Genomic DNA, 143,759 nt, shown 5'->3' with positions numbered 1-143,759 from the left:
ACTATTCTACTTGGCCAAACTAAGATATTTTGAAACTATGTGGATTATTGATGTAGCCCACACTTTCAGAGTTATCAGTCCACCATGGCAGGAAAGGCATGGGGTGGGTGAAGGTAGAGAGCTAACATCATGGCAGCTAGGAAGCAGAAAAACAGAGGAAGGGATGGGGGTAAGATATGGCCCCCAAGGACACACCTCCAGTGATCTACTGACCTAATTCTTCCCACCATGCTCCAGCCTCTACATTTTATATCTCCCAATAATTCCATTGTATTATTACTCCATCAGTGGGTGAAACCATTCATTTTGGAAGAGTCCTCAGGATCTCTGAAAATGCCTGTAGTCGTGCCCAGATATTTGCTTGGATGATCTTGTAGATGACTCAAAATCTGATCAACTCATCAATAGTGATTTACTCCTACAGCAACAGACCAGTTAACCCATGTGTCCTGGCATCCCCTTTGTTCAAATGACTCTCGTCATGATCAGGAGAAGGAAGAATTTTGTTTCATGCCAAACAGAAATAGAGATGCAAAAGAAACCTTGCTACTTCCTAGGGTGCTGCTCTGAGATCAGATCTTATCCAAAAATCATTGCCTATGGAGACTGCTCAGTCGGTGGGGAAAAAGACAGTTGAAGCCTGAGAATAGTCAGTGTCTACTACTGTGCTGAGACGACACAGATATCTTATGTAGCATTGATTCATCAGACAACATCAATTCTCTAGAAACTCCTCAGGCATCAACAGCCAAACAACAGAATGATGGACAGACTGAAAATCTCAGTCTGCACATCAGGTGGGGCATCATGTTGCCCTCAGAGATGCAGCTCTGGGGGCAAGCACCCAAGCACTTCCAGCACCAGAGGTTAATCCTGTGATCCCATTTCAGATCAGGGGCTCACAAGGTGCTAGGCACTGTGCAAAGCTTTTTCCAGTACAATAACCCAGTGCCTCCAGCATGGGCTAAGTCAGGATTTGAGCCCAGGAGCCTCTGCCTCAGAGCCCTTGCACCTCACCCCTCAGCTGCAACCCTTCCCTTCCTCCACTTTGTAGACTTGGTCACAGCAGAGGACTCTTTCTTTTTATCCAATAGTTTATATTTTATTCACTTTATATCCAATCACGGCATGCATCCTCCCAGTCCTGCCCTTATAAATTCCTCCTCCCAATACTCCCTCTCTTTCTCCTCCGAGAAGGGGAAGGACCTCCTTGGGTACCACCCCACCTGGGACATCTAGTCACAGCAAGACTAAGAACATCCTCTCTCTCTGAGGCCTTACCAGGCAGTCCAAGTAGGGGAAGTGAATTCAGTGCCAAACAAATGTCACACACACACACACACACACACACACACACACACACACACACACAGACACACACACCCTCCAAATGTGTCTACATCTTACAGCAAAGAAAAAGAGATATGCTAAGTACTTGAGCATTCATTCATTCCTCAATTTGTTTGATAACTATTTATTGAGCTGTTACTATGTCCTATACGCTAATATAAGTTGCTAATATAAGTAGCAAGATATACAGAGGCAGATGGTATTGTAGGAAGAGACGCTGAGCAAGCAAACAGAAAGAGACATATAATTACTCCAACCTTTGGGAAGCAGAGGCAGGAGGATCACAAGGTAGAAGCTAAACCGGGGCTACAAAGTAACACCTTGCTTTGAATGTTAAAAGAAAACCGAAAGACAGCTGAAAAGTGCAGTGTTTGCCGCTGCCCCGCCCCAAGTTCACTCTCATTGGCTCTAGCAAGTGTCCTGAAAAGGCACTGCCTTTGTGTGCTTTGTGAGTTGGGACGAAACAAGCTCCATGGAGCACCAGTCTAAAAAAAATCATCCAGGGCTTGAGAAGGGGGCACTGGAGTCCAGCATTTGCCTGGCATTGCTTAGGGCCAGGATTTGTCCATAGAACTGAAGAAGGGAGGAAGTGAGGGAGGGAAGAAGAGTAGGAGGGAGGGTGGAGGGGAAATAGAGAGAGGAAGCGAGGCGGGAGGGAAGGGAAAAGAGAGAGGGATTTGTTAGTGTACATTGCCTAGTGACTACTAGAATAAGTAAGAACACACAGGTGGGGTTATTTATTGAGCCGAGTGTATACACGGAATGGCATTTCCATTAGTTCCTTGCCATCAGTGTGAGGTAACTGAGTCTTCAAAAGCCAATGTGTGTGTTTTAGGCTCGCAGCATGTCAGTTTGAACTAGTGTTGTGCTCAGTAGCCCTCGATGGACTGTGGATGCTATATTTCCTGGTGCACCTTTAGTGCGAGCAGGTAGCATCATTTTCCACTCTAAGTCAATGGTTTGTTGATGCATCATGAGCCCCCATGGGTCACAGAGGCTGAACAGAGGAATGGCCTGAGAATCTGATGCACTATGATGGGGGGAAGTGGCGAGGCAACATTCGAGGCAGGAGTGGTTTTGCATTCGAAGCCTTCAAAATATGTAAGTTCACAAATCTAAAGCCCCAGCACCCAAACCTAGTGTGGTGAACTGGTGCCCACCCCCACCCCATGCAAGATGAGCCTCAGTCTTAGAGCAGTGACCTCGGTCTAGGAAACCGAGTGGAGGCACAGAACTTGTGCTTTCACAGAAGTTGTACCAGGCACCCGCCCCGTCATTGCCCATCTTCAACTCTGGCAAATATTTTGGTTTTTCTCTCATTTTCTTCTCCGCTTTTCTTTTATTTCTTCAAGGCAGGATCTTGCCAGCATTCTATACTGACCTCAAAATCCTGATCCTCTTGTCCCAACCTCCCAAGGACTGTGATTACAGACCCACATGGCTATGCTGGCTGATTCTGTTTTTGCTGTCGGGTTGTGTCCTGGGTGTGAGCAAGCCTCTCCTGTTCCTCTTCTGGAAAGCTGTCTGGTCCCCATCTCTGCACCTGCTAGTCCTCTTCTTTGTCCTCTGCTGAGACTAGTGGGCCACCCTACCCCTTCCTTTGTCCAGGAGCTTACCACTTCTTACAGGAGCTCCGGACACTGTCTCCTGCTTGCCAGCCTCCTTCTCCCGAGACTCATCCCTCCCACCTGCTCCAGCCCCTGGTCTCCTCCCCTCTGCAGCCACATCTGTGTGGCTGAGTATTGACAATCATTCCATGTAGGGGCTTCCACCTGGCCAGAAATAGGAACCTCTGCTTATTTCTATTCCCACCTCTGTGATGGTTTGTGTATGCTTGGCTCAGGGAGTGGCACTGTTAGAGGGTGTGGCCCTGTTGGAGTAGATGTGTCACTGGGTGTGGGCTTTAAGTCCCTCATCCTAGCTGCCTGGAAGCCAGTCTTCTGCTAGCAGCCTTCAGATGAAGATGTAGAACTCTCAGCTCCTCCTGCACCATGCCTGCCTAACACCGCCATGCTCCCACCTTGATGATAATGGACTGAGCCTCTGAACCTGTAAGCCAGCCCCAATAAATGCTGCCCTCACAAGAGTTGCCTTGGTCATGGTGTCTGTTCACAGCAGTAAACCCTGACTAAGACAGGCTCTATCCTTGCCTTTACTTATCATATTACTTGCTTTTAAAATCTTGTCTCCAGTTGCTTTCCTGTCCTGGGCCTGGCATCCCAAAGGAGAAAGGAGAAAACAGAAAATCCAATATGCATAGAAGCATGCCCTGCATTAAGAGGGGGTGCACTGGCTGCCTCAGGACAGAGTGCTACAAAGCCAGTGGAGGAAACCGCTTTGGGAAGTCATTTTTGGTTCACTGAGTTTCCTCTCCCTCTTGTGTGAGACTCCAAAAGTTGTTTTGGAAGTCCTGAGGATTGTCACCCTCAGCCTTTCGAATAAGAAGCTAGAAAAGCCAGCGATGTCCTTACCACTTTGAGTAAGTTTACAGTTGGTGTCCCCAGAGTCAGACGTGTCAGTAAATAAAATTAAGGCTGTGAGACTGTTAGCCAAAGCCTCCCATAATTCTGTCCCCAACAGAGATTTAAGGAGAAGAGGAGATGAAGGGAGGGAAGATGCTGGGGCCAGGAGGGAGGAAGCTCTTCTAGAGGGGGCTGGAGGGAGGATTGGAGTTAATTGCATGGTCTGGGGGTACCAGCTGCAGTTTCTAGGGGAAGCTGGCTACACTTTGCTGACCCTCTTCTAGAATGAGTGGATTGATCTGGGCACATGTCAAGTTAGTATCTGCATCATCCCATCCTGTGGACCTGATGGCTTGAGAGGTCTAGATTGATGGGAACATGACTGGAGACAAAGAAGACGCTTGCTTCATGGAGGCCAGGAAGTAAAATCTTCTGCTAGGCCTCACTTCTTTTTTTATTAAAAACATGTTAGTTAGCACACACGGTGCTGGGTTATGACACCGATCCTCACATTCATTCCTGTACTTACACACACTACATACACATACACACACTACATACACATACACACACATTCACACACACACATACACAATATACACATGCCCATACCCTCACTCCCTCACTCACACACACTCTTACACACACACACACACACACACATACACAATATACCCATGCCCATACACTCACTCCCTCACTCACACACACTCTTACACACACACACACACACATACACAATATACCCATGCCCATACACTCACTCACACACAATCTTCCATACACATACACATACTACATACACATACACTCACTCACACACACACACTCTTACACACACCACATACACTCATACTCTTACACACACACACACATACAATATACACATGCCCATACACTCACTCACACACACTCTTCCATATACACATACACACACTACATACACATACACTCACTCACACACACACACACACACCACTCTTACATATACACACACATACACAATAAACACATGCCCATACACTCACTCACACATACTCTTACACACACACACACACATACACACACTCTCTTACATATACACACACACATACACAATAAACACATGCCCATACACTCACTCACACACACTCTTACACACACACACACACACACTCTTACATATACACACACATACACAATAAACACATGCCCATACACTCACTCACACACACTCTTACACACACACACACATACACACACACTCTTACATATACACACACACATACACAATAAACACATGCCCATACACTCACACACACACTCTTACACACACACACACACACACTCTTACATATACACACACATACACAATAAACACATGCCCATACACTCACTCACACAACACACACTCTTACACACACACATACACACACACTCTTACACACACCACATACACTCACACACACTCTTACACACACACACACACACACACAAAGCTATGGTTTGATATGAGACATAATGAGCAATCTGCAATCTCAGTCATTCTGGGTCTGTTACCTTGCTTAGCCTACTACTGCCACCTCGATCCAGTTTTCTACCCCTTTCATCACTGCATCCTTGCGCAGCTGCAGGGGTGGCCTGACTGGGGCAGTGAGGGACTGAAGAAAGACAGAACGCAGACACACAGTCACAGAGAATGTGGGATCGGGTGATCTGGGTTCTCGGGTAGAGAAGCTGCAGCACACCACAGCGCACTGTGTCTATCACACACAGCTGAACAAGGAGGTAGGATCAATTCATCTCAGCTGAAGAAGTCTCGGTAGGCGAGCGTGGTCTTCAGGCTGTAAACAGGTGGGAGGAGCTATAGCTGGCATTTCCGGTACACCGCACACCGTTCATGTTCACACTCAGACCGGAGAAGCCATTGCCATCCCTCCGAGCCCCACCCAAGGAAGGCTTTGCCCCCTGTGAGGCCGAGGAACTGGGGTCCTTTCGGTGGCTGTGCCAATGCCAACAGTACGCGTCCACTCGAACTTGACTGGCTCCCTGCATGTCATGATTTCGCTTTTCTTTGCCTCTGTCTAAGACTCTACTGTCTGTACCACGTCTTCATTATCCACTAACCCAACAGCTGGACATCGAGGCTGCTTCTATTGTGTTAGCGGTGGTGATAAAAGGCATTAGTCCTCTTATTAAGCAGATTCTTAACTTGATTCATCCACTAAAAACTCAATTTAGTTACAAAAAATATAAAAGGGAAGTAAGAAGAGAACCAACTCTGGTGCTTTAAGTGAAGCGGCAACTGTCGCATGACTGTGCTCTCCCTGAGCGTTAGAATTTTAGAGTGGAAGCTATAGGCTCTCCACCTGCCACCTCCTCTCCGATCTGCACATGTTAAGCATATGGGGCAGTCTCTTACCCCAGATGGCACTACTAAATTAACTTGTAAAATCCCACGAAGGAGCTCTGTTATGATTGGCTCAGAGGTAAATGCTTCTGGCGATGAGGCACTTACAAAACACATTAGCATTAGGATTTCCCCAAGTGTTCTTTCAAGTTTGTGACTTCGGGAAATTTTGACAAGTAACACCAGTCCTGTAGGGGTAGTGAAGCAACTTGTCTTCTGAGTCACCTCTTGTGCTACATGGGAGTTAAGTCAAAGGTTTGTGAACAAGTTTTTCAACAGGAAATTGTGTCATTACCATATCTGTCTAAAATATTTTTTTAAATTTTCTAATAATTTGTGACCCTAACATTATCCCAAGCAGTAGATATTCATTAACATCTAGACTATTCCTAGGAAGGAAACATACTGAAAATTCATTACAAAGTGTAATTTTCAGTGTTTTTACTTTTTAGTTATTTTTACATGGTTTGGAACAGCTAGATACATTTGGGCCTATTAAGAAACATTATTTTTGCTAAATTGAAAAATTACAATATGAGAAAGCAAGTACCCATGAAAATTAGCTTGTCTCTGAGAGTGCTGGTATGTAACAATTCATATTGCCTAATTACTAGTTTCTTTTTTTTTTTAAAGAGCGGTGACATTGTGGTGAAAACTGTTCAATGTACATAAATAAGACACTAGATAGAATGAGGGGAAAGGAGAATGAGTGAGGACTCTGAAGCTTGTCACTGTTAGGGGCAGGAGAGAGTGATTCTATCTTTTTGTAAAAAATTACTTTATTTACAATCCAGCCATTGTCCACCTCCCAGTCTTCACTCCCACAGTTCCTCATCCCATTACTCCTCCCCCTTGCCCTGGAGAGGGTGCTCCCCACCCTACTAGGCCTCCCCACTTCCCTGGGGTCTCAAGTCTCTCAGGGATTAGGTGTGTCTTCTCCCACTGAGGTCAGACCAGGCAGTCCTCCTCTACATGTGTGCCGGGGCCTCAGACCAGCTCATGTCTGCTGCCTGGTTGGTGGATTAGTCTCTGTGAGCTCCCAGAGATCGGGTTAGTTAAGACTTCTGGTCTTCCTATGGGATTGCCCTCCCCTTCAGCTTCTTCAATACCCCCCCCCCAATTCAGCCATCAAGGTCTCCTACTTCAGTCCAATGGTTGGATGTAAGTATCTGCATCTGTCTCAGTCAGCTGCCGCTAGGGTCTCTCAGAGGACAGCCATGCTAGTTTCCTGTTTGCCAGCACAACATAGCATCAGTAGTAGTGTCAGGCCTTGGTGCCCCCTCTAAGAGATGGCTCAAATCTTCAAAGGCCCTAGTCATCAAAGAAATGCAAATCAAAATGACCCTGAAATTCCACCTTACGCCAATCAGAATGTCTAAGATAAAAAACTCAAGTGACAGCACATGCTGGCGAGGATGTGCAGAAAGAGGAACACTCCTCCATTACTGGTAGAATTGCAAACTGGTACAACCACTCTGGAAATCAATCTGGCATTCTTCAGAAAATTGGAAATAGTTCTTCCTGAAGAACCAGCTATATCACTCTTGGGCATATACCCAAAAGATGCCCCACCATACTACAAGGACACATGCTCCACTATGTCCAACCAAAAAATAGATACGGAAAATGTGGTACATCTACACAATGGAATACTATTCAGATATTAAGAATGAGGATATCATACATTTTGCAGGCATATGAATAGAAAGAACTAGAAGATATCATCCTGAGTGAGGTAACTCAGACATGCATGGTGTGTACTCGCTGATAAGTGGATATTAACCAAAAAGTACAGAATACCCAGGATGCAACCCACAGACTGTCAGAAGTTTAACAAGCAGAAAGGCCCAAGTGAGGATGCTTCAATCCCACATAGAGCATGGGGATTTGAAGGGGAGGAGAAAAGAGGAACAGGATCAGGTGGGGGCAGGAGACAGGAGAGAAACTCAGAGGGCCAAGTGAATGAATGCAAATACACAGCCTGGGTGAGGGGTGCGGTGTTGGGACCCTCTAGAATGTACCAGAGACCTGGGAGATGAGAGACTCTCGGGACTCAATGGGGGTGACCTTAGCCAAAATGCCCAACAGTGGGAAGAGGGAACTCTGAGGAATCCACCTCCAGTAGAGGGACAGGGTAACCAGCTCACTATCAAAATTTCTGACCCAGAATTGTTCCTGTCAAGCCTTCGTGATTCTGTGTTAAAGTGAAATGGCAGATGTTCCAGGATCAGGAGGAGGAAGAAAAAAGAGGGGGAGGAAGAAGAGGAGGAAGAGGAGGAAGAAAAGAAGGAAGAGGAAGAAGATAGAGATAAAAACCTGACATAAGAACCTACAAAACAATTTTGGAAAAGGAACCTAGTCTCCCATGGCCAAATATGGCTAAGCCTAACCCCACGAGCGAACCTGAGCCTCGGGACCACAGGTAAGACCAAATTTTCTGCTGCAAGAAAGCTGCCTGGTGAGCTTGGGACACACGGAAGCAGAATTTCTCTAGGACCAGGCATGTTCTGTGTTTACCGGAAGTCCCACACCCGAGGATCCCGGCCCGCAGCAGCTCTCTGCTCCCAGACCCGGTGAGAGAGAGACCCAACCGCCTGGTCAGGTGGGCACTCCTGAGGCTGCAGAGTGGAAGAGACCACCAACACTGCTCACCCCTGCCCACATCCCTGGCCCAAGAGGAAACTGTATAAGGCCTCTGGGCTCCCGTGGGGGAGGGCCCAGGAGCAGCAGGACACCTGCCAGAGACACCGCCGGACCCTGAAGGAAACAGACCGGATAAACAGTTCTCTGCACCCAAATCCCGTGGGAGGGAGAGCTAAACCTTCAGAGAGGCAGACAAGCCTGGGAAACCAGAAGAGACTGCTCCCTGCACACACATCTCGGACGCCAGAGGAAAAAGCCAAAGACCATCTGGAACCCTGGTGCACTGAAGCTCCCGGAAGGGGCGGCACAGGTCTTCCTGGTTGCTGCCGCTGCAGAGAGCCCCTGGGCAGCACCCCACGAGCGAACCTGAGCCTCGGGACCACAGGTAAGACCAAATTTTCTGCTGCAAGAAAGCTGCCTGGTCAACTCAAGACACAGGCCCACAGGAACAGCTGAAGACCTGTAGAGAGGAAAAACTACACGCCCGAAAGCAGAACACTCTGTCCCCATAACTGACTGAAAGAGAGGAAAACAGGTCTACAGCACTCCTGACACACAGGCTTATAGGACAGTCTAGCCACTGTCAGAAATAGCAGAACAAAGTAACACTAGAGATAATCTGATGGCGAGAGGCAAGCGCAGGAACCCAAGCAACAGAAACCAAGACTACATGCCATCATCGGAGCCCAATTCTCCCACCAAAACAAACATGGAATATCCAAACACACCAGAAAAGCAAGATCTAGTTTCAAAATCATATTTGATCATGATGCTGGAGGACTTCAAGAAAGACATGAACACACTTAGGGAAGCACAGGAAAACATTAATAAACAAGTAAAAGCCTACAGAGAGGAATCACAAAAATCCCTGAAAGAATTCCAGGAAAACACAATCAAACAGTTGAAGGAATTAAAAATGGAAATAGAAGCAATCAAGAAAGAACACATGGAAACAACCCTGGATATAGAAAACCAAAAGAAGAGACAAGGAGCTGTAGATACAAGCTTCACCAACAGAATACAAGAGATGAAAGAGAGAATCTCAGGAGCAGAAGATTCCATAGAAATCATTGACTCAACTGTCAAAGATAATGTAAAGCGGAAAAAGCTACTGGTCCAAAACATACAGGAAATCCAGGACTCAATGAGAAGATCAAACCTAAGGATAATAGGTATAGAAGAGAGTGAAGACTACCAGCTCAAAGGACCAGTAAATATCTTCAACAAAATCATAGAAGAAAACTTCCCTAACCTAAAAAAAGAGATACCCATAGACATACAAGAAGCCTACAGAACTCCAAACAGATTGGACCAGAAAAGAAACACCTCCCGTCACATAATTGTCAAAACACCAAACACACAAAATAAAGAAAGAATATTAAAAGCAGTAAGGGAAAAAGGTCAAGTAACATATAAAGGGAGACCTATCAGAATCACACCAGACTTCTCGCCAGAAACTATGAAGGCCAGAAGATCCTGGACTGATGTTATACAGACCCTAAGAGAACACAAATGCCAGCCCAGGTTACCGTATCCAGCAAAACTCTCAATTAACATTGATGGAGAAACCAAGATATTCCATGACAAAACCAAATTTACACAATATCTTTCTACAAATCCAGCACTACAAAGGATAATAAATGGTAAAGCCCAACATAAGGAGGCAAGCTATACCCTAGAAGAAGCAAGAAACTAATCGTCTTGGCAACAAAACAAAGAGAATGAAAGCACACAAACATAACCTCACATCCAAATATGAATATAACGGGAAGCAATAATCACTATTCCTTAATATCTCTCAATATCAATGGCCTCAACTCCCCAATAAAAAGACATAGATTAACAAACTGGATACGCAACGAGGACCCTGCATTCTGCTGCCTACAGGAAACACACCTCAGAGACAAAGACAGACACTACCTCAGAGTGAAAGGCTGGAAAACAACTTTCCAAGCAAATGGTCAGAAGAAGCAAGCTGGAGTAGCCATTCTAATATCAAATAAAATCAATTTCCAACTAAAAGTCATCAAAAAAGATAAGGAAGGACACTTCATATTCATCAAAGGAAAAATCAACCAAGATGAACTCTTAATCCTAAATATCTATGCCCCAAATACAAGGGCACCTACATACGTAAAAGAAACCTTACTAAAGCTCAAAACACACATTGCACCTCACACAATAATAGTGGGAGATTTCAACACCCCACTCTCATCAATGGACAGATCATGGAAACAGAAATTAAACAGTGATGTCGACAGACTAAGAGAAGTCATGAGCCAAATGGACTTAACGGATATTTATAGAACATTCTATCCTAAAGCAAAAGGATATACCTTCTTCTCAGCTCCTCATGGTACTTTCTCCAAAATTGACCATATAATTGGTCAAAAAACGGGCCTCAACAGGTACAGAAAGATAGAAATAATCCCATGCGTGCTATCGGACCACCACGGCCTAAAACTGGTCTTCAATAACAATAAGGGAAGAATGCCCACATATATGTGGAAATTGAACAATGCTCTACTCAATGATAACCTGGTCAAGGAAGAAATAAAGAAAGAAATTAAAAACTTCTTAGAATTTAATGAAAATGAAGATACAACATACTCAAACTTATGGGACACAATGAAAGAGGAAAACTCATAGCACTGAGTGCCTGCAGAAAGAAACAGGAAAGAGCATATGTCAGCAGCTTGACAGCACACCTAAAAGCTCTAGAACAAAAAGAAGCAAATACACCCAGGAGGAGTAGAAGGCAGGAAATAATCAAACTCAGAGCTGAAATCAACCAAGTAGAAACAAAAAGGACCATAGAAAGAATCAACAGAACCAAAAGTTGGTTCTTTGAGAAAATCAACAAGATAGATAAACCCTTAGCCAGACTAACGACAGGACACAGAGAGTGTGTCCAAATTAACAAAATCAGAAATGAAAAGGGAGACATAACTACAGATTCGGAGGAAATTCAAAAAATCATCAGATCTTACTATAAAAACCTATATTCAACAAAATTTGAAAATCTTCAGGAAATGGACAATTTCCTAGACAGATACCAGGTATCGAGGTTAAATCAGGAACAGATAAACCAGTTAAACAACCCCATAACTCCTAAGGAAATAGAAGCAGTCATTAAAGGTCTCCCAACCAAAAAGAGCCCAGGTCCAGACGGGTTTAGTGCAGAATTCTATCAAACCTTCATAGAAGACCTCATACCAATATTATCCAAACTATTCCACAAAATTGAAACAGATGGAGCCCTACCGAATTCCTTCTACGAAGCCACAATTACTCTTATACCTAAACCACACAAAGACACAACAAAGAAAGAGAACTTCAGACCAATTTCCCTTATGAATATCGACGCAAAAATACTCAATAAAATTCTGGCAAACCGAATTCAAGAGCACATCAAAACAATCATCCACCATGATCAAGTAGGCTTCATCCCAGGCATGCAGGGATGGTTTAATATACGGAAAACCATCAATGTGATCCATCATATAAACAAACTGAAAGAACAGAACCACATGATCATTTCATTAGATGCTGAGAAAGCATTTGACAAAATTCAACACCCCTTCATGATTAAAGTCCTGGAAAGAATAGGAATTCAAGGCCCATACCTAAACATAGTAAAAGCCATATACAGCAAACCAGTTGCTAACATTAAACTAAATGGAGAGAAACTTGAAGCAATCCCACTAAAATCAGGGACTAGACAAGGCTGCCCACTCTCTCCCTACTTATTCAATATAGTTCTTGAAGTTCTAGCCAGAGCAATCAGACAACAAAAGGAGATCAAAGGGATACAGATCGGAAAAGAAGAGGTCAAAATATCACTATTTGCAGATGACATGATAGTATATTTAAGTGATCCCAAAAGTTCCACCAGAGAACTACTAAAGCTGATAAACAACTTCAGCAAAGTGGCTGGGTATAAAATTAACTCAAATAAATCAGTTGCCTTCCTCTATACAAAAGAGAAACAAGCCGAGAAAGAAATTAGGGAAACGACACCCTTCATAATAGACCCAAATAATATAAAGTACCTCGGTGTGACTTTAACCAAGCAAGTAAAAGATCTGTACAATAAGAACTTCAAGACACTGAGGAAAGAAATTGAAGAAGACCTCAGAAGATGGAAAGATCTCCCATGCTCATGGATTGGCAGGATTAATATAGTAAAAATGGCCATTTTACCAAAAGCAATCTACAGATTCAATGCAATCCCCATCAAAATACCAATCCAACTCTTCAAAGAGTTAGACAGAACAATTTGCAAATTCATCTGGAATAACAAAAAACCCAGGATAGCTAAAGCTATCCTCAACAATAAAAGAACTTCAGGGGGAATCACTATCCCTGAACTCAAGCAGTATTACAGAGCAATAGTGATAAAAACTCCATGGTATTGGTACAGAGACAGACAGACCAATGGAATAGAATTGAAGACCCAGAAATGAACCCACACACCTATGGTCACTTGATTTTTGACAAAGGAGCCAAAACCATCCAATGGAAAAAAGATAGCATTTTCAGCAAATGGTGCTGGTTCAACTGGAGGGCAACATGTAGAAGAATGCAGATCGATCCATGCTTATCACCCTGTACAAAGCTTAAGTCCAAGTGGATCAAGGACCTCCACATCAAACCAGACACACTCAAACTAATAGAAGAAAAACTAGGGAAGCATCTGGAACACATGGGCACTGGAAAAAATTTCCTGAACAAAACACCAATGGCTCATGCTCTAAGATCAAGAATCGACAAATGGGATCTCATAAAACTGCAAAGCTTCTGTAAGGCAAAGGACACTGTGGTTAGGACAAAACGGCAACCAACAGATTGGGAAAAGATCTTTACCAATCCTACAACAGATAGAGGCCTTATATCCAAAATATACAAAGAACTCAAGAAGTTAGACCGCAGGGAAACAAATAACCCTATTAAAAAATGGGGTTCAGAGCTAAACAAAGAATTCACAGCTGAGGAATGCCGAATGGCTGAGAAACACCTAAAGAAATGTTCAACATCTTTAGTCATAAGGGAAATGCAAATCAAAACAACCCTGAGATTTCACCTCACACCAGTGCGATTGGCTAAGATCAAAAACTCAGGTGACAGCAGATGCTGGCGAGGATGTGGAGAAAGAGGAACACTCCTCCATTGTTGGTGGGATTGCAGACTGGTAAAACCATTCTGGAAATCAGTCTGGAGGTTCCTCAGAAAATTGGACATTGAACTGCCTGAGGATCCAGCTATACCTCTCTTGGGCATATACCCAAAAGATGCCTCAACATATAAAAGAGACACGTGCTCCACTATGTTCATCGCAGCCTTATTTATAATAGCCAGAAAATGGAAAGAACCCAGATGCCCTTCAACAGAGGAATGGATACAGAAAATGTGGTACATCTACACAATGGAATATTACTCAGCTATCAAAAACAACGAGTTTATGAAATTCGTAGGCAAATGGTTGGAACTGGAAAATATCATCCTGAGTGAGCTAACCCAATCACAGAAAGACATACATGGTATGCACTCATTGATAAGTGGCTATTAGCCCAAATGCTTGAATTACCCTAGATGCCTAGAACAAACGAAACTCAAGACGGATGATCAAAATGTGAATGCTTCACTCCTTCTTTAAATGAGGAAAAAGAATACCCTTGGCAGGGAAGGGAGAGGCAAAGATTAAAACAGAGACTGAAGGAACACCCATTCAGAGCCTGCCCCACATGTGGCCCATACATATACAGCCACCCAATTAGACAAGATGGATGAAGCAAAGAAGTGCAGACCGACAGGAGCCGGATGTAGATCGCTCCTGAGAGACACAGCCAGAATACAGCAAATATAGAGGCGAATGCCAGCAGCAAACCACTGAACTGAGAATAGGTCCCCTATTGAAGGAATCAGAGAAAGAACTGGAAGAGCTTGAAGGGGCTCGAGACCCCAAAAGTACAACAATGCCAAGCAACCAGAGCTTCCAGGGACTAAGCCACTACCTAAAGACTATACATGGACTGACCCTGGACTCTGACCCCATAGGTAGCAATGAATATCCTAGTAAGAGCACCAGTGGAAGGGGAAGCCCTGGGTCCTGCTAAGACTGAACCCCCAGTGAACTAGTCTATGGGGGGAGGGCGGCAATGGGGGGAGGGTTGGGAGGGGAACACCCATAAGGAAGGGGAGGGGGGACGGGGATGTTTGCCCGGAAACTGGGAAAGGGAATAACACTCGAAATGTATATAAGAAATACTCAAGTTAATAAAAAAAAAATATGGCTAAGCCTAGATAGATTTGTTGAAAAGGGTAGTTTAAAATGAGCTTGGGGCTGGAGAGACCTCTCAGTGGTAAAGAGTGAGTACTGCTTATACAAAGGGTCCAAGCCGCAACCCAGCATCCGTGCTGGGTGGCTTACAAAGGCCTGTAAGTCCCGTTTCAAGGACTCTAATGTTCTCGCCTGGCCTTTGTAACTGCACATGCATAACACACACACACACACACACACACACACACACACACACACACTTTCACACTCACATACACATACACTCACACACATGCACACTCTCACGCTCACATACACTCACACACATGCACACTCTCACACAAACATATATACACACATACACATACAAACACACACATACCTGCACATACATGCAAACACACATGCATACTTACACAAACAGATATATACACAGACACACACTCAAACATACAAACGCATACAAACACACAAAAATGCAAACACACAGGCACCCACATAAAATAATGCACACTTACACACAAGCACATGCACACAAATAATAACATACGTGCACATTCACACAAACACAGATATAACATACATGCACACATACATACACATGACAAATACACATAACATACGCACATATTCACACAAACACACACAAATATACACACATACAGGCAAACACACACACACACACACACACACTTCTAAGAATTGTTCTTTTACCTTGTAAAATGAGAAATGCTTTTTTTAAAAATTAGGTTTCTTGAGTGTGTTAAGTCATACTAAGAACACTGTCACAGATGGGCTTTAGCTCCGTGTCATTTTAGTGTGGGTAAATCCTATTAACGTATATATTCCACAGGCTGTGGACATCTCAGAGAAATTCCCCATCTACAAATATGTCCTGGTAAAATGTTATCAATCGTGAAGTCCATCCCTCCAATATTTGCACAACTTTGATATTTAAAGTGGTGTTCAACACAGAAGCAATCAAATTTTTTAACAATTTTATGTTTTCATGAAGAATTATCAGATCTTTAACCATAGTCATTTAATTAATTAATTAATTAATTAATTTACAATTCAGCATTGTTCTGTTTTTCTTGGCTTTGTCTCCAAAAAGTATTTGTAGTCACCTACTGACTAGAAACAAAAAGGGATTCTCCTGGGTAGTCAGGGAACATTTCTGATCGCATTGCTTATATAACTTAGAGGCCACAGCACTGGACTAGGGATTTCTGGAGCATCGATCAAATGGAAATTCATGAAATGGCCGACCTAAGTGTCGTGGGCTGAAGCTTATATATAACAGCCCCCAAATGTTAAACCTTACTTCTGATCATGGCTGCATCTGAGACGGGTGTTCTTTAAGTGGGACTAAAGTTAATTGCAATGGGAAGAGGGAATTCGAAGAACCCACCTCCAGTGTATCAGTCTTCCTTAGGTTTAACACATTTCTGTCTTCCCTATAACAGGATACTGGTGGAAGAACTGGTCATGTGACCAAGGCAGTGACTGGAACATCACACTTGGCAAGGATAGAAGGTACCAGATGTGATCGCGCAGGTTTAAGAAACGGAGGCCGACTCTATGTAGCTTAGAAATGTCTACCTGGTACTAATGGGGTGGAGATGGGGCCACATCTATGAGCAGAGAAAGAACCGATGAAACCACACACAATTCCAAGCTGGGTAGGAACGAATGATGAACACAAGCCCACGGGTGGGTTTCCTCTCTCATTCTCACTGCAACATCAGGGGAGCTGGAGACAAGCAGTTTTCCTGACAGCCTTCCCCAGCCAAGGAGGGCTCTTCCCTGATTGGTCCTTATTTTACACCTTCGAATGCACCCAGCCTATCAGGGCCCACCTGGGGTCTATGTAAACCCTGGGCTACTGTCTCCTACCTTCAGGACAAACTCACCACTCCTTGCCTCCAAGATCTACAACTTTTCCACTCCTCTGTTCGCAGACTCAGCCTTTGTCATCGACCACTCAGAGCTGTAATGGCAGTCCCTTCTTGTTTGATATCCTCAAGTTCTCCAAGGGGCTTAGAGTTGCAACACTCGAGACTCCGGGGTAGCCTCCTGCTGCCATCTGAAGCTCAAAGCTTGCGCTTCTCTGTTTGAATTGTCACTGACTGCCATGTAGCAAATGGAACCCTCCTTGTTTGTTCACACTTCACTGTCTGCCCAGCCAATCTTGTGGGTGGGGAACAGAACAAGAAGAGAATGACAAGAGAATCAGCTCTTAGTGCTGCCTGGCTTACAGGGTCTGCAGCCTTACAAATACGTGGGGAATGTTCACTTCCTGCCAGGAAACGGGATCATTAGAGAATTTCAGGAGAGGAACTAACCCAAATCTACAGGGCATGCAGATCAAGTCTGGTGGTAAGAACTTAGGTCGATTGCCTTTGAAAACTCTGATCTGAGAAGCTGGAGAGATAGGTCATTGGTTAAGAGCACTGGCTGCCCTTCTAAAGAATTCAGGTTCAATGCCCAGCACCCACATGGCAGCTCACAGCAGTCTATAACCCTCATTCTAGAGAATCCAATGCCCTCTTCTGGTCTCCACAGGCACTAGACAAACATGTGCTGCACAGACATGCATGCAGGCAAAACCCATAGACGTGAAAAAAATTAAAAGAAATTCTACTCTGGGATTCCTTAGGAAGCCACCACTGGGGGTGGGGGGGATGGCGACGGTTAAGAGATCTATGTGATCAGTGTTCTTGCTTCCACTTAAGTAAATGATCAGAAGAAATTTAATAAGACCAGGAACTCCAGGCTAGTTTCCGAGACCCTTTCCACCCACCTGCCTGCCTATCAGCCACCCTACCCACTGTGCTACCCTGGTGCCCAATGGAATCTGACCCAGAACCAATCCACCACCACATCCAGCAGAATGCATTGGAAATGTGCTACCCTGTACCTCTAACCCTAGATAAGAAACCCCAGTCTGGCCTCCACCCCATCCAACTCCATCTTTGGACCACACAACATCCTTCCTCCCAGCCCCAGAGAGCACTGCTCATTCTCACTGTGATGGTTTGTATATGCTTGGCCCAGGGAGTGGCAGTCTTAGATGGTGTGGCCTTGTTGGAATAAATGTGTCGCTGTGGGCATGGGCTTTAAGACCCTCATCCTAGCTGCCTGGAAGTCAGTCTTCTGCTAGCAGCCTTCAGATGAAAATGTAGAATTCTCAGCTCCTCCTGTACCATGCCTGCCTAGATGTCCATGTTCCTGCCTTGATGATAATGGACTGAACTTCTGAACCTGTAAGCCAGCTCCAATTAAATCTTATCCTTATAAGAGTTGCCTTGGTCATGGTGTCTATTCACAGCAGTAAAACCCTAACACACCCACTATGACCCCAGCCTCTGCTCTCCAAGGACCACCTGTGGTAAGATCTCCATAAACTTGTGAACATTAGCAACAAGGCTTGTTTAATTCAACAGAAGGTCTCCTCCTGGGATCAAGTGCTTCACCTGTCTCTAGCTGAGATAAGACCACTTCTGACACTTCATTCATACCTCAACACAAAGTGCTCCCAAGAGTAAACACCAAGCACCATTCACCTGGTCCACAGCCTGACAAGCTGGCAAGTTGGGGTAACAACAAATAAAGATCCAAAAATCACTCAACAAAGATAAGACCACATAGCAACACCAGAAAAACTACAAATCACACACACACACACACACACACACACACAGACACATACACACATACACACACACATACACACACAGACAGACACAGACACATACACACAGTACACACACACATATACACACACAGACACAGACACATACACACATACACACACACACCAGAAAAAACCCACACAAACAGCATGAATACCTAAGGTGATATGTCTCCTCCAGACATTAGCACCTTTACTGTGACATTTCCTGAGGAAAGTAACTCAGCTAATGCACAAGACAGTGATTACAAAGCCGTAATTATAAATATTCTCAGAAAAACAAAGTGGAGGGGAACAAATGCCTGGATCAGGACTGTGGAAACACAAACATTTGGATAAAATATTAAAGATTCAAGATATGAAGATGGAATTTAATAAATAGGATCCCTGAAGAAACACCAAAACGAAGTAAACTCAAACCGAAAGCAAAAAAAAAGCTTCACCAATGGATCAAATTGAGTAGAAGAGAGAATACCAGTGTTCTCAAAGACAGGGTATAGGAATCGACAAATGGTCAAAGAAAAGGTTAAATCTTAAAACTTCCAAGAGTAGAATGTCCAGGAAATCTGGGACTATAAAAAAAAAAAAGACCAACTTATAGGTTATAGGTATTGAACAAAAGGAGGAAACCTAGGTTGAAATGAAGAGGTAGGTAGCCCACAGAAAAAGAGATAAAGAAAAAAACATTATCAGCTATAGATCTTACAGAAACTCAGTGGAACTTACAGAAACTCAGTGTTTGGAATAAGAATGGCCCTCATAGGCGCATGTATTTGGATGCTTGGCCAGCAGGGAGTGACACTATTTGAAAGCATTAGGAGGTATATGGCCAAGTTGGAGTAAATATGTCACTGGAGGTGGGCTTTGGGGTTTCAAATGTTTAAGCCAGGCCCAGTGAGTGGCTCTCTTCCTGCTGCCTGCGGATCTGGATGTTGAATTCTCAGCTACTTCTTCAGTACTATGTCTGCCTGCATGTTGCCATGTTTCCCACTTTGACGATAATGGTCTCTGAAACTTTAAGCATGCCCAAATTAAATGCACTCCTTTATAAGACTTGTGTGGTCAGAGTCCCTTCACAACAATAGGACACTGACTAGAACAGAAGTTGGTACTAGGGAGAGGGGTATTTCTGTGACAGGCTGGATGGTGCATTAGGGTGGAATGAAGACTTCGGGGTTTAGGATTAAGAAAGCAGTTGAATGCTTTAAGTGGGGCTTAACGGGCCATAGCAGTAGGCTTGTGGGAGACAGTGATGCTGAGAACAATGTAAATTCTAATGGTGCAGGTCAAGAGGTTTAAGAGGAGAAGAATATTAGTAGGTGGCCTGGAGACCATTCTTATGCTATTTTGTGAATAACGTGGTTGCTTTCGGCCCTCATCTAAGAATTGTTCCCGAGACTAAATTGAAGAGTTTTGGATTAATGGCATTGGCGGAGGAGATTTCAGAACAGTCTAGTATTGACTGTGTTGTGCAGTTGTTACTGGTCACTGTTATGCAAACCTGTAACGAAAAGAAGCAAGGTAGGCAGGAAGAATACAAAGTGTACAGTGAAGAAGAAAAGGAGCACAGGAAGTGTAACCAAGCTAAGTCCAATGCTCAAGGAGATACAATGTTTAAAGAAAAGCTGATGCTAAATGGAATAAAGGGAGTATAACCTCAGGGAAAGGCCCTGTCCAGATGAGCTTCTTACTGTGGAAAGGAGTTAAAGAAAACCTTAAGCAGTGAAGGAAGCCATCTAAAACAGAAAGCTGATGCAGATGTAATTGAACAAGGGAACCATGTTCCAGCCTCATCAAGCAACAGGTCCTGGCAGGTTCTGGGTTTAGAGTCAAGGATATAAAAGAGGGGTTTTCGAATTACCCATCGCAGCTAAGGGAAGCCGCTTAGTCCAGGCATTTGTTAGGAGTGCCCCTTCATGGAGACCCAGAGAGGTCATTGTGTTAGGCTATAAAAGCAAATCCTGGATTATATTGGAAACCCCGAGGTTTTGGAAATGCCGGAGCCATGGGTTACCTATCAAGGAAAGCTGCTAACAGGGTGTGGACCCTGCCCCAAAGAAAGAAGTGTGATACAGTCAAAAGGTGAAAGGAATTGGAGATTTGAGATTCGCTTACATATCAGACCTGGGGATACAAAATTTGGAGTTTGCCCTGCTGGATTTCAGTTTTGCATTGTTCCAGGATTTCCTCACTGTGCTTCTTTCCTCCATTTTGGACTGGTAATGGACATTCTGTGCCACTTTATGTTGTAAGTATGTGATATGCTTTTTATTTTACAGTTAAGAGATTCCTATAAGTATCAGAAAAGGCTTTGAACTTTGGGCTTATAAGCAGTGTTAAGACTGTGGTAGACTATGAGAACTTTTGAAGTTCAGTGCATTTTGCATCATGATATGGCCACAAACCTATGGTGGTGTCAAAGAGTGGAATGTGGTGGTTTGAATAAGAATTGCCCCCCACCCCTACACCAGGCCTCCTGTATTTCAATGCTTGGTCACCAGGGAGTGGCACTGGAGGTGTGACCTAGTTGGAGGAAGTGTATTACTGGAAGTGGTATATTTTTCAAAAGGTTAAGCCATGCACACACACACACACACACACACACACACACACACACACACACACACACGTGTCTTCCTACTGCCTTTGGATCCAGATATAGAACTCAGCACTATGTCTGTCTGCATGCCAACATGTTACCCATCATAACAACAATGGACGGAACCTCTGAAATGGTAAGCCAGCCCCGATTAACTTATAAGAGGTGCCATGGTCACAGTGTCTCTTTGCAGTGATAGAATACTAAGATAGCCAGGGTCTTAGTTAGGCTTCCTATTGCTGTAAAGAGACACTATGACCACTACAGATCTTATAAAGGAAAATATTTAACTGGGGCTGGCTTACAATTTCAGAGCTTTAGTCCAGTATCAATGCAGAAAACAGGTGGCACCCAGGCAGACATAGTGCTGGGGGAAGATCTTGTGAATCCTACATCTTGATCTAAACACAGCAAAAGTGAACTGTGGGTCATTAGGCATGGCTTGAGCTTGAACCCAACCTCTAGTAACACACTTCCTCCAACAAAGTCATACCTATTCTAACAAGGCCTCAAACTCCTAATAGTGCCACACCCTATGGACCCATGGGGCCATTTGTATTCAAACCACCACAGTCAGTTGTAACTTTAATTTTTTTCAAACTTTACTGTTAATGGTGGTATTTAGAGGCTTTAACCTTCCTTTTAGCCCACCACCCAGAGGTAATGGGTTAAAAGGATATTGGGAAGTGGACCTGTTCAAAAATGGTTCTTTGGAGCAACTCTCATCTATGTTTTCAGGAAATTGACAATTCAGTTCACAGGTCAACAATGACAGCTCAATCCACTTGCAAGATACTTTACAGATATATCAGCAGTCTAGTTCAATAAAGTTGGAATAGCAAACACAAATCAGCAGTGGTGGCACTGTGGAATGTGGGAAACAAGCAGACAAAACCATCTCAGAAAACAGCAGGTGACTGGGACTTCCTGATAAGCTTGAGGCCAGGGAGTTTCACAAGAATTTGCTGAGTAAACACTCTATTCGGGAAGTGTCCCAACCACAGTAAGGGTGGGACCCTCACCACCACCCCCCTTCTGCATACCAGAGATGTCTTCCCACCAAGGGCCTCTAATGAATTCAAAAGACAATAGGCGGCCACCAATGAGAAACAACCAACTCATGCTGTTACCTAAAGCCTATACCCTGAAAAACTATAGTGTGTGCCTTTGTCCTTCGAGTTGCCTCTGCCCTGGTTGCAGAACGACCCCAGTGCACTGGATCATTAAACCTCTTGCTTATTGCATTGATCTCCGTCTCTGGGTATCTGTGAGTGGGACATCCAGAACGTAGGGCTGGGGTTGGGGGTGGGGTGGGGATGGGGGTGAGGGTTGGGTGGGGGGAGCTTCCCGAGTCTTACATTTGGTGCACTGGCCAGGAATCATCCTCCTCGTGAGACCAGTGACTAAGAGATTGGAGGACGCTCGAGCAGGTACCGCCCTGGTTGTCTCTGTTGGCGTCCATCTTGTCTAAATGTCTGTTTAGTTTTTCTGAATCCGTGTGGCCACTAGGAGCGGCAGCGGGAGGCTGCTGTTACAGGAGACTGGGAAGTGAGATCTGAGAGGATTCAACTTCATCTGGCAGCGGCGGCAGTGGGGGGGAGACCGCTGTTCCATTTGTGAGTTGGAACCGGGAGGGTCCGACTTCATTTGGGGGCAGTGGCCGGGAGGCTGCTGCCGAATTTTCTGGTTTGGTCTGGTTTGGAGGGAGTCGGGAGGACTCTGCTCCTTTTGAAACCTGTTGGCTGTGGGGTCGATTCCAGTGTAAGTTGGTGGGTCACCTGCCTTCTGTAACGCTGGTGGCAGGAGCACATCAGTATTGTACTTTCTGTTTGTCTGTTTGCCTGGGGACTCATACTGATATCTGTGTTGTCTGGCTTGCTTTTGGTTTGCTGGCGAGCGTCTGTAAGGCTTAGAGAGCCTCTGGTTTCTGTGCCTGTGAGAGGAGCAAACTGTCTGTGTTGATCGTCTTTCTCTTTGTTTTTGGACTTCAGTATTGGCCGGAGCCAATCGAGTGAGTCTTGCTCTGCACCCGTGGGCAGGGGTGAAACTGCCTGTGTGTTGGTTGTCTTTCCCTGTGTTCCTGGACTTGGACTGTAACTGATGCTATTTTTGGACATAGGACAGACTGAATCTACCATGCTAAACATCTAAGCTAACCACTGAAGGGAAGTTAGGAAAAGAGGAGAAAACTCGTCAGTAGTAGTAAAGAAGGGCAGGTAGGTTAGTTACTCTCTGCTCTTCCGAATGGCCCACCTTCAGAGTAGGGTGGCCACCCATAGAGACCCTCAATGTACAGATGATCAAAGCAGTAGAGGAAAAAGTCTTTAGGCCAGGATCCCTCAGGTACTCAGACCAAGTGCCCTATACAGTTACCTGGAAGGAAGGATCTAGTGGAGAAACACACACACACTCACTCCCCCCTGCCTCCCCTCTTGGATAAAAGCTTTTTTTTTTTTTTTTTTTTTTTTGTCTCCAAGACTCTCAGAGGTCCTGGCCATGAAGAAGAACCCTGTAGAGGCCAAACGAGTCTGTAAAGAAGAACATCCTTCAGGAATCTTCTACTGCAGATCTGCTGCTGATGGATCTTCCACCCCCTTTCAGATAACCCCAAGGGGCTGATTAATCTCTGTGAGAATGTTTTATTTACTCATCAGCCCACCTGAGATGATATCCAACCACTCATGAGAGTGCTCTTCAAGACCAAAGAGCGAGAAAGAATAGCGCAGGAGACCAGAAAGAATGTCCCCTCAGACACGGAGGCACCATTGATTGACCAGGCTGTCATCGACAGCAGATTTTCCCTGACTAGACCTGACTGGGACCACTAATACAGTAGGAGGTAAGGAGCACCTGAGGTCTACCACCAGATTCCCTTGGCAGGTCTCAAGGGGGTTGCAGGATGATCCACCAATTTGTGAGGTTAAGCAGGGACCAGACAAGTCACCTTCAGCCTTTGTAGAGTGGCTCATGGAGGCATTCTGCTGAAATACATACTATGACCCAAGCAGCGAGGAGCACAAAGCTACTGTGACTATGGCTTTCATCGACCAGACTAGTAGAGCTATCAGGAAAAAGCTTCAGGGACTAGAGGGAGCACAAGGATAAGTCGTTGAGGGATTTAGTGCAGGCTGCTGAGCAACTCTACCATAACAGGGAGACAGAGGAGGAGAAGGAACAGAGAAAGGGAAAGGAAGATGAAAGGGAGATAAAAAAAGAAAGGTGACAGGAAAGGAATTTACTGTAGATTTTTGGCTACAGTAGTTAGAGAAAACGGAGAAGAGAGACAGAACCCATTAAAAAGGATCAGTGCGCCTATTGCAGAGAGAGGGGCCACTGGGCTCGAGAGTGCCCTAACAAACAGAAGCTGGGGGCAGGAAATTCCAGGTCTCAGGAAAAGTGCTCCCAAACCACAAAGGTGTTAGTCCTAGGGGAAGATAGCAACTAGGGAGAACGGGGTTCGGACCCCCTCCAGGGACCCAGGGTAACTCTGAAAGTGGAAGGAAAACCCACCACATTCTTGGTGAGTATTGGGACCCAACACTCAGTCCTCCAAGCTGATGGGCCAGTCTCCAGGAAAGAAAAAAAAAATTGTGAGTCCAAGAGGCCACTGAGACTAAACAATATTCATGGACTACCTGAAGACCAGAGCGTGGGCCGGGTATCCCACTCGTTCATGGTCGTTCCTGACTGCCTCTATCCCTTGCTCAGGAGAGATTTGCTCTCCAAAATGGCTTGCTCGGGCTAAAATGGCTGGGTGGGGCCATGTGTATGCATATCTGCAGGCTATGTATGTGGAGCTTAAGACCCAGGCTGACCCTGTCTCAGTGCACCAGTACCTGATGTTGGGGAGGGCTTGAGAAGGAATTAAGCCACACATCTCCTGGCTCCTCCAGTTTGGGTGTTCTTAATGGCATTCTCCCTGGAACACGCTGCTCCTACCAGCCGGGCACTAAAGATTGTCTCCCAGTCCAGGACTTTGGAAAGATAAACCGTGGTAGAGTGGCTGACTTCCATACTACTGTGGCTAACCCCTACACTCTGATTGAATACCAAACGTGATTGGACTAAGGGATGGCCTCACTCAGAATGTACAACAGAAGACAAGGCCCAAATTGCTTAGAAGAGGAAGGACAATGGCACACTCGAGGGGAAAGCTATACTTCCCAGAGAACAAAAGACTCATTTTGCCAAATGCACAAATGGACCCGTTTAGGGGATAAGAAGCTTATCCAAGCAGTTAGGGTATATGTAATAGACTTTAGGTTTTTAGCCAGAGAGACAGTAGAACAGTGTAAGTATGTCAGCAAGTACTCGAGTGCTTATGCAGCCAAGAGCAAACAGGGCAAGAGACCTAGGGAGTTTATTGTGAAGTTGAATTTACAGAAGCTAAGCCAGGAAAATATGGTTACAAATACCTTCTAGTGTTTGTAGATACTTTCTCTGGATGGGTTGAGGCTTTCCCCACCAAGCAGGAAACAGCTACTATGGTAGCCAAGAAGATTTTAGAAGAAATCTTCCCGAGGTTTGGGCTGCCCAAGGTAATTGGATGGGACAATGGTCCTGCTTTTGCTTTTAAGGTAAATCAGGGATTGGCAAAGATATTGGGGACTAATTGGAAGCTCCATTGTGCGTACTGTCCCCGGAGCTCAGGACAGGTAGAGAGAATGAACAGAAATCTAAAATAGACCTTAATTAAATTGACCTTGGAGACTGGTGCTGACTGGGTGGTGCTCCTTCCCCTGGCCCTGTTCCAAACCCGGAACACTCCCTACCATTTCAATCTGACCCCTTTTGAGATCCTGTTTGGTACCCCAACTCCCTTGGTATCCACTGGGTCCTCCTTAGAGGTATCCTAACTCACTGATAGGAACCTCTTCTTGAGATTCCAAGCCTTTCAGTCAATACACCATGAAATTTGGCCCAAACTGTCTGCCCTATATGTTCCAGGAATGCTAGCAACCCCTCACCAGTTCCAGACTGGTGACTAGGTCTATGTCCAGAGGCATCGGGTAAGGTCACTGAAACCCCAGTGGTAAGGACCTTTCCTGGTGCTGTTAATCACTCGGACAGTCCTTACGGTCGACAGTACTGCAGTCCCAGTGCATACAACCCATGTGAAACCTGTAGAAGCCTCAATCCCCTGGCACTCCTGCTGCCTCATGTGCCAATCTGTCAACCTGGAGTGTGGTTTCTACTGAAACTGGAGATGAGGTTGCCTCCCTGACGGCCTCCAAACCCCTCAACACCTGGTAGCCTGACCTCACTTTTGACCTGTGCCAGCTGGCGGCAGGACTTGACTCGTGGAACATCCCCACCCATGCCGGGAGTCCTGGCAGAAACAAACTGCCCATATGGGAGAAAGAGGACTCTGGGCTGGAAGAGGGGGGTGATAAGATGTACATTCCCTGCACAGAGGTGTCACTTGTGGGAGACCTCCCCCATTTACATTTACCCTCAATGGAAGAAACTGGGCAGAAGTTCACTGATGTTGGGGTCCACACCAGTTGTATTGCACCGCCTGGGGATGCGAGACTCTAGGGGACACCTACTGGAACCCCTCCTCCTCTTGGGACTTGATCAAAGTAAAAAAATTTACAATACTGAGGGGCCCGACCAGGGGAACCGAGGGTATTGAGATACTAAGCAAATGCTACCTATAACCCAATACTCAGATTCACTCAGAAAGGCAAAGAACCACTGAGATGGCGAAAGAGGAAAGTTGGGGACGTGGGTTGTACAAATTGTGATATGATGGCCAAGACGAGAAAAGGGCTAGACAAACACAAGAGAGAGAGAACAGTCAGGGCTGGTTCGAAGCTCGGTTTACCTCTTCCCCTTGGCTCACCACCTTGATTCCTGCCATTTTGGGGCCATTGGTGATTCTATTACTTTTGCTGACTTCTGGGCCTTGCACTTTAAAATCACTTGCCTGCTTTTATTAGAGAACGTGTTAGTACAGTGCAGACTATGATGTTGAGACAGCATCATATCAAGACGTAAATTTAGATGAGTTATAGCAGAATGATGAATAATCTCAGGATTGAGATTTTCCCAAGGAAAAGGGGGGAAAGTGGAATGTGGAAACCAAGCAGACAAAACCATCCCAGAAAACGTCAGGTGACTGACACTTCCCGATAAGCTTGAGGCCAGGGAGTTTCACGAGAATTTGCCTATTCAGAAAGTGTCCCAACCACAGTAAGGGTGGGACCCTCCCCCGCCACTCCCTTCTGCGTACCAGAGATGTCTTCCCACCAAGGGCCTCCAATGAATTCAAAGGACAAAAGGGGACCACTAATGAATTCAAAAGGTAATATGCCCCGCCAATGAGAAATAACCAACTCATGCTGTAACCTAAAGCCTATACCCTGAAAAAGTATGAAGAGAGTGTGGTTTTGTTCTTCAGGGTCGCCTCTGCCCCGGCTGCAGAAAGACCCCAGTGCATCGGATCATTAAACCTCTTGCTTATTGCATCGATCTCCGTCTCTGTGTCTCTGTGAGTGGGACATCCAGAACGTAGGGCTCGGGTGGCTTCCCGAGTCTTACAGCACTACCTAGCAGAGGATGCCAGGCCTCAGCCTCAACCACAAGTCAGCAGGAGGGGCCAGGAAGGATGCCGGGAGTAGTTCTCAGTTATGGCTCTCAACAAAGCAAAGATCAAGAGGTGTTTAGCTATGTAAACAAGCCAAGCTCAGCCTCCATCACTGTCCATTGACATCACAAACTGCCTCCAAACATCACATGTCCTCCCTGGGTCTCGTCTTAGCACATGAGTCTGTCTCAGATGATATCATCACTCTGTCAATCAACCTGAGTCCTCAGAAGTGACAAGAAGCCACAACACACCACCAGAAGTTTCTTGATGTGTTTCACTCTATGAAGTCTCCAAATGGAGCTCAACTATGCAGTGTAAGGCAGACCAATACATGTGTGTTGTTAATGAAGAATCCTTTATTATCCTTTTACATGCTTGTTTTAACAAAAACATCCTTTCGCCTATGTCTGCATCAATGAAACATTCCTTCACGAGTCCGCCTTAGCCTTTCACCTTTGTCCACTTCAGAAAAATACTCCTTCACGTGTTTGCCTCAGCAAACACGATCCAACACAACTGACTTTCCAAAGAACCTTTAAGTTTCCACTTCAGTCAATATCTAGAATACACAAAGAACTTTAAAAAAAAAACAAAACTAAACACCAAGAAAACAAACAGCCCAAATGCAAAATTGGATGTAGAACTAAACAGAGATGTGTCAAAATATGTAATAGTAAAGGCTGAGAAACTGATGGGTGGATCTATTCCTGTGAGATACTGGCTTGTAGTCTGGGAATCCTAATGAACAGCCAATCAATTGCTAGTTCTGTGCGTACACTGAAATGCTTCCCAGTAGCCTCTCACTGTCTCTCTCTTAAGTAACTAGCCAACAATATGCCTCAGGAGGACAGCTTCCAACATAAGAGAGAAAAAATATCCAGGAAAAAAAAGGATTAGCAAAAAGAAACAGTATATCATAAGAAATTATACTTTTCATAAACCAAGAGCATGGAATTTTGAGACAAATGGATAGCAAAATAAAAAAAAACAAGGAAATTAAAATGCAATTGATTAGAATAAGTTAGTGATGATGGGTGATGGGGTGTGGGAGCAGAGGAAACCTTAGGTGAGTGAATTCCTGAGCATGTATATGTTGTTGCCCTGGGCATGGCTCATCAAGGATGCAGGGCCTCAGCCCCATGCAGTTGACAAAGCCTTCCCTTTGGCCATCACAAAGATGGCAAAGCCTTCCTCAGGTCCCAGTGCAAATGCTGACAGTGTGTGCAGAAATGTCCATGTAGCTTCTTCTACTCACGTGCTTACAACTTGGAGGCTGCTCCTTCCACAGACTATGCCTGTCCAGCTGTTTGCAATAGCCCTGCCTCCTTGTTTAACTGTATGTAATAACCCAGCTTCCCTAAATAACTATATTTAATAAACATACTAAGCTACCAGGCTGCCCCTGCTTTTCTACCAGAAATCCCAGATGACCCAGTGCAAGATTTTCTGTGTCTGGATGCCCATGTGTTTGACTTTTTAAAAATTCTCTCAACATTCATCAAATAAATTACTGAAGCCATGAAAAGTCGAACTTTTGGAGAATAAAATAGTAAAAAATGTAATATATATATATATATATATATACACACACACATATGTATATATCTCAGAAATGATATATATATATATATGTTATCTTGGAATCTCCCATGTTTATACAAGAAAGGAAGCATAAGCTTGATTGAACAGTGAAGATTAAATGCAGAGTGTTGATTTAACTACATGATGTGATATAACTCTAGGAACTGCAGGAGGGATAAAAGGAAACACTAATCTAGGAGTGATAAGACCTCATCTCCCACAGAGGAAATAAAGAATAACTGATGATAGGATAATAGCAGGCTGGGAGTTAGAGACTTGGAGGCAAAGGTTGAAAGAGCTGGGTAAGGGTGAGGGTCATTATCTCTCAGGAACAGTAGTGAGGAATGGGAAGTTAAAGGCATGAGGCAAAGTTTTCAACATGGGCATTTTAGGATAATTTGGCTTTCAAGCTTGCATATATGACATTTTGATTTTTAAAAATTAATAATTCATGAAACCAATATCTTTGTTGGCTTTAGTTGTCAAATTGATGCACTGAGAAAGGAGTCTTAAAGAATTTTCCAGAGCAGAATGACCTAAGGGCATGTCTATGAATGATTATCTTCTTTTTAAAGTATTTTTTAAGGTTTATTTTATGTGTAGGAGTACACTCTCACTGTCTTCAGACAAACCAGAAGAGGCATTGGATCCCATTGCAGATAGCTGTGAGCCACCAGGTGATTGCTGGGAATTGAACTCAGGACCTCTAGAAGAGCAGCCAGTGAGCCATCTCTCCAGCCCCCGTGAATGATTACCTTAATGGTTAATTGATGTAGGGTGACCCAGCCCACTGTGGGCAGTACCATTACCTAGGCAGATAATCCTGGATTGTATAAGAAAGCCAGATAGGCGTGGGCCTCAGAGTGAGCCAACAAGAAGTGTTACTCCATGGTTTCCTGTTTGAGTTCCTGCTTGAGTTCTCTCAGTTATGGAGCCTAGGAATGTAAGCCAGACAACCTACTCCTCATCTAGATTACTTTTGTCAAGGTATTTTATCACAGTCACAGAAAGGAAGCTGCAACAACTACTATTGAGCCTGACGTGCTGGAATCCAGGAACAAAACAAAAGATAACATCAGTTCCTCACAGCATACAAGTAAACATTGTGTTCAAAAGTAGCGTTGCAATTCTAGGGAGCAGAGAATCCGCCAGACGTTGCCAGATGACTGCTTGTCCACAGTCAGCCAGGATTTCTTGCGTGTCAGCTACAACATTTAGGTTTGACACTGTGGCTCAGCTGAAGTGAAGAAGAAAAGTGTAGTGACAATTTGCCTGTCAACTTGCTTTGCCTTTTAAATGAAAACCTATATATTGTCCCACTCACAAGCCCCTATCCTTGGAATGTGTCTGATGGACATGAGACCCAGAAAAATTTATTCATTGATAGCATGTAATGATATTCACAACAATTTATTGACCAAACACAGAATTAAAATATGGGAAGTGGACTGGTGGTTATGCTGGCTGCTATTGCAGAGGACCTGGGCTCGATTCCTAGAACCTACGTAGTGGCTCACAATGCTCCCTAACTCCAGCCCCAGGGAATCTGACGGTCTTCGGACCTCCATGGGAACCAAGCAAACACATGGTGCACATCCGTGCCAGCAGGCAAAATACTCTCACATGTAAAATTTTTAAAAATAAAATCTTCTTTAAAAAATTTGGGGAGAAGGGATGACCAAAAAGCAAAAAGTAACATCATCAGGGGCTAAATTAATAAAAGGAATTATATTTGTAACAAAAGACTGAGGACATTTCTAGAATATGCTCTTTTAATTGTTGTCTTTTCCTGCTTCCCTTGTCTCTAGACAAAGCGGTAGAGATGTGATTATCAGGATGACACAGAACCAGAAGGAGAGTGGAAGCAGGAAGGTAAGCTTGCAAGCTATGCATTATAGAAGCCCCCCACGCTAAGTCTAGAGACTCGGGGCCTCTCGACCAAGCTACCCGGGAGGCTGAGACAGGAGGACCACAAACTAAAGGCCTATGTGGACGGCAAAGTGGGTTTAGTCCAGCCTGGCAACATCTTGAGACCCTGTCTCCAAATAAAAAAGTAAAGGGGCCGGGGCTGTAAGTCTATAGCTTGGTGATAGCGCTCCAGTATTTCCAGGGCCTGAACTCATTCCCCAAATCGGGTTATTGTCTGCCTGCTATTAGTTCCCCGTTACAGGCCTGGGTCTGAGCCGAAGCTCCTAACGCGCCTCACGTGATTGAGAGACCTCTCAGACCCGCCCAGGAAGCACGTATAGGAACAGGAACAAACAGGGACATTCCTCTCTCAGTCCTGTTCACATCTTGGTAGGGCCGGCGCAGTCACAAATGGCACGGGGAGAACTCTGCCATCACTCCCTCCCCCCTGGGAGTCATGAAAACCTTTCAAGAGCTAGATGCTCGATGCTGGCTGCTTCCAGCTCCTGTCATCGCACAGCCTGCCCGTGCCTTCTGTGAAACTATTTCTTCAGATGCTCCAGGCCAGCAACATTCCCACAGCAGAAAAGTAGGTGGAAGTCTTGACATAAATGTTCTAAAGGCCAGCAGAGCGGTGACCCTGTCCTCCGGGGTGCACACTGCCCCACACTGGGCTCTCGGGATGACAAAATTAGACTTGGAACCAACTCTTTTAACTTGGCTCATAATAACTGTACGGACTCGTGGGGTTAAGACTGATATTTTAATTCATGTAGCCATGTGTGGTGATTTAGTCAGGAGAAGGCAGATCTAGCCCTTCAACTGTTTATCATTTCCTTATAATGATAACATTCAAAAATCCTCTCTTCCAGCTAACTTGGGATGCACACTAGTTCTTTATATTTGTTACATTTATTTATTGTGTCTGTGACCATGAAGTGGGTGTGGTGGCTTGGGCATGTGTGGCACAAAATGAGCATGGAGGTCAGGATAACTTGCACGAGTCAGTTCTCTTCTTCTACCAAGTAGGTTCCAGGGATTGAACTCAGGTCCTCGGGCTTGGCAGCAAGTGCCTTTACCCTCTGAGCCATCTTGTCTGCCCCCCAGCCCCCCACCCCTACAGTAAATTCTTGTTACTATGAACAGCTTCCTAACAGACCTCGCTCCTATTTAACGGTAGCTTTGCTGTTGCTATTCAGCCCGTTTCTTCTCTGTGGCTGTCTCAAGCACCAGAGACAGAGCAACTTTGGGGAGTAAAGACATATTTGACTTATAATTCCATATTATAGTCCATTATTGTGATGGAATCAGAACAAATATTTAAAAAAATTTTTTACGATTTTTTTTTAATTTATAAGTATACTGTCACTTTCTTCAGACACAGAAGAGGGCATCAGATCCCGTTACAGATGGTTCTGAGCCACCATGTGGTTGCTGGGAATTGAACTCAGGACTTCTGGAAGAGCAGTCAGTGCTCTTAACCACTGAGTCATGTCTCCAGCCTCCAGAACAAATACACCACATCTGTGGTCAAGGGAAGAAGAGAATAAATGCTTGGATCCTTGCTTGTTCACTCTTCCCTCTCTTATTTCAGAGTCTCCTCCCTGGAATGACATCATCCACAATTGGTTAGACCAAAAACCAATCAAGACGATCCTCCACAGACATATCCACAGGTCAGCCTGATCTCTTCTGGGAACCTTTCTTCCCAGGGGATTGTAAGTTATGACATGCTAGGATGTAAAGTGAGCTATTGTACACAGGGCATCTTCTGCTCTCTCCTCTACCTGCAAACAGAGACCAGGGGGCCTTGGAGTCTCTGTGTCAGGAGATACCTTGGAGGGTAGCACAGAGGTCCAGTCTCCCTGCTTAAGTGATGGGGAGTTCTCAGGAGGATGCGATGGTGTGTGTCTCTGTGCCACCCTGACAATACTCCAGTGTAGTGACTGTTAGAAGCCTCTATGGCTTCCCACTACCAAACTACGAAGGAGGCAAGAAAATGTCTCATCCTAGGTATTACTTTTCCTACCACTCCTGGAACTTTCTAGCATTGTTGGACTCCGAAAACTTCATCTTCCATCCGAGAAGGTCTTGAAGGATAAAGAGGAGGAGGTAGAAAAGGAGGAAGAGGAAGAGGAAGGCCTGGAAACGACAATGCCTTTGCACTGGTGCAAAGGACCCAGTCTTGCAGACACTCTGAGAGAAACCAGAGAAAACAGGACATTCTTTCTCTGCACTGCACAACGATGGACTATTTTGGTTGGTATTTTTGTCTCCTCACATTTTTTGGCTTTTATATCTAAAACAAATAAATAAAAACAGGCTGTTCTGTGAACTCTATAGAATGTGAGCTAATTTGGTCCTGCTCTTTCTCCATCATTTTAGGCTCTGTCCACAACCCAGGAGCATTAGAAAATAACTTATCACCCACTCAACTCCCTGTCTTATTCTTAAAAGAAAATATTTATATTATGCCACTGAAAGGGTTTCCATGGCAGTGACGAATACAGTACCATCGCCTTAGCAACCAGTTGAATTTGTCTTGAATGAGTTGAAATCCCCTTTACAGACAAATAAGGAAAATCTGTCAAAAGTGTGGCTGGTGTTGGGGAAGCCCTGAAAGATGTTTCTTCACCCACTGCCTAGTTCTCCCTCTGGCTTCTCCTCTGGCATGGCCCTTCCTGTTCTTTTGAGCCTTCTTTATGGCTCCTTTTCTAGTGCCCAATATTCATAGCCTCAGGGGAGAAGGCAAAGGGTTACGGATTTGGCATTCAAAAAAATGCCAAAGATAGCAGGGGACAGATAGAGGGGCCTGCAGCTCAACCCTGGAAACCAATGCACAATTTTTCTGCTCTTAGCTCAAAAGTATCTTTGAGGAGAAAGTTTTGCCAGATGGCTCTGTCCTGAGGTAGCAGAAAGTCGTAGCACGTCTCCTTTTCAGGCCTCCGTTTCCTTGCCTCTAGAGTGTGGATCTTACACTCAGGGAATTTTATATGAAAACAGGTATACCATCATCATCTCTCCCGACGCCACCAGGGCGTTCCCTTAGCTGGCGTGTCGGGACCGCACAAAGAACCCCCCCCCCGAGACAAGGGGATCGATCTAGTGTTTCATGAGTGCCTTTGCAGCTGTGAGCCTCACACTCGTCCTTGACAAGACCGTGATCTCTGTGGTGAGCACTAGATATCAGGGTGTGACTTCTCCTAAAAGGGGCTTCAGTGAGCTCGTTACAGAAACAAATACGTAGTCCTGTCTGGGAAGCACAGATTCCCGTGTGATGGAACCCACAGAAACAGCTCAGTGTAATTCAGAGCCAGCTCTGGAATTTTCTTCCCCTTTCTCACTGAGAAGCAGTTTGGAAAGCTAGGTGTGTTGACCTGTCTCCTTTCCTTTTGCTCCCACTTCTGACACAGAAGAAGCTTTTGTAAAAGAAGGGAAAGGTGGGGCTCAGTCGTTTTGCTAGAAGATGGGAAAACACTTGCAAACACTAGGAACCCCACTTGGTGTGGAGACCAGGAGAAGTGCAACAGAACAGGAAGCAGGACAGGCGTAAGTAAACAAACGCTGAGTGTCTGCTTTTCCAGACGAACTGGGGATTAGTGAAATCAATGCCTGTCACGTTGCAAGAGTGATATGTGTCAGCAGGCTTCAGTGCTCAGCTCCCAGTCCTGCACTGTCCTGCCACACAGGTCAAATGTCTGAATCGGTCATTTTCAAAGGGGCAAGCCAATTTTTTTTAAAGCATAGATTCAAATGTTTGCCTCAGAAGCAAACATACAGTCAAACCCATTTTCCTTGTTGGTTTTCTATTGCTGCGATAGACACCGACCAAACCAACCTGGAGAGGGAAAGGGCTTATGTGTTGTACATGTCCCAACCACAGTCCCTCGTGAAGAGAAGGCAGGGCAGGAACCCGGAGGTAGGAACTGAAGCAGAGGCCATAGAGGAACCCCGCTTCCTGGCTTTCATCCCAATGGCTCCTTCTACTTCCTTTTTGTTTGTTTTTTCTTTTTTTTCGGAGCTGGGGACCGAACTCAGGGCCTTGCGCATGCTAGGCAAGCGCTCTACCACTAAGCTAAATCCCCAACCCCCCTACTTTCTTTTTAAATTAAAATGTAATTACATATTTTCCCCCTTCACTTTCTTCCCTTTCTCTCTCAAATTTGGGGCCTCTTTTTCCATATGTGTGTGTGTGTGTGTGTGTGTGTGTGTGTGTGTGTGTGTGTGTTCTGCTCAGCCCATATGTCCGTATGTTACTTGCATGTATATGATTTCAGGGCTGACCACTCCTAGACAAAGATCTACAGGAAACTAAAGACTGCTGAGAGCAAGAGAAATAGTTTCCCAGAGAAGAGATCCCTAATTAGTTATCCAGTCCCATGGTCACTTTTCTTTCTTTCTTAAAATTTTCAAGACTACATGGCACTACCCGCAGTGAGCTAACCTTCTCACATCAATCAGTAATAATATTTTTAAAAAAAAAACGCCCCCAAGAGACTTGATTACAAGGCCAGTTTGACGGAGGGGTTTTCCCAGTTAAGTTTTCTTCTTCCCAAGTGGTGCTGGCTTATGTCAATTGGATAAAAACTGATCCATACACCCTTCTCGGAAATCAGAGCACTTTCGCATGTCATGTCTGACATTTAGACGTCTGACCTGAACAAGATGGTGTGGGAGCTGAAGGTGGGCTTTGGAGCCTGGGTTTTGTGCCTGTCAACCTATGCACAGTACAGGTAATTTGACCTCTCTCGGTCTGTTAATCTGAAACAAGCAGTATTTTCACAACAGGGCTGTCTTTAGCATCTTAGGTCCTTGGATCACAAACAGCTGGGATGGGAAGGATCCTGTCACTCTGAAGAATCCTCCGACACTATCATGCTTCCGTGGTTCAGTCTCACACTTAGGTGACAGGCCAGGCTCATCTGGGCACTGGTATGTATGTCCATATATTGGTTCTCAAAACCCTGAACCAGAGGGGGGGGTGTCGACGCTCCTCAGAACCTAGCTTTGCCTTGACACCAGAGCCATTGTGGGCACCAGCCTTAGTATGATCCCCGCCCCCAGATGTTCGTGCAGATCTCTTTACTCTTCCACATGGACCCATATGAGGTCCTCTTTGGAGCTAATGAGAGCAGGTCTTTGTTCCTTGCAACAGGAACAATCCTCCCAGACAGAGGGTCATAAGGAAGACTCTTCCTCCCAAGTCTCTCGGAGACTGTATTCTGTACCATAAACTGCTGTGCGCAGAAGACAACTGTGATGTCTGAGACAGGCAGTCCTGTATAATCCAGGAGCCAGGATCAAGCTAACCTTGCCTGATGTGGGGTATGAGCGGCAGCAGTCTGGCTTATAAGCCAACAGTTCCACGATTAGCAGCCGTCCCACAGGTTGCTGCCTGGGGTTCTCCTGGGTATGAGCTGGGTAAAGATTGATATTCTGACTACTTGGGAAAGTCAAGTGCAGCGTTCAGCGGAAGTGTAGGGAAGCTGATCACACCACCAAAGAGCGCCTTAGCTCTGGCCTTTGGTGGTTTCAAAGTGGCTGGAGCAATCATCTGTATGCCATGTAGAAGAGGCCATTTATCGACCAGCGTGGGTATGTAAGTGATGTGTTAAACTATGTGCACGGCTGAACCTGTGACTTTAACTCAGAGTACCCATTGGATAGCAGGGACTCTCGACCTGTTTGCTGTTAGCACAGTGCTATGAGGCACTCTGGGGACTGTGGAGGCATTGGTGGGGGGGACACCGAGGGGCATGTGAACTTCCAGGTCATCACTGAACTGGGAATGGCAGCACATCTGCCCCACTGCCTACCTGACCTCAGTGACCTCAGTGACCTCAGTCTCTGACTCAGATTGAGCCTTGTGCTGCCCTCCCCCCTCCTCCCAGGTTTCAGTTTCCTCTAGTGCTAGGTGTCCTGTATCTGTTTCCTCAAAACTGAAGCATTTTTCCCCGGAGAGAAGCTCACTTAAGATTCAGGACATAAAGCAAAATCCAGGAAGTAGACAACTTCCTGGAAACTATTGATACTCAAAAGATAGCAAGGCCTGTCCTCTATTAGTTGCTGGGAGAGGAGACTCAGACTAGCAAGAGCTCCTTCAGCTCTCCCATTCTCATGCCCTGGGGGCCTAGGTCAGGGGCTGCCCTCTGGGGTGCTGCAGGAGGCAAGGGTCTAGGCTACCAGCTCTCCTGCATTCACACTCTCGGGACCGACTCACCTATACCTCACCACCAGGGTCAGCTCTGCGTGCTGTCCAGGCAAGGTGCAGGGCCTGTTCTCCCAAGTGCTGCTGCTGGTGAGAGGCAGGGATAGCTGTCAGGTGACTGTGGTGCCTGTGCCAACCATGGCAGACAAGTAGCAGGGTCAGCTCCCCCACACTCATGTCTTCAACACTGGCTCACCCACACCTTCACCACCAGGGCCAGCTCCACTGTGCTGCCTGGCTGTGGCACAGGGCCTGCTCTCCTATGTGCTGCCACTGTTGAGAGATGGGGCCAGCTCCAGCGTACCAGAGCCAGTGAGCTGGACCAGTTCTGCACAGCCCCTCGACAGCCGCATGGTTCTCAGAGGCTGCCCCAACCAGGAATGTGGCCATGTTCTCTAGTGGTGATGTCAGCCACACCAACCCCTGCCACCGCATAGACATGGACTCAGACATGGCCCTCAGTAGTAGCTCTGGCTGGGACCTCACCATGGCCCCAGGCAGCCACTCACACAGGCTTCTCTCCACCCTGAGTCTCCAGCTTCATAATGCTCTCTTTCCCTCTCCCTCTCCTCCCCCTCTCTCTCCCCCTCTTCCTCCCCCTCTCCCTCCCACTCCCCTCCCCCTCCCTCTACCCCTCCCTCTAGACCACATATGGGCCCCTGAGTGACATCCTCATTCTCTATTTATGCTATTTGGTATGGCAGCAAGAGGGTGCCTATGCCATTCTAGAAAACCTCCCTGTTCTTCCCTGAATTAGGACAAATCCCTCACCCACAGATTGGCCCACACGTGGATAATCCAGGTGTTTCCAAAGCCTCTTTTCTCTTGCTGAACACTGCCAACTTAAGTTACCACTGGAGCTGGGAGAGACACCACACACTGGTCACACCAGAATTCAAGAGATAAGGGGTTTTTCAAGTTCAAGGCCAGCTTGGGACCCTACTCTGTCTCACCACCAAAGAACTCTCGGGCAGGGTTTCCAGCTCTCTGAGCTGATCTTGGCCTGAAACTGTGTTGGCCAAGGTGACTTGCCTATTAATATTGCCTTAGCTTGACACACCTGGAAACTTTTGATAGTTGAGAGGACATTCCATTTTCTCCAGTCCTAGAGAGAAGTGGATTGAAGCTCTCAATGGTTTATCTGAAATTCAAACAGAGCCCGTTTTGCTCAGCTCTCCCCTTGAGGTGGCAGCTGCATAAGAGCTGTCCTCTAATTCCTGACCCTGAAGAGCTACGTATGGGCAGTGGTAGTGATCTGTGGAGTTGCAGGATTGGGTCCCACTCTTTTGTTCTGCCTTTCAAGAGACCCCCTGTCTCCCACACTGCACTGTATAAGGCAGCAGGTGGCAATGCTAGCCTCTTCTGTTTGTCTAACGCCCACCTTAGTGGAAGTCAGTCTTTTGTAGGCCCTGGGTCACATGACAGGCCCTGAGCAGCCCTCATGGGAAGAGGTGTGCGATCATGCTTTTGTAGGGATCATTCGTGATTAGGCGTGTGGGAAGGGGTAAGCAGGCATTAGATGAGAGACTCGGAGGAGCTACAAAGCTTACCAGCAAGTTAGAGTGCTTTGTCTCTTCAGGGAACAGCCAGCCCAGAGGCCGGCAGGAGGCTCTGAGCTCTGATCTACCACTGGCGACAGCCCCCAAACTCCAGTTGGCACTATTGTCCCTGAAAACTGTGGGAGGATTGTCAAAAGCCCGTGTAGGAGCTGTAATCTGCATTTCATTTTATGGATTTATTTATTTTTCTTTGTTCACTTCCCTTTGTTTCCTCAGAGTTACTTTTGGTACCAATGTTTGAATAGTTTTTCAATAACACTAAAGAGAGAAGTTCATTCCCACACTTCTAGCTGGATGATTCCTAAGGCTGGAGAGACTGTAGCTGTACCTTCCCCCAAGCAAGAGGGGGCTGGAGGTGGAGGGAAGGGTAAGGATCACTACCCCACTTCTAAGTGTCAATGCTTTCGTGTATGTATGTAGTCAGCTTCAATTCTCACTTTGTTCCTCTTTGTTTTTTCAGACTAAGAAACTCTATAGAAGCTTAGGGAAGTTGAATCTGGACTTAGGCTAGTAAGTGGCAGAGCTCAGAGGAGGCCTCTAGTCCAACTTCTGTGGTGTCTAGGGATTCTGTAATCACATTTTTTTTTTTGCTACGTTATTGGGTTCTTTTTTCTACCACTCTCTGCACCCTAATCCCTTCCAACCCCACACTATTATGTCAGTGATCTGGCAATACAGCAAACAGCAAACAACAGCAGGAACCAGGAGTATCAGGGTCCACCAGCATCGGGAAGCAGCAGCCACTCTCTGAGCTCTGGCTTTATATGTTCTTTCAAGAGTCCTGAGAATTCCAGATGTAAACTATCCTCAGCTGGCCAAATCACGCCCCTGCCAGAGGACTAGGCAAATCATAGTCAGCTGCTGTGGACGGTCTGAAGCAGGCCTATATCTCACACTTGGAATTAAGACAAAAACATATTCATAACAACTGTTTTGTAAGAAACAAAAATTCTCAATACAAGACATGAACAGGGAAGGCAAATGTGTTTCATCTCTCCAGCTGAAGCTGGTTTCCCTTCTTTTCTCACCCCTTGAAGGCTCTTGTGTTTTATGTTTATGAACTGATCTTTTCCCTAGCATGTAAGGGTCAGACATCCTCAGAGATCAGACATTTCAATAGAGGGAAGAAGAATTCAAAGACTTGTGACTGGAATACCCAATCTACCTGTGTAGACTCCTGTGGAGCCCAGTTATCAACTGGAAAGTATAGGCCAGCATGAAGTACTCTGACTGGACCAAGAACTCTGCAGTCATAGGAGGGTATTACCCCAAGAACCACAGTCAGGTAGACTGCCTTTCTGCTGATGCAAGAATTCAAGAGATTGAGTGTATGACAGTTGTCAAATGACATGATTCTGGGCTATCAGAACTGGAGCGTCCACTGCATTATCCCATACCATTCCCTTAGGTTACATGGGGCAAATAAGAGGTCTGCCTGAGTGTCACAGTAGGCTCACTGGCAAGTTCCAAATCCCAAGTCTTAGGAACCAAACTGGTGCTCAACTCCTCCACACCATTTTTCTCTAGACGGCAGGTTAGTTACATCAGATTTCATTTCGAAATCTCCAGAGCAGACCCACAAACCCATACTTTACTTCCTAGGCAAGTCTTGTGCCCATTGAAGTTAAGCCTGGTTAAGTCATCCAAATAAAGTTGGACAAACTTGTGATTAATTAATTTAACCACACAGAGAGAAGAGGCTAGTCTTTATCCACTTCCTCTGTCTCTATGGAGCGCAGGCTGGATGGAGTGTTAAGAGTAGAGTCCCAAGCTGGCCTTGAACTTAAAATCTCCCTTATCTCTTGAATTCTGGTGTTATGGATGTGTGGTGTCTCTCCTAGCCCCAGTGGTGACTTAAGAAGTTGGCAGTGTTTAGCAAGAGGAAAGAGGCTTTGGAAACACCTGGATTATCCACGTGTAGGCCAATCTGTGGGTGAGGAATTTGTCCTAAGCCAGGGAAGAACTAGGTCCAGAAAGCATGGGAAGAATTTCTGTTGTCTAGCATGGCCAGCTCAGAGCAAGCGCTCTGTTGGAGATTGAGAAGAATGACTGCTTGCCATTTGGCAGAGGGTGCAAGATGTGTTAGTGATAAAGGGTTTCAGGACTCACCTCCAAATGCGAGGCAGCAACAGGCAGACTTCCGGCCAGAAGGAAAATGACCAGCTCTGAACAATCACCATTTGTCCTGAGCAGATCCGCCTCTCAGCTTCTAAATTTGTCCTTACGGTCAGTGGCTGACTGGATGCTCTCCATGAAATCTCCATAGATAGGGACTACGCTGGTGCGTCACACGGAGTGCAACCATGTCCACATGAATAGAGACAGGTTTATTCTGGGTCTTTCTACATTGCATACTCTTTGTTAAATTGGGTCTGGCCCAGTTGCCCCAGCCCCTCACTTCACCCACACTCATCTTGCCTGAATATACTTTAGGGATCCCTGTTGGAAAACCTAACCGTATATAATCAGAGTCCTGTGAGAGGCCTTCCAGATGGCTAGCTGCTGCCTATTCTCTGTGGAACATCCCTTGGCTTTTGATGGAGACGCCCTAGAAAACTGTCCCCAACTCGCCAGTGCTTCTGTATCTGTCCATTATCACCAACAAGATGACTTCCTATGCAGATGTATGTTCCAGCAGACAAGGGGGAACCAGTCTGTCAGAAACCTGAACACAACTAATAGAGACAGCCAAACACCTCTTGTGCTGAGCTTACCACATCTTTCTGTCCCCGTGAAAGTGATTTTCTGGGCTTTATGGCTGTGGCGATTTGGATCAAGCACTTGGAAAAGGATGTGAATGTTGAATTTGTTTGGTTAAGACCTCAATTTTTTTTTTGCCCCTCTCTTTGCTATGCTGAAAGGCACCATTAAGTTTACCTTAGGATGAGAGTAAAACATCTTCCTACCCAGGGGATGGTGCTAAGATGGCTTTATCTGAATACCAACTCTATCTTCAAAGAATGGTCCTTCTTTCTCCCTCTCCTCCTCCTTTCCTTCCCCTCCTCCCTTGGACAAGAGCTTGCTTGTAGACCAAGCTGGCCCTGAACTCACAGTTCTTTCCTAGTCCTCCAGGTGATGGGATCAGAAACATGCACCATGTATGACTCTTATTTTTTAGTTATTTGAGCTCCAGTTTCTATGGATGAAGCATTTTTATCTGCTCAATTTGACTAGCTAGCCTTCTTTTCTTGCCTAAAATCATCACTTTTGAGGCTCTGCCAGTCCCCTCATTGCATGTAGACTGGTTTATTGTACAATTGGTGTGTCTTGACCCTAAACATGGAAGCTAGAGGATTTCTGGTGTTTTCTTTCACCAGATTCTTACTCTGTGGCCCAATTACAACTAGAGAGATGGGCAGGTAACCTATGCCAACCAATCAGATGCTCTTCTTGGATTTCATATGTTTATTCAGCACAGAAATGTCAAAACGGCAGAAGTGATCCCTGTCAGTACTTCCTGTCCTGGTTTCTGGTCTGCACCTGAGCTCTCATCTAGACTTCTCTCACTACCATGAATTCCATAGTAACTTCCTAATAAATTCTCAGTTTTGCTTAGATCATCTCTTAAGTCTTGTCCAAAAACCAAAGATGACTTCCTTTCCTGGAATTATTTTGGTTCTCTAGGAAAAAAACTAGAAAATACAAATCTAGAAGATAAGCTATCAAGAAATCTGTTATTTCCCCTCCAGGTGTTGCTATTTAGTGATTGCCTGAGGAAGAGCTGCTCTAATGGACCACATTCACATAAGAACTGAGAAGCCAAATCAGACAGCTCCAACCCTGGTCCCATCACTCTCACAAGTGTCGCCATCATATCAGCTAGACCAGGCTTGGCCTTGAGTGGGTGGGGAGTGGGTTACTGCATTTGCCATGTAACCACAGCTCATGGCCAGGTTGTGGCTCTGTTCTCAGTCAACCTCATCTATGAAGAAATTATTAGAAGAAAACCAAAACCACAGGAGGATCAGGAAGGGTGGTATAGAAGCCCATGTTCCAGCTCTTGAGATGAACTGAGTCTGGCGAAGAAGAGGAGCTGAGACTGGGGGATGGTGCACTCCTTGCTTACAGCTGAGAACACAAATACAGGCAGGGGTCCCCCCAGACTTGCCATGTCCAGTTGGAGATGCCCTGGGAGCTTAAGTGACCTAAGCACTAACATGATGTGACTTCCAATGTGACAGTCAAACTAGAGATTCACCCCAACAGTGTGTAGAATAGTGTCACTTGCTCTACCCTTTCCCACCCTGGGACACATCAAAAGAGAGAGGGAAATCAGGACTCGAGAAGGGAGATTCTTGTGGAGTGGAAAATGAAAATGGGATGCAATCCCCGCCACATCCGATGGGGACCGGAACTTTCCTGCCTCGGGAACACAACAAAAGTCAGTGGTTAGAAGAAGCTTCAGGGTAGCAGTTTTAGCTCAGAATGAGGTAAATCTTCCAAACACAGAAATACAGAACAAAATGGGTTACTTAGAGGGGACTGAGAGGATAAGGCCTGGCGTTGGAAGGGCCAGTTGTCTGTGGCAAGTCACAGACCCTCGGTCCTCATTTGAAAAGAAAGAAAACGACAGTTCCAATTGGCAGAGTTCCCTAAGGACCAGTGAGTTCGTCCTTGTAGCAGGCATTGGGCAGTGTCTGACGGACACCTATATCCGCTGTGTAGATATGGATATATAGGGTTCTGTTTGCATTTGCGCGGCAGCAGAGCCCCTAATGCTAAAAGAGGTGGGACCTGGGGCGTGTGACAAGTGTCAGAGATACCGGGAGCAGTTGCTGTTCTGGCTGTAAAGTAGGAGCAGACATGGGCCCGGGTGCAGACGGCTCTGGTTCTGCGTGCCCAAGTCTCCGCTGTCACAGGTGAGTCTGCCATCTTCCACTCCGCAGAATCTTCCACCACAAGAATTTCATCATTCCCCGTGCAGATGCATGATTTGTCTGTGTTTCGTGTTTTTGAGATCTCGAGAGGCAAAGCAGCACAGCATCTGTGTCTGCTCGCCCACACGCATGATTCCTGGCTCATTAGTGGGCAGAGTGGGTGTATCACTCCCTGCCCTCCTCCCTCGGTACCCTGCAGCTCCCTGGATACCAGAGCTGGGCCTTGCAGTTTCCTGGCTGGTCTTTTTGTCCTTTCCTGATGAGTGCCAGCTCCTCTCTGGATCCCTTGTATGACTCAGCCTTCTTTGCAATTAACTGTGATGTTCTGCTAGAGGCTTCCGTTATAGACAACGAAAATGGCCACTTTGGCCTAAGTGGGGTCTGGCAGGCTGGACTGTTTGACCTTGAGAGCTACTGCCAGAGAGACAGAAAATGAGCCCCGTGCACAGATCAGGCCAGGTTGTCATCCTCCCCAGGCCCAGTGTTGTCCCTGACTCCACAAGGCATATTCAGCCCTAAGGGCCAGGCCTGTGCGTTCATACTCACTCTCTGGCGTCTCAGTGATTGGCAGGAGCCAGGATGCTAGGCTGGTGAGAGAGGCTGGCAAGGAAACATGCTGTTGCTTCTCCTCCTGGAGTCCATACTCCTTTTTAATTCAGAATGCTTTAATTGTACACCTACTCCGTGCCAGGCACACTAGGGGATCGACCAGATTTGAAGCAGTCTTTGATCCTTAGGCGGGCAGAACCCAACAGCAGGTGTTGGGAGATCCCTGAAGAGTCGCTCACTTCACTACAGTCATGGCGACCTGGGAGAGAGGCAGTCGAGCAAGATGGGGCTTAGAACAGCTTTTCAGACGCCCCTTTAACTCCACAAGAACTTTATGAGGTGTCCGATCAGTAACCCTACTTTACAGTTGGGGAAAGCGGGGTTCTGAAAGGTTAAATGACTTAACCTGGGATTTGTCGACAGGAAGAGAGAGCTCCAGAGAAGATCCTCAGTCCCCAAATGAGGCATCTGTGCCCCCCATCCCCACCCGGAAAGCCAGGCTTCCCGTTTCTTGGAATGGGCAAATTTGTTTGGGCCTTTTAAAAAAATCTGAGATCTCGCCAGCAGCTCTGAGATGGAGGCTTTCCCCCTGTTTCTGGACAGCTACAATTTGCCTACTACCTGATGAAGCTGGTGTCCGTCCCACTCTAGCAGAGCTGGTGAACCTGACAGCAGGCTGGAAGGGGCCATCTCTGCTACTCCCACCTACACCTGTGCTCCAACCTTAAAGAAGCAGCTTTGCCTTCGATCTAAATCATATTGCCTGTCCCTTGAACCCCACCAGCCAGAGTCATTTAGCATCTGCTAGGGGACACTGCTCAGTGCTGCACCATTAAGAACTCACGAGCTCTAATGAACTGAGCACAGGCTCGTCCCTCGGTCTCCTCCAGGCACGTTTGCTCTCAGCTGTGGGATTTGGGATCATCAGTCCTGGAAGACAGCCATGTGCCGTGAGACAAGCAAGCTCACGTCCCTCTTCTTCCACACCTCATGTAGAAGCAAAGGGGATGACTCTGGGAGGGTGGAGAAAAGACATTAGATGAGAGTTTGCGTTCTCCACACTCCACAAGCACTGAGAGGACCAGACCCAGGTTACACATCTCTCGTGCTTCAGTTCTTCAGGTCTGTTTGCCTCCATGTGCCTACTCCATATCCCAGACAACGATGCCCCTCCTTGCTTTGTGTCCTTACTCTCTCCATGTGCACATCATTCCCAACGGAAGCACCAGCCACCGTTTAGCATCATTTCTATGGCACTGAGCATTCACCGAGCACCACTCTTAGAATCACGTATGTGTGTTTGCACACATATATGCTCACTTATCCGGTCCTCACCACCCTCTGAGATGGTGTTGGTGTCATCTCTACTTCACAGAGGTAGAATAAGACATGGGAGGTGGGAAAATCACTTTCCTGACATCACTGGGGCATTAGTGGCAGAGCCAGAAACTGTGTTCCTACCATTCCACCCACAAGTTGTGCCCTGGTTTCTGTGTTAGTTTTCAGGTTCTTCCTTCAGTCAACAAGGTGTTTGAGCAGCAGTCTTACGTCTTAGTCTTACATGTATCTGTGCTTGGCCCAGTGACCCATCCACTATAGGATCTTGGAAGAAAATGTTGAATGGTCATCCCCAAGGCTGATCTCACAGCGTGCTGCAGCATTCCTGTGGCTCCTGTGTGTCTCAAGACTCATAACAGGTCCCAAGCCCAGTTCATGCCCCAATGTGTACGCCTCTTTGGAATTTAGTGCTTCATCCTGTGAAACTCAAGGGGCTGCAATAGGTACAGACAGGTACCCGTCCCGTTTTTGTATCAATATTCCTTTGCCTTTCAAGAGTGCTGGGTATGTGTGCATACAATCCAAGTGTTTGGATGGCTGCAGCAGATTGGGTACCAGTCCAGGGGCTTAAAGTGCAGGGGAGTGGTGATAAATACAAGAGAAACTCTTCAACGTCATGATGAGTGTATTAGTTACTGCTCAGCTGCTATGATAAAACAGTGTGGCCAAGGCAACTTACACAAGAAAGCGTTTACTTGACTGACAGTTCCATGTGTCAAGACAGGACACATGACCACAAGTGGCAGGGACCGTGGCAGGATCAGGAAGCTGAGACATCACATCTCTGACTGCAAACGCAAAGCAGAGAGCACCCTGGAAGCCTTTAAACTCTCAAAGTTTAAGCCCTGGTGACATATGTTTTCCAGCAAGGCTGGACTTCCCCATGAACTCTCCAAACAGTAACACAACTGGGAAGCAAATACTCACATTCATGAGCCTGTGGAGGACATGTCTTTTTCAAACCCCATAGCCATTGTGAGCAAGCATCATGTGACCCTTTTCTGGGGAGCTGTGACTAAATATATACTCAGCCCAGGGAAGGCATTGCTGAAGACACCACTAAAGCCCAACTTGGTGAACCAGTGAACCGTATTGGTGTTACTTACTGGATTGTGGGTGAGGGGTTACTTATAGAGACCCGTGGGATTCTGTATCATCAGAATGCCACCCCAGCATGAGTGACAACTCATGAAAGCTAGAAACCTGGAGTATGCTGTGCAACTGCCCCAATTACGGTTACTATTGCTTTGATGGAAAGCTGTGACCAAAGCAACTTGGGAAGGGTTTCTTCCTCCAGCTCATACCTCTAGGCAATAGTCCATCACTGAAGGTAGTCAAACAGGAAAGGGACTTGGAGGCAGAGGCTGATGCAGATGGATGCTGCTTACTGACTTGCTCCCCATGGCTTGCTCAGAGTGTTTTCTTACAGAATAGAATCACAAACCCAGGGATGGTACCACCCACAATGGGTTAGTCCTTCCCACATCAGTCTCTAATTAAGAAAATCCCACACATGCTTGCCTACACTCCCATTTTAAGGAAGCATTTTCTCAATTAAGAATTCCTCCTTCCAGAGGACTCTAGCTTGTGTCAAGTTGACATAAAACTAGCCAGGCCACACTGGGCATGGTGTCACATGTCTTTAATCCCAGCACTTGGGAATCAGAGGTAGGCAAATCTCTGTGAGCTCAAGATCGGTTTGGTTTACAAAGAGAGTTTCAGGACAGCCAAAATTAGCCAAGACAACAAACTTTTAGGTAGCTCAAGTGGCCTGAATCTCTTACAGGCAGCTGGCCTGGTTTCTGTCTTTTCCAGGAGCTTGGGTTGTCCGAGAGTGTCTTTCAAACAGTCTTTACTGCTAACATACACTTGGGGAGGAAGGACCTAATGTTCAATTTCAGGGACTTCCAGAAACTTCTGAGTTGTTTATTTCCTGTGTCTTAATGTGCTTCCAGCAGGACAGAACATTTCCCTTTCTTTAGCATGCCCTGAGCCTTAAGCAGTGGCCTAAATTGCAGCACACTGCCAGGCCAGAGAGCTGGAATAAATAAACAAATAGACAAACGTAGCCATTGTGCTGGTTAGTGCCTGGAAGGGAAGGAAGGGAGGAAGGGAGAGTGAGCTTGCCAGAGTAGACTTTGTAGAGAATATGATATTGGGGTAGAGACTTGATAAGGAGAGGGAGAGAAATGGGCTATTGTCTAGGAAAGAGGGTTCCAGACAGAGGGATCAGCCGTACCAAAACTCTGCAGTGGACTCCTGTGGAGGATGAAGAAGAGCAGGTAACCATTGGTCAGCAGCAGGGTTAGCTAGGGCAGCATTAGCAACATGAGATGTAGATTATCGTGGGCCATGGTGGGCAACTGAGGACTTACCCTAGGTGTACTGAGAACCCCACACAAAACTACCACAATCTGACCCATGTTTAAAAGCTTGAAAGCGTAAGTTTGAGTATGAAGTCTTCCTCAGTTTCCAAGCTCAATAGCAGTGTTTTCAATGAAGTAGTCTCTTCTGTTTCCTCCGCCATTTCGTGAAAGCTCTCCACTCTCCAAAGTCCCTAAGGTAGTTTAAATGGGATTGGCTCCTTATGTCTGAATACTTGGTCTCCAGTTGGCGGAACTGTTAGAAGGTGTGTAATGGGTTTTTTTCTCTCTCTTGATAATGCAAATATTGGCCAGATTAGACCAGATTAAAAGCAGATAAAGGCAAGATTAGTAGGCTATGCTTCATCAGTCCCAAAAAAGTGGGGCTGAGGAAGTCATGTACCTGGGCTAGGGTGGGGAAGTTTTATAGACTGTGGGCAAAGGATGAAGGAAGTAAGCCACACACTGGGTTTGTACCCAAGTATGGTCAGGAGTGGAGCACTTTGGCGGGGATCTGGGGTGGCTGGCTGCATCACGGGAGGAGGTCTGGACAGCTGCCAAGAATGTGGAGCTGGACTGTTGTTCCAGCCTAACAACGTGGCCTCGTTGAAGGATGTAGGTCTAGGGAGGGAGGGGCTTTGAGGTTTCAAAGAATTGGCATCATTCACAGCCCCCTGCCCCACATTCCACCTAGCTCCTGGTTGTGGATCCAACTGTAAGCTTTCGACTGTTCCTGCTACCACACTTTTGCTCTGACACAGTGAACTGTAACTCTCCGGAACCATGAGTCCAAATGAAATGCTGCCTTTAACAAGTGCCTTGGTTGTGGTGTCTTATCCCAACCATACAAAAGTAGCTAAGGCAGCCCTTATTGTGTCCTTTGTGGCTTCAAACCAGCTTCAGCTAGAAGTTACAGTGCAGTAAGAGTCACGGCTAAGTGAACAGTTGAAGTGCTGATGGCATGAACTCATGGTGGAGCAACATCAGGGTTTCCTTGAGCATGAAAAGGTGCTGCTTGCACAGGCATGGGAATCCGGGTGGTTCTGAGGGGCATGGTGCCACAGTCAAGGCTTGAATGATCAAGAGGGGTTGACTGGAACAGATGAGCCATGCTAGTGGCAGAGGGATCAGTGCTCCGAAATAATCATGGCCTTGGTTTTCTCACCCACATGCCTTTAGCACCTACCAGGCCAACTCCATTGCCAACCAGACTGGGCACAACCTGTTCTCCTGCCAAGTACTGCCTGGTGCGAAAATCTGCCATCCTTGGCTCCAAAACAAAGTCCCATTTAATCTCAGCTGAGCTCTTGACCACACAGTGCCTTCTCTTTTCTTGATAATTAACACCACATTCCCAAGAGCACATTCTCCAACCTTCAGCATTCTGAGACCTGACCCCATGATGTAACAAGATGCCTAACCCATCATGTACCTCTGAGAACGTTTACCTCTGCGGCCGTCCCTTTCGGTGGTCTCATAAAAGAAGAGACACCATTCTTGAGTAAAGTGACTCTTGCAAAGAGATTAGGCATCTGTCCTGCCTTGGCTGGATTGTACTGCTGCGTAACTTAATAGACTGTGGTGATAAGAGTTCCTTTTAAAAAAAAAATAGAAGAATTCCAGCTACAAATGTGAATGGAATACAGAATAAGAAAATCACCTCTGTTTTTTCTTTCAATCCTATTTGGTTTGAGTGAAAATCATGAGCAGATGAAAGAATGAGTTTACAGTCATAGGGAGGTTCTCAAGGAGCGTGCTGTTACCAGAATCCACTGCTAAGTCTTTCCACAACCACTAAGAATAAAATGGCCAATGATAGGGAACTCCTGACAAGGTGAAATATTACACAGTAATTTTTCCTTCACCCAGGGTTCACTAGGAAACTTTACCAACTATTGATGTCTGGGATTCATCACACAAATGATCACTTTAAGGGTCTAGGGTACAACCTAGGCATAGAGATAGAGTACACTACCTCCATGTAAACCCAGTGAACGGCCAGCGTTGAGACGACTGCCACGTGGGATACAAATCACCACCTACACTCATCCTAATCAGGTCCTCAAGTTCATCTCTGGCTGGAGAAATTTCCATGGATCGGACAGTGCATTATTTACCAAGGTAGATCACAAAACATCTCACGATTCTTCTGGTAGACCAGCATTGTTCCATCGGGAAGAGGGGACAAGTCCAGCCCTGCCCTGTTCTGCTTCTCCTTTTGACCATGAATCATCTTATGAAATACAGCCTTCACTGATTGGACAAGAGGGATAGCAAGCAAACATGAGTCCATCTCCAAGAGAGTCTTGAGTAAACTCAGGTTTGGCTGTATTGCATTAGTTCAACTGAGGCTGTTGATTTACTCTCTAACAGTGTGGCATGATGGCCCTGAAGACTGCAGATGAGGAAAGGCCACACTGGTTAGAAGACAGGCAGTCTCCTCTCTATGATTTCATTTGCATAAATACATCTTAAAAACATGAAATAAAAGCAAGAAATGGTCCCAACTATGTTGCTATGTGATGTTCCATTGCAAAACTTTGTGTTAATTGCACTTTTTAAAAAAAAAAAAGATGCAAAATAAAACCTAGTTACTTGCATTTAGAGAAAGATTGACCTTAACACTGACCTTTGGTTTTAGTTTCGTGTTACAAGCTTGTGCCTTGCTCTGAAAGTTGTGCCCAGTTGCGCGATGGTAGCACAGCAGTTACAGGAATAACCAACTACTTCCTGACAGAGTTTGAGCCCACTTCACAGAGGAAATGTGAAGTGAAAATTTCTGGCTTCTTTGCAAAGTCGTTTACGTCAAATGATGTTTTGCTGGGGCACACAGGTGAGAGAATGTTTTCCTGAAGAGGACACAGGTGAAAGGACTCTCGATGTTTCAGAAGGGATATGCATGTGACCCCACAGACAGTGGGAGCTGGAGCATTGGTTTGCTTTGCTCTGCCTCCCTATTCTTCACACGGCACACATGTATTGGTTCGCCTTACATTTCGGTGCTGAGCTCCGCTTACGGTGATGCCGTTGAGAGAAACTCGCCCAAAGAACCTCTTGTGAAGTTCCTGTGGCTTCTTGCCGCTTCCACAACCTCAGGCCAGTTGGCAAGCCTCGTGTTTTCTTCAGGATTGAACTGCAGCTGCTGGTTCGTGTGTGTAGTGTCTGGTGAGAGGACTAGATTTCAGCTGCTGGTTCGTATTTGGTGTTTGCTATTGGACTGAACTGCTGCTATTCTGACAATGAAGATTAGACCGCCCCCAAAGAACTATTTCTAAACAGGTCTACTTCCCCCATGTCCTAATAATTTTTCTTTTCTACTACCTCTGGTGGGTGGCAAGCTAGAGGCAAAGTTGAATGTTTACTAAAGAAGGTTGAAAAAAAAATGTATGCCTCCAGAAATTCATACCTGGCACTGTCAAAAACCCTTGGCTAGAGAGGTCATAGACCCCAATAATCTATTCTTGGATTGGTAAAGGGAAACCGTCAAACTGCCTCCTAAATACTTATGTCTCCCAGCCTGGTTAGAGAAGGTCCTGATTGCAATGGGCAGCGGTTAACGTGGAGACTCACAACTGGTCAACATGCTGAGAACAAGTGACTGCTGAGTGTCAGCCATGAACAGTATGTCTGTGTGTCTTACCCCCTCCAAAGCTCAAAGAGCACCGAGGACAAAGGCAGGAGGGAAGAGCAGAAGGATGGGGAGAATGATATGGAACAGTCTTCTGGGTGGGGCAGGGCAGGGCTGTTGAAAGACCCCCAGACTTGGGGAGACTCTCGCTCCAGTCACGGGTTGAGGTACCCCCAGGAAACACGAGAAGCCGGTCTTGATGTAATCAACAAGAGGCAGTTTTATTTACGAGATCTCGGGCTGACACGTATCTCACACAGGAGATTGAGTCAAGCCCCGAGCCTCTCTAGGCAGGAGCTTATATAGGGAAAACCAGGGGTTTCGTGTGAATACACATAATTGGCTAATACAAAGGGTGCACAGTTACTTTTGGCACGGAGTTACATCAACAAAGCATACGTGTAATCTAGCATCTCAGCAATGTGGGCAGGGCAACTCATCTCACTGCAGCAGGGGGATGACCCATCCTCAGGGAGTGAAGGAAGGGGAGGGGGTGGCTCCAGATGGCCAGTGTCCTTGGGAGTTGATAGTCGGGCCAGTGAGCCCTATCTCAAATTCTCTCAGGCATGTCTGGACTTTGTTCATGACTAACTTTTAGAAATTTTAACCCTTCACTGTCATGTTCATGAATTAGTAGCAGTGAAGCTTACCCAATGTAGATGGTGACCGGGCTCACACCTCTCTGATGAGGTTATAAGCTGTAAATGATTGCTGGGGAGGTAGGGTCCAATTCCTTATTGGTCCTACCACTGGTATGGCGCTGGTACTCAAATTAATTACCTTCTCCTCCCAGGACAAAACAAAATGGAAATATACCAAAGGGAGCAAGCCCAATAAACAATGAAAATATGTGACAGTAGATGGAAGATTTATTTGGAAGGAATTTCAGGATGGGGGATGGGTAAAAGTGGATAATGGGGATATCATGAAAATACTGTGTGTGCACACAAGCACAAGCACACGGGGTGGGGAGGGGAGAGAGAAAGACAGAGACAGAGAGCGAGAATGCTCATCCAAGCAACTGGAGCCCAGAATCCTGCACACAGCTTTGGCCTCGTGTCAGTGATTTCCGGGGAAGTGTCTGATTTGTCTAAGCTGAAGACAAGATCCTCATAACAGCACCTGCCATGCAGTGGAGAAGAGAACTGGAGATAAAAGTCATAATCACATGAAGGACGATGGTTCTGAGCTGGAGAAAAGATACACACTTTTTTCTTGCCCCTCCCTAACCAACTGCCCCCCACCCCACCCGCCGTTAGAAGTATCAGGCTTTGAACCAAGGGCCTCATATGTACTAGGAAAGCACCAAACCTCTGACCTTCCCCAAGCTTCCAGATCTATACTGAATGAAGTTTCTGGCCCCCTGTATGCTCAGCCCTTAGATCTCACCAGAGTAGGCCTGCTCCAAGAGCGAGGAGGCCTACAATTGCTCCAGCATGGCCCCCAGCCAGTAACGCTGTTGTCCTGTTCTCCAAGCCAAGTCCTAGGGCACTCAGTCTTGAGCCTCCCGCGGGCCTGGAGGGAGGACACTTGCGGGACAGTCTGCCTGTTGCTGGCAGTTGTGGGCGGTGGGTGGGTGGGTGGGAGGCTCTTGTTGGAATGCTCCCAAGAACAGATGGGGCTTTCTGTGTTGCTGGATGGTGGCAGCTTGATGTATAGTAACTGACAAACTACTCATCATGAGGGGCGGTCCGGAAGGAGGCCTGCAGTTGAGTGGGCGAAGGGGATCACACAGAGGGAAATTGGCAAGCAGGAAGGCAGCTTGTGGGTGGAGGCGCAGGTGGAGCTGCGGGGCAGTGCGCTCCAGAGTGAGGTGAGCAGGCTCCGCTCAGCACGGGCTGAGGACCCCCTCCCCGCCCCCATCAAGAGAAGAACACTGGGTAACATTTGCTCAGGCTCCAGAAACAGCGTCCTGGGAGCCCAGAATCAGGGAAGTGCTGTGAGAGGCAGGGCAGCCTTTCTTTCTTCTTCCTTTTAAAATGACATTAAAGGCAGGGGGAAAGACTTTAGACTCCTTTTAAAATGACATTAAAGGCAGGGGGAAAGACTTTAGACGACAGGAAGCAACAGGTAACAAACTATCAAAACGAAGAAACACGATAGGAGGAGGAAGGAGAGGGAGGCTGGCACGCAGAGAAAAAACATTCCCACGAAGCGAAAGGGAAGTCCGAAACAGGTATCTAATTTCCCTGGGAGGGTCCAAGTCTTTTAAATGATTTTCAGTGGGCCCCCTCTGCCCTAATTTTGGCTTAACCTAAAGAAAGTGGATCTGGTAAGGCTGTAATTTCCTATAAAGCTGAAACGTGTTTAGCACAGGCCTCAAATACATCAGCCCAAAAAAGAAAGGCCCTGCTTGATATAGACAAGCCTATGAGGCCTTAGTATCGGAGGAGGAGGAAGAAGTTTGAGGTCTTCATTGTGTATCTGGCAGTCGGGGATCAGGGACGACTGGAACCATTCCTCATTTTGTGGAGAAGATACAGATTTGCTGAGCCCAGTGATATGTAGTTATCTGGTAAGGAATAGGAAGGGAGAGATTTTGGAGTCCTGGCTACAAACAGATGGAGAGAGCAGATGTCCTTCCAGGAGGGTCCCCAGACGTGTACTGCCCGGTCGTGTCCATTTCCAGACAGTGGATCCAGGATTGGACCCAGAATGGATCTGGATCTCCGAGGATCCAGAGGCAAGAGGAATTGATCTGTTTGCCACTGGGCACTACTGTGACCACAGTTTGAGGCCACTTGGGAGACAGGGCTGTGACTACAAGGCTCAGTCCTGACCCTGTGGAGAACCGCTGTGGGGACAGTTGGAGGGCTCTTGTCAACAGAAAGGACAGGTTCGAGTCAGCAGAGCCTTGGCAGAGCCTGTCTCCGGGGATAGGCAGCCATCCCTTTGGCCAGAACCCCTGCAGGGCTAATCTGCCCTGCTCCTGGTTGTAAGGTTGGCCAATCTGAAGGGTTTCTCTTACATCAATAAACAAGGCCCCATAAATAGCACAGCCCATTTGCTTTGATCGCTGGAGCAACAGGGTTTTACTCTGACAGCTCTTGACGTTTGGGTCTGCCACGTGAGAAGTCATTCCTGCCGCCCGTGGTGCTAACGTTTGTACTCTTGCCGATACCTGGGAATGATGGGCAGCAGCCTTTGAAAATGAAAGACCTTTTGCATTTAATCTGAACCAATTCCTGGGTTTTTTTATTTGTCTCTATAGGGCAGCGGCTCTCACTCCACCTGAAGGTTGTGACTGCCTTGGAGGTCAAATAACCCTTACACGGGGGTCACTTAAGACCATCAGGAAACAAACAGATTTACATCACGACTCACGACGGTAGCAAAATTACAGTTATGAAGTGGTAGTGAAAATAATGTTACGGCTGGGGGTCACCACAACATGAGGAACTGTATTAAAGGGCTGCAGCCTTAGGAAGGTTGAGAACCCCTGGTCCAGAGGCTTTTTAGCCCTTCCCACTCCACTTTCTTACATTTGCCCATTTGTTGACACAACCTCCATACTCCGTCTCATCTAATCCTCAGGGTCGTGACACACATGAATCTCATTAAGTTACCCTTTTCAGAGGTGAACACTCAGGCTCAGAGATCACCATGGCTTAGGAGGGAAACGCTTGTCTGGGAGCAAAGAAACCTGGATCCTGTTCCTGGCTCTGCCCTCCGTTCCTAGGCTTCGTCCTCTCAGGTTTCCTTATCTGCAAGCGTAGCTAGCCAGATGGATTCATACGTCCAACGGTTCAAACACCGGATGACCCCAGCAAGCCTGCTGTGCTCCTCCTGAGGAGACCAGGAGTCTACTTGCCAGGGGAAGGTAACCCAGCAGGGCCTGCTGGGAAATCTGTTCATGTGCGGCAGTTCACACCTCTGTCTCTGCAGTTACATAGTTACAGTTTCTTAATCATACTGGCAAGACGTCTAGGGTTCCATTAGCATTCCCATTGGACGGGGCATGCCAAACTGCTAATAGCACCCTGGGGGTGGTGGCGGTCGGTACACCTCACACCGTCAGCTGCCTTTCAGATTTTATTTTAAACTTGCTTTCACGTTTATTAAAATTGGACTACTGGTTTACAACCAGGAAACTCTAGGCCAATGCCTATGCAAAGGTGGAAGAGGGGACTGTGCACCACTCACTACTGTGAACCGACCTGCTAGGGGACTAGCTGTGGGACTGGGAGGTGCCTGGTTGCCTTTGGGAAGCTTCCACTTGCTAGTGGGAGTGAATTAAAGCCGCAGCTGCAGCAGATGTTGGGAGAAGCTCAAAACCCTGGAGAGGGAAACACCTTATGAGGCAAGGTGGACAGGCTGAATTTGCATCTTGGTTTTGTTGATGAGGTGCTGGGTCTAATCCAGTTATTCTGTCTCTCTGTCTGTCCCTCCACCTCTCTCTGTCTCTCTGTCTGTCCCTGTCTCTGACTTTGTGTGTCTCTGTCTCTCTGTATGTTTCCTCTCTCTCTCTTCCTCTCTCTCTCTCTCTCTCTCTCTCTCTCTCTCTCTCTCTCTCTCTGCCTTTGTTTCTTCATCCTTAAGAGGAATGTCATGGGTTTTATTGATCTGGAAGCACATCCCAACACCAGGATTTGAGTGTAGGGAAATATTTGGAAGATGATCCCAGGAAGCCCTGGTAAAAGAGTGGGAAGGTAGGAGAGGAAAAATCTGTCACTCAGCAGGTCACCATGTCATGCTGGGGAGAAAGGTGTATGTCTACTAACTTTTATCATCATTGCTTCAGGATGTTCTTGAGGGGCATGGATGGCTTAGTGTTGTTGGCCATCCTCATGTTCAGGCTGAGAATGGCAGGGGACCTGAATGGGTTTAAGGATTTAGCGAAAATCAGTTGTTTTCCTATTAGCACTTCAAGGCCCAGAAGGAGAAACTTGTGTGAGTTATACAGCTAGCAAGTGGTAAAACGAAGCTTTGTATCCAGGTTTTCTGTCACGGACAACCATTATGCTAGAATGGCTTTCTGAATAAAAATAACAAGGAGAAGAAGAAGAAGAAGAAAACAAGGAGGACAAAGAGGAAATAGATAAGAAGGAGGAAGAGGAAGAAGAAGCAGGAGAAGAAGAAGGAGGAGGAGGAGGGGGAGGAGGAGAAGCAGAAGCAGAAGAAAAAGAGGAAGGAGGAGGAGAAGGAGAAGGAGAAGAAGCAGAAGCAGAAGAAAAAGAGGAAGAAGGAGGAGGAGGGGGAGGAGAAGGAGAAAGCAGAAGCAGAAGAAAAAGAGGAAGGAGGAGGGGGAGGAAGAGGGGGAGGAGGAGGGAGGAGGAGGGGGGAGGAGGAGGAGAAAGCAGAAGTAGAGGAAAAAGAGGAAGGAGGAGGAGAAGGAGAAGGAGAAGAAGCAGAAGCAGAAGCAGAAGAAAAAGAGGAAGAAGGAGGAGGAGGGGGAGGAGAAGGAGAAAGCAGAAGCAGAAGAAAAAGAGGAAGGAGGAGGGGAAGGAAGAGGGGGAGGAGGAGGGAGGAGGAGGTGGGAGGAGGAGGAGAAAGCAGAAGTAGAAGAAAAAGAGGAAGGAGGAGGGGGAGGAGGAGAAAGCAGAAGCAGAAGAAAAAGAGGAAGGAGGAGGGGGGAGGAGGAGGAGGGAGGAGGAGGGGGGAGGAGGAGGAGGAGGAGAAAGCAGAAGCAGAAGAAAAAGAGGAAGGGGGAGGAGAAGGAGAAGGAGAAGCAGAAGAAGCAGAAGCAGAAGAAAAAGAGGAAGAAGGAGGAGGAGGGGGAGGAGAAGGAGAAAGCAGAAGCAGAAGAAAAAGAGAAAGGAGGAGGGGGAGGAGGAGGGGGAGGAGGAGGAGGGGGGAGGAGGAGGAGGAGAAAGCAGAAGCAGAAGAAAAAGAGGAAGAAGAAGCAGCAGCAGAGGAGGAGGAAGGAGAGGAGGGGGAGGGGAGACAAGGAGGAAGGGGAGGGGGAGGAGGAGGAGGAGGAAGAAGAAGAAGAAGAAGGAGGAGGAGGAAGAGGAGGAGGAGGAGGAGGAGGAGGAGGAGGAGGAGAAGAAGCAGCAGCAGCAGCAGCAGCAGCAGCAGCTCCTTCCTCTCATTTGTCATTGATTCCTGAAGCTTGTCTTTCGTTGTTTCATTGACTCTGTCTTAGGGAGCCCACATCACTAAGTCTGCCTGGACAGGATTCCTGAGTCTCCAGTATCACAGCCAGAAGCTCCAACTCAGCTGCAGGAGGTACCACTCTGCACCAGGCTAATGAAATCTGGAGGTTCCCTTCCTGGAGCCAGCATTTGGTCATATTCCCCTACTCACTCAAAACGTATGCCTTGGACTCAGCTTTCCTTAGACCCCTCCCATTTGATGTCTGCAGAAGTGCAAGGATGTAGAGAAACTGGGAGGATGGGGAGTCTGTCTGTCTCCCCAAGATGACCAGAGTCTCTACTCCAAGCCTTGTTAGGAAGTTTAGGTCCACAGAAAGCTTAGTCCACTGATACTGGTGGCTTAAAGTGATGACATGTAACAGGTTCAAGACGGATGTCCCTGTCACAATTGTCTCTCCTGTAAGAGAGCTGGCAGAGCTCTTGACTTGCAACAAGCTCATATTCCGAGGGGAAACGAGTGATGTAGACCGATAGCTGTGACTCTGGACACAAAAGGCAGACGTGATGGTGAAATGACATGGGATGTGGAAGGAAGACGTGTGACCGGAACTCCTGAGGGGGCATTCGAGTGGCTTCACACGAGAAGAATCACAGGCAATAAGGCAGGGAGGGAATTCACCACAGGAGCAACAGACTCTGGTGTGGATCCTTACGAGCAGTGATAGCTTTCTCACCTGGGACATGTGTGACCCAGGGACTTAAGATTTCAGGTTCTCAATGGACATCAAAATCAGCCTGAGATCACGCATGCTGGCTACTTTTATGCTAACTTGACACAAACTAGAGTCATCTTTGCGGTGACCACCTTGAGAAAATGTTCCTACCAGATTGGCCTGTGGGTGAGGCTGTGATGCATTTTTTTTTAAACTGATGATTGATGTGTGACGGCTCAACTCGCTGTGGGCGGTGCTACACCCCGGCAGGTGCTCCTAGGTAGGAAAGTAGGCTGAACAAGCTGTGTAGAGCAAGTCAATAAGCAATGTTTCTCCATGGTCTCTGCTTTAGTTCCTGCCCTGGCATCCCTCGGTGACAGACTGTGAACTGAGAATTGTTAAGATGTAATGAACCGTTTCCCACCCAAATTGCTTTCAGTCATGATGTTTTATCTCAGCCATAGAAACAAAACTCCACCTGTGTCTCACGCCAATGATGATTAAAGATGCAGACACAAGGGGGGTAAGGAAAGCAATATCAGCTTCAGGAAGGGAAAATGAAGGGACAGCACAAGACCAGTGTCAGAAGGTGGGCTCCTGAGAGGGTTGCCCTGAGGGGGTCTTGCAGAGTGTTTTGAAAAGTTCGGAAATCATATTTATTTGGGAGTGCATGTGTGGAGATCAGGAGACAACCTGCAGGGACTGCTTTTCATTTTCACTGTGTGGATCCTGGGGATCAAACTCATGTAATCAGGCTTGGTGACAACTGTCTTCACTGGCTCGGCCACCCTACCAGCCCTGTGGAGATTCCTTACAAGACTTTTCATTGGGATTGGGCAAAGACTGAAGTAATCTCTATGAGATTGGTGAGTTTCCTGAACATATTCTCGGTAGAGTTACTCAAACTGTCCTTGACTCTGCATGATCTTCTGGCCCAACCAGAGGAATGGTCACATGCTGTACACCAGCTAAGAGCTGAAGTGTCCCTCTGTCCACCTCTAATTCCTGCTTTTGGTATTGCTGACCTTGGCCCCCTTGCTGGCTTCTAGCTAGCCAGTGACTGGCTCTGCCAGTGCTGCTGGTCTCTGCTCTTGGATCATGCCTTGCTGTATGTTAAACTGCTTTCCTCGTTCCTCACACTCACATGGCTAGGTTGTAGTTTTCGCTGGAGACCTTTCCCCCCTTACTACCTATGAAGCCGCTCCTAACACAACTACCTTGAAAAATTACCAACAATTCCCTCCGTGCAGGGAGGAGGAGGAGGGGGTGTGGGTGCTTGGTGAGATGCATTCCTGGGCCAATTACTGTGAGGGTGTCCCACTTTGAGCTGTGCTTTTGAAAGCCCTCTTCCCTGGTAGTGTTCCCTTCAGCTGAGTTATTCTGTGTACACGCTGTGAGCTGTGGCACTGGTACAGCGGCATACCCCGGGATAGCTAATGAAACTCTATTTTGTGCTAGGCATTCATTTTGGGACTTAATAGCCATTTGTTTCTGACTCAAGTTCCTGGAGGATATGGCCCAGCAACCCTGCCTCCTTGGCCTCCACTCAGAAATGTATGGCCATCTGCTCCTATGATATGACAACCCGCTGATTTTGGCTTCTGTAACTTGTTTATGCAGACATTCAAGGACTATTTTGAAATCACCTTGACCATCTAATCTTGGCATAGCAGAACAGCCCTTGTGTTTTTGTTTTTGTTTTTGTTTTTTTTTTTTTTGTTTTTTGTTTTTTTTACTTTAAAAGCCCATCTTTCACTCAGCTCAGGGTGCATGTCTCTGATTTGGATTAGAGACTCTGCCCCAGCTAGCAGCTTTAATAAATTTGGTTAGTTGTAACCTGGATTAAGCCTGGGGTCGTTTTCTGGTTGTCTTGAACTCCACAGCATGTGTTATAGCTCTGAGAGTTGCAATTCTTTTCTGCACTTACATGAACCCAAAAGATCAGAAGGGTTTACCAAGATGACTCACCGCATGTTTTAGAAAGAGGCAGATAATACTAGAGCTGGCTGAGATGCCCCATCCAAGGCTGCCACAGATGACCACGTCAGGAAAGTGGGGGACAGAGGACGGCTTTGTGCTATCCTTTCGGGATGGAATGGACAGAGCTTTGTAACCAGTGGAGTATGGGAGAGAAAGGGGCTGAGACAACATGAAGTCGGTGTGTTAATGGTAGGAGGAGAGAGAGGTGGGAAGAGGGGGAAAGAGGGGGAGCATAGAGGAGGAGGAGGGTCCAGCCCTGCTACCTATTCCCCTGGAAGTTTTCAGATCATCTGAAACAGGACGGGGAGGAGAGGAAGAAAGGAGAGGGAAGATAGAGGAAAGGGGAGGAGAGAGAGAAAAGAGAGGGAGGAGGTGAGGGTAGGGGAGAGGGGAGGAGAAAGAAGAGGGGGAAGATAGAAGAAAGGGGAGGGGAGGAGAGGGGAATTGAGGAAAGAGGAGAGAGAAGAGAGGGGAGGGAAGGTGACAGGAGGAGAGAGGAGAGGAGAGGGGGCAGGAAGAGGAGAGGAGAGGGGAGAAAATAGGGAAGAGGAAAAGAGGGAGAGGAGAGGGGAGGGAAGGGGAAAGGAGAGGAGAGTCTCTGGAGTTGTAGAGCTTGGTCCAGGGAGAATGGAATATGAAGAGAACCAAGAACAAAATGTCTTCGAACTCTGATGCCTTAGGGAGAGGAATGAGGAGGAAGATGAGCAAACAAATATTGCCCTCCATCTTTTCTGTTAAGTAAGAGGCGGTGCTCTCTGAGGAGACCAGGCCATGTGATGGGGTTTGAGGAGGAAACGGTTGCTGGTAGGGAGGGCATGAAGGAGTTGACTGGGGACACAGAGAAAGGGCTGCCAAGCACACCTTGTTTTCTCCTGCCCCGACAGCTGTCATCGGTCAGGGGACCAGATGGAAAGATGAGGTAAGACTCCCCCAGTGCAGAAACTACACCCGACTAGGTACCTCGATACAGAATTATTCCTCAGAGCCAGTGGCGGGCACAGGTACTGATGGAGTGATTTGCTCATGGGAGCTCGAACAGAAGCTTGGACGCCTTCCCCAGTGACAGCCAGGGCAAGTCTCTTTATAATTATGGACTCGAGTAAAGAGTAAAAATGGAAGACCATACATCAGATGTCTGAACATATTTGCACACTATAAATTGAGCTACAGTCACTGCCAGCCTGTATTCCTGGCTGGTGTCCTATCATCCACTTCCAGAAGCACCTCACACTTAGGGCTCCAGGAGCTGAGTTCACTCCTCTCTTTCTTTCTCTGTCCCTGTCTTGTTTCTGTCTTTCTGTCTCTATCTCTCTGTCTCTGTCTCTCTGTCTCTGTCCCTCTGTCTCTGTCTCTCTGTCTCTCTGTCTCTGTTCTATCTCTCTGTCTCTATCTGTCTCTGTCTCTGTCACTCTCTCTGTCTCTCTGTCTCTGTCTCTCTGTCTCTGTTCTGTCTCTCTGTCTCTGTCTCTCTCTGTCTCTGTCTCTTTCTGTCTCTCTCTGTGTCTGTCTCTATCTCTCTGTCTCTGTCACTCTCTCTGTCTCTGTCACTCTGTCTCTGTCTCTCTGTCTCTGTCTCTCTGTCTCTGTTCTGTCTCTCTGTCTCTCTCTGTCTCTGTCTCTGTCTCTGTCTCTCTCTCAGCAGCCTAGCCACCTGTGCCCCTAGAGTGTTCAGTGCTGGGCCAAGCTAGGGAGGGAGGCTAGATCTAAGCTAGAGCCCCAGCTGCTGCCTCTGAATCCAGGACAGGGATACAGCTGGCAAGGTCTTTATAAAACAAGGAGGCAGGTCTGGGTGTGTCAGCTCACCAGCTCAGGATCTCCAGGCAGGCCTCAGCACATCACTCTAAAAGAAGGAAGGGAAAACAGTTATTTTGTGGAATTAGACTGGCTAGACACATGGTACCGGAGACTTTAAAAACATTATAAACAAAAGCAGAGTGTCTGGAAACAGCCCCATTTCCTTCACTCTTGAATTATTAAAGTTAAAAAGTAAAAAACCATAGTTTCTAAGTAATGAAAAAGAATTACTGATACATGTTGCACACGGAGACGTATCCCCAAACATTATTCGTGTGGAACCACACACAACCCAATCCCACTCAGGACCTCAGGAGAAGGTAAACCAAGGGAAAGACAGTGGCTTCAGTCCAAGGGGGCTAAGCCAGGATAGGCTTCAAGCAGGGACACATGAGGAACCCAGTGGAATTTTCTTGGGGGATAACAATGTTCAATCCTGGTTTTGGTGGTGTTTACCCAACTGTATAGTTGTAAAAATTCATCATGTCAAAAGCTTTAAAAAGTGGCTTTTACAATACTGGAAGGAGGCCCCAGTGATTTACTCCCTCAAACAGTGGGTCAGAACTTCCTCCATTCTGAGGCTACCCCTGTGACTCTCTCCCCGACCCCACCCTCCTGCATTCACCAGCCCTGGGCTGCTCCTGCACAAGCTGCCTGCGTGGGGGATGGAATAGCCCACCTCAGATGTTTCTCTGGCTTATTTTGAGTTGCTTATACAGCGATTCCATAGGTCTTCGCAGATTCGAGAACACTTCTGAAAGCCATCCTTTTAAACAAAGAAATCAGTACCTTTTCCTCTGTGTTAGAAACCAAACAGGGTGTGCCTGATGCCTCCCTCACTGCCTAGGAGAACCTCTGAACAGGAAGGAAGAGGATGCGGTGGGTCCGAAGCTGGAGCAGACTGGTTACAACATGTACCTGCGGCCTGGGGGAACTCATGTGGCTGAAGCAACACTTGCCAAGCACATCCTCCCTGACCCCCCCCCCCCCATAAGCTAAATATTGCTATGCCTTAGGCATGGTTTGAAAGGTCAGTCCTGTTCCTATACCTGTCTATAGTAAATGGACTTCATAGCTAAAATGATCAAATCTTCAGAGGGAAAGGGTACATTTAAAATTATGACAAATCCTCCCCCGACTCCATTTACTTAGTTGAGCGTAGGTGGCACGCCTGGGGTAGGGATAGGGGTGGTAGGGGTGGGATGCCGGGGGTGGGGGTGGGATGGGGTAGGATGGGGTGGAGGTGGGAGTGATGATGGGTGTGCTCTCCTCCATAGTTCACGGTGGTACAGGATTCCCTGTAAGCAAAGGGCCCTTCTTTCCAGGACCTAAGGACATGTGACAAAGTCACAGACTGACATCCAATTTGACAAGTCTGAGGGGCTGACAAGGTCTGGCATGCTGGAACTGTTCTCTCACTTTTACAGCTCCTAGACAGGGAGAGTTTTAGGAGATGTTGAGAATCAGTTCAAATTCTGTGCTGCCTTTTAAAGAGACACACAGGTGGTGTTTCAGAGCGAATGTTTTCTCCTGCTTTTCTTGTTTCCCAACTTTGAGATTTTTTTTTTTGTCATGGATTAGATTTTTTTTCTTCTGTTGGGCAGATCTGCTGTGTTTCTTTATTATGGAAGAATAATTAGAGGACTCTTCTCTGGTTTCTGGAAACCAGAGAAGTGGAAGGCAGAGGGCAGGAGGAGACACACAGTACAATTGATGATGCATTTGAGCTCATCAGGTTGTCTGTCCAGCAGACCCTCTCTCCTACTTCCCTCAAAGGCCAATCCGCTAATCCCCATTACATGTTACATTCGCTTACACCTCCAGGGTCGTCGACACTGAAAGCGCGGTTACGCTTACGGGAAATGTGAGGCTAACAATCTCTCACGCAGAGAAATGTTTGGTGCTGACCCTGGGTACATCAAGGGGCTCTTCTTGACTGAGGGCCTAGGAAGGCTGAAGCTGCCCCTACAGGAGCATAGCCTTTCTGTGACTCAGTCTATTCCACAGCGAGTAGGAAGCATAGCTACCTTCCTCTTCACATAATCATGGGGAGAGTCAAAGTCCGGCATGTCAAGAGGGTCACTAAGGCAGTGTGAGTGAAGCTGTTGCCAGGAGACACTGAGTAGGCAGGACCATGTGACTCTCTCACAACTGCCAGGTTGCCTTTGGGAGTCTTTGGGAGTGACTCTGGTTCATAATCCTCTCACAAGCAGTTCTCCTCCCTGCTCTTTTTTTTTTTTTTTTTTTGGCCCAGGCTTGCGTGATCACGGGAACATAGTTTGAAGATCTATCTTTCTGAACTTAGCCCTGGGTCTTGCAGTACCAGCCTCGCCAGGGCCACGGGGCATAAACTGTGAGCGTGGGCAAACCAGTCAGTGTGTATTCAGAAACCAGCATGGTCAGCGTTACCGCCAGGACCCACCATTGTTCTGGTCCCATGGTTCAATGTGCAGGCTGATGTGGCTGTTCAGGGAACAAAGGGGACAAATCCCTGCCTGCTGTGGACTTGACTCCCGAGAGGCAAATGCCAGCAGGATTTCCCCAGAAAGGTATTCACTCCACAATCACCCAACTGGGTTACAGCTGCTGGCTCACAAAGGGAGCCACAGGTACTGCAAAAATAGGACTAAAGTGGAAAGATCTGAGATGGGGTCAAAGGGTGCTTCTGTTTCTGGCAGGCAAAAAATGAGGGAGATTAACTTTCCATTTATGTGCAAGTAGCCACCCTCATCATGTGGCTGAAGTACCCCAAACTTCCCTCTACTCCCCTGGCTCCCGCTTCTCACTGGCCCCTACCCTTCTTGACTCCTCCCCTCCCACCTACTCTCCAGAAAGGATCTCATAAGTTCACCCAGAATCTTTATTTCGGAAGCCCCATGGGTTCTGAGTCTTTCACCAAGAAAGGGAATCTTCTATGTCTGTGCTTCCGAGCCAGTTTTAGGGTAGCTGCCTTTATTCAGTATATGCCCCTTAGAGTTGTAGGCATGGCTACGGTTTTTCTCCATATTGTCTCAGCTAATACTAACACAGCTGCTTGTGTCGTGTTGAATATGAGCATGAAGTGCAGGTTTGAAAAGCTCTGACCTGTGTGAGTTCTACACGTAACCATGTTGGCTTTGGGAACTGCTCAGCACTAGAACCAGGGAAGAGACTAATGGGACAGGCAAGAGAAGGCCAGAGTCCTGTGGCAGCTAAATGTGGTTTTTCTCAAGGTTATGGGGTTCCCCCAACTATGGAGCATCTGCTAAAACTACAGACATGGACTGTGGAGGTAACGTGTGGAAAAGTGTTTCTGTGCAAGCTTGAGGGCTAGAGTTTGGGACCCCAGAATCCATGTAAAACAGAGGGTTTGGGCAGCCCTACCTGTAATCCTGGTACTCCAGAGACAGTGAGTCTCTGGGTCAAACTGACTAGCTACATACATGGTAAGCAAAAGACCCTGTATAGATAGATGGAGATGGAGATGATATAGATGATAGAGATATACATGGTAAGCAACAGACCCTGCGTGTGTATATACGTGTGTGTGTGTGTGTGTGTGTGTGTGTGTGTGTGAATCAAGGAGGATACTTAACCACAATCTAGAACCTCCACAACACACATCTATACATGCACCCATATCATGTACATGTCATATGCACATTTCTGAAAAAAATCGTGGGCTAAAATGACAGGTGTCAGACTGGCTAAGCACATGAAGGACTATGAAATTAATCCAGACAAGCAATAGCTATCTAGCAGTAGAAAATAGCGTGAGCGCGGCAGCCCCTGCGGTCCAGTGGACCCTTACGTCAGGCTGTATTTGCAAATTCTAAGCTCCAGACACTTTGTAATCCTCAAGCCACTAACCATGGTGGCTTTGAGGCTCCTTGTGGATGTGAGCGGTGGGGAGCCATGATCGGTGACCCAGTGTGTGTGATCCCAGGTGGAGTGAGAGAGCCCTATGCCTTTTGGCCTCAGCTCTCACACAGGCCCACCAAGTGCCATGGCCTTTGGATTCCTGCTTCCTGTTGATTGTTTCACTGTGTAGAAATGCACCCAGGGATGGTGGCAATTTGTTATCTAACGTTGCAAGCACTCAAAGGCCGAGACAGACCCTACAGAGAAAGCATGTGCTAGATAACCAATCATGTGGCGTGAGTTCTGGTGCCGCTGGGTGTGAGTCCCATGTTCCTGAGTCAGCAATATGCGCAGTGTCTCAAACACAAGCGCACAGGAGAAGTGGTTTTCTGCTGCCCATTGACAAGACCACCGGTGCTGGAGGCTCACAGGAATCATACAGCTCTTCTCAGCAATTCAGCATTTGCTGTTCGGGGTTTGTGCTGCCATTTCAACTACTGAGGACAAGGCTAACAAAAACATCTATTACATGTTTTTCTATGTTGTCCGATCCCAGTGCCCATAGAGCAGGTGCTGTCCTTCTCCTGCAGGAAAGACTTATCCACGTCAGAGTATGTGACTCTGAACTAATTGGGACCCACTCCCAGAGAGGAACAGGACTCTAGCTTTTGTGCCAGACGGCCGGTACTTAGGAAAACGATCACGATCCTGTAGCAGAACTGGTACATCATTAAGAGGCATCATTATGTCTTGTGGGTGGAGACCTAGGTGGACAAGACATAAGACTGCTGATTGAAAGCTGGAGCAGCAGATGCTGGCTTTGTGTAAGAGGGAGATTGTAGCATTCAATTCTCTCTGACGGTCAACATTTGAAATGAGTGGTCCAGTCTGTCCATGGGAGACACACATTTAAATTGCCTTCGTGGGTCCTGTACCCTCATTTCTGAAGCCTACAGTGTCCCGTGTGCTTTTGGCCTCACTTCATTTGTTATGACTTGCCTTACTCTCATAAGAGGATGGCCAGATATAGCAAAGGAAAATAAGGATGACGTCACATGATCAGACACATGATCATTTCTAGCACGCCCCATTCGGAACTTAGGTCATGTTTATTTTTATATCCTAGTATTTGGTGTTTATTAATACTGCTCTGTATTTAACCTGGCAGTTCTACCCTGGAGGATTAATGTAAGAGCCCTTGTTACATGTTGAGGAAGTTGGCTCCATATTTAGGAAGTACTCAGTCTTGTCTCAGAAGGATGCCTGGGATAGAAAAAGGCTAACATGGTTTTCAAATAGCTTGGCCGTTGCTTTCCTGAGATGCTGTTTCACAGAAAACAATTAAGGGGGGGGGGGTAAGTTCAGGATAATCACTTCGCTGTTGGAGTACAGTTGATGGCAGACCTTGGCTCCAACAGCAGAGAGAACTATCCCTACCCAAAAGGCCTGGGATTTATGAACAGAGGACAGATCGTTTTTTGACCTTTAGTATCGAATGCTTGTAAAATTCCTTTTAAGCAGAGTTAAGAGCTACACCCATGGCTTGGAGAGCAACGACGGCCTCTCTGAATCAGGGCATTAGCTGACAGGCCTGTTGTTTTATGTTTTAGCAGCCTTTGTTTGCTTCCCTCAGACCGTGTGTAGCCATCATGATAGCGTTCTCCTGGCTCCGAACACACTGCGATGAATGCCTAAGGAACAAAGCAGTGGTTGCTGTGAGAGAGGAGGCCATCACCGACTATGTTACCACAGCCTCAGTTTCCCCAGTGGAACGTGACTGGTAAGATCTCTGAGGTCATTTCCAGAGACTTCACTTCTAAAAACCATATCAGTAACCTTGGGTATTGGCCAATGTTTTCAGTGTCCTTTCTGGCCCACTGTGTTCGATGGTGAACACTTGGTTTGGGGCTCTTGTATGGGAGACGAGGAAGCCAACAGTGAGTTACAGATGTGTAGTGTGCATTAGCATTGAGTGTCCTCATGTGTCATTAGGGGGAAAGGCCCTAGAAGACATGACGCTTGCCATCTCTTTTAAAGACAGGTGCTTTGAGCATTCCCCTGAATTCTCAAATACCCTCCAGAACTCTAGGGATGGCTGCTGTGTCTGCACCAGGACTCAGTGAGGCCTTGGGTTACTCAGAGCCTCAAGACTCTGGTCGACTTCTTTTCAAATTCTGCTGAGTAGGAACAAGTTACATCCAGTCCCTTTTCACTGTGAACCCAAAACATCTGGATCTTAAATGAGGGACATTCGGCAGAGGACAGCTCAGCTACTCGCAAATAACAGCCCTGGGTTTATTCCTTGTTGTCAATAAGTATCCTCCTTCTGGAGAGAAGCTGCAGTGAGAGCCTACACCCCCACTTTTTACATCCGTTAGAGTCCTTCACTCTCTCACACTGCACACATATCTTCAGCTATTGAGTTGAATGGATGAGCTGGAAATTAAACAGTGGCGTCAGAAACATCAATGTCCTCCACAAAATTCTGCTTCCATACAGTGAATGTGATCCATTTTATATTTTTTCTTAAGTCTCAGTTTTCTTAATTGTAATGTGTAGACAGACTGCTATTCTTATAGGGTGGTGTGAGAAGAGACAAATCTTAGTCTAAGTGCTCTGTAAAGGGCAGCTCTGACTTTTGCTTTTGTTGAGTTAATGCAAAATGCAAACAGAGAGAGCCTCTACGTGAAAGTGAGGTTTCCTAACCTTCTAGTCTTACTTCAGTACACTTTCTTATCGGAAAGATGAACGGCCTACTGTAGAGGGAGCTAGATTGCTGGTCCCTAAAAGCAATTAAGAGGAGACACAGTAGTCAGCGATGGGATGCATTCCAATGCTTTTATTTACGTTGCCTATTTGGACCACAAGCCAGCCAGCAGAGTTCAGCCCTCAGGGAGAACTCTACGCTCCCACTCAGACCATCACTCCACAATGCGGCGGAATGACTGGACAGCGGGGGACGCCGCACCCCAATCGACGGGCTTCCGGTACTCCTTCTTGTCCAGAAGGTACTGTCTGCCATGATAGCTGGGTAGCTCATAGAAGATCCAGGTGCCTTCTAGTACCTTACAGGAGTGGATCTCCCGCAAGTGAAACCGCTCCATGGTGGAAGGGCAGTCCTCCGTGGTTTCGTACATCTGGCCACTGAAGTCACCCTTTTCAAAGATCTGAATCTTGTACTGGCCTCCACTAGACTGAAAGCAATGAGACCAACAAAAGGAAATGAGCAACCATTGCTATAGAAGTCATTAGCACTTCGGGAACTCAGAGAAGAGCTTGGTGCACAGCCTCTCATCCTGAATGGAGGGTCGTCAGAACTCCTGTCCCCAAATAAGAAATATTGAAAGGGCAGACTAGCACAATTTCTATAAACATCTATGAGGTAGAGAGAGAACAATTAGTATTTCGTGATCTCAGCCACGAGGTGGAGAAGTAACGTCATTTAGCCTACTGATGAAGTAAACTTAAGATTCTTATTTCATTCAACAAAAAAGAGGTGGGAAGACTTAGGGAGGGGTCTGTGGGGAGAGGGGCTTAGATGGAGAGACGGCTCAACAGTTAAGTGCTTGTTCCTCTACCCACAGACCTAGCTCAGTTCCCAAAACCTCCATCAGTCAGCTCACACCGAATCCACTTGCTAACCAAGTTCTAGGTGATCCAACACCCTTTGCTGGCCTCTGAGGGCACCCGAATTCGAATGCGTGTGTGCCTGCGCACACTCACAAGAACAGAATCTTAAAAAAGAAAGATGTGGGATGGTGGCCACACAGCGAGCTCCCTGACTCACCAGATGAACAGCTCTGCAAGAGCCCAGGCGGTCATTGAGGCCCATCCAACGCTGGTACTCAGGGTACTCGCCCTGGGGTAAGATGTACATGTGCCCCGAGAAGTTGGGCCTTTCATACACGGCCCAGGTGCCACCTTCTACTCTAATGGAGTTGCAGCGACTCAGGTACGAGCGGAAGTCTACGCAGTCACAGTCGCAGTCATAGCGGCGGCCTTGAAAATTTCTGTCTTCGTAGAAACTGATCTGCAGCACAGAGCAGTCAGAGAGCTGAGGAGCCGGGTGGCTTTGCGCACAGATGAAAGTGACCTGCACACTGCCACGTTAGAACGTCAGTATGGCTTTTCCTTCTACTGTGAAGAAAAACACTCAGTTCTCTTTCACCTCACACTTGGCTTCTGGCAATCTTGTCAACAAAGGGGATAGGAAGTTTCTTAAAACGGAGCGGAATAAAAGAATGTCCTTCGAGATGCCAAGTAGTCTCGGACCAAGGTATATTTAAGTTCCCATAGCCCTCTACTTACCACATTATATTCATATATGTCTGTGTATGCGTTTGACCCTCTCACCAGGCTGTTTAGATTCTCCCAAGGGTAAAGACCAAATCTCCTTAGCCTACAGGCCCCCTGGGCCCAACACCAGCTGACAGATGCTCTCAACAAATGCTCTGTGAGGATGACTACCCACGGATGGGCACAGGGCATGGGTAGATGAAACACATCATGACCACAATGCAGAGATTGCGGGGCAAAAATGGTCTTTGCTTCAAAGTCTTACCAGTTTCTACCACAGGACCTGGAGTGTCTTGTGACACTGGGAACAAGTTGCCACGGAGAGCCAGACATAAACCCGTGCTCTCGAACTACTGTTCCATTGGCCCTGCTACCTCAGGTAAGGCATTCCTGGAGACTTCCACTTCCCACTGGTCGGTCCAAAGGCATGACTCAAATACACTCACTGTACAGTGTACAGTGGCCATACAAACATGAGCTCAGGTGTTTTCTGGGTGAAATGGGGGATACCTAATAGGAACTCTGGGGTTCATAAAACTTTTTTTTTCCAGAGCTGGGGACCGAACCCAGGGCCTTGTGCTTGCTAGGCAAGCACTCTACCACTAAGCTAAATCCCCAACCCCTCATAAATCATTTCTGAATACCACCATGAAATAAAAAAGTAGATTCCTCCCCCACACCCCCTCCTTGTAATGCCACAATCAGAAAAATACCGGTTGTAAGGGAGAAGTGGCTGATTTCTTGGCATTATGCTGCCACCTTGTGGCTCATTTATTGACTTGACAGAAGAGCATTGTCACAAAGGCGCAGAAGCAGAGAGATAGTCCTCGGATTTTTTTAGTGAGAGTAGCAGGGTGAGTAGTCTTCCAGGAACAAAGGAAAGGGGGCAAGCCCATTCAGACATAAAATACGTGAGGCACACAGCCCACCATAGGAACTAGGGACTAGTAGTGTGCGGGGTTCCCTCAGTACCGGTAAACGCCAAGAGCAAGAGGATAACGTGGACAGCCGACAGCCGCAATGGGAGAGCACTCTGAATGGACCCAGGTGTTGGTGACTCCTTAGATGGGGAAAATAGCAGATTCACAAAGGGCACAAGATCCTTTCTCTTTAGTCCTGGGTGACTCTTTCTGCAGGTGGCACACCCAGAGTCCTTTCATCCTGCTGTAATCTTTCCTGTTCCCTTCCTGTTCCTTAAAAAAACAAACAACCCCCCCACAAACCAACAAAATGAACAAAACCACACACACACAAACCAACAAAACAAACAAAATCACACACATACATACACATATCAACAAAAACACACACACAAACCAACAAAACAAAATCACACACACACACACCCACACACACCAACAAAACAAAACACACACACCCCACATTATTTCATTTCCTCGCTTCAATTTTGTTTTTCTACTCCCTCCCTCTCATTTTAGCACAGCAGAGTTAGAGGTATAGGATACCTGCTTACAAATGAGAGGGAAAAAAAATTCCAGCACAGCTCAAGTGACTTTGAACAGAGGATCATGGAGCCTTCCTAATCTGTAAAGCAAGGTAAAAGTGTCTTTCTACAGAGGGCAGGCTGAGGGTAAAATGGCAGTCAAGTGTACAGTTTAACACTTGACTTGAAGTTGTCAATAAGAAGGGGGTTTTGCCAGGCTGGAGGAGCTACGGGCACTTAAATGGATGTTGGGAAGGGAGAGTCATATTTCTGGGTGGGGAAGAATTCCATGTGGAGAAGATACTGGTTGTCAACCTTCCTAATGCTCTGAACATTTAATACAGTTCCTCATGTTGTGGTGACCTTCAACCATGAAATTCTTGTTGCTACTTCGTAACTGTAATTCTGCTACTGTTGTGAATTGTAAGGAAAAGAAAAGATATATAAGATATCTGTGATCGGGCTGGACATGGCTCAGCAGTTAAGAGCACTGGCTGCTCTTCCAGAGGTCCTGAGTTCAAATCCCAGTAACTACATGTTGGCTCACAACCTCTTGAAAGGGGATCCAGTGCCCTCTTCTGGAGTGTCTGAAGACACTGCCCCGTCTATGCACAATTCCTACTTATGAAGGAAATGTGAAAGCTGCCCATTCTGTAGCCAATGGATAGGCTGTGGTCCTCTCACATAAAACTTAGAAGAGAAAAAAAAGTGTTGTTTTCCTAGAAATTACTACGAAATTCCTGTCACATTTATTTTTCAAAAATAGCCTACCAAGCAGAAAGAAAAATATCTCGATTTTTCCCAGTGGTTAATGAAAACATACTTAACAAACCCTGTTGCTTTTGCAGAGCCCCCAGTGCCTCGGATTAATCCGGTGACAAGAAAGGAAGAACAAGGAGAAAGAACGAGTTTATTTACATGATGTCTGTGTCTCTGCAGACTTCTCCGTGGGACCTAAGTGATTACAACACTGGACATCTGTCTGGGTGCATGTTTGCTCTGTCTGTCAACTGAGGAAAAAGCACTCAGGCACTCGTCAACCACAGAACCTTAGGTTAACAGCCACCTCTGGACACCGTGACTGGAGAGCATACACTGTCGCTTACATAACTTCTTGCTAGTCTCAGTCTAAATGAGGAAACCATAAGACAATCTAGATGGGAGTTACCACAGCACGCATGGCTTGAGCCTTGAAAAGCGTTCATGTCTCAGTAACAACAAAAGCCAAAGATGCTGCTGTCTGGGCTCAAGGAGGGGAAGACGGGGAGCAAAGACAATCACCTAACTGCACGTGCCACGTGACCGTAACATACTCTGTCACACATGTTTATGGGGTCAACTGGAGAGACGAAGTATGATTTGAATGTCGGGGACCTATTTTTTCAAGGAGGGAAAAACTGTCTTTCAGAAAAACACATTTAGATGTCCGTCATCCATGCAATGAAGTCAGCTACTTTTCCAATGGTACAATAGACATCAAATAGAGCCGAACATTAACAACTGGATTCACTGAGCATTTTCTTAAGTCTTCCAAGGTTAGCAAGTCTAAATGTTTTCAAAGCGAAGAGTTGGAGGGGCCCTGCGTGGAGATCAGGCAGTGCAATGACTCTGCCCTTCAGAGTCATTGATGACTACAGAAGCAAACCACCTGAGCCATCAAACTGTTGGGTCGAATGTTGGTAAAGATTCTGCCTGGACACAAGAACCACTTGAATGAAGTATTTTAAGATTTAGTTCACTGGACCGGCCTTTTGGACCGGTAACGCGTGAGGCTAAGTTACGGACAACAGAATGCTGACTACTGATGCTTTCTACTGCAGTCTTCGCTATTCCTGAAGAGAGTTACATCCCCCGTTGCTGGACGGCAGCCATCGTGACGGTTCACATAGGGCCTAGTGCAGCACCCATCGCTAATGGTAAATCTTTAACGCGGTGTTAGATGATTCTGTTAGACTAGAAACAAGCTCTTCTCCATCTTCTCTCCCCGGCCCTGGCCCTCAAGCGTTAGCTTACTCACCTCAGGGCAAGGAAGCGAAAGCTGTGCTATGAGCGAGCCACTGGATGAGAAGCAGGTTAGCTAAAAGGTCTCTGTGGCAGTTGCTTACCTTGGCTCCGGTTTTAGACATTGTAAGTGCAGAGGTTGACTCCCGCACTACTGAGAGAGATTCAGGGCAGCTCTGGGGTTACAGGCACGGGGACATTTATATGGAGTGGCTTCAAGTCAAACATCTGCTTAGTCATGAGAATTGGATCCAAAATTTGAGTCAGTCATTTAGAGTCTATTGATGGTTGCTAGAAAAACAATTGGGATTATGAAATAAAGGAGAGCGCCGTGGTCCCTTTAGTGCTCACCCAGCCCTGCTGCATTGTACACTTTGCTGAATCAAGGCACCAAAAACCCAGCCAAAAGTTTTAAAGGTTCAAAAACAGGTCTTTCTCTGTGCAGTTTGTTTTCCTCAGCCAACGACCTCTTGGACATTCCTAACGTCTTTTTATCCTTCAACAGAGAGCCTTCAGAAGAAGCCAAAGACCACCCTCTACTTCTGGGTAAGCAAATTCACTAAGAACTAAGAGTCAAGAAGGCTCACCTTTGGCGGGGGGTTGGGAGTCCCCCAAAACATTTAAATGTTTTAAATGTGGATTATGTTAGGTGTATCAGTGTTTGGCTCCAATTTGATTACTGCCATAAAACTAGGAAAGATGTCTGCTTTCGGCAAATGCATGCTGATATGTTTAGGAATAAGATAATGTCACCAACTTCCTCTCAAGCTTTGAAGGAGAAGACTGAGTGTGGCAAATGTAACACCTGGGCACTCTACTCACAGCACATAGGGTTCAACGGCCTAACCTTTCCTTCCTCCTTCCCTCCCCTCTCCCTCCCCTCCCCCTCCCTCCCTCCTTTCTTCTTTTCTTAAGAGTCTTACTATGTTATGTATCACTGCTGGCCTGGAACCCACTGTGCAGCTGAGGCTACCTTCAAGTTCATGGCAATCGTCCTGCTTCAGGAATCACGAGTTTGCCTCACCAAGGTCAACTCACTTATCATTGCAAATGTCTTTCAATTAGGGAGACTCACACAGTGCCATGTACACAGGGGCAGAAAGCTGCCTTGAGACTCCAGAACTTTCTGAGCCAGACGCTCTCTGCCTGTCACACTGGGATCTTCTCAAGCAAAAGTTTCATCTCTAACTTTGGGAATAAGATGAAGACTTTGTACAATAAACTCAGAGAAACACCATGTCAGCTCTTCCCCCTTTTAAACTTTCCCAGCCAAGCTCAGTCTTCTTCGAAGTCCAACTTCACCTTTCCACTAACAAATCTCCAACGGGTATCTTTACGAATGTAGTACACAAGAGTGTTCCGCTTAGGAAGGGCAACTCTAGGGGCTGGAGGGGCTCAGCAGTTAGCAGCGCTTCCTGCTTTTGTAGAGGATTGGACGTCAGTCTAACAGCAGCCCCGCCCAGAGTAGCTCCCAGCTCCAGTCCCAGCTCCTGGAGACCTGACTCATTCGGCCTCCTTTAGCATCCACCAGTGGACACACACACACACACACACACACACACACACACACACACACACGCTCACATGCAGGCACATACTCACATATATACACATATGTACTTAATAATAAAAATAAATCTTTTAAAATGTGCTTTGACATGTAGATTACCAAGAAGCAAATAAACCACGGAATGCATTTGCTTCCTCAATTGTATGCACTTTAAATCCTGTCATGCCATCCCCTCTGGTTCTTCATACTTTGTTTATTCCAATTTCATGCTAAAGTAAAAACTACCAAAGCTTCGAAGGCTTAACAAGCAGGAAGAGAGTTTATTTTACTTGAGAACTAAGAGTGCTGCGCTGTGAGGATAACTAGTAGTTAAATGACCTGCGAGAGTGACTGGCTCATCTCTCTCGCTGTCTTAAAGGACAGGGCTTCACAGCCATATAAACCAAGTCTGGCACAGTAACAGAATAACAACAGACACCTTTCATTAAAGTTAAAAGTAAAACATCTTTTTAACAAAAGGAGAAAAATTACTTTTTAGAGTTTATTGAAATTTGAAGCAGAAAGTAAAAAAAAATTATACAATTTCCTGTGTTTTATACTTTAAGGCCTAAAATACTATTTTATAAAACTACCTGTGCTATAGTTATATGCCAACAGACCATTCTGTCACTCTTTTTAAAAAAGAGAGTAGCGATTTCCTTCTAATTAGCTTCAAAGAACCATGTAACAATTTTTTCATTTCTTTTCCTTCCTTTCTTGTGCGTGTGCATGTGTGTGTGCATGTGTGTATGTGTGTGTGTTTGAGACACAAGGTCCTCACCATGTAGACCAGGCTAGCCTGGAACTCAAAGAGATCTGCCTGCCTCTCCTGCTGAGCCCCGGGATTACAGGCGTGTACCACCACACCTGGCTAGCGTTTTTAGCTAGGACAAACCCCTTTCATCGTACAAGCTAAAATATGAAGTCGGTTGTGAGTCTGCACTTGGTCACCGAGACACTAACGTACACACAGAGCTGCCCTGCCCACTGTTCCATTTCCGCACAACACGTGACCTTCTGACCTTCCACAGTAAGGTGCTTTTATGAAAGTCAGAAGTGAGTACAGAAAGGAACCAGCAGAAGCTCTTGGAGAGAGAGAAGCTTGAGGTCTCGTGGGTAGCAAGGATGCCTTTCCAACAGGCTTGAGCAGACACCATTCTCCGTTCCTCCTCACGTCTCCAGAGCCCTGCAGAGGAGAAGAAAATGTAATGTAGGTAAATTAATGTTCATGCTCTATGCAAAATAGAAAACTCCTTTCACTTATAAACTCACCTAGGTTGTGTAGATCACGAGAATTCAGAGTCCTTTTTGGTGTTAGCTAACGGAGAAACTACTCAGAACTCGGAATTGGTAGACTAGAGACCAACGGGAATGTTAGTGTCTGTCTCTTTGAACAATCCCTGTGCTTCCAATCCCAGTCCCACACTTGTTAACTGTATATTATGAGATTGTGCATATTTTTAAGTTTTTTATTTTATGTACATGGATATTCTGCCTGTATGTTTGTATGTATGTATGTATGTATGCATGTATGTATGTATGTACATGCACACATGTACATAGTACCCTTGGAGGCCAGAAGGCATCAGATCTTTGGAATTGGAGCTATAGACAGTTGTAGGTTAACATGTAGGGCTGGGAATTGAACCTGGGTCCTCTAAAAAGGCAGCAAGTGCTCTAATCAGTGAGTCATCTCTCCATCCCCCAAAATTATGTTTGGGCATGCTGGCACCCCAGCACATGGTACTGAGGCAGGAGGACTGCTGCAGGTTCAAGGCCAGCCTGCACTACATAGAAAGACTCTGTGTCATGAGCAAGTTAAAGGAGAAATATACACTTTAGAAAGGCAATCCTTGTTTGCAGCTTTAGAACACTACAGTCCCCTAAGTAGGAAGCATATGTCCATGCAGCCCACTCCCGAGGATGAGAGCGCATGCCATGCTTATCCACACTGTGTGCCTGTAGGGGACAGGGGACAGCTTTGTGGAATCACTTCTCTCCTTCCATCTTTATGTGGGTCCTAGGGACTCATAGATGTCACTAAGCTCATAATGCAGCTGGCCCTTCCCTCTGAACCACCTCGGCTGCCACATTTTCTATTTATAAGCGAGCATCCCTATATGCAAACAAGCATCTGTGTGTCAGCGAGCATCTCTGTGTGTCAGCGAGCATCTCTATGTGTAAGTAGCATCTCTGTGTGTAAGTGAGCATCTCAGTGTGTAAGCGAGCATCTCTGGGTGTCAGCGAGCATCCCTGTGTGTATGTGAGCATCTCTGTGTGTCAGCAAGCATCTCTGTGTGTCAGCGAGCATCTCTGTGTGTCAGCGAGCATCTCTGTGTGTAAGTAGCATCTCTGTGTGTCAGCGAGCATCTCTGTGTGTAAGTGAGCATCTCTGTGTGTAAGTGAGCATCTCAGTGTGTAAGCAAGCATCTCTGTGTGTCAGCGAGCATCTCTGTGTAAGCGAGCATCTATGTGTAAGCAAGCATCTCTGTGTGTCAGCGAGCATCTCTGTGTGTCAGCGAGCATCTCTGTGTGTAAGTAGCATCTCTGTGTGTCAGCGAGCATCTCTGTGTGTATGTGAGCATCTCTGTGTAAGTGAGCATCTCAGTGTGTAAGTGAGCATCTCTGTGTGTCAGCGAGCATCTCTGTGTGTCAGCGAGCATCTCTGTGTGTAAGTAGCATCTCTGTGTGTCAGCGAGCATCTCTGTGTGTAAGTGAGCATCTCTGTGTGTAAGTGAGCATCTCAGTATGTATGTGAGCATCTCTGTGTGTCAGCGAGCATCTCTGTGTGTCAGCGAGCATCTCTGTGTGTCAGCGAGCATCTCTGTGTGTCAGCGAGCATCTCTGTGTGTAAGTAGCATCTCTGTGTGTCAGCGAGCATCTCTGTGTGTAAGCGAGCATCTCTGTGTGTCAGCGAGCATCTCTGGGTGTCAGCGAGCATCTCTGTGTGTATGTGAGCATCTCTGTGTGTCAGCGAGCATCTCAGTATGTATGTGAGCATCTCTGTGTGTCAGCGAGCATCTCTGTGTGTAAGTGAGCATCTCAGTGTGTAAGCAAGCATCTCTGTGTGTCAGCGAGCATCTCTGTGTGTAAGTGAGCATCTCTGTGTGTAAGTGAGCATCTCAGTGTGTCAGCGAGCATCTCAGTGTGTAAGTGAGCATCTCAGTGTGTAAGCGAGCATCTCTGGGTGTCAGCGAGCATCTCTGTGTGTATGTGAGCATCTCTGTGTGTCAGCTAGCATCTCTGTGTGTATGTGAGCATGTCTGTGTGTATGTGAGCATCTCTGTGTGTAAGTGAGCATCTCTGTGTGTAAGTGAGCATCTCAGTGTGTAAGCGAGCATCTCTGTGTGTCAGTGAGCATCTCTGGGTGTCAGCGAGCATCTCTGTGTGTCAGCGAGCATCTCTGTGTGTCAGCGAGCATCTCTGTGTGTAAGTAGCATCTCTGTGTGTCAGCGAGCATCTCTGTGTGTAAGTGAGCATCTCTGTGTGTAAGTGAGCATCTCAGTGTGTAAGCAAGCATCTCTGTGTGTCAGCGAGCATCTCTGTGTAAGCGAGCATCTATGTGTAAGCAAGCATCTCTGTGTGTCAGCGAGCATCTCTGTGTGTCAGCGAGCATCTCTGTGTGTAAGTAGCATCTCTGTGTGTCAGCGAGCATCTCTGTGTGTATGTGAGCATCTCTGTGTAAGTGAGCATCTCAGTGTGTAAGTGAGCATCTCTGTGTGTCAGCGAGCATCTCTGTGTGTCAGCGAGCATCTCTGTGTGTAAGTAGCATCTCTGTGTGTCAGCGAGCATCTCTGTGTGTAAGTGAGCATCTCTGTGTGTAAGTGAGCATCTCAGTATGTATGTGAGCATCTCTGTGTGTCAGCGAGCATCTCTGTGTGTCAGCGAGCATCTCTGTGTGTCAGCGAGCATCTCTGTGTGTCAGCGAGCATCTCTGTGTGTAAGTAGCATCTCTGTGTGTCAGCGAGCATCTCTGTGTGTAAGCGAGCATCTCTGTGTGTCAGCGAGCATCTCTGGGTGTCAGCGAGCATCTCTGTGTGTATGTGAGCATCTCTGTGTGTCAGCGAGCATCTCAGTATGTATGTGAGCATCTCTGTGTGTCAGCGAGCATCTCTGTGTGTCAGCGAGCATCTCTGTGTGTAAGTGAGCATCTCAGTGTGTAAGCAAGCATCTCTGTGTGTCAGCGAGCATCTCTGTGTGTAAGTGAGCATCTCTGTGTGTAAGTGAGCATCTCAGTGTGTCAGCGAGCATCTCAGTGTGTAAGTGAGCATCTCAGTGTGTAAGCGAGCATCTCTGGGTGTCAGCGAGCATCTCTGTGTGTATGTGAGCATCTCTGTGTGTCAGCTAGCATCTCTGTGTGTATGTGAGCATGTCTGTGTGTATGTGAGCATCTCTGTGTGTAAGTGAGCATCTCTGTGTGTAAGTGAGCATCTCAGTGTGTAAGCGAGCATCTCTGTGTGTCAGTGAGCATCTCTGGGTGTCAGCGAGCATCTCTGTGTGTATGTGAGCATCTCTGTGTGTAAGCGAGCACTTCCATTTCTCTATTTTCCCTATACGTTTTACTTTTAGTCTTCGAAAACTTGAAAGCAGCAAGTTATTTTCTATTTTAAAAACAGTTTGTGGGGGCTGGAGAGATGACTCAGTGGTTAGAGCACTGACTACCCTTCCAGAGGTCCTGAGTTCAATTCCCAGCAACCACTTGGTGGCTCACAACCATCTGTAATGGGATCTGATGCCCTCTTCTGGTGTGTCTGAAAAACAGTTTGTGGGCTGGGGAGTTGGTTCAGCAGTTAAGAGCACTTGTTGCTCTTGGAGAAGACTCAAGTTCGATTCCACGCACCAAATGATGGCTTACAACTGTCTGTTACTCCAGTCCCAGGAGACTGATGTCCTCTCTGTTCCTCAGATACTAGGCATACATGTGGTGCACAGACATACATGAAGGCAACCCACTCATACACGTTTTCTGAAAAATCTTTTAAAATATGATAAAAATAGCATTTAGATTAAGTAATTCTCAGCAAATTTATCTCTATATTCTCTTCTGCATAGTTAATTCATGGCTGTCTTCTAGTGTTCAGTAATAAGCTATTTCTTTGGATGAATCTTAACTAACTTATTAATAATGCTCTATGTATGATTATTAATGACCAGTGTTACTAGTTTTAGGAGACAGGAAAAAGATGCACTAGAGAGGAGGAGTAGAACTTAATGCCTGGGCTGGAGAGAGGCCCAGCAGTTAAGACACACACTGCTTTCCCAGAGGACTTGGGTTCAATTTCCAGCACCAAAGCTCACAACCACCTCAAAGTCCAGCTCACAGGAGCTGACCTTTGACCTTCTCTGGGCACACTCGCTCAGGTATACACACCCACATACACACACACATCCCATAATTAAAAATAAAATATTAAAAAACAAAAACACAATTAGTGAGGAAAATGGTAAATTTTTGATGGTATACGAATCGCAAAGAAAGGTAAAACTTGGCCATTATATTTGCCCAAATTTCTGAAATAGGCACCACTTGAATATTTAAGCTTTCTCATCAAAAAACTATGTGGGTAAGTGTCTACCCGTGGGCGGGAGCAGAAGAGAACACTGACAAGAACATAACACACTGTGCGCTCTTCTCTGTTTTGTGTGCCATCAGAGTTCCCGATAGTCCTGCAAGTGCCCGTGTTCTAAATGCCTACCCATGGCTCCATGTGAGGTCCTTTTTGGCCACTTGGTTGGAGGCTGCTGGAGGTGGGACGAGGCTGTCCAGCTGCTGTCGATGTCCTGTACTAACCAACCACTCATAGAACTTGTTCTCCACGAGGACCTGGAACTGCTTCCTCTGCTCCCTGAAGTTGTGATTAAGAGCAAAAAAATGTAAGGAGACTAAGCCCAGCAGATTTCACTCCCACACCTCCCTAAAATCTCAACACAACTAAATGACCATGCAGTTACCCTCCAGTTCTCAGTAGGTTCAAGGCACAGTGACACACGATGTCCAAAGCCTGGTACATTGCATGTTCTTACTGAGGACAAAATGAATGAGACAGTGTTCTGACTGACGGGAATAAATGCATAGGGAAAAGCTGTCCTTCTGTGCAGCTCGGTGGATTGTGATCTCAGTGTTTGTGTCCCTGTCAACTACAAGCCCTTGTAGAAGACAGGAAAGAAGCAAGGTAAGCACACGGCATGGAGCTAACTGTGTGTGCAGAGGAAAGCCCTGCTTGGAGAACAGTGTCCGCTGAGACCGCAGCATTACTGTGAGTGTCACTGTAGGAAAAGGAGTGGACAGAGAGGCCCCTCTAATGTGAGCCTCAACAGAAGGACACATGAGATGAAGAAAGAAGCAGCAGGATTACGTGGAATGGACTACCAAACAGAAACGATCGAGGCCCTAACTTGACAGCATGATGCAGGCAGGAAAGGCAAGTGCAGCCCCACAGCTGGGGACAATTTTCGCACCAGCCTGGCAGGACACAATTCCACTGAATCCACAGGACACCAACAGCAGACAGGGCTAGCTGCAATGACTGCCGTCCAAAGCAAGAACAGGGAACACCACAACCCCAATTGCACAATTTCACTCAAGTCCAGTGGTGAGGCCGTAACAATGACTGGCAAGCCCTGTCTCCTGGGTGAGTGGCTGCTGACACTTTTAGATCCGCCTCATCCCAACCTGTCTGAGAGATAAATTATTAAGTTACAACCATGCAGCCACTTTACCTGAATGCAGATGCATTCAACCTTCAGCAAGGCCTTGCTTCCCACAGCTCTCCACAAATCACACAATGTGAACCAGGATCTTAATGGCAGTTTGCCTTCAATCTGGTCTCTGTCTTTCTACACAGAAAGTTCTCAACTCACATTTAACTTAATGGCTTAACTTTGACAGAATAAAGCTGATGTGTTTGCTCTGCAGGAACTCTACTTCAAGTGTGCGTGCGTGTGTGGGTGCATGTGGGTGCGTGTATGTGTGTGCATGTGTGCGTGTGTGTGCGCATGTGTGTGTATGTGTTTTCAGGCTGGTAATCTGCAATAATGATACTCTTTTTAATGCTGGGCAGCGGCTGTGAAGAGAAGGCCTGCAAGCCAATGGTCAGGAGAGTGGATGTTCTATGGCGCTCTCACACTGCAGAATCAGCTGGAGGCTTATGTACAGTAAGTGAATTTTTGGCTTACACTGAGTTTTGCTCTGGACGTAACCCTAGTGTAAGCTAAGGTATACATTTATCCCCAAAGTTACACTAGCTACTTTTTCAGTGTTTAGCACCATTATATAACTGCTCACCACATTCCAGACTCTACAAATCTCCCTAAGCCTTTCACGTGTATAAGAGAGTCTAGGCATTTAAACAGTGGAAACATTTATACAGCAAGTGTTCTAAAGGTAAATTTTCAATAAAGCTCTCTTTTTATACACTTTATTACTGTATTATATGGTATCATAGTAACTGAAAGAAACAGTAAGGACAGACAGAGAAGCACCTCTGGAACGAGGCCAACAAGGCTGTATTTGAATCCTTTGTGACTAAGTAAAGTACTTAATCTTAGTTCTCTAGTCTTCATCTGCACCTGGGTACAGCTATTAGAAATAATCAGTGGGTTAGCATAGAGCTGATCAGATCAGTGCTTGGGACATCCTAAGTACTCGGCCTGTGAGCCCGTGAACATCTCCATCCTTACTGTATACTAGAGTGACGACTTCCTACCCAGAAGGCTCTGAGTACAGTGAGATCACCAACCTGCTGACATGATCCATGAGGTGAGAGCCACACCCAGTGTTTACACAGGTAACTGTAGTACTTCTGCATGGATCCCCGACTAAGGCCTAAGTTGTGACTGTTTTGACCTAAGGTGTGTGTGTGTGTGTGTGTGTGTGTGTGTGTGTGTGTGTGTTGTATATATATCGGTATCATGTATGATGTACACACACAGTATACACACTTCAATATGAAGCACAGATTGAGATTTACAAGAACTTGGCCCTGTGCTCAAATGGAGATAAAGGAGTTATCGCCACCATGTTCTAGTACTGTAGAATTTCCTTTTTCCCCTCTTAGAATCTCTAACAAATGAAATTTGTCCACCAACATATTTGCAAAAATGATTACTTATTCCAAGCATGGGTAATTTTAAGTTCTTCCCAGTGGTCTGCTGAGAAGAAACTGGTTAATAAAAACTTAAAAGCTGAGAATCAATTTTTAGAATCCTTTTCACAAGCTTACACCCGGAGCCCGGCCTGCAGTCCAGGCACTTCCGTCTGCCCGTCCTCTCTGCTCTCACCCAGACGATGTCTCCCCTTCCAATTGGCTCTCTGACTGCCTATCTGCCAGCCCAAAGTTCTATTTAAATCTGCTCTTGGCCTCCAGTGAGTAGTCTGTGTGCTGTGGGGCTTACAGATGCTTCTGAGTAAATAAACTCCTTTCTGGACTTCATCCCACAGCGTAAAGCAAATGCTGAAAGGCTTCTACTGTGGGATTCTAATGGGATGTTCAGGGCCTGATCATGAAAACATGGCATAACGGGACTCAGGTCACTTATCAAGCTTAGAGACCACCGTGCTGCACCCTGAATCCCGCCTTAGATTCTGCTTCTCAGATATCTGTTCCTCCGCTCCTCTCAGATATTCAGACTAGTCCTCACTTGCTACCCAAACTTCTCCTTCTTCAGGACCCATTAGAAATTCTATCTCCTTGACACATCTTCCTTAGCTGTTTGCACCAATGTCTGTGGACTCTGTGTAAGCTGCATGCCATGACTCGGGCTTCTGGAGTTCAAAGACCCAATACCCCTTAAATAAAAATCTGGGCATAATACAATACCCACAGCTGTATGTGTTAGCCCTTGTAAGTAATTTTTAAAAAGCCACTTTTGTGCCCCCTAAGTAGAATGAAACACAGTATTCTATTCTGCAAATCTAGTTTTAAAAAAAGACACTTTTGTTATTTCTCCCACTTTAGCATGGATTAAGAGAGCAGGTAATAAGAACTAGCAAGAATCTACAGGTGAGCCTTGGGAAAGCCACCTTCAAGAATGTGACAGGTAAGTCTGTGGTGTAGTGGGAACCGTGAAAATCTGTATTTTACATAAGGTTGGAGTCCAAAGCCCTAATCTCTTAGGCAGTAACCAGTATAGAGCAGTAAGAGGATGCTAACAGCTAGGCCATTTAAGACCGAACCACATACCATTTTCTAGACAAGATTGCTTTAATTCATGCACGTGTTACCTCTGCCAACCAAGTGTAAGCTGACTTTTATTGTGAGCCTTACTGTGCACCTCCCACTAACCTTGAATTTGTGATCCTCCTGTTTCAATCTGTAGCTGCTGGGATCACAGGCTTGTGCCATGGAGCAATTTCAACTTCTTCAAGGAAGGAGCCTAATACCTGAATACCTACCTGCTCATTACCTTCTTCTAGCCACAGCATCTACAATACTAACCTGGGGTCCAAGCCCTGAGAAAGGACGCACAGGTCATTTTAGTTTGTGTGGCTGGATACTATAAAGTATCCAGATTAATTTGTCTTCCCATCAAGTTCTGCATAAATAGCAAAACGCTGACTCTAGAAAACACTCACTTTGTCAAACGAGCCTCCTTCACAGTTTTCTGCCAGTTATGTATCCTCTGCTCTCTGTGAGCCAGTGCTTTCTGGTAGGCAGGGGGGAGACCCCCAGGTATCTCTGCTGTGTCCCCTTCCATCTCAAAGGGAGTGACAAATACATAGAACTCAGAGGGAGGCAAGAGCTGGAAGACCCTTGTGTCAGTGCCTTCTCCGCCCAAAACCATCGGGTCATCCCAATAGTTAGGTACTGTAGCAAGGCCAGTCCTGGCCATGTGGTCCTCTAGCATTGGGTAATGGGTATGAAAGGGGGCAAAAGTTACTGTCTGGTTTCCAGAGAGAATAAGTGGGCGTGAAGGGGTCATAATGTGAAAGGTGCAGCCTATTGTAGAAGACACGGACAGTCGATGGCAAACAGCAATGACTTTCAGATTCTCACAGCCGTGTAGGTGAAGAGCCGTCTCCACAGGACCCAACACAAAGGTACTATTCCTGCACTTTTCAATTGTCATGGACCTGAAAAATTTTAAATGAGTTAAATTCTTCTGAAAAAAATTAGCTAGAATAAAATTCTTTCTCAAAACAAAAACCCCAGTCCCAAGGAAATGTCAAAATATTAGGAGCCTATGCTTACCGTAAGGGGGAGAGCAGATATATGAAAGACTCGTTGCAGCGATGAGCCCTGACGTGTGCTCCTACTAGAGTTTCTGAGCTCTTGGCCAGTGTCTGATTGCAAACCTGGCTCATAACCACGATGCGATGCGACCGAGGGGCCATGTGAGCATTGCAGGCAATCTTAGCTCTTTTGGTCGCACCTTCAACTGTATAAGAAAACACAAAAAATAATGCAGCTTCAAATAAAAAGAAAAAAAACATGTGACCATGAGATTATACACGTCTACATGTGCTCCTGCCTACAGTCCATTACATGTGAAGAAATAAACTTAAGAGTTAATGATAAAGTAGTGTTTACTGTTCTTTTTCTATATATCTGTAATCTTTCAAAATCATCTTTAACAAATATAAAGCTATAATAGCCTAAGATTTCTGGTAGAGCTAGGATGTGTTTTCTCATTTACCCGTTAAGTAACATGCCTAAGGTCCTACACTAGTGACAGATCCTCCTCAGGATGCCCCACTGTCACCTCAATCATAATGGCCTCCTAAATGCTACACTGAGTATTCTCCATCCCTTTCAACTTACTAACAGCATCATCCAGGACTCTCACTTGAGCTCATGTCTTCTCTCCGAAAAGCATCACTACTGGGAACCCATCTTCCCTCTCAGGGTCCCTACAGACACAGCATGCCTGAGTCTCGGTGCTCTGCCTGCACCTCCCACTAGCCACAGGACAATCCATACTGGTCCACGTGGAAAGTATACACAAATATGCTAAAATTCTTCTTTTAAAAGACTTAGTTTTTAATTGCACATGTATCATATACAATACATGGTTATGTAGAAAAACAACAGTAAAAAGTTTAAATATTGGTTTGTCATCAAACTATTAGAATTTTAATGTAATCTTATGAGATTAAATAGTGTTACTTTTCCTAACAGTGCCTACCCTGTCAAGGTTAAAATGCTCCCTTAAGCCTAAGTGTTTTCTATGAGGGTTACTTAGTTTCACCTACATGTCTATAGGATCCCCCAATCTCAAGGAGACTCTGATGTGTGGAAGAATGGCTGGGCTGGATATAGACTTCCTGGATCACTTAAAAAAAAAGAAAAAGAAAAGACTTCAGGCTTGGTAGATAGTGAGCAATCGCTCTGTTTTACAGTACTATGAAAATATGAAAAGATGTGCCTCCCTCTTTCTGGCGGTGCTGCTCCATGGCAGGATGCACACTCAGGACTCGCCCTGGCATGTCCTAAAAAATCCTAAAAAAGATTCGACTTTCTTGGGGGAAGGGTTTGAGACAGGGTCTCAGTATATAGACCAGGCTGTCCAAGAATTCACTCTCAGAGACCAGGCTGGCCTCAAACTCAAATATCTACCAGCCTCTGCCTGCTGAGTGCATGCAACACCATGCCCAGCTAATTATTTAAAATGTGTGTGTGTGTGTGTGTGTGTGTGTGTGTGCGTGTGTGTGTGCGTGTGTGTGTGATTGCTTTCTCTGGGACTATCTTTGCAAGTCAGAGATTGTGGGAACAGAGCCAACATATTTTTTTTCTCAATAATTTGGTCTGGCACCTAGTTTAGTAGCACAGATATGTGAACTGTTTTCCTGGTTCTTTTCTTGAAACTTACACATGGGCCCACAAGTCTACAGCAGTAGAACCTATCTGTGAGCCACAGCTGGACTGCCAGGGACAGACAGTGACACAGCCAACACTGGTCTCTTGTTACTGTTCATACCATTGCTAATTTAGAACAGAAGGAAATATATTCCTTGCTTGTGTCTATGTAGCTAAAAGCCACTTGTCCTACACCAACTCTAAGGTGTCGTCTACTAGTTTGCCAAATTCTGCTACTAAATGGAAATGAAAAAGCCTCAAGCAAGCACCTGACAGCAAAGGGAAGAGAGAACTGGGAGAGGATGGGCCATAGCTTCTGTGAATGTAACGAAAGATCCAGGACACCTGACGGCAATGCTCCACTGTTCAAAGCACATGCAGATCTTCTTTTACAGGGGAACTGTTTTTTTTTTTTTTTGTTTTTTTTGTTTTTTTTGTTTTTTGCTTACATACTGTGGTGGCTTGAATAGAAATGGCCCCCACAGACTCATGTGCTTGAATGCTTGGCCCATAGAGAGCGAGTGGCACTATTAGGAGATGCAGCCTTGTTGGAGGAAGTGTGTCACTAGGGGATGGGCTTTGAGGTCTCAGAAGCTCAAGCCAGTTTTTTCCTGCTACCTGCAGATCAAGATGTGGAACTCTCAGCTCCTTCCCCAGAACCGTGTCTGCCGTGCTTCCCGCCATGATGATAATGGACTAAACCTCTGAAACTGTAAGCCAGCCCCAGCTGAGTGTTTTCCTTTACAAGAGTTGCCATGGTCATGGCGTCTCTTCACAGCAATAGAACCCTAACTAAGATATTTACTTGGTTTCCTTCCCCTTTGTTTTTATCTGATAGTCATGTGTGTTTTGCCTACATGTTTGTTGTGTACCACGTTTGCACTGCAGAGACAGAATTTCATTATGTAGCCCAATTTGGCCTTTTTCCTGTGATCCTTCTGCTCTGTCTTCCAAGTGCTAGATTGCAGGCATATGCCACTGCACCAGGCTAGAAGACATCTGACCATTCATAAACCAGCCAACAGTAGGTATCCCTGTTGTTCAAATTAACATTAAGTAAAGCATTTTTCTTTAAATACCTTTATGAGCCCAAGCCAATTTCTTTCCAGACTGGAGGCAAGCAGATAGACCAAATGGATTTGTAGTCAAACAGGCCCTCAACCATGCTTCCAGCTTGTACAGAGAGAAAGTCTTAGAGATCTTTGAGAAGCCATTTGCTGCGTGCAGTGGTTGCCACAGTGCAAGTTCATGAAGGGGGTAGACCTTCTTGGTTCTGCTCACGGTGCCTTCAATGAGAAAGCTGAGTGCCGTGACAGCTTCTCGTGAGAGCAGACTACTCTGGGTTGAGTGGAAGGACTCAGTGAGCTGTTCTGGATCTAGAAGCAGCTCGAGGAGCTCTGACAGATGATCACAGACAAAAGCCTGGTGATTGTAGTCATTCCAATTCTAAAACAAACAAGAGAAAAGACTCAACTGAACAAAGGTATTCTGTAAGATAAACACTTTTCATTTTTTTTTTATTAACTTGAATATTTCTTATTTACATTTCGAATGTTATTCCCTTTCCCAGTTTCCTGGCCAAGATCCCCCTAACCCCTCCCCCTCCCCTTCTATATGAGTGTTCCCCTCCCCATCCTCCCCCCATTACCACCCTCCCCCCAACAATCACGTTCACTGGGGGTTCAGGACCAAGGGCTTCCCCTTCCACTGGTGCTCTTTTCTAGGCTATTCATTGCTACCTATGAGGTTGGAGCCCAGGGTCAGTCCATGTATAGTCTTTGGGTAGTGGCTTAGTCCCTGGAAGCTCTGGTTGCTTGGCATTATTGTTCATATGGGGTCTCGAGTCCCTTCAAGCTCTTCCAGTCATTTCTCTGATTCCTTCAACAGGGGTCCCGTTCTCAGTTCGGTGGTTTGCTGCTGGCATTCACCTATGTATTTGCTGTATTCTGGCTGTGTCTCTCAGGAGAGATCTACATCCGGCTCCTGTCAGCCTGCACTTCTTTGCTTCATCCATCTTGTCTAATTGGGTGGCTGTATATGTATGGGCCACATGTGGGGCAGGCTCTGAATGGGTGTTCCTTCTGCCTCTGTTTTAATCTTTGTCTCCCTATTCCCTGCCAAGGGTATTCTTGTTCCCCTTTTAAAGAAGGAACACTTTACATTTTAATTACACTGTAGGTAGCTATATAAAAGTAATCTTGGTATATGTAATATGTATAAACTAACTCAAAAGCACTACAGAACAGCACTACAGGTTCACACCCTTTATCTAATATGTTGAGACCGGAACTGTTATGTACCTGTTATCTATTTTTATTTCATAAGTTCAAAGCAATAGTTTTTTATATCAGAGGTTAAAAAGAATTTTGCCAAGTAACAGGCCATGTATCTTATAACTTATTTTTTGAAGTCCTGTACAGTTAAAGTAGCTAATTATCCATTCTCTGTTCTTACACACATAATAGAATTAGCCACTTCTTGTTCTTAATTATCGTGGTGCCTACCAAGACCTGTGGCGTCATCCCTGAACCTAACCTAGAATGGATGTCTTTTGTGATCATTAATTTTTTCCAAGCCTATTTTCCTTTCTAGTGAAATTTACGTGCTTGTAACACATGAAAGCTCCTTTTCTAACACACGCAGCCTTTACTATTTACAGGAGGAGGTATATTCTATTTTTCATTCTAACCTTAAACTTTCTATCAATTATCGTAAATTCTTAAAATTATTTGAATCAAATCAGGAATTCTGTAAAATCATTACCAGGAATTATAAAATCAACAATTCATTAAAATACTATTTCTTCATGAAAGCCAATCTTCATGTGATCTGCAGGAAATCTGTCCAATAGGATGGTTTAATACCCACAAATCAATCATAACATACTATGGGCAGAAAGGATCTTTTGTTGTCCAATCACACTATGTCCGAAAAATAAGGAATATAGCAATGACAAACATAAGAATATACAGCAGCAGCAAGAAGCAATCCAGAGATGAAGCTCCTGAGGCCATGTCTTTCCAAGGTACATCATTGCAGCCATGCAAATGGTGGGCCGACTCTAGGAAGCCTTGTCCACTGCAGCTCCCCCTGCATGGCATCTGCCAAGGGCTCACTACAGAGCAGGACCTGGAAAGCCATCTGCTCCTCTTTCAGAGGCCATGGTCTCACGCACGCCTGTTTTCCTCTGATAAGAAGCCATCTGCACTTCAGAGTTTCTAACCTCTCATAATTGCAGGTCACTTGTGGGCTATTCTTATAGACCTAATGCCACATAAGTAACCATCATTAACCAGTAAGTTCTTCAGTCTAAAGGACTGATAGCTTGAGGTCTTCATTTCAAAGCAGGCCAACGAGATCTGTGCATGGTACATATGCTATCACTACTATTACTTGGGACATACAGGCTGAAGAATCCTTATACCCAGGAGTTTGGGACCAACTTTGTTAATAAAATGAGATTCTGTCTTAACAAATAAGTCAAAGGTATAACAGTGAATAAGTGAGCCTTAGGCACAGGGACTATACTCTAGGGGGAGGGCACTCCACAATCACTTATTTCTTGTATCTCGATCCCCTTTGAATCTCTACAATACTCTGCATTTGCTGCAGAAAGGTGCTTTGATGAAGGGTCAGAGGTACACTTGCCTGTGAGTATAAAGTGTTTAGAACACAGTTAAAGTACACTGGATAGGATAATGCAGAGGTAGCTGCTCAAGGTCTGTGACCTCTCAGTTGTTGATCAGTTGACCTCTCAGTTGACCTCTCAGAAGTCAGTTGGCTCAGTCTACAGTACCAAGCATGAACTCCTCCTTTATATCCAAAGAAGTTGTTGGTTACTTCCGAGATTTCAGTCCCACTATTGCACCTCTGGAGATGCCCTACCAGTCACTGCTGTGGGTCAGAGGCTTTGCATTGCGACAGAACGGGCGAAGACCAGAATGTCTGCTGCTTTCGGGTCTCCTATGCTCAAGCTACACTCAGTGTGGCACGCAGTCTCCTGCTACCTGCAGATCAAGATGGAGACTCTCAGCTCCTTCTACACCACCATGTCTGCCTGCACACCACCGTGCTTCCAGTCATGATGATAATGGACTGAACCTCTGAAACCCAGCCAGCCCCAATCAATGTTTTCCTTCTAAGAGTTGCCATGGTCATATTATGTCTCCGTAGCAATAAAACCCTAACTAAGACAGATGCCACAGAACTAGAGTTAGACAGCGATGAGCTGCCAGGAGGTGCGAGAAATCAAACCTGGTCCTGTGCAAGAGCAACCAGTGCACTTGACTGCTGAGCTCTCTCAGCCCCAACACAGGACTTCTCAGACGTTTATACTCCTGCTTGTTTGCCTGAGAAAAGTGTGTATAACCCTGGACGGGTGTACAAACATTTGCTGACAATAAAGCATTAAGAAATTTACTTTAAGGTAAAAGCAGAAGTTTGCACTGGGCAGAGGGTGAAGGGTCAGTTACCTGGGTGAAAAACACAAGTGTCAGGACAGGAATGGTGACAGGTGCTGGTATGACTATGGCAGGCAGAGTGCTGTCCTTATATACTGTGACTGTGGCAGACAGTGCTGTCCTTATATACTGTGACTGTGGCAGACAGTGCTGTCCTTATACACTGTGACTGTGGCAGGCAGAGTGCTGTCCCTTATACACTGTGACTGTGGCAGACAGTGCTGTCCTTATACACTGTGACTGTGGCAGACAGTGCTGTCCTTATACACTGTGACTGTGGCAGGCAGAGTGCTGTCCTTATACACTGTGACTGTGGCAGACAGTGCTGTCCTTATACACTGTGACTGTGGCAGACAGTGCTGTCCTTATACACTGTGACTGTGGCAGGCAGAGTGCTGTCCTTATACACTGTGACTGTGGCAGACAGTGCTGTCCTTATACACTGTGACTGTGGCAGACAGTGCTGTCCTTATACACTGTGACTGTGGCAGACAGTGCTGTCCTTATACACTGTGACTGTGGCAGGCAGTGCTGTCCCTTATACACTATGACTGTGGCAGGCAGTGCTGTCCTTATACACTGTGACTGTGGCAGGCAGAGTGCTGTCCTTATACACTGTGACTGTGGCAGACAGTGCTGTCCCTTATACACTGTGACTGTGGCAGACAGTGCTGTCCCTTATACACTGTGACTGTGGCAGACAGTGCTGTCCTTATACACTGTGACTGTGGCAGGCAGAGTGCTGTCCCTTATACACTGTGACTGTGGCAGACAGTGCTGTCCCTTATACACTGTGACTGTGGCAGACAGTGCTGTCCCTTATACACTGTGACTGTGGCAGACAGTGCTGTCCTTATACACTGTGACTGTGGCAGGCAGAGTGCTGTCCTTATACACTGTGACTGTGGCAGGCAGTGCTGTCCTTATACACTGTGACTGTGGCAGACAGTGCTGTCCTTATACACTGTGACTGTGGCAGACAGTGCTGTCCCTTATACACTGTGACTGTGGCAGACAGTGCTGTCCTTATACAGCTGCTCTACGATGCCCAGCTTAATTTCAACACACTTTTTAGTGGAGGGGAAGTATTTCCTTTATAAGTTATGAGCAATACCTTATTGTGACAACTGGACCTTTCGGCTGGGCTAGGAGACTTCGGTCTGTTTCTGGGACTGGGCCATTCTTCCCCAATGAACGATGTCCGCAGCGAGATCTTGTTTAACTGCTGGATGTACAGGAAGAGCAGAAATTGCAGCGTGTCCACAGAAAGCTGTTTGGAAAATAAGAGATGTATATACCTTACTGACAACTAGTTTACAATTCAGTATACAGTAAACTAGGGCTCCAAAGCTTGATCTTTAAAGTATCGAATTTAGGGGGCTGGGGATTTAGCTCAGTGGTAGAGCGCTTACCTAGGAAGCGCAAGGCCCTGGGTTCGGTCCCCAGCTCCAAAAAAAAAAAAAAAAAAAAAAGCGTTAAAGTATCGAATTTAGAAACAGCTACCATTCGCGATGCCAGATGGAGAAATTGCTACACCACAAAACTGGAGTGACTTCTGAAAACCAACACACTTTCCGTATGTACACTGCAGGTGAAAAGGCAGCCTCAGTTACTGGAGAAAGTAAGTGAACAAATGGAAGGAGAGCTCAACCAGACATTAAGGTTTAACCTAGATTCACAGGCTCACTAAGAAAACCCCAGGCATCAGCGTAACAACTAAAGCTGGTCAGTGTGGCAAAAGGAACTATGCAGTTTCCTCATGCATGTGCATGCCGGAGGGGAATGGGTCTCGGGCTCTTGTAAACCACCTAAAAGAGCTTGTCTGACTTAGAGAAAATGCCAGTGTCGTAGCATATGTCTATAATTCCAGCATTCAGTAAGTCACACTGGAAGGAGCTTTGAGTCTGAACCCATCCTGGACTACACAGTGAGCCCCCTTTAAAACAAACAAAGCCATACACAACTGAATCCAAAATCACTACTGTTCTGTTGCTGTCATCTTATTTGAGGAAGGGCGTGTCTTGAAGCTCATGTGTTTCAGACTCCAATCAAGTAATGTATCTGAGTCCACACTTGAGTGTTCCAGCCGTGCTGGCTAGTCTCTGTCCACTTGACACAAACTAGAGTGACTGAACTGAGGAACTGCCTCCATTGGCATGACCCCTGGTCATGTCTGTGGGGCATCTTCTTGATTAATGCTTGATATACGAGGTCCAGCCCACAGTAAGTTGTGCCAGTCCTGGGAAGATGATCCCAGGTTGTATAGAAAAAGCAGTGGACAAGCCAGAGGAGGCCAGGTAGTAAGTAGCACTTCTCTCTCTCTCTCCTTCAGTTCTTGTCTCTAGGTTCCCACCTGAGTTCCTGCTGACTTCCCTGAATGGACTGTAACCCTTAAGTAAATAAACCCGATTCTAATGACCTTACCTGAACCTAATCACGCTCCAAAGGCACCTGTCTCTAAACATTGTCGATAGATTAGATTTTGGAGTGCTATTTTTAAAGAATTTTAATAGCACATATTCATTACATGAACAGTGGACTTTGTTATGACATCATCATACACATAAATCACATACAGTAGTAAGGGCTAATTCCATTTTCCTATACAGCTCCATTGAGCATACATACATTTTCTTTATTCACTCATCTACTGTGGACAACTAAGCTGACCCTACGTTTTGGCTGCTATGCAGTATAACCGTACACATGGTCCTCAGAAGTCTAGACTGTTCTCTAGATACTAGCTATCAATCCATGAGAGGAGTGGTTCACATTCTCTCATCCTATGATGTGTGTTTACTCTTCTGAAATCCTCTTTAACTGTGCAGTTTTAAATCTCGTGCAGTCACCATTAACAACTCCTAGCTTATGTCCTGTGCTCCCGGAGTCCGTTTCAGCGTGTCCTTGGCTACATCTGTATCTTATGCTTTTCTCCTTTAAAAGTTTTGGAGTTTCAGGTCTTTGGTGCATTTTGAATTGTTTTTGTTCAGAGACAGAGGGTCTGGTTTTATTTTTCTACGTATGGATATCCAGTTTTCCCAGTACCACGACGGCATCTCTCCGACGTGCTTTCACGTCTGTGGAAGCTGAGGGGGCTGTACCTGTGCTCGCTTTGTTGCTCTTCTATCATCTACAGTTGTTGTTGTTACTGTGGCTCCCTTCAGTAACTTACGGTCAGGTACTGCGGTATCTGCAACCTTGCTTTTTCTCCACAGAACTGCTCTGGCTATTCAGGGTCACTGGTGTTTCTATAAGGCTTCTAAGATCATTCTTCCTCACATTATGAAAAATGCCATCAAAACTCTGGGCTGCGCAGAGCCTGTGGATGACTTTTGGTAATACTGTCATTTTTTATAACATTACTTTTGTTATCTGTGAGTGTTGATGCCATTTTTATTTTCTGTGTCTTCTTCAATCCCCTTCTTCAGTGGTTCATTATAGAGGTCTTTCACCTTCTTGTTTATGTTTATTCCAAGGTTGCTTTCTTCTTTCTTTCTCAGAAAGTTAATTCTTAGGATAAAGAAAAATTACTGATTTTTTGTATGTTTTTCTTGTATCCTTCTACTTTTCTGAAAGTGTTTGTCTGGTGGAGTCATTAGGATCTTTTATAGATTGTGTGCATTTTATTTATTTATTATTTTGAGGCCAAGTTGTCTAAGCTACACTTAAGCTCACTCTGTAGCCCAGGCTGCCCTAAACCTATGATGCTCCTGCCTGTTTAGGAGCTAAGCTGGGATTACAGGCCTGTGCCATGAGACCTTGCTCAGACCAGGTCTGTGTCCTCTCAATCGCTCACAATGAGCAGTAAATCCTAACAAGGGATTCTGTAGAAGATGCTCCAACCATGTTCCAACCACAGCATACGTGAGATCTAAAACTCGCTCGCTACGTGCACAGAAGCACAGTGAACAGTGGCCGTCAAATGCTGAGGCAATGGCGAACCTAACAAAGCTTCAACTGTACAAGGTGATTTAGTTCTGTGGGTCTGTGATACAGCACCACGCCTCCAGCTAACAGCACCGCAGTAAATAGGTAAGGTTTTCCAAAAAGTTACAATGCATGTGCTCTTAATATATGCACTAGTGAAATAATAACGCATGTGGGAGAAATTCAGGAAGGTGACAGATAGACCTGTGGCTGTTACCGTGGTGACGGCTTCAGAGTAAAGACCTGTTCTCAAGCTCCTCATGGGAGGAAAGGCACCATTTTCCCCCCTCTGTTGCTCTTCCCATCTGTGACAAGAACAGGCACGCTCTACAAAGAAGCTATCTCTTCCCACAGGAGAAGAGGTATGCTGTCAAGCACTCCCTGGAGGAGAGCTGCGGCTCAAGTGGAACCTCTGTGTAAAACGAACAAGAAATAAACTGTTGTTACCCTAAGCCTCTGTATTTCATTGTTTCATTCCCCCTGCCCAGCAAAGTCATTTAACACTAAGTGACCCAAGATACAGAAATGTGGTTTCTTGCGTTACTGCTCACACAAGAGCCCACAGATTCACCCAGTGCAGCTGTGCAGGACTGTTGGGGAAATGAGAAACAGTTATCCTAAGCTGCTGTTACTATAATTAACCTGCTATATATAATTAATATACTCTGCGAGTCATTTCTACCATAAGAATGAAAAGCTCTCAAACCCATTTCTCAACTTGTACTCTAACCTTTTTGCACACCAGTCATTCCTACTAGCTACGGAGCCCATGATGGCTGAGGTGTTGGCCTCTGTGGTTTGGGTGAGTCATATGTTGAAGCTAGAAGCCAGCATGGCAATGTGAGGAGACAGTGGACCTGTGAGAGGCCTGCTAGGGCGCTAGGTCTTGCTGAGTGCTGCCCTCAGAAGAGGTGCAGTTCTCCCAGGATTCTTTGAGTTAGTTCTTGCAAGAGGGGTATGCCCCATAGCCACTTAGAGATTTATGGAAAGCAGAATTTAAAAGTGACAAACTGGGGGGCCTGGCACAGAAAATATTAAAACAACAGAGTTGCCATGCACGCTGCCCCTGGGTTACCTCTGAACTGCAGGAAGAAGGGTTTAGAAGCACCATCTAAAAATAGAATCTCTAATTTGAAAGGAAACAAAGCAAAAGGATTTGAAAGATTTACAGATCCTCCTGGAAAGGAGCAAAAACTTATCATGTAGGAGTGCATCCAGTAACCTAGCATGAGATCGGCATGGATAAAATGAGGACAAGATCCTCTTGTCCTCAGGACAAGAGGAAAGTGATGTGGAGGGTACCTCAGAAGTCTGCAGGGCTACCTCTCCTACCACAGGCCCGGGGCCTTAAAGGGAAGAACTGTCTCACAGGCCCAGTGCCTTGAAGGGAAGAACCGTCTCAGGAACAGGCTCTGAGCACTCTCCATACACTCTCGCCTGCTTTCCAGAACACTGCCGTCATGAGACTCTACACTGAGGGCTGAGCCTGAGAGTCAGAGAAGGAAGAGCTGCTTGTGGCTTCAGGATGCAACCCCAACCTACCACAAGGGGATTTAGAGTCTTAACAACTTGTGTCTGCTCTGATGGTGTCTGGATGTGCTCTGGGCTAGTTACTGCTGTTTAACTACTCCCTTTGGGATAGCAACGTTCACCCACAGCACAGCCTATCCCACTACATACTATGAATAGAAAACTTGATTTTACAATCTCATAACTGAAGAGTTTGCCTTGGACCTCCAATGAGTAACTAGCATTTCAATAAGTTAAGATTTAGGGACTCTCACAGAATATGATTCTGTCTGTTAGCATATGAGTTGTGTGGAACAAGAGGCAGAAGCAGAATGATAAAATGTGTCCGTCCATTCTGAATATTCATGTTGAGCTTTGATCGTCAGACTGAGGAACCAAGGGGGAGATGTGACTATAGCATGAAGTGGAGCTGAGGAGGCGATTAGGTTAAACAGGGTATCAGATCCGAGGCCTGAGATTCAAGACTGTTGGCTTTGTAAGAGGGTGGGAGACTGTCATACACTCACAGGCAAACAGTGTCCCTCACCACGTGCCACCTTCCCATTCTACTGCAGGTCTCTCCCAGCACGAATGCTAGAGCCATGGCCTGTCAACGTCGCATCTCTAGCACTATGAGCCATACTAAAGCTCTTTAACGCTGGCCCAGTCTGTGGCTTATCTTATTACCACATGGGTGAATGAGTATCGGTCCGGATAGCTACTTAGTTCTAACATGCAGCCAAGGCTATTCTCCATCAGTCTAGTTAGAATGAGGCGGCCGAGTAGGGAGAAGGCAAAGACTGGAAAAGAGACTCCAGCACGGTGCCGCTGCCTGTAATGTATCAGCAATTTGTAACATTCTACTGCCCAAAATATGTTTAAAGTCAGTGGAAGAGTTTTCAATTCATGCTTCCTTCAGGAGTAGAGAAATACGGACTAGTAAGTAAGGACTAATTAATCAAACACATATATCTAAAAACACTTCCCAACTGGAAATGCTAAAATTCAAACGGTACTGTAGAGTCACAGCCGCCAACAGCCCAACGCCTCAAACTATACTGTGGGTTTAGAACTAAGAATGGGTTACTTCTCAGAGGACCTGCATACACACCAGTCCACACCTGATCTCTACTTCTCAGAGGAACTGCATACACACCAGTCCATACCTGATCTCTTTACTTCTCAGAGGAACTGCATACACACCAGTCCACACCTCATCTCTTTACTTCTCAGAGGAACTGCATACACACCAGTCCACACCTCATCTCTTTACTTCTCAGAGGAACTGCATACACACCAGTCCACACCTCATCTCTTTACTTCTCAGAGGAACTGCATACACACCAGTCCATACCTGATCTCTCTACTTCTCAGAGGAACTGCATACACACCAGTCCACACCTGATCTCTTTACTTCTCAGAGGAACTGCATACACACCAGTCCACACCTCATCTCTTTACTTCTCAGAGGAACTGCATACACACCAGTCCACACCTCATCTCTTTACTTCTCAGAGGAACTGCATACACACCAGTCCACACCTCATCTCTTTACTTCTCAGAGGAACTGCATACACACCAGTCCATACCTGATTTCTTTGCTTTTCAACTTCATCTTTGGTTGTGCAGTTGGACAAAATTTCAGACCATTCCAGGCGTTCCTCAGGTGTCCTCTCAGAAAGATTATCAAATATTTCAAAGTAAAGCCATGCTAGATCCTTAGCCAGCTGCAGCTTCCCACACGCAATGTGCCTCCAGGTTGGCCAGTAGAGGCGTGGGTAGGCACGTTCGGTGGCCCGAGTGCGCACATAGGCAGCTACCTTCTTGAGGTAGTGAAGACTCAATTTGGATGGAGGTGGCTCCTGCAAGGCACCCACTATAAAAGGTTCTGCCTTTACCCAGAGGAGAACTCCAGACTGATCCATTGTCTCTCTGAAGACATCAGGACAAACAGGCTTCTTTGCATACCTAGAAAACAAAGCCTCTTTACCGACATGAAAGAAATCTCATTTACCCACTTCCTTAAAAAGAGATTCTTCCTTAACGATCTTTAAGTGCATGGTAGCCTCAGTTTAACCACAGCTGTGGCTCTCATCAAAAGCAAAACAGGCTTTTGGTCAGATTCCACTGCAATCTATTTGAGAAAGAAAAAAATAAACAATCAAACACCTATGCAAAAATGTATCTTATTCAAATTTGTCTGAAATGGTTGTTTAAAAGTATGTAAATGTGTAAGTCTGGGTTATATCCCTGCCTAGAAAATGAAGACACAAGTGTAACAAGTTTTTACAGTAATATCAATTACATGCAGAAGACAGCTGGTTGATAATGATTTGGCTATACAGGGTCACCTGAATTCAACCCTCCAGATTCACATGCTTAAAAGGGAAACCCATTTCTGCAGGTTATCCTCCAATCCCCACAGCTCCCCACCCCTCCCCAACTAAATAAACAAAAGGAATTAAAATTTAAAAGTATTCTCAAAGATCTGAATATGCGAGGTGGTCACCAAGCAGTATGTATGCATGACATTTACAACAGCAGGTGGCACCCTAGACTGTGTGTGCAAATGGGTCGGGGAGAGGGAAGGCATCAGTGGACAAGCTCTCTGCAGCGCTGAACTGGCTCTGCTGTCTGCTGTGCTCAGTCTTGGTACAGCGCCTGCAGACTGGCTGCACACAGTCATAGGACACAAGTGGGGTCACTCATGCTCCCCCACCTGAGGGAAATTAGTTACCAGCTTCTGGTACTTGTGTGTTTCCTAGATTTCATGAGACTTTGATTATTCATGGCTATGGTACATATATACAATTCTGTATCACTTTCAAGGTAGCCCAGCATTCCTAAAGTATTCCAGTTACTTTCCAACACTTAGTTGTTCCCAGTTTGTCATAAAAAACAAGATGGGTAAATACTGCTGGTTGTTGACTCGGTGAGAGGGCCCTATCTACCTCACTCTCCTTTACCTTTACAGCTCCCACTTTAAAGTGTGCATGGCTCAGCTATTACACAGAATGCTGACTGCCATCTCCCTGTACACCATGTACTATGGGTTGCTTCCCAGGGATTTTTAGACAAGCATTTACAAAAACGTCATTTCTGGAACTCCTGACATAGAGTCCCCCTTCCCAACACAACTATGAACTGCAGCATCATTTAACCGAAACATCCATCCTTAGGAACACTCCTTAGCACTAACATTACTTGAAAAGGACTTTTCATATGACCAATGAGAAATATTGTATTATTCCATTCTGAAAAGAAATAATCAGGCAGCAGAGATGGTTCAGTGGTTAAGAGCACTGACTGCTCTTCCAAAAGACCTGGGTTCAATTCCCAGTAACCATGTGCATAGTCATTACAAAACATCCATACGCATAAAAATAAGTATATATTTTTTAAAAGAAAAAAATTGACAGAGCACTTATGTGCTCTACAGGGTGTTAAGTGCTAAGTCCTTTCACTCCCTCTCATTCACATAATCACCTACACTTCCCTTGCTTCAGACAAGAAGATTTAAGAAGTTAGGGAACTTGTCTGAGTTCATGTATTTAGTTTGGCACACTTTGATTTAGGCTTTGGTCTGCTGTGAGCAATCCATGGCTACAAAGGTACTTTGCGAAGTCATACAGGAAGGATTTCTAAAAACGGTGGTTATAGGAAGAGGATGACACCCTCAGGCACGAGGCCCTTAAAGCACCAGATGAAAGGACAAGGAAAGGTCAGCTCAAATGAGGTATGAGTGGAGTCTGCTCCAATCCAGGCTCCATCAGGAAGCCCCCTTGGTTTTCTCCCAAACGGAGACGGTGTTTTCGTGTTTTCGAGGCCCGGGCACAGGGTGCTGACGACCCGTTATGACTCAGGGCAGTTGGTAGATACAAACCAGGGGGCTGCGACCTGGCCGCTGGCTCCGGAGGGCAAGGCAAGGACCTGGGGAAATCCCCTGGGTCTGCCACTCCTCCGCTGTCCTGAATGGAGTTGGAATGGCTAAAGGTGTAGACTGAGTTTGCTGAGTTCGCGGCCCCAGGACAGACAATCGACCCTCCCCGAGGTCGCAGGACCATTAGTTACCAGGGCAGCACTCAAGCACTCACCACCACCCTTCTCCGCAGCCCCAGCAGGAGCATCCCCTTCACCCGCCCAGCCCCCAGCCGTGGCCACATCCTCAGTGCGCAAGCGCCAGGCCTTCCACCACTGTAGGGTACCAAGGCTAGGGCGAAGCTGGCTTGCTAGGACTGAGGCTAACTGATTCCTGGGGCTGGGAATTTTCTGGCGCTGTGCCCTTCACGCCAGGAGTAGGAAGTTTTCTATGGCTCCATAGAATTGTGGTCCTCCACGCGGCTGGTACTGATGGACAATTAGAACACTAATGGCAGTTTATAGCTACTCTGGGGTGGGTACCTGTAAAGTTCCTGTAACCAAAGGGTGGAAAGGCAGGCGAGCTCGACCGAATCCTAAGAAAACTTCATCTTACTGGCTTTCAACATTTCTGTTTTCCTAGTTCTTCATAGCTTCTCTAGGTGTGATAGAACATAAAAGGTAATAGTTCCTCTTACAAAAGATAAATAGACCATAAGAAGTAATAGTTCCTCTTAGGTAAGCACTCTTCTCCCAGTGAGAGAGGAGTCAGAGCATAAAACGGAGCCTCCCCTCCCCTCCAAGAACTCTGAGACAAACATTGAAGGGGTAAGGAAGGACACCATGGGCAGTGGTTAATTTTTGTCAACTTGACACAAACTGAAGTCATCTGGGAAGAGGCAATTGAAGTCATCAATTGAAGAACTGCCTGTGGCCTGTGGCCATGTCCCTGGGGGCATTTTCCTGACAAATGTGGTATGTTAGGGTCTAGCCCACTGTGGACAGTGCTAGCCCTGGACAGGTAGACCTGCATGGTATAAGAAAGCAGGCTGAGCAAGCCACTGGAGCACGCTTGTAAGCTGCGCTCCTAGATGGCCTCTGTTCTGGCTTCTGCTCTGAGTCAACCTTGTCTTACTGTTACTTATAAGTCAGATAAACCCTCTCCTCCCTGAGTTGCTTTAAGTTACCATGCTTTTGCCACAGCGACAGAAAGTAGACTAAGACACGAGAAAACCCCTCTCTTCTAGGTATTCAACAAGAAGAGAGCAGAAGCCATTTTAGATCTCTGTTCCAAACACTGTGGGAACCCAAACAAATGTGCTGAAACCAGGACAGCAAATTTCCTTTAGGCTTTGGGGAAGGAACTTTGCAAAAGGCCTATCTATTCAGCAAGTGCAGACGTAGTCAGACTAGAGCTAGAGTTGGCTGGTTTTGAGTGGAATGCCCAACATGGGGAAGGACCTGACTGTATCTGCCTCTTGGCTCCTGAGGCCAGGCCCAGCACTGTGATAAGAAGGGTATTCTCAACCTGACCCCCGAAGGACTGCCCAGCGCTGTGACACCTCCTGAGAAGGACAGCCAACCGACAGGTCAGTATCTGCAGCCCAATCTTGCAAAGAGACTGTCTACAGGCTCTCACAGTCTCAAAATTGTTTAAAAGTCCAACTTCAGTCTTTCATGAGACTCGTAGAAATCTCTTAACTGAAACCCCCAGTGAAACCAAAATAAAAAAGCAGATCGCATACTGCCAATGTACAATGGCACAGAATGCACATTACCATTCCAAAAGGGAGGAATGGGAGCACACAGAGGAAATACTGGACCAGAGGAAAACAGAAAGCCAGCATCTCCATGTCTGATGTAAAAGTGCTCTTCAGATCTCCAACTCCTTTCAGCTTTGTTGTCTGCAACAAAACTCTGCCCTCCCTCCCTCCCTCCATCCTTCCCTCCCTCCCTCCATCCTCTCCCTCTTTTTGGCTGGTTCCACATCCTGTTAGCAGGTCTCTCTGGCAGGTATCCTACCACTCTGGCATCTCCAAAGTCTTAGGGTTTCCAAGGTAAACCAGGCTTCAACTTCACAGCATCACATAATGGCCACTCTGACCTCATGACATCCATGTAGGGTCATCTCTGACACATACCTGGCCTTAACAGCTTTCCTTAGCTTACACGTCCATCAGCTCTCTGTTTTAGATGGTTCCATGCTTAAGCCTTTCCTTAATTTCTTTCCACAAGTTGGAAGCTTAGCTGGGCAGAGCCTTGCCCTGAGGTTACCACTCCACTCCCTTTATTCCATTTAGCATTCGGCTTTTCTTTAAACATTGCATCTCCTTGTGCACTGCACTTAGCTCCATTACACTTCCTGTGCTCCTTTTCTCCTCAGCCTTGTTTTTTTTTTTTTTTTTTTCCTTACTTGGCTTACTCTTTTTCATTATAGATCTGCATAACAGTGACCACTACCACCCATACAACAGAGTCAATACTAGGCTATCTTGAAATCTCTGTGCCAATGTCATTCATCTAAAGCTCTTCAATTTAGCCTCAGGCAGATTTTTCTGGACAAGGGCAAAAAGTGGATACATTCTTTGCCAAAATGTCACAGGAATGGTATCTAAGCCACTTCCTATTATTCTTCCCGTATGAAATGTCTTGAGGTAAACCCCCACAGTTCAACTTTCCCTCAGTACTGTCTTCCATACTTAGAATGGCTCATTAAGCTTCCTTTAACAAGTTTAAAAACTGCTTTTCTATCTAGAATCACCACATCCACATTTCACCAACAGGAAGCATGGTCAGGCCTAGTACAACTAAACTCTGCTCCCTGGTAACAACTTCAGTTTTAGTCCCCACTTTGCTCCTCATGGGATCCCAAAACTTGGAACCCATAGTAAATAAACTGTGACAATGACTGTGAGGATGAGCCGGCAGTGAGAGAAGACACACGGCCATCAGGTCCAGCCTTTAGTACAGTGAGGAAAAATCTCAGTACAGTACACAAATGGAAGCCTTACTAACGGTCCAATTCAAGAAACTATGTTAATCAGGAATATTCTGTCACTGAACTATCTAAATTGGGAATGACTCTTTAATGTGTGTGTGTGAGAGAGAGAGAGAGAGGAGGGGGGGGAGAGAGAGAGAGAGAGAGAGAGAGAGAGAGAGAGACCGACCTGCTGTGTCTAACTGCTTCAATGTGGTCAGCCACCTTTCTGTTCTTGCTGTCATATCTTCCCACCAGGACAGACTATCGCTTTGGAACTGTGAGCTAAAATAAGCACATTCCCCTCTAAGTTGTATTTTAGCCAGGTTATTATTGTTTTATCACAATAAGCAGAAAAGAAACTAATTCAAGAAATGTTTCCAAGAATTGGTGTCACTGCTGTGGTACAGCTGACCACATAGCCTTTAGGCTTTTGCTCTGTGGAATGCTGAGGCTCTAGAACTCTAGGATGGAAATGCATTGAATGCTGGAGTGGAATGTAATGGGTCATTCTAGCGAAGCCAGAAGACAGGGATGCAGAAAGACCAAGGCAGTGGAGCCAAGTTCATGATGCTCATGAGAGGCACAGGACTGTTAGGACACAGACTAGGGACCAATGGTGTGATGTTTTGGCACAGAATCTGCTCCTTTCTAAGAATTTGAGTAAGCATGACTCTAAAGGTAATAGACTAAAGTTTTAAGACAGCCTAACACTGAGTTTGTAGCATGGTTACTACTGATTACTCTGATACATGCCTAGAATAAAAACAAGTGAGGCAGAAAAAATATATGTGCAATTTGGAGAGGAGGAAAAGGCGGTAAGAAGCTTAAACCTGCCTCCAAGGCATGTCTTGAAAAACAGAGATGGTAATGGCTAAGAAGTCAGCACTATTAGAGAGGAGCCCTTGCTCTCCACAGCAACAAACGGAAAAGAAGGAGCCCTGAGAACCTCAACTAAGGCCCCAACTGGAAAAGGAGACCCTATGGTCTCCACTTCACAACTAGCAATTACACAGGCAAGTTTTTACCCGCTGAAGCATACTGAAGTTGTTACAACGTGGTCCAAGAGATTCAGGCTCCACCCTGAGCCGGGAGAAATGGGTAGTATCATCCATGTATACTGATTTTGGATGCATGAAAGGTGCAAGACTGAGGAGGTCATGAGGTTGTTTTTCCTTTGAAGTTTCAGAGAGCATGCGAATCCAGGCAATGTGTGTGGCAGGTTGGGAGTTCCTGCAAAGAGTCCCTGTGGAGCCGCTGTGTGAACTGGGAAGATAAAGCCTGGGTTGTAAGGGAAACCCCAAGATGTTTGAGATGTCATCCTCATGGCACATATACCAAGGAAGATTTCATACAGGGTGGAACCAGCACAAGAGGTTGTTGTACATTGCAGGTAGCAAAGCTGGAGGGACATAGTTAGGCCTTGGAAACTGGGGTCCCAGGTACCAGAAATGGCACTAAAGGATTTGTTATTTTCTCTGTTGGTTCTTAGTAATGCTTTTGGTCTAGGAATGTCTACTCAGTCCCACTGTGTTGGAAGTATGTAACTGCCTTTTGTCGTGCAGTAGATATAGTTCAAAGACTGCCTTGGGTCTCAGAAGACTCTGGACTTGTGATCTGTGTTGGTGTCATTGAAAAGGCTATGGGAACTTTGAAAGTTGGACTTAAATGCTCTCTGCATCATGAGATGGCCATGAACCCATAGGAGCTAAGAGTAGAATGTTAAGTACATATGAATGGTGACATAGGCCCATGGGTTTGAATACTTGGTCCTTAGCTGGAAATGTGCCTAGGAAAGTTAAGGAACCTTCGGAATGTGAAGCCTTGCTGGAGAATACATGACAAGTGGAGGACCTTCAGGTTTTATAGATGAACCTTGCTGTTCTCTACCTATCTCTCTACTACCAAGTACAGGTTGGTCTTGGTCAAACCAAACGTAGATTTAGGAAGAGGGAATCTCAACCGAGCTTTTGCCTTCCCCAGACTGACCTATGGGTGCATTTTCTTGATTGCAGTGTGAGTCTAGCTTCAGTGTGGGTGATGGATAAGAACTGAGTAAGCCAGTAAGCAGTATTACTCCATGGTCTCTGATTCAGTTTCTGCCTGTCTCCAGGGTCCTGCCTTGAGTTATCCCTTGGCTTCCTTCCACAATGGACTGTTAACTATAAGTCAAATATTGCCTTTGCCTCTTAAGTTGCTTTTAGTCATGTGTTCATCATAGCAATAAAACCCAAACTAAGGCAAAAACGTGCATTTGTAATGACTTGAAATATCTAAAGTCAAAATAGCCAAATGCAGTGCTTGTGAGACTCTGGAAGGTTTTAAGCTTCTCCAGGACAAAATTATACAGTGTGTGTAAATGGTAGAACACTGCACGTTAAAAACCACTGCTCTGATTCCATGAGAGAATGCTTCAGCAACAGCAGCAGCTCATAGGGTCTTGCCGGTGAGAATGAGGGCAAGCAGGCAAAAAAAACAAAGGTTTCTTTCCATGTCTTTTACATAGGCTGCCACTAGAAAATGCAGCCAGACTTAAGGAGGGTCTTCCTACCTCAAATGATGCAGGGTTAGAGTGGGTCTTCCTACCTTGAAAATCCAATCCAAAAAGGAAAGAAAAAAAAAAAAAAAAAAAAAAAAAGGAAAAAAATCCCTCACAGGCGCCCAGCTGCTTAGGTTTTAAGTTCATCTCAGTTGTAGTCAAGTTGACAATCAATAATTGCTATCACCAAGAGTAACAAATCAGATGAGATGATGGCCATAGTCCCTCTTGGCCTTAGTGCAGTCTTCCTTCCCTGCCTGGTGCCTGCTAGAGGCAGAGAGATACATGGTAGCCCTAAGCCAATGCCCTAGGATAAGGAGGGAGGGCTCATGGAGTATGAATAATGTGGCTTGTGGAGGACAAACTAAAATACTACTTCTCATCCATACTAATACCCAATACTCTGAGAAAAGAATTAATAAATATTGAAGTATTTTCATGCTGTATTGGATCTTGCTAACATTTTTCTAGTGTCCTCTTAGCTGCTGACCCTGAGATCAACTGGCATTTCTTGGGTCGTGGGTGGTGGGCCTTCAGTGATCCTGACTCCCCTATGCAGAAAGATCTCATATCACATGCAATATAATGCTAGTTTACCAGCTCAGTAAAGAACCTGAAAGGCACAGGCACACCAAGAGGAGGATAGGCAATCAGTTCACACAGGATGCTAGACCTAACACAGCTGCAAATCCTTGGAAACTTTACAACTGGGTAAAGGTAAGGATGATATGCAAGGGAATGAGAAAACTCTCCACCAAGCCTAGGCTTGTGTTAAAGCAATAATTAAAGAGTTTGAAGTGTTGAGTATTGGTGGGAAAGGACACTCCCAGATGCCATAAGGCTATTAATGAGAACTATAAAACCAAGGGTAGACCACCTTCCTAACAGTTGTTGGCCAACAACTAGACAAGCTATACAAGTTATCACCAGTGCTACTGGGTGCCCACAGAACTAGACAGAAAGACCCTCTTGCTGAAGACATCACACACTTTGGGTGCTGGACATGAAGAAATCAAGCTGGGGTTAAGCTGGAAGCTTCCTCCCTGTTGCCTAATTTGCACAGTGCATGAAAGGTGCTGCCTTAAACTGAAAACTGCCACCAACAGTCTTACCTATCCCATGCCTTCTGATATGGCATGACCATTGTAGATAAAACCAACTTCTTTTCCATTAGAGTTAAGGTCTGCTCCACAGAACGAACTGGAGGAAATTCATGGCTGGTATTGCAAATCCAGTACTTAAACTCAGTCAAAAGCTGATGGCCAGGAAATCACAGGCCCCAGTGGAGAAGCTACTGCTGTGGGTTTGCTAACTGAACGTGATGGCCTTCAAATGGCCTTTCATGTTTATGCTTATGCCCAGATTATTGCTGCTGTCATCTCTTGTTGCCTCCAAGAAATGCATCTTACCGTCAAGGACCTTGGGGAGAAAGAATGGAAAAGGGTATTCCGAAAAAAATGAATCTAGGAAACAAATGGGTGTTGCTAATTTAGTATCTGACAAAATATATTTCAAACCAAATCTATTCAGAAAAGATAAGGTCACTTTATATTGACTAAGGAACAATCAATCAAGATGTTACTATTCCAAATCATATTCTCCAAACACAGGTCACCCAATTATATAAAACGGATACTACTATAAATAGACACAGATGGGGCTGAGAAGATGGCTCAGAAGTTAGGAGCACTGGCTGCTCTTCCAAAGGATCCAAATTCAATTCCCAGGATCCACATGGCAGCTCACAACTGCCTGTAACTCCAGTTCTGGGGGATCTGACTCCCTCACACACATGTATGCAGGCAAAATACCAATACACATAAAATAAAAATAAACAAATGAATTTATCAGAAAGAATATATATATATTTAAAAAGACATAAAATAGACGCAGACACAGATTATCTCTAGCATAAGAATGGGTGAGTTTAAGACCCCACTCTCACAGGTACACAGACTATCCTGACAACAAATAAACAGATTTCAACAGCATCCTATGCCAAACAGACCTACCAGATATCTACAAGCATCCCACAGTCTTCTCAACATCTCACAGAACATCTAAGATACAGCACATAACAGCACACAAAGTAAGCCTTAACAAATCCAGGAAAACTGAAATAATCTCATGTGTGTAATCTGTCACCAAGAGATAAAACTAGAAACTCAAGAGGAGCTACAGAACACACACACACTAACTCATGGACACTGAACAACAACGGGGAGAGGACAGTCTAGGAGCTATGGCTCAGCTGTCAAGAGCATACACTGCTCTTGCAGAGCACCAACGTCTGGTTCCCAGCACCCATGTGGGTGGCTTACAACCAACTGTAATTCTAGCTCCACGAGATCTCACAGCCTCTTCTGAACTCTGAGAACCCCTGTATTCACACGTTCATATACAAAGACACACACATGCACACATAACTTTAAAATAATAAACCTGACAATCTTTAAATCAATAGACTAGAATAAGATAACCACAACATACCAATGCCTAACACATAATGAAGGCAAGGCGGGAGATGAGAGCACAGTCTCTCTTACTCTTTCAAAGATTTTAATTTACACTTAGTTTGTGTGTGTGTGTTGTGTATGCACAGGTCGTGAGGTGCATGTAGAAGCCAAGGACAAGAGTCAGTTCTCTCTTTCCACCATTTGGGGGGTCAAAAATTGACCTCAGGTAGCCAGACTTGATAGCATACCACCTGAGCCATTTTACCAACCCTCTCCTGTTGTTTGTCTCTTTGTTTTGTGCTACAGACTAGCTGGCCTTCAAGATTTTGCCAGATCCCCTTTCTCTGCCTCCCACCTTGAAGTAGAAATGCTAAGATCACAGATGTGAGGCACCAACGTCTAGCTTTTTAATGAGGGTTTCAAGAATTGAACTCAGGTCCTTAGGTTTGCATGGTAAGCACTTTTCTCCCGCTGAGCATCTCCCTGTAACCAGGAAATAAATGGGTTCTACAAGTAAAGTGCCTACCTGTATTTTAAAAAAAACAGAGACATCACAAATATTTTAAAACTCACTTTAGGGTTTTGGAAAAACCTCAAGTAAGTGGGTGGAAAGTAAGACACCAAACAAGATCACGGTGGCAAGATGACTGCAATGGTCTATTTTTAGCGGTCAACTAGCCAAGCCCAGAGTCATCTGAAATAGTCTCGATTGAGGAATTACCTAGATCAGGTTGGTCCTGTGGCCATGAATGAGGAAGACTGCCTTGATTATTAACTGGCCCATTCCCCGGTCTGGGCTCTGCCCTGTGTACAAGGAGAGAAAGCTAGCAGAATTGTGAGCAAGTAGGCAACATGGGCACTTCTGTTTCTGCTCCTGACTGAATGAGGTATGACCAGCTGCCTCAAACCTTTGACACATTTCAACAATGACACGACTTTTTACCTAACCTAGAACTGAAGGACAAATGAAACCCTTCACCCCCCTGTATTTCTTCCTCCCTTTAGGTTATGTTTACTACAGCAACAGAAATGAATCTAGTACAAAAGCTCGGCACCACTTGCCACCAGGCCTGGCCACCTAACTCCATACTCAGGATTGACAGGCTGGAAGGAGGATGACAGCAGCAAGTTGTCCTCTGACCTCCAAATGCACACCGTGGTGCAGGCGTGTGCCCACACACAAAGTAAACAGGAAACTGAAGGGGGCATAGACATGAATAAAACTGAAATGAAAACCTATGGAGACTCCATGAGATGACGGGATCAACAAACCCTTATCCAACCCAGAGAGAAGCCCTAAATCAACAAAATCAGTGAGTGACGAAAAAAGGAACCATCACAAGATATCAACGGAATTCACATCTTCAGGAAAGCTTAAGAGAAATGGATAATTCCTTCAGGACCACAAAGAGATAAAGAATATAAACAACTGTGTAACAAGCATCAGTACCGAAGCAGTAAAACTAACTCAAAGCAACCACAAAAGCCTCACAACTACAAGGAGCCCAGAGTCGGTTTGAAGAATGGCCCCTAAAGGCTCAGATATTTGAATGCATAGTCACTAGGGAGTGGAACTCTTTGAAAGGAGTAGGATTTGAAAGGATTGTGTCCTTGTTGGAGTAGGTAGTCGGGGGAAAAGTGTCACAGGGGGGTGGGCTTTGAGGCTTCAAAAGGCCATGACAAATAGCTCTAGGTGTGTGCTCTGTGTGTCTCTGTCCCTCCATGCCTCAGTCTGTCTGTGTCTGTCTGTCTGTCTGTCTGTCTGTTTCTCTCTCTCTCTCTCTCTCTCTCTCTCTCTCTCTCTCTCTCTCTCTCTCTCTCTCCCCCAGGGTGTGTCTCTCAGCTACAGCTGAGTGCCTGCCTGCCTGCCACCATGCTCCTGGCCATAACATAATGAATTAAGCCTCTGACATTGTGAGTGAACCCCAATTGAAGGTTTTTTAAAAATAAGAGTTGCCTTGGTCATGGTGTCTCTTCACAGCAAGAGAACAGTGACTAAGACAAGCCCAAATAGCCCAGATAAAATCACTGCAAAAATCCACCTTTAGGAAAAACAGCACTATTTTTCAAAGTATTCCATTAAATAACTTCTTGAAAATGAAGTCAGTTTTGGTCTACTACTAGTACCAAAGACACAGCAAAGAAAAGACAGTTAGAGACCTATCTCCCTAATGAACATGGATGTAAAAATTCTCAATACAACACTTGTAAGCCAGACTCAGAGGTTAAGAACATTTACTGTTCTTCTAGTGGATCTGGATCTGATTCCTAACACCCACATGGCTGCTCATGTCCATCTGCAGTTCCAAGGGATTCACCACCCTCTTCTGGCCTCCTTGAGCAACAGGCATGCATTCCAAAATAAACCTTCTTTTTCTTTTTAATTAGAAAAGGGTTTTTGGCAAAACATCAATGTTTGTTCCAGTACTACTCACAATAGCTACATTACAGGATTAACCTAGGAGTTCAACGGCAACAGAATAAAGGGAATTAAGCCAGTCTCAAAGAAACACATACATGTTTTATCTCATTTGTGGTTCCTAGATTTTATATAGGTAAAGTCATATGTGTGTATATGGCAAAGCCAAACTGCCTAGAGAAACAAAAAGAGTAACAGAACAGAGTGGAAAGGATGAGAGGGCATAATATATGCATTATTCAGTTTGCTTGCACAAGAAAGTACCATATACAGTGAATATACACAATAAGAAAGTTTTAAAAGGAAGAGAGTTGATTTTTCTGGAACATGCTAAGATATTTAATATGTGAGGACATATACCATTAAATTAGACAACCTTGTAAATTACCATAAAGTTAGCTAGCGTTTTACTTTGAGTGCAATGAAGAGCCACTAAAGCTTTTAAGCAGAATGGCATGATTTGACATAATTTTTAAAAAAGTGAGCGGACGCTGGGGACAGTTCAGTCCATGAAGCTTGCCACTTACATGCCATACAAGCAAGGATTCTTGAATACCCCCCCCCCAACCCCGTATAGCAACTGCGACAACAATGTCCTGAAGAGACGGAGACAAGATTTTGAGCTCTCTCGTCCACCAGCCTAGTAATCTGTGATCTCCGGGTTCCCTGGTGTGCTCACGCGTGCACACAATCATAGGGTGGAGAGCAGAATTTTAAAATACTGTATGGAGATATGAAGTTTGGCGGCAGAAAGATCGGTTATACGACCTTTGCGAGCAAGAGATAACTATGACTCGGGTGGAACTATAGTGGATGTGCACCCCGTACGGTTCACTGGTAAAGATCTGAATAGGTTATGCAGGAGGTAAAGCTGAGCAGAGAGGCTTTCCGAAACTAGTTTTCGGAGATAAACAAAACTGGAGAAAAGAACAACCAATGAACAAGCTCTACTCCTAACAATAATAATGCCTTTTATTGATTACATGCTTACTGTGTGCAACTCTGCTAGGAAACTAACAGAAAAAAAATAATTCAATTAATTCCCAACACTGCCAGCGAACGCTTTGCCTTAGTTTTGCCGAAAATAGGTTCGAAAGTGGGATGGGGATGGGGTTGCCTCACCGCTACGGAGTGCTGGAAGCTGAATCTGAACTTAAGTCGGTCTCCACGGCGGCGTCTCTACAAGGTACCAGACCTCTTTTCTACAATATCGAGACTATAATAAGTTTGTACTGTGAGAGCCTATCTCTATGCAAGACGCCCCACGTACTTTGACACCTCCTGGGGTTGCACCTCCGAAAGCAAGCGCGCGTCACGTGTGCACATGGCGTAGTTTCCAGACTGGTAACCACGTAAGGATCTCTCTCAAGCAATTGGTCGGAATCGGGAAGGAACCTCGTGATTGGTGGACATTCCGGTTTCCTACAGCAGCGCGCTCTTTCTCCGCTCCTCTCTCCGGTTCTAAGGCACTTCCGGGCGGCGCGAACCTCTGACGTTTCACTTTCCCATTGGCCGGCGGCCCCCCGGCTGCAGTTCCGTTGTCTGACTGGCTGCCCGCGCCGCCTCGGAGGTGAAGTGTATCGCTCTGATTGGCTGCGGCGTGGCGGCCTCGTGTGATGTCCCAGGCGGCGATTGGCCCACGCCTGGCTGCTCGCCGGCTTTGGGGCTCCCGGAAAGTGGCAGCTGAGGAAGGGGCGCACTACCTGTCTCCGCGGCCAGGCAAGAGAGAGACCCGGGCGTGAGGCGGCCTCCTTGGGCTGGAAAGGCTGGTCAGCCGACGCAGCGGCACGGGAGGCTGAGAGGGTGGGACCAGGGGACACCATGGCCCCGCAGAACCTGAGCACCTTCTGCCTGTTGCTGCTGTACCTCATTGGGGCTGTGATCGCCGGGTGAGCAGGGGGCCTCCCGCGCGGCACGGGGACCGAGGGGGCAGCCTTTGCTGATAGTGACACGGGTGACATCGAGGCGTGAGGGAGGAGCACTGCGGGGCCGAGGGACCGAGGGGTAGTGTGGGTCAGGATGGCCGTCCAGGGCCAGGTTTCCCCGCCCCCGAGAAGAACGGGAGTTGGTTGCAGAGCCAAATACCACGTTTGGGAATTAGAGGGAGTTAAGTGGCTGTGAGCAGTAGTAGGGACACCGACGACTGAGGAATGGGACTCTTGATGGAAATGAAGGTAGTGAGTGCCAAGCTGAGGTTGAAATGATGGATGCGTCCTTGATGCCCGAATTCCAGAGTGGGACAGTTTGCGACAAGCATCTGAGAGGCAGACACTAAAGTAAGGAAGCCGAGCTTAGATTGAGGAAAGCTGGCCTGAGAGAGCAACATAACACTTTAGAGAGTCTTCGTACTCGCAACCTTCTTGGGCTAGCGAATCTGAACTGTCTTCTTGCCTCGCTGTCTCTCTTCATGGTTCCTTCTTGAGCTGGATGGTATGAGTGAGAAGAACAGTTCTCTTAACAGTCAATAAAAACTAGGGTTCTAGCCTCATGCCGCTGTTATGAGTCCTACAAGCATGACGGAACTTTATCAATTTTCTGAAATCGGGGATAACAGTGTGATAACCTTCAGGGAGAAAGAGCAGGCTTAGAGTTTCTCCCAGCATAAAAGACCCGGGGTTGGGGATTTAGCTCAGTGGTAGGGCGCTTGCCTAGGAAGCGCAAGGCCCTGGGTTCAATCCCCAGCTCCGAAAAAAAGAACCAAAAAAAAAAAAAAAATGCAAGACCCAGTAGTTCTGATGACTTAGGATATGGTATATTGGACTTGTGTGTGACCTGCACCGTTAGTCCCTGCTTTGGGCGCATGAAAACCGGTGGATCAGAACCCCAGATCATTTTCAACTACCGAGTGAGCTCCAGGCTTGCCTGGCCTATGTCACACCCCCTCTCAAATAAATAAGTAACCACAGAAATAAAACACACCAAAAGCTCGTAGATGTCAGCTTTTGACAATTTATAGGTTGTTCACAATGCTTAGCATAGCTTTTAAAGTTGCTTTCTTTATGGGGTTTTTCTTTTTTTTCTTTTAAATGTTATCATTATTTCCTTGTGGTATACTTTAAATTTCTAAAAAGTTAACATTTCTTACATATGCTTTGTTGTTTTTTTTTCCTTGTTTGACTGAACCACAAGTACCCAAGGTATTTAATAAAACATCAAGGTAAAATTTTGCGGTTGGGAGTTGAGGTGTGCTGGTCTCCAACTCAATATGTAGCTAAAGATCACCTTGAACTCCTTCATGATCCTTCAGCCTTCACTTCCCAAGTGTTAGGATTGCAGGCATGAATGACCATGCCTGGCAAATGCTAGTATTTTTGATACTATAGCTTTAAACGTCAGTCATTCATAAAGCAGCCTCTGGGGAGAATGATGTTGACACTGAACTGTGTCACACACCCCCTCCCCTTTTCTCTTGTATTTTTCTGAGCTGTCATTTAACCTATTCCCTCTTAAATCTTTTACTTGTTCTCATACACATACATATATAACCCCCCCCAAAATGCTTGCTCTGGGCACACCCCAATATGTTCCCTTTCTAACTTCATGCAAGTGTGAGTCCAGTTAATCAGTGCTGCCCGCTGGCATGGTGACTAATTGTGTTGGCTTGCTCTCTCGAAGGTCTTGTTCAGGTAATCATAACTTGAGTGAATTCATGAGTACCATTTGCAGAAGACAGAATTTCACAACACTCTTCCCCATCCTCTGCCTTCACATTCTTTCTGTTCCTCCTTCCCCTGAACCTTGGGGAGTGTGGGAGAGGGGTGGAAGGTTGAAATACTTGTTTTGAGACTGATCTCTCAATACTCATTTACATTCTCCATGCTTTTTGAACAGTTATTCTGATGCATTAACTACTGCCCCTGTAGAGGAACTACTGCCTCTCTGTGCAAGATTGAGAATGGCATGAATATAACAACATATATATATATATATATATATATATATATATATATATATATATATATGGCATACTTATGTTACAGTCCTATATATTTCCATATATAGTCATATAATCTATGAATATAATCTGAATATTTCCAAGGCAGTTTGATAACATGTCTACTTAACGAAACAACAGCAGTTAGTTCCCTCTCCCCCAGGGCCTGTGGTCCCCCAGGCCAGGACTTCCAGACAGTTTTATATTATTAGATTTAAATTTACTCCTGTGGAGCAGGTCTTAAATCCAATCAAAAAGCAGTAGGTTAACCCCATAACCTTTCTGCCTCTGTTGTACCAGAGGTGCATCTTGCCCACTTAGTCAGCATTGGGGACTTTTCTCAACAAGCAGCCTGCATAACGCCTTCTAGCACTGTGAAAACTGGCGAGGGGGGAGCAATGACAATGGCCTCTGTTGTTTTGGGAGCCTCCCTGACTTACAGTAACTCATAGGGAGGTTTCCCACCCCTGGCACTGAGATTTTTGCATTATATGTGCATAGAATCTATGTATTCTAAGGGAAGCATCCACTCATGCGAGGTACCTGTGTTCAGAATCCTTTGTCTCTGCTTGTCTCTCCATCTGTCTCGCTCTAAGATTTTATTTTTAAGTACATGTGTATGTGTATGTATATATGTTTGTGTGTATATGTTTGTATGCATATGTGTGGGCATGGACCTGTAAGTGCAGGTGCCCATGGAAGCAAGAAAGGGTGTTAACTTCCCTGGATCTGGAGTTTCAATTGCATGCAAGTCACCATGCGTGCTGAAAGCTGGATTCAGCTCCCCTGTAAGAGAAATAGGAACCTTGGGGTGGGGGTGGGGTGGGGGTGGGGGTGGGGGGTTTTATGTAGGTTTTGAATCAGCTTGAAAAGTAGTGGCTCTCCTTTAATTGGATTCTTTTAACATCCTTAGTTTCGTGTAACCCACTCCTCTCCAGAATTGGAGTGTTGTGTGAGCCTCACTCTGTGTTGTTAGCCGTTTTTGTCATTAGAAGGCTGATTCCTAGCATGAGATGTCAAGACTTTAGAGATGAGGTCGACTTCCTGGGGGTGATAAATGTTAAAAATGCTGTAGTTGAGCTGGGACCCAGCACGTGGGAGGCTGAGGCAGGCAGATCTCTAGTTTGAGGCCAGCCTAGTCTACAGAGTGAATTCCAGGACAGGCGGGACAACAGAAAAACCCTGTATTGGAAAAAACAAAAACTTGTGTATAGGTGAGCTGAATATGACTTTATATGTCTGTAAATTCAGCATTTGAGAGGTAGAGGCGGGAAGATCAGGAGTTCAAAACAAACTTCAGATACATAGTGAGTTCAAGGCCAGTCTGAGCTACATGAGGACCTGTCTAAGAAAACCAACCCAGAAACCTAACAGAGTGATTAAAATAACTAAATTACTGTTGGAAAGTGTGACCAGGAGTTTATGAAATAACCCCAACCTTCTGAGTGCTGGAATTATAGGCATGCGACATCAGGAATCCAGGACTTCATGGATTTAAAGCAGGCACTGTCACTGAGCCACGTGCCAGCCATAAAATGTATTTTTTAATATTCTGCCTTATGTCTTGGCTCCCGGTTCATTTCCCCATACATTTTTAAATTATCCGCCATGCTATGTCAGCCTCTATTATATGAGTTCCCTAGCCCCATTGTTGAGATAATATTTTTAGGTTCTATTCTAGTTTTAGGTTTGAATTCTAGTGGTTGAACTTCTGGCAAAAAGAGATGTGAGCATTCTTATATGTTCACCTTACTCAGAGGGCATTTACTGGCCTCTTCAATGAGCTGGGTACGGCCCTTGCCTGGAATGCTTTTTATAGTCTCACTCTAGCTTTCTCCCAACACTTCTTGCAGAGAAAGAACCCTTTTATGGTTGATTCAGCATAGCTCCTGGCAATATTCCCTTATTTTATGCCCTAATTTATATCATATGAATATTCTCAACTACAGTGATACAGAGGCTCCTGCGTGTGGACTTTAGAAGATGTCTGTCATAAAGACTTGATCCTAACAGATTAGCATAGTTACTGGCAATGAATGCATAAAATGTATTTTTCTCCCAGCATATACCATAATCATTGCATCCAGATGTGTGCTATTTTCCCTTCAGGTTTATTATTTGGAGTTTGCTTAATCTTTATGAACTCCTTAGGCCAGTCCATCTTTAATGTCCAAAAGTGCTTCTATTTAGGACATGTATGTGATGTAATCTTTGTGAATAAGGATAACTTTCTTTTTTAATCATTTGACCCTTAGAAACAGGTAAAAGTCACTGGGGTGGGGCTGGAGAGAAGGCTCAGCAGGTAAGGGCTCTTGCTGCTCTTAGTGGAGGACCCCAGCACCCACGCGGTGACTCACAGCCACCTGTAACTACACATCCAGGGAGCCAGCTTTAACTGACACCGAGGGACCTGCACTCACACCCACACATGAGCTCATAATTAAAAATAAAATAAATTCTCTTTTAAAAAAGTATTTGGAGCAAGAATAGGGAGTAAAGAGGGAGCCAATTGGACTGTTTGGTTGTTAGCTGGAAATAGCATGGAGCTATAAAGCAAAGGAAAAGTTTCTCTGCGGAAGGTAATTCTAAAAGAAGAGTGCCGCCCGTCCTGTACATATTTTTGAATTACCTCCAAATCATAGTCCCGTTATGATTATTTCTGTACCTAAGACTATAAATCCTGGCGTGTCCCTTTTTTGTTCATTGTTTTATATATGTGCACATGTCACATATTCCTTTGTCTTTATCCTTCCGTGCTTTTATAGTTGGACTTAACTGCAAAGGGAGATAATGTAATGCACCCTGGGAGATGATAATTCAGCTGTTAAGAGCACGTGTGTTCTTACAGAGGACTCCATTCAGTTCCGGCACCCACATCAGGCAGCTCACAACTTCCAAGGTTCTTTTCTGCTTCTACAGGCATCTGCATGTGGTACACAGGTGCGCGCGCGCGCGCACACACACACACACACACACACACACACACACACGCAATTTCTCTTAATGTAATAGGGAGCTAGAGAGATAGCTAGGACAAACACATGAATTAAAAAAAAAAAAGATTCACGTCTTCCTTGCCAAGGGAAGAGTTGTTGATAGTTAATGGTTGCCGGGTTGAGGGGGGAGTCATTTTCTTTAGGGATGCAGGCCCTGGTAAGTTGCCAGGCTCCAGGAAAAACCTCCCCACCCACACTCATGTAAGTCTCCCTAATTCAGCTCAGTGGGTCACAAACAAAATATATGAAGGGGGGGCTTATTGGGAAGAAAGAAGGGCTCAGTATGAGTGGGGCCATGAGAAAGGGTGAAGGAGTCATGTGAAAATGACCAAAGAATGTTACATATGTACAGAGAGTAAAAAGGTAAATTAAAGAATATAACAGAACTCTCTAATGAAGTCTTACCTGTCCATCCTCTCAGGCGGGATTTCTATAAGATCTTGGGAGTGCCTCGAAGCGCCTCCATAAAGGATATTAAGAAGGCCTACAGGAAACTGGCCCTGCAGCTTCACCCTGACCGGAACCCTGACGACCCCCAAGCCCAGGAGAAATTCCAGGATCTGGGTGCTGCTTATGAGGTGAGTCGTGAAAACAAAAATGGGAACGCTGACCGCGGATGCGGGAAAGACCAGTCCCGCGGATCATTCCTGTTCAAAAGTACATAAGTGAACTGGGCGTTCCCGGACTGTGCAGTTGTTATCCACAGACTCCATTTTTATTTGTGTGTGTGTGTGTGTGTGTTTGTGTGTGTGTGTGTGTGTGTGTGTGTGTGTGTGTGTGTGTGTGTGCGTGTGTGTGTGTGCGTGTGTGTGTCAGGTGTGCATGGGTGCCCACAGATGCTAAAGGAGGCATCAGCTCTCCTGCTGGGGTTAGAGACGATTGGGAGCTGCCTAGTGCGGGTGCTAGGAACCAAACCCAGGTCCTGTGCAAAAGAAGCAAGTGATCTTAATGGCCCAATCCCCTTGCCTCCGCTCTGACAGTGTGTAAACCAAAGTGGGTTGGTGGCCCCTAAAATGACACATAAAATCTTATTTCTTAGGAGGTACTGACTTCATATTTTGTACTGTTCCCATGAATATTATCATTATTTCATAGAAACCTGATACTCAAAAATACTTTCCAAGAGTCTGCATTTACTTCTTCCAGTGCTTTACAATGCACATGTGCTTTTTTGTTTTTGTTTTTGTTTTGTTTTTGAGACTAGGAAGGTCTCTCTGTAGTTCTAGCTATCCTGAACATCCTGGAACTCGGTATGTAGACCAAGCTGGACTCTCCATGCCTGGCTTCATGTGCTGCTCTTGATAATGAATCTGTAGGGTTCTTTATCCATAGCCCGGACAGGCTATTCCCATCTTGTGAAACTGAAGTTTATTTGACCCTAACTACCTTTGTGGCATTGTTGATTTTCTTCTTCCTTGTATCAACCAAATTTGTTTACCTTTCTCCCAGGTAAATTAGTGTGCGCAAATCAGAATATTAATAGAATACAAAGACGCAAACAAAAGGGTATGTTTTTCCCTCTACTGAAGTAAGATTGATTACTATTAGCATTTAGCTAGTTGAGAGTCTGCATTTTTGTTAACTAATAACTACCTGCCCCACCCCACCTTCCACTAAAGTCGGCTCAGTAAGGTAGAAAGCTCCGTGACTCCAGCTCCCTAGAAACTGAGCTCAGGGTTTAAACCCAGCCTGAGCTTCCTGGTGAGGAGTCAGCTTGTGTCCAGAGGAAGAGTCAAAGCTCTCTGATTTCAGAACTACTCATGTGTGCTTCTGCTCACATGTGCGCATGCTTCAGGGTTCTAAAATAAAAGAACTCCTGATATCTTATTTCAGCCTTTAGTTTTATTCCTATATGTGTGTGCATATGAGTAGAGGAGGTGCCCACAGAGGCCCAGAGGCATCAGAGCTGTAGCCACGGGTGGTTGTGAGCCGCCCAGCATGGGTGCTAGGAGTCAGTCACGGGTCCTCTGCAAGAGCAGTGTGAGCACTTCACTACTAAGCCATCTGTTCAGCCTGTTCTGTTTTGTTTCTTACTAAGTTGTTTTGGTTTTGCTCTTTATGTAGGCGAACACTTTGCTTGCATGTCTGTAGATACACTTTTGTTCATGCCTCTTGCCCATGGAAAGCAGCAGAGGGCATTGGATTCCCCTGGACCTGGAATGATGGGTGTTTGTAGGCCACTGTACTGGTTCTGGAATTAGACCCAGGTCCTCTGCAACAGCAGCAAATGCTTTAGCTGCTGAGCCGTCTTTCTAGCCCTTTCTAAATTAAGTTTTAAACTTAACAGAAAGTAGTGGATTTCATTGTGGGAATTTCATACATAAATTTTTTATACTTAGTTTTTATTAATCCCCTATATATATTATTTTTCTTCTTGCATGTTGATGGCAAATTTTTACATGCTTAGAAACCAATTTTTTCTCATGTTCTTTGGCTCACACAAACATACAAAGTTCTTTCAGACAGAAATTGACTCAAAGGTACATTTATAGGGTAGTGTGTGTTAATATTTTTCCTCAACAGTTTGAACTCAAGATGTCACAAACGTAGACATTTCAAGGCAGACAGCACTCTTCTACAAATGAATTTCTTCTACACATACAAAAGCATGGAAAAAAGTAGGAAAACACAGTTCTGGTAACACAACCTGGATTTTCCTTCTGGCCCATGATCCTGTTCTCTTGACGTGCTGGACTTCTCTGTACAGTGTGTGCAGAGGTCGGGGAGAGGCAACTGTTTTAAGACTACTGATATAGTACATCTGTTACTAGTGATAGCCTGTCACAGTTACATTCTAGTTTATAGTTAGTGACATAGTGCAGCATGGTGCTTACAGAATAAGCCCTGGAATTAAAGTACCCAGAAGACCAACCTGAGCAGTCCACCTCGCTTCTTTCCTGGTACCTTCTTGACCGTCACAGTCCCATGCTTAAATGCCTTTTTTTTTTCTTGGATACTTTATGTACTTACATTTCAAATGTTATCCTGTTTCCCCTCCTTCCATATCCCCTCTCCCCTCCCTCTGCTTCTATGAAGATATTCCCATCCCACCCACCCACTCCCACCTCAACGCCCTGGCATTCCCTTACATTGGGGAAACAAGCCTTTACAGGACCCAGGGCTTCTCCTCCTATTGATGCTAGACAATGCCATCCTCTGCTACATATGCAGCTGGAGCCATGGATCCCTCCTTGTGTACTCATTGATTGGTGGTTTAGTCCCTGGAAGCTCTGGGGTCTGGTTGGTTGATATTGTTGTTCTTCCTATGGTGTTGCAAAACCCTTCAGCTCCTTCAGTCCTTTCTCTAACTGCTCCATTGGGGTCCGCTTGTTCAGTCCATTGGTTAGCTGCGACCATCCTCATCTTAAAGTACTCAATCGGATTTGATACCTTGAAGTTAAAAGGGACTGAGTTGGGCAATGTGAAATAGGCAGTGCACTAAAGAATTCAGTGTCCTCAGACAGCTTCCCAGACTCCTACTCAGGAGGCTAAGGTAAAAAGAACATGAGTTTGAGGCCGGCCTGGACTACATATGGAAGTCTAGGCCAGCCTGAGTCACATAGCAAGGTCTTTACGCAAAAATCCCAAATAATCCCAAATAAACAACAACAACAAAATAACAGCTTTAAACAAGTCTTACTGCCGTGCACAGTGAGAATCACACTCTCTGGAAAGCTTTAGAACCTTGGGGTCAGAGTGGAAAACAGCTGTCAATGTGAATGTACTTAACTGACCTTAGAGTGTGACATTTTCCCACTGGCATTTACCCCCAGGTTCTGTCAGATAGTGAAAAACGAAAACAGTATGATACCTATGGTGAAGAAGGCTTGAAAGATGGGCATCAGAGCTCCCACGGGGACATTTTTTCACAGTAAGTAATTTGCCCATTGCAGAGTATTACACCCTGGGACTGGACCAGTTGGGCACTAACTGAATTGCTCTTGGAAGCAGAGAAAGCAGAGTTGCCTCTGTGTCATCCTGTGGACAGGAGAGGGGTGGCTGTGATAGGCACCATCAGGGAAGGAATTCAGAGGTCTCTGCATCTCTATAACACTTGTCTTTCTGGGAAGTCAGGATGGCGGCAATGTTAATAAGTGCTTCTCTCTTTGAACCCTCCTTGTTAGACATGGAATCTCCATACAGCATAGTGTCTTAACGAGGAGGTCTAGTCCAGAGTTCACCTCTGTAATTAGAGACAGAAAGGTGTTTGAGTCTGCACTTGGGTGCCCTGAACACTCGTTTCTTCAGACTCTCAACAGCTTCTAGAGCTTCCCTGTCAAGTCAGACTGCAGTTACAAACGGCTCTGTCTGTTGAGCTGTCAGGGACATCTCTCCTCCTGACCATCGAACTAGTGCTAGAGATGTCAGAAAGAAGCCTGCTGCCCTGCTCTGCCCTCTTCAGCAGAAGGGTCAGGAGTGCGTGTACCTGGTACGGCTGACAAGCAGCTTTATCCATCTCGAAGTCGGTCTTTGGTTACCTTCAGTGTTCACTTTGACCTTGTGCAGGCCAGGACTTACTTTTCCCTGTGGACAGGGACTGTCCTGAGGCTTTGCTTGTCAACTTTAAACACATGCCCAAGGTTTCTGTAGAGTGGTAGCTTCTTCGTCAAGGCCTGCACTCTCTAAAGAGCAGACGTAGTGAACACTCACAATACGTTCAGATGTTCAAAATTAACCTTAAGGAATCTCTTAAATTAGGCCGGGCATGCTGTTCACACCCTTAATTCTAGGCAGAGGCAGGTAGATCTCTGAGTTTGAGGCCAGACTGGTCTACAGAGTGAGTTCCAGGACAGCTAGGGCTATGCACAGAGAAATCCTGTCTAGACAAACAAACAACAAAGAGCAAACAAAAGGAATTCCTTACATTAACCAAAAAGTTTAAATTGCACCAGATTATTTATATTAATTATATTAATTATATTCTATCCTTTTTCAATATGTCTGTCATATCTGGATTTTCATTGGTATTTGAGTGGATTATCCCATTGATTGAGTCCAGATTGAGTCCTTTGACGTATTACACTGTGCACTTAGGTGTGGCTCTTGGGTGTGCAACATGTTGTATTACAGAGAGCATTTCTTTTGAGGTGGGCAGCAACCTGATATATGTAAATTAAAATTGTTATATCTAGATTCAGTATATTAAATATCTGGTCTGTGTAGTACACTGGTAGGAACAGTATTTTACCAAGGGGAAGAGAGTCAACTGTGCGACAGGGTCCGAGCCCTCTGTCCTGACGGTCTCCTGTGTGCACAGCTTCTTCGGAGATTTTGGGTTCATGTTTGGAGGAGCCCCTCGTCAGCAGGACAGGAATATTCCAAGAGGAAGTGACATCATCGTAGATCTAGAAGTCACCTTGGAAGAAGTGTACGCAGGGAACTTTGTGGAAGTAAGTTCGCACAATGCACCTACGCACACTGACCCACAGAACTTGTACTTTTGACCACAAATCAGAGACTTTCCAGTACTTTTTGTCTTTTAGAGTAGGAGAGGGAGTGACTGGCACACAGTTAATTCTTCAGAATCCTTAGTTCATAGCAGTCACAAACCAAACTGCCTAGCCTGAGGATGCAGTGAAGCAGTACCATGCCTGTGCCTGCCTGTGTGCTTTTCACTGCCCTGGCTCACCACTGCTGTCTGGTGTGTTGCAGCACTGCACATGCATGAACCTGAACGATGTGTTCTTGCTGTCGCCTTTGAGTTTGTAAAAATGGCACCTCGTATTTTGAGAGACGTTTGTCTCTGTGAGTCATCCTTGCTGCCTACAGCTGTCAGTCTGCTGAGTAGACGTCACTGTGACGTCAGTGGGGTTGTGTTCTTTTAACTCCCGAAGAGTCCTGTATGTGAACATTCCTGTACATATTGTAATTACACATGAAGTGTGAAAGTAGAATTGTTGGGTGTGCTGACACGTTTATGCATTACACAAAAATGCCACAGTGTGTTTGAAATTGTCCAAGCCAACAGTCAACATGTTTGCCCCACCCCTGTCCGTATGGGATATTCCCTGCTCCCTCTTAATTAGAATTACAGATGGGTCTAGATGTTTTCTGTATCTTGGTTGCACTTCTTAATCTCTGACTGGGCTAAGCATCTCTTTTGTTGGCCCTGTTTGTTTGTTGTGAGATGCTCCATCACCGTGCGCCCTGCTTTGTCTCTCTCATGTTGATTTGTGAGACTGCTTCATATTTGCTCTTAAGTCTCTGAGCCACGATGCAGATGTAGCTATCCATTTATGATATAACTTGTTTTACACGGTATTTAGAATTTTAATTAGTACAAGTGTTCATTTTAATGTGAAAAAATCTGATCTTTAATGATTAATTTTTGAGTCTTACATTTTAAAAGTCTGCTCTAAATGAAGAAGCTGTTCTGTGTTCTCTAGTAAAAGGTGGCTTTCTTTCACCTGCGGTTGTCTTCTGTGACATTTGTCATGGACTTTGCAGCTAGACTGCATGCTTTCAAACCATGTGGTCTCCCTTAACCGAATGTGCCGAGAGGAGTAAGAGCCCCTACAGAGCTGCGATTAGATGTGTGCACGACTAGTGGGTGTAAGCACCACTGTGGGCGGCTTCTCCAGACGCTTAGTCATTTACGCCATGAACACAGTGCCCTGAGAATACACAAATATAAGAATGTGGTGCTTTTTAAAAGCTGTATTTTAGTTTTAATTTTGTGTATATCTATAGGTGTGGGCACAGGAGTGCAGATGTTCAAGGCATCAGATGTAGACAGTGGAAATCGAACTCAATCCTCTCCACCTTTTGGTTTTGTTTTTTGAGATGAGGATAACATAGCCCAGACTGGCCACAAATTCACTGTGTAGCTGAGGACGTGTCTATGAATGTGTTTGGATGGTGACAGCACTGGGGATTACTCCTGGGCTGGGTTGCCTAAAACAGAAAGAGGGGGTCTAGGGAGATTGCTCATAGAACTGGGAGGTAGCCACACAGCAGCTTTTGAATGCCATGGCTGTTCTGGGGGTTGGGGGTTGTGCTGTGTATAGCTCAGACTTCTCAACATAGCAATCCTGTGAGCTGCTTTAACTCAGCGGCCCTGCTATGTCTTGGAAATGCTGATACTAATATCTGGTTTTAGTCTCTTCCCCTCTCTCCTCTCCTACAGCTTCAGACTGAGATCAGAGTCATTTCAATACCCACTTGCTGCCACCCTGTGTGGGCCTTGGTTTGTACCCCAGAGAGGAAAACTAAAGGCTGTTTCATGTGTTCTTAGGTAGTTAGAAACAAGCCCGTAGCCAGGCAGGCTCCTGGCAAACGGAAATGCAACTGTCGGCAGGAGATGCGAACCACACAGCTGGGACCAGGGCGCTTCCAAATGACCCAGGAAGTGGTTTGTGACGAGTGCCCTAATGTCAAGTAAGTGAAAGGCCCTCGGCGTGTGTCTTGTGTCTACTTGTGACAGATGCTTCCCTCCAGCTCTGACCCCGAGTACACGCCCTGATATCTGTGTGATGCAGAGACGCTCTGCTCTCAGTGTTAGCATCTGAACGCTCTGAGCAAGCCCAGGCAGCCTTGGCAAGCAGCACAGTGGGCTGTCCAAGAAAAGCCTCCCTGGGAGCACAGTGCAGAGCTGATGGTACCTGGGCTTCCGCTGCTGTGTTCTAGCCCCTTTTAAATTCCCTTTGTCACAGACTAGTGAATGAAGAACGAACACTAGAAGTGGAAATAGAGCCTGGGGTGAGAGATGGCATGGAGTACCCCTTTATTGGAGAAGGTGAGATGCTGGTGTGGATTATGATAACTCTTGCCTTATCCCTTAAATATATGGCTGCATGTTATTGGGGGGGGAGTGAAGGCATTGCCTTCCCAGACAGACTTAACAGAGACACTGCCTGAGGCAACGGATTTAAAAGTCACTCGAAGTGTCAGGTAAAAACTGAGTTCAGATTGTGTAATTTCCGTTTCTTCTTGGACTGCCCTGACCAGGTGAGCCTCATGTGGATGGGGAACCCGGAGACTTACGGTTCCGAATCAAAGTTGTCAAGTGAGTATCAGCTGGGAGAGACTCCCAGCTTTGCGTTTTGCTTGAGCGATCACAGGACTAATGAACGAGTCCTCGCTTTGTCTTCTGTTTTATGCTTACAGTACCATAGGCATTGTTTCTAACTCTGCAGCAGTACTGAAAATAGGAGGTGATGCGCTGGCCTTGAACCCCAGATATTTACCGAGGACTTAAAAATGCAAAAGATGCTGGCAGGAAAGACTGGGTGAAAACGGAAGAGCAAATGGGCACTGTACAATGCTTGGAAAAGGCAGGCACAGCCCTGGGGCTGGGCCCTGGCACTGTATAGGCCTTGATGGCTGCCACATTTGCCACATGCCTATCATGCCTTCCGGGTGGTAGAGACAGGCAGACCACTAGTTCAAGGTCATCCAGCCTGGGATAATCAATATCTTATCTCAAAACAAAAACAAACAAATCACGGGAAATGAAAGAGCTGTAAATGAGAGGTGTCGGCAATAGGACTTAAGGCATCCATGGTTGTTTTCCAAAAATGCCATTCAGTCATACTAATATTCAGCCTCTCCTTTTATAGGCTTCCTCCAGTGTGGAGTGCTCGTTACCCAGTACTCTGGCTTTCAGACTTATTATTATATCTTATTAACTAGTTAGAAACCAGTAATAGGTCTGTGTTTAGGCTTGATTAAAACATTGCTCCCAGTGGATGATATAGAATTGGCCCTTCCTCCTCAGTCTCCCTCTTTCACCCTCTGCACTGGGTGATCTTATCTTGCATGCCATGTCTCCCTCAGCTTCCCTGAGAAACTAGAACACGTGATGCTCCCTCCATAACCCAGAACCTTTGGTAAGGGGGGTGGGGAGTTGAGAGATAGGATCTCACCTCTCCTTGTCTTCCCCTTATCTGTGACTTGGGAAAGCGTGGTCTTTCTTTTCTATGACCTAATGATTAATGATTTTCCCTTACATTTGTGTACTTCTGCTAATTGTAAGGTACTTAGGAATCGAGTTCAATAAGACTTATAGAGCTCTGTAATCTCAGAACATGCCATATGGGAAGGCAAGTCAAATCCTGTTTGAAAGAATGGTGTTGGGCTGGAGAGATGGCTCAGTGGTTAAGAGCACTGACTGCTCTTCCAGAGGTCCTGAGTTCAATTCCCAGCAACCACATGGTGGCTCACAACCATCTGTAATGAGATCTGATGCCCTCTTCTGATGTGTCTGAAGACAGCTACAGTGTACTCACATACATGAAGTAAATACATAAATCTTTAAAAAAGAAAGAAAGAAAGGAAGGAAGGAAGGAAGGAAGGAAGGAAGGCAGGCAGGCAGGTAGGTAGGTGTTTTTTTTTTTTTTTTCTGAGATTTTTCCAGCACTTGAAACTGATGGTTTTTGATGTTTTCTGTTTCAGGCACCGGATATTTGAGAGGAGAGGGGATGACCTGTACACAAATGTGACTGTCTCACTGGTTGAGGCTCTGGTTGGCTTTGAGATGGACATAACTCACTTGGATGGTCACAAGGTAAACACTCCACCCTTCCAGCTTTGTGGCTGTGTGGTCTTGGGTCATCTCAGCAACTTGGTCATCAGAGCCCGAGGCTCCCTCCTGGCCGTCTCCCACTGTCTCTCCCCCTCCGCTGCTGAGCCTCCAGCTATATTTTTAAGTCTCTCTGTGCCTATCAGCCCTTGCCCTTTGACCTTTCTTTGCTGCACTGTGACACTAGCTTCATCCCCAGTGCCCAGCAGCAGTTGTGTCCTGCTCCACTGTGCTCCTTTTGCTTTCCAGGTACACATTTCCCGGGACAAGATCACCAGGCCAGGAGCCAAGCTGTGGAAGAAAGGGGAAGGACTGCCCAACTTTGATAACAACAACATCAAGGGCTCCTTGATAATCACCTTTGATGTGGACTTTCCAAAGGAGCAGCTCACAGAGGAAGCAAAAGAAGGTGTGTGTGTGTGTGTGTGTGTGTGTGTGTGTGTGTGTGTGTGTGTCTGTGTGTGTGTGTCTGTGTGTGATGACTGTCTGAAAGGAGAATAGCAAAACCCTCTGGAGCCAGGAGACATGGATGTAGGACATCACATTGCTGTGTTCGCCGAGGGCTATGTGAGCTGGGCTGTGAAGCAAGTCCCTTAGGGGAAGAAGCCAGACCAAACTAAAGGGAAGATGTGATGTGCGTGGGAGGGCGGACTAGAGGCTCAGGGTGAACTTCTCTGCGCTAACTGAACATAGCCCCTGGTGTAAGTGTTTAAAATGACAAGGAAACGGGTAAAGGGGCTGAAAGCTGGTGAGAGGGCAAGGAAGAGGAATGGGAGATCAGCTGAGGTGATTGTCTGTCCTTTTTTTTTTTACCTGATCTTGTTTCCTAGGGCTTCTCACGATGTGTATGGGTGTGGGGCTTGAGGGAAAGAAACAAAAGATCACACACGTGTGTTTGGAGCTGTCCGTGTGTGAAGTTGGAGACTCCAGGGAAGTCATGTTTTCGTTAATGAAGTCGTTTGTTGGTTCCTGCAGGTATCAAGCAGCTTCTCAAACAAGGGCCAGTGCAGAAGGTATACAACGGGCTGCAGGGCTATTAGAACTGAAGAACTGGACTCTGAAAGAGTGGATCAGCGATATTTATTATCTGCAGGGGTTTTTGTGTGTGTTTCATTATTTTCAATATGCAAGTTTGTCTTAATCCTTTTTTCCCTGATGATCGTCATGACACGAGCTAGAGGTTTGCGAATCTGTCTATTGCATTCAGACAATGACCAGCAGAAGGTTACCTAATACCTCTCCCTCTGGGGATTTAACGTCTGGTGCTGCCCAAGGTTCAAGGAATAAAGTCTCAGAGGACTCCAGAGCACAGATGAGGGTCAGAGACAACTGTTAGCTCTTTCAAAATGCCAACTGGAGAAGTGTGTTTTTAAATACACCTTGTTATTTTTCCTTGACTCCTGCTTCTGTTTCCCGTGAGCCGATGGTAGTCTCCCATGAGGATGGGCACACAGCATGCAGAGGAATGGTGAGCGCCCAGTTCCCAGGCCCCACTGAACACACATGGTGTCTATAGCAACGAGCTCAAAGAGGCCCAATAGAGTAGAGACTGAGCCACACGAATTAAAGTTACACAAAGACCTCATTGTCTGTGAGAGAACATAATTTCCCGATTTCTTTGGTAATAATAAAATCTGATATGGCTATTTTACTGTTTAGAAAGTAATTTTGTGTATTTAACCCAGGTAGCCTTATGACCAGAAACTGTTAGTTTAGGAGCTAAGATGGCCGGCTCTAGAGAATAAAGTGGAATTGCAAGTGGCTTTGTCTTCCCGTGGCACCGGATTGAGACACCAGCAGGCCCGAGCACATTTGACTTTGAGTCTTGTCCTCCGTTGCTCCGGAGCGCAGGCCTTGTTGCCACAGCTGATGGGTATTTGAGTGGGATTGAGCAGTTGCTGTTGCAGTGCCCCCGCACTTTGGAAGCACTGCTTTGGAAGCACCGGGGTAGTTCAGTCTCACTGCCCTCGATGTATGGCGCTCTGTGTGGTCTGAGACTGTCAAGAATCCAACAGACGGCAGAAACACAGACATGGATTCAACCGGCTTTCTGTACACTACATACACATGCACGGCTTCAGTATGTTTTTGCACATTTGTAAACACATATCCAGGTCAGTGGGCTTTCACACGTTTTATACACACATACACGTTCAGGAGGGTGTTTTTGCATTTTCTGTGAATGCTGCCTATGGTAGCCCAGGAGAACCCTGGTCATTATTTGTACTTGCTAATGCGCTTCTTCCAAGAGCCAGTCCACTCAGAGCTAAGGCTGGAACAGCCCGCACAGATGTTGCTCTCGCCGTGAAGAAATGTGGCTGGGCGTCTTTGCTGATTTTTATTCATGGCCTAGACTTGCAATGTAAGGAGTTCCGTCTATCGCTGGGCTCTAAGCTTCAGTTCACTTTGAGTTGGAAAGGTTTGTGTCAAAGTGCCATAACCCTTACGTTAAACTGTGACATGTCATTGTGGGAATGGTAGGAGGGTCATAATGCCAGGCTCCAAAGCTCATGAGTTTTGCAGGAAAAGTGCCCTTCAGAGACACTATGGTCTCTGAGACAGCAAGTTCCCACCATGTGCTGACACTATCTGCTCAAGTTGTCACAAACGAGTTCTAGGCCCAGGAGGTTGTACCGGCTGGTTTTGTGTGTCAACTTGACACAAGCTGGAGTTATCACAGAGAAAGGATCCTCAGTCAAGGAAATGCCTCCATGAGACCCAGCTGTAAGGCATTTTCTCAATTAGTGGTCAAAAGGAGAGGACCCAGCCCATTGTGGGTGGTGCCATCCTGGGCTGGTGGTTCAGGTCTATATAGAAAGCAATCTGAGCACAACAAGGCAAGCAAGCCAGTAACTAACATCCCTCCATGGCCTCTGCATCAGCTCCTGCTTCCTCACCTGCTTGAGTTCCAGTCCTGACTTCCTTAGGTGATGAACAGCAATGTGGAAGTGTAAGCTGAATAAACCCTTTACTCCCCAATTTGCTTCTTGGTCATGATGTTTGTGCAGGAATAGAAATTCTGGCTAAGACAGAGGTTGTAGTAGTCATGACAGAAATTTCCTTCAAGGCAGAAATTTCCACTCGATTATGTAAGAGCTCTTTCTGGTGGGGACCTGATGGGAGAGGGTAGTGGGGGGGGGGGTGCACAGAGGAGGACTCTGGTGAGGGCTTTAAAGTCTGAGGGTCTCAGGATATTCTAGCTCTTTAACTGTACTGAAATGCTGATGATAACTTCTGAAGAGTCCTAAAAACTCTCTTGTTCTTTCTGAGGGTAAAAGGCTGCTGACTTAGGCAATTGACAGCAGGGAATTAAGTAATGTGGCCTTTGTTATCTCACAGCAGGAACTGCTGGGCTCTAACTTTCAGCCTGCTAGTCCTGAAGTCCCAGGAAGAAAAGGGAAACAGGAAAGTGTTTATAGTGTTTCTTACCAAAGTTGTAGAAAGTTCCCTATGAAAGCTATCTAAGGGGAAAAGCAGAAAGATCCAAAGTGGGGAAAGGGGAAAAAATTCTACTCTCCTCTTTGTCCTCAGTACTTATATATCTTTCAGAATACATGATCACATGTTAAAAAGTTCACAAGTTCACACAAAAAATCAAATCATAAATTGAAATAAAAGTTTACATCAGAGAATGGTTACATGCATCTCCATTAGGAGTAATTATATGGCTAAACATCCATCACCTCTCACAGTTCTGCAGGTTCACTGAAGGTTTAAAACCATAACTAAGTTATTAGTGAAGTTTTGTATAGATAAACCCAGTCAATATTTTATCTTCTGTTCTAGCACCTATAAATCGTTAGTTCCCTTTTTATGACTTTTGGTTAATTGTTTTACAACCTCTTGGAATGTGCTCTGAGTAGGAGAAAGTCTGGTTACCATCTCAGAGCAATTAACTGGTGACACTTGGGAGACTGGCAGAGTCCTCACTGCAGTTTGATTATCAGACCTAATAGCACTCCCACTATAAAAGAGCTTAAAAATCACTGATATAATTCTAGGAATTCTTAAAGGATCATCATTAAGACTTAAGTCTTGGGTTGGGGATTTAGCTTAGCGGTAGAGTGCTTGCCTAGCGAGCGCAAGGCCCTGGGTTCGGTCCCTAGCTCCGAAAAAAAAGAAAAGAAAAAAAAAAGACTTAAGTCTTCTATTTGTCTATATAGCATCACTACAAGACTGTACACCTTTGTAGATCTGCTCCAAAGGGGTGGGCTATTACTTAGCAATTGTTACATATGTTCAATAATAACAGGAAAAACATATCAATAGCAGGAATCTTTCCTAAAATGAATTCCCTTACGACCTTGCTCCGTAGGAGCAAACCTGTCACAGATTATATAATATTCCAAAGAAGGCCATCTCAGGAAGTTCACCTGCTAGTTATTAGCTTGTCCCATTATGGCTCCTGACAGGGACCAATGCGTGTATACTCACCCCATAAAGAGAACAGTCCAAGATAACGATTGATTGAACCAAAAGACCAGCTTGGTGAACTCAGAGCTCTTCCTGGGGTTGCTAACAGGAGTGTGGGTGAGGTACAGTAGCAGGGATGACTCAAAAAACAGTTGCATCAACAAAAACTCACCCCAGCACAGGTGACAGTTCAGGAAAGCTGCCACTGCTACCCTGGGACTGCACACCTGCTACCCTGGGAAATATGTCTACAGACCATTGCAAAACTCTGAGGCCATCTGGTCAGGTCTGCGTTCCTCCCACCCCCAACAGCTGTTTACTCCTCCAAGTCAGGAATCTTACAAATTTCCGCTTTCCCAGATGTGGCCTTTTTATCTATCTCCTGAGCCCTTTCTGGAGGATATTGGGTGGGGAGGAAGCTGCTGTACAGGCTAGGGACGGTGAAAAGTTCTGTTCATTGATATGGACAAAAGGCTTACTTAGGACCTACTGTGAGCTAGCTAGGTTTGTTCCAAGTCCTTTGAACGGATAGACTCGGTTTTAAATTCGGGCTAGAATTTGAACCTAGGCAATTTGCTCCTGAAAATGTACTTAGTACAATGAATATGTAGGTCCAGGAACAAAGTTAGAAAACGGGTAGTAAAGGCAGGAGAGTAATCTCAGTGCATAAAGGTGTCACCAAGCTCCACAACCTGATTTCAATCCCTGGGACCCCTATGGTGGAAGGAGTGAACAGATTTCCCAAGGTTGCTTCTGATGTCTATGGGGACATCATGTTGTATGTGTGCATGCACACAGACAATAAATAATAGATTCTAAAAAGAAAACACATGTTAGCTAAACATGGTAGGAGAAGAACTGCTATTCTTTGCAGCTCAGATCTGCAAGGAAAAACTGACATTTGAGGGAATGCTATAAGGCAGACTGGATACCTGGCCTAGAAACAGAATTAGCCTTGGATCACGAAAGCCAGTTAACCCCTTTGAACCCTATTGTCTGAGGTGAAGAGGGGCAAGGTGTTTGTTCTTTCTTTGGCTCAGTTTGGGTTTTTCAAGACAGTTTCTGTGTGGCCCTGGCTGTCCTGGAACTCACTACTGTAGATCAGGCTAGCCTCGAACCCAGACATGCAACTGCCTTTGCTTCCCAAGTGCTAGGGTAAAAGGGGGCCCACTTGCCTAAAGGGTGAGTTTTAAACCTAAACTCCAGTGCATTTCTTAACGTCTAGTTTGGCTATTAGACACTGTATTTTTTCCCTCCTCAGTTAGTGTCTAATTGGTGAGATTCCCATCATAGATGAGGGGCATGCCTAGAAGTCAGGGAGATGGCTCTGTGGGCTTGCCGCACAAACCCGATGACGTGAATTCCACCCCTGGAACCCACCAAGAGCCAGACATTGTGGCTTCTTGTATTCATAGGCTCCTACTGCGAGGTGGGAGGCAGAGACTAGAGAATCATACAGGGGAGGTTGCAGGCCAACCTCCCGGAAATATGCAGCAGGGCACACACAAGGTGAAGGGAGAGAATGGACTTCCAAAAGTCACCCTCTGGCCTCAACACCTGTGCCATAGCATACAGCCACACCCATGGCATAATTACAATAAATATTTTAAAAGTTATACCCCGATTGAAAACATTTTAGGGTTACTCCCAATAGGGGTAGAAAGAATCTTATTTCTTTTTTTAAAAAAAGTTCTAGTTTGGGCTGGAGAGATGGCTCAGTGGTTAAGGGCACTGACTGCTCTTCCAGAGGTCCTGAGTTCAAATCCCAGCAACCACATGGTGGCTCACAACCATCTGTAAAGGGATCTGATGCCCTCTTCTAGTGTGTCTGAAAACAGCTGCCGTGTATGTATATAAGTAAAAAAAAAATCTTAAAAAAATTCTAGTTCCAGTGATGAGCTGAAAAAAACCAACTAATGTTCAGCAACTCCAGGAAATAAGCAAGAAATACAATTACCACATGTTTGCCTCCTGAAAGTCCAGTATTTCTCCCACCACAATTGCCCAAGTCCTTGTGATCAAGGTTTGAATAAGGTCACACTGAGCGTCAGTATAGTTCCTGTGTAGATGTTATAGTCAAAGCCCAGACCCAGGCAGGAGGATAGCTGCCAAGCCTGACTACCTGAGTTTCATCCCTGAAGGAGAGGACCCGTTCCTCCAAGTTGTCCACAAGAGAACCTTAATACCCTTCCCCAACAACATAAGCAAATAAGTGGAATAAAAAAAATTAAAACCCCAGTCCAGTGAAAGGCAAAATACTCCTGAATGATATAATAGGCACATGCCCCTATTAAAGCAGCTAAGAATAAAGCAGGACAGTCTCCCTGGAGGACCGAGTGCCACAGGTGTAGCCATCAAGAGATGCTATAATGAAGTACAAAATAGCCACTGGATGTTTGTTTGTTTTGGAGACAGGGTCTCATGTAGCCCCACTGGCCTCAAACATACTAGTCCAGCCTTGAGCAAGAACTTATGGTGTCCACCTACCAGCCATGCCCAGGTTACTAGTACTGGAAGTCAACTCCAGGGCTTTGTGTATACCAGGCAAGATCTATATCCTGTTTCTTTGTACTGGATTATGAAGATTTAATATTATTTTGAGTTATATTGGGTAAAGTACAATACAGTTTAACAATGAGAACATACTATTAGAATTTACCTAGGATTATTTTTAAACCTTTCGAAATGTGACTATTACAATAGCTAAAGCATATTTGTAGTTCGCGGTATATCTCTGCTGACAGTGGAGCTCTACCCAGACTGTCCCAATCAATGTGGGATGAAAGCCGTATTTAGGGGCTCGAATCCAGGCTCTCATTCTGGACTGTGTTGGAGTCTTCCCACTGGGCAACCTTGTTTCTTCCTCTGCCCTGTAATCTGAACACTGCTCACCTGGACAGATTTTCATCCAAAACTGAACCAGTTGCTGCTGAAGAACTGAAACCAAGGCATGGAATTTGTTAGTGAAATTCTCCAGATTAACAAGCAGTAGAGTGTTTCCATAAAAGCAAGCCGTTTCTATCCAGCCATTTCAGCCATGCCCTCAGGTGTGTGCAGAGCTCATTTAGATCCAGGAGCTGCCCCCCTGCCGAGCTGCTTCCCCCCCCTCTCAGGGAGCCTGGGGGTTAGAACTCAGTTTCTGATAATGGGGAGGGACTGGCCCTCTCCAGTATTTCAGCCTCTCTTTCACAATGTCTTCAAGCTACAGACATGTTTAGCATCCTTCTCGACATGCTCTACCTACCCCAAACATGTCTTACCTTGTCTGAAGACAGGCCTTGCCTTCATGTACTGCTCCTGTCTTATTAATCACTGCTTCCCCAAGAGTCATCCTTTCTGGTGTTCATTCTGTCTGGGGTGTTTCTAACACTGTTTGTTTTGGCAGAAGATGGGAAGTTTTCTTGCCACAGTGGGAAAGTACGTATCTAGACTCACATTCAGGATATCCACTTCCCAGTTTAATCACAAAGTACCTCTCCATGGTAGGGTGGTGTTTTTTTTTTTTTAATTGCATTTTTTATTTACATTTTAAATGTTATCCACTTTCCTGCTTTCCCCTCCAGAAACCTAATATCACATCACCCCTCCCCCTGCTTCTATGAGGGTGTGCCCTTACCCTCGCACCCACTCCCTCCCACCTCCCCCACGCTGACACTCCCCTACACTGGGGCACTGAGCCTTGACAGGACCAAGGCTCTCTCCTCCCATTGATGCCCCACAAGGCATCCTCTGGTACATATGTGGATGGATCCATAGGTCCATCCCTGTGTTCTCTTGGGATGGTGGTTTAGTCCCTGGGAGCTCTTGGAGGTCTGGTTGGTTAATATTATGTTCTTCTTATGGGGTTGCAAACCCCTTCGGCTCCTCCAGTCCCTTTTCAATTTCTCCATTGGGGACCCTGTTCTCAGTTCAATGGTTTGGCTGTGGGAGCATCCACCTCTGTATTTATCATGCTCTGGCACAGCCTCTCAGCAGACAGTTCTATCAGGCTCCTGTCAGCATGCACCTCTTGCCATAGGATGGTGGTTTTAACAAAGCTCACTTCCTAGATTATCGAATAGTTAAGATACTGGCGACAGGAGTAGCTTTCTTGGGATAGACAGACAAAAAGAAGTTACTTTGTACCTCTTTTATAAAGGTTTGGGAGCTTTAGTTCCCATTTCTCCCACTCCATTTCCTTTCCACTGCAGTAAACAACTTGGTCCCCAGGTGGCGCTCAAATAATGGCGTGAGCTCTAAAATCAGCCCTGCGGCTATAGTTTCCTTTTTTTAAAGCCACATTCTGATGGTTGCCAATAAAAATCAAGTTATTCTGTAAAACAAATAACAATGGAAGTGCAAAGTCAAATAACTAATGCCCATTAAGTGCCTGCTTAGCCTCCCCTTAGCCTCCTTTAATGCTGATGCAGAGGAGTCCAATTTCACTGGGCTGGGTTGGGTGTTGTTGTTGCTGCTGTTACATTAATTTACACATTTCTGTGTGTACACCCTGTGAACATGTATGGGTGCCACGGTACATGGGGGAAGGTCATAGGACAACCTGTTAAAGTCTGTTCTCTCCTTCCACGGTGTGGATTCCAGGGATCTAACCCAGCTCCTAAGACCTTTCACATACTGAGCCATCTTGCTGACCTGCCCAGTGTGGGCTGGGTTTGTATTTGGAGCTTGATTCCACCAAATATAAAAAGCAATAATGTTAAACTAAAATCAGAGACAACTTCTGAGACAGAAGATGGGCGACAGACCTGGGGACCACTGCCAAGCTCTGGATTGTATAAACAAGAACCAAGCTGGTAGCTAGTTAAAGCATTGGCCTCCTCTCTGAGCTGCATCATTAAAACAGGGAAATGCCGCAGACCACCCAGGGGAGTATGTCAGCAGAGGGACCAAGGCTTGGATTTCAGGTAGACAACAGATTTGGCGTGAAAGACAGACACAAACTTGAGGTGTGTGTGCTGCAAAAAGCTTTACTTCTTGGCGTAGATTTAAGCAGTTAAAACAGGTACATCATAATTGGCAATCATCCAGCTCTTATTCATTACCCCACCAAATGTCCCTTGTAGAGTCCCTTGTAGAGAGGAAAGCTAAACATAGAGTCTAGGAAACAGTTCTCAACTGCAAACAATAGTTTAAAAAAACTGCAGTTATACTGCCAGATTTGTGGGCACCAGGTATGCATTCATCATTTATCTTTGTCACAATGAAGTTTAAACTCTGTATTTATGGCCCCTCAGATTAATAAGGAAACTTTTGTAACCATAGTTAACTCTTGATAAGTTTGTTCAACTTGTTGGAACTTGTCTATGATCTTTCTAAAATAGTCATTACTATTTTGAATCATGCGAAACAAAACTTTTCCAAAAGGGGGGAAAGGCTTTTCTGGAACAGTCACGTTGTTAGTAACTGCAATTAATTTCCCTCCTATTTGCTGGGAACTAATGGGTGCATCAGTTGAATTCATCGCAGTCGTTGAGTTCATCAGGATCATGGTGGTGTGAGACGTTTCCGTCTCTGAACTCTCAGTTCCTGAGACATCTAAAGGTACATGACCATCTTCCCACACTGCTGTATTCTTAAAATCAGATATTGCTGACAGGCTTAAAGTTGCTAAGATCACCAAGGTTAAAAACACAGAAGGCATCTCCACCGCAAGCAGGTCAGCCAATATGGAAGGCAGCCTGGGTTGGCACAAAGGGGCTGTGCTCTGATTGGCTCACTGTATCGGCACCGAGTATCTCAGGAGAGAGCGTCAGTGCCAATGCCTGCTGGTCTGGAAGTCATGGAGCTCTCACATCCGTCAGTTTGAAGAACTCAGGGAAAGCCAGAGCTCACTGATGCTGACAGGTAAGCTTGTTTGACGTTTCCAGTTAGAGAAGCAACATCGTTGAAGAGGCGTGGCTTGACCACTTATCTGTCAAGTCATCTCCTGAACTGATGTCGGTTGACACAGGCTATCTGTCCTACATGTGTGGTCAGAGTAGTGAACAAGCTGCCCTAGTGAATAAAGGGTCTAACATCATTGGTCCGACAAAAGGCCATAAGGCCTCACGTTATAGTAAACTAAACCCCCTTGTGCTTTGCGGTTTGTTAAAGAAATGTCGAGTCTGCCAGGACCTGCCTCTCTGCTCAGCAGCTGCTGCAGAAGAGAGGTCAGGATGTCTAGGGTGACATGAGACAGGCAGATGAGACTATAAGGGTTGTGTCCCTTTTCTACTACTGGAACCAATTACTCAACATTGTGGCTCACACAGCAACGTTGTATTTCCCCTCGTGCCTACATTATAGTCATGCTTGATGGAAACGCCTGGTTCTACTTGGTGTCACTATGACAGCTAAGAGCCATTTAAAGGCCTCTTCTCATATGTCTGACAGCTGAATCTAGGGGGACAGAGCTGTCCGAAGACACATGCCCCAAAGGAAGAGAGACCAGGGTGTGGGGAGGTCTCTCCCATGATCTGGCTTCACAACTCCTCAGAGACTCCTCTGCTTCGTCTCTGCCCATAAAGGCAGCTGTAGGGCTCATCCACAGGAGAAAAGTTTGACTCGATCTTTTGACAAAATAAGTAAAAACAAAAACCTTCTAATCTTGAAAGAGTATAGGAAGTAGGAAAGAGTTCTTCGAGAAGTCATTTGGATGGTGTTTTGCTGGGGCAAACATGTGAAGAAATGTTTTGTTAAAATAGACACGTGTGTGTGGAAGGCTAAGGCAGACTCAGGAAGGAAAGTTTCGCTGACACAGACCCAGGAAAGAGGATGATCTGCTAAAGCAAGTCTGAGAAAGGAAAAGGCTTCTTTGCCAACAACACGCGTGCACTGGTCGGACTTACATTACACAGCTGAGCTGCACGTGTTGGGACTCTGTGGACTTGGGAGGGCTGGGTACTCGTGCTAAGGCAAGACACGTGTGAGGCAAAACCCATGCTGGTGCAGGGCCCATGGAGGACATGTGTTGCGGTAAAAATTAGAAAGGAATGTTTTTCTATCAGTTCCCACAAGCCGGATCCGCTCGCTCTGGCTGCTCCTCTGCCACACGGTCTGCAAGCCTCCCTCTCCCGGCTGTCTCCCTTTTGGGTGCCCTCTCTGCGCAGTCCCCTGGGCGGTAGTTACCACGCCTGGGATGCATACAGTTGCAAGCATCGCTGTTGCCGTCTTTGAAAGGACAATCCCTGGTGTTCACGGGAGGTGGGGGAGCACGCAGGAACCAAAGCTGAAGGGTGTCAGAGCAGCTGCAGGGAAAGCCACACAGCTCATAGAGAGGGGAAATCCAGCTGTGACTCTAGAAGTGTGAAGCATCTCCTGAGCCTTGAGGACCAACCGCTGGGAGGCAGGGCAGGGAAGGGATGCGGAGGGAAGAATATGGAGACTCACATGCTCTGCCAAACACAGTCACAGACGGGAAACTTCCTGTCTGGCTTTTGAGTCCATTTTAGTGTTTGTTAAGCCAGTTCCCCTGTGGAATTGCTAGCCACATCTGTGTATGCCTGCCTGCCTGCCAGCCCTTCCTTTTTACTCAGGTTGGGGTTCTCTGTGCTTTTTCCTAGTAGATGAAATGGAGAGAGAGAGAGAGAGAGAGAGAGAGAGAGAGAGAGAGAGAGAGAGAGAGAGAGAGAACATCATCAAGGTGAGCATGTAAACTGTCAAGCACAGCCAGTTTTAAAAATGCAGTAGAAGAAAGCAGCCGAGAACACCTTTCTTGATGGGGGAAGTAACATGAAAACATTACACTCTAGTGGTCCACTGAGACTTTCAAGTTGCTGCTGAGTGAATCACCAGGAGGCTCTGGAAAACTAAGGATGTCTAGAGGCCAACCACTGAGTGATGGAGGGCAGCCTTATTCCACCGTGCCCTCCACTGCTAGTCTCTGGACTCAGACACCTTCCCAGCGCACAGCTTGTGGGGTGAGGTGGGATCTTTCCAACCCATGAGGCCACGCGGTCCAGTTCTTGCTGAAGATGGTGCTGGATCAGGAGAACCCTGGTCCCACTAGTTTTGGGCCATCCCCTCACCCCTGGAGTCTGCTTTCTCCCTCATGTGCTTCTTCCTCCTCCACACACATTCTTCTCTGACAATGTCGCCAACAGCTGTGTGTCTGTGAGATATATATATATATATATATATATATATATATATATATGTATTTTAATATCCCTAAGACAGACAGATCCTGGCTATTTCATTCATGAGAGGAAAAGCAGGTTCTGTGCCAACTGGGCTGCTCCAACATGTCACATGAGCACTGAAAGATAATCTCCCTCACCCCACCCCTGCCTGTTTACACATTTATCAGAATAGAAAGTATAAGAATGGCATCGGCTTTAAACCACGCTTATTTAAACAGTTGACAAAATGCCTTTTATTGAGGGGAAAATGAGCAATTAAGATAATAGTGAAAAATCAAACACCGGCCTTTGTGTGTGTGCGTGTGTGTGTGTGTGTGTGTGTGTGTGTGTGTCTGTGTGTCTGTGTGTGCTTGCATCTGTCTGTCTCTCCCCCCACCTGTGTCTCTGTCTCTGTCACCCTCCCTCCCCATCTCCATTCTTTCCTCTCTGACCCCAACCCCCGGTGTGGGGTTGGGATGGAGGGAGGGTTACTTAAAATGGCGGAGTCTAGTCAAACCTTGGCGAGAGTTGACCCAGAGCCTAGCATAGTATATTTCTGTTTTTCTTGACTGGAGACCAAGAGCCACAGGAACCCTTGCACCCGGAACTGGACTTGGCTTCTGACTTTTGTTAGGGCATAACAAACAGGATTACCCATTATCGGGGTATCTGGTTTCCTGGTGCCATTTCTCTGAACCCCAAGGTGGTGTGGCCTGTAAAGGAAAGGCATGTGGGGGGTCTGTGGGGAAGGGGTGCTCTCCCCCATGGGGGCCATAGATGCTTTCACCATGGAGGGAGACTGGGAACGCATCTCATCTGGCAGAGATCATAAGCTTGGGGGTGCTGCTGTTAAATCTCAACTCCGACAAGGTGTAGGGGACCAAAATGCATCAACAGCTCATACAGTGAGGTGATGTCTCAGGTTGGACCGAGGAAACATTTCTCACTTGCAGTAAAGAGTGCTGATCTGAATTGGGGCCTGAGCCGCTCCCCCCTACTCCAGGTCTCCTGCATCCCTCACTTCCTGCTGAGATTCCCCTGTCAGTAGCTTTCCCCAGACCAGTGTTTAAGGACAGGATAACAAGCTGACGGCGGACTTGATTCCATTGCATCACAAAGTAAATTAGCCTTGAGCTGTTGGTTTTGGACTGTCTACAAGAGATAACGCAGTCACCCACTGGTTGCGTGTAGTTTCTGGGTTTCAATGTCCTTGGCAACCATTTCCTGCCCCCTCTGAAATGTGATGTTCCCAAACTTCTTTAGTTAAATGTCCTATAATCGGTTCATTTCTCAAAATGTGCTGTATAGTCGCTCTGTATTTAAGAGTGATCTAGTGACACAAGACCGTGTGAGTACCATGCTCTGTTTTTCAAGGAATTGAATTGGTGTCCCTGGGCACCACAGCTTGTTGCTAGGCGTTGCTATGTGATCCTGCAGAGACCTGACCACCCCTTGGCTCTGTGTCCTTCTTTGAGATACTTCTGCCTAAGACTACCCTCTTGCTGTGGGTATCCATGCTTATCCAAGGATACCACTCAATGAAAGCACTGTCGGGCACTGGTGACCCTTACCAGGCTTTTGGGGCTACTCCCTTCTCTAATCAGTCAACGCATTCAAATCCCTGAGAACTATTGCCTGATTCTCAACAACGGGCTTCTCCTGGGAGCCCTGCTTGTTCTCTACAAAGTACCTTGGCTACCTCTGCACATTGCTGCGGTCTCCTGAGTACTATTGCCTGCCACAAATACCACATTCCCTTGAGGAACACTTTCTGCTTGAGAGTCCTGCTGCCTACGGTGAACACCACTGCTTGGCTGTGGCACAGCTGCCTGCCTCTGGGCACTACTGCCTGGTGCTGGATGGCCACTGCACACCACTGGGCATGCTCCCTACACTGAGCCCTGCTAGCCTTTGTCCTTGGCCTCATCCTGCCTCTTTGCCTGATCACTGCCCTACCGAGGTCTTGAACATCAGGACTACACAGCATTATAAAAATCGTAGGATAATGCCTTTGTTTTTCTTTGTCCCAAGTTGTCAATGAGCATCAAAATAAATGTGTTTGGACTTCTGAAGTCCTTCAGTTTTTATAACAGAACTCCAATTTTTATATCAGAAGACAAATCCAAGTGACAGGCACTGTTGTGTTTTTTTCCAGTTGGTCACAGGGGCTCTGGTACCAAGCTAGGCCTTTTAGTCTAGGCTCTACTTCAAGGAGATGTGTTCTCTCTGAGAGCCTCCTGGAGAAGTAGGTGAGAGTTTGACATCTGGATTCACAGGCACTGGGCCTGGCTTAGGCTTCTTCTGAAACCCCACCTTCACCCCCTGTGACACACTTTCTCCAACAAGGCCACACCTACTCTAACAAGACCATACTTTCCAACCCCTCTCAAGTAGTGCCATTCCCTGATGACCAAGCACCAAACATGAGCCTACAGGGAGGGGGATTCTCTTTCAAACCACCATAGCCGCTCATCCTTCCTTCCATTAGGTGGTGTGTTCCACAAATCCCCAGAAAAGCATCCATGCTGCCTGAGGTGAATGTGACATACGTTAAATTGTCATGTACTGTTTGGAAGCTGCATCCCCTTCCATTTCAGACCGAAGCATGTTTATCTCAAAATGTCCTCCAATAATAAGTTATCTGAGGGTGGGCTGGTCCCCTTAATCCCTATAACAGAGAGGAAAATACAACAAAACAGCTGTGCCCTTGAGGACTGCTCCCAACAGAGGTTATCATTGTTTATCCCATAATTGGAAAGCGCCTGGAGCAGGAAGAAGGCAAAAGCTTAGCCACCACAAGTTCACGCCACAGGAAGCTCACCTGTGCAGAGAAATCTCAACCAGGAGGCCCAGGAGATTCTCTGAGCTTCCCCAGTTGGTTTCTGCTGGATGCGCCCGGTTTGATGGTGTGGTCTCTACCTGTGGCTGTCTGTGCTTTTCGTCTGAAGTACTGCACAAAAGAGGATATTCTGTCTGGGACCCTCTATCTGTCAAAAGCTCCCACTGGCTGTTTTAGTTCCCGGGGCTTCCCCAATCAGTTTCTGCTGACGGTGCAGTTGTCTGATCCATGCTCTGCTTTCTTTGGTGCTCGCTGTTTTCTTCCTTGGCACCCGCTTGCTGTGTGTTTGATAAACTCCCGAGTATGAAACTGAAAACATGACGACTGTGGGTCATTGTCTGTAGAG

General features: G+C 45.8%; 3 protein-coding genes and 1 long non-coding RNA gene across 8 annotated transcripts; 2 read left to right on the top strand and 2 right to left on the bottom strand.

Annotated features, from left to right (window-relative positions):
• The first annotated feature begins 31,737 nt into the window (after positions 1-31,737).
• Positions 31,738-33,838, top strand: LOC100911962 (uncharacterized). The gene is made up of 2 exons (XR_146230.6): positions 31,738-32,087; positions 33,093-33,838. It is a non-coding gene; the product is annotated as an uncharacterized LOC100911962 (long non-coding RNA).
• A 35,357-nt stretch (positions 33,839-69,195) lies between these two features.
• Positions 69,196-74,299, bottom strand: Crygs (crystallin, gamma S; the record flags this gene model as incomplete). Of its 2 annotated transcripts, NM_001109553.1 has the most annotated exons (3): positions 69,196-69,576; positions 70,170-70,412; positions 74,228-74,299. In NM_001109553.1, 3 exons carry the CDS (start codon positions 74,246-74,248, stop codon positions 69,304-69,306), a joined length of 537 nt encoding a protein of 178 aa, NP_001103023.1. In that variant the 3' UTR covers positions 69,196-69,303. The 2 variants fall into 2 exon arrangements, with proteins under 2 accessions (NP_001103023.1, XP_063126840.1); XM_063270770.1 differs by lacking the exon at positions 74,228-74,299 and having other exon boundaries at positions 69,202-69,576; positions 70,170-70,490.
• A 1,634-nt stretch (positions 74,300-75,933) lies between these two features.
• Tbccd1 (TBCC domain containing 1) lies at positions 75,934-113,106 on the bottom strand. 4 transcript variants are annotated; one of them, NM_001012016.1, is made up of 9 exons: positions 103,000-103,122; positions 101,765-101,879; positions 98,953-99,331; positions 93,042-93,197; positions 88,547-88,913; positions 85,863-86,049; positions 85,247-85,744; positions 81,369-81,518; positions 76,691-76,858 (listed from the first exon to the last, which is right to left on the bottom strand). In NM_001012016.1, exons 3-9 carry the CDS (start codon positions 99,286-99,288, stop codon positions 76,843-76,845), a joined length of 1,710 nt encoding a protein of 569 aa, NP_001012016.1. In that variant the 5' UTR covers positions 99,289-99,331; positions 101,765-101,879; positions 103,000-103,122; the 3' UTR covers positions 76,691-76,842. The 4 variants fall into 4 exon arrangements, with proteins under 4 accessions (XP_006248607.1, XP_038944218.1, XP_038944217.1 ...); XM_006248545.5 differs by lacking the exons at positions 101,765-101,879; positions 103,000-103,122 and adding an exon at positions 112,883-113,106 and having other exon boundaries at positions 75,934-76,858; XM_039088290.2 differs by lacking the exons at positions 101,765-101,879; positions 103,000-103,122 and adding an exon at positions 112,883-113,084 and having other exon boundaries at positions 75,934-76,858; positions 85,668-85,744.
• A 147-nt stretch (positions 113,107-113,253) lies between these two features.
• Positions 113,254-129,720, top strand: Dnajb11 (DnaJ heat shock protein family (Hsp40) member B11). Its single transcript, NM_001015021.1, has 10 exons — positions 113,254-113,501; positions 118,964-119,120; positions 122,316-122,413; positions 123,800-123,932; positions 125,777-125,919; positions 126,195-126,277; positions 126,490-126,547; positions 127,936-128,047; positions 128,312-128,471; positions 129,038-129,720. The coding sequence occupies exons 1-10, from the start codon at positions 113,434-113,436 to the stop codon at positions 129,100-129,102; spliced, it is 1,077 nt and encodes a 358-aa protein (NP_001015021.1). The 5' UTR covers positions 113,254-113,433; the 3' UTR covers positions 129,103-129,720.
• The last annotated feature ends 14,039 nt before the right edge of the window (positions 129,721-143,759 follow it).

Source organism: Rattus norvegicus, chromosome 11 (assembly GCF_036323735.1).
Source record: "Rattus norvegicus strain BN/NHsdMcwi chromosome 11, GRCr8, whole genome shotgun sequence".
NCBI lineage: Eukaryota > Metazoa > Chordata > Mammalia > Rodentia > Muridae > Rattus > Rattus norvegicus.
The sequence above is the reverse complement of the archived record's forward strand: the minus strand, read 5'-3'. Positions and strand labels throughout refer to the sequence as shown.

Coding starts and splice junctions, on each gene's coding strand:
- Dnajb11 (NM_001015021.1), top strand. CDS start 113,434: ATGGCCCCGCAGAACCTGAGCACCTTCTGCCTGTTGCTGCTGTACCTC. Junction 119,121..122,315: donor ATCTGGGTGCTGCTTATGAG/GTGAGTCGTGAA, acceptor ATTTACCCCCAG/GTTCTGTCAGATAGTGAAAA. Junction 126,548..127,935: donor TTCCGAATCAAAGTTGTCAA/GTGAGTATCAGC, acceptor TTTCTGTTTCAG/GCACCGGATATTTGAGAGGA.
- Tbccd1 (XM_006248545.5), bottom strand. CDS start 112,938: ATGTGCACACGTGACGCGCGCTTGCTTTCGGAGGTGCAACCCCAGGAG. Junction 99,332..112,882: donor CAACCCCAGGAGGTGTCAAA/GTACGTGGGGCG, acceptor TTTGTTTTCTAG/GTATGCAAAGAAGCCTGTTT. Junction 81,519..85,246: donor AAGGAGGCTCGTTTGACAAA/GTGAGTGTTTTC, acceptor TCACAACTTCAG/GGAGCAGAGGAAGCAGTTCC.